Raw genomic sequence first — 121,896 nt, forward strand, 5'->3', positions numbered from 1 at the left:
CAAAACAAAGCCCAGCCATGGTCTACTGGCCAGAAGACCTCTTCTCTCACATCTGTCCTTGGAGTCCCCTCCCTCTGCAGAGGGCCAGCCAGGAACCCCTGGTGCAAGAGCGGTGGGTGGAGGAGTGGAGCGGGTATTCTCCTTCACCCCTCCATCTCGACCTGCAGCTCAAACCATCACCAGCAGCTCCACCAGTGTCAACATTCCCAACAGCACCTCCACAACAGCAGGAAATCTCTGTAACGGCACAAGCCACACTGGTGGCGGTCTCATTAATAACAACTCCGCCGGTGCTTCACCCACCAACACCCAGCAGGCAGCCGGTCAACATAATGGCATCACTGACTCCAGAATGTCGCTGGCAGAAGATCTTCTAGGAGGGGTGGTTGTGCAGAGCGGGACAGGAGTGAGTGTGGAGGCCTCTGTGTGATGAAGGATCTCTGACGTCTTTAATCCGGCTTCCTGACTTGAACGAAGAATGACTGCCAGTCAGTGGCGGGAGGAAGTGAGGTTCAGAACCGTCTGCGCCTCCTTCTGCATTAAACACACACTAATCTAGTGGCCTTACTTTGCACCGGGTTACACAAACACTGATCCCCTACTTCTGATCCACGTACATGCTGTACTACCAGCGGTAATACGATGAAAGAGGAGATTAGATATGAGAAATTAAAACATTTTGAAGCGTGCATTTCAATTTCAGTTCAAGGAAAGTAATAGAGCAATGTCTACAGTCCCTGACAAAAGTGTTGTCACTTGTGTACAAATAGGCCTCAAGTGCCACTGAAATATATTTGTAAATATATTTTTACAAGAAACGGCTCATTTTATTCCCAACAGTTTTTGTAATAATGTTTCAGTGCAAAACGAAACTGTCAAAAAGTATTCTAATATTCAAAGCTCGGTAAAGCCATTGAGCCAATTTTTGCAAAGACATATGTGTTGTCGCCTTGTCATGAGCTTCACCTGTGACTAATAATGGATCAACGAGGTCTCAGGTGTGTATAAAAAGACGCCCAGAACACTAGACCTTCACATCAACTGCAACTAGACCTCTGCAAACATGCAGATTCACCCTGAGACTAAAGTGTTGATTATCAAGAGGCTGAAGACCAGATCCACTGCTGATGTGGTAGATACCTTCAATGTGTCTCAGCGTCAAGAACAGAAGATTTAAAAAAAAAAAAAAAAAGATTTGAAGAGACTGTGGAGACGTTTTTGACAAGACCAGGTCAGGCAGACCCCGCAAGACGACTGCTTGAGAGGACCATTGGTGGGCTCAAATATCCAAGACCAGCCCATTTTCCAATGCAGCAGAGCTCCATGAGACCTGGTCACCTGAAGTCCCTGTGTCAACCAGAACAGTTTGTCGGATTCTGTCTCGAAATGGCCTCCATGGTTGAATCAGTGCCCAGAAGCAGTACTAAACAAAAGACAATTGAAAAAACGTGTGGCATTTGCCAAGGCCCACAGCCTGCTAAAAGGATGGATGCTGGAAAAGTGTCAGAAGGTGGATTTTTCAGATGAATCTTCTGTTGATATATTGCAGGAGACCTACTGGAGCCCGCATGGATCCGAGATTCACCTAGAAAACGGTGAAGTTTGGTGGTCTGGGGTTACATCCAGTATGGAGTGTGCAAGAGATCTGCAGGGTGGAAGGAAACATCAATAGTCTGAAATACCAAGAAATCTTAGCTACCTTTTATATTCCCAAACATAAAAGAGGCCAAATTCTGCAGAAGGATGGTGCTCCATCACATACTTCCATCTCCACATCAAAGTTTCTCAAGGTGAAGGTCAAGATGTTCCAGGATTGGCCAGCCCAGTCACCAGACATGAACATCATTGAGCATGTGTGGGGTAGGATGAAAGAGGAAGCATGGAAGACGAAATCAATGGATATTGATGAACTCTGGGAGGCATGCAAGACTGCTTTCTTGTCTATTCCTGATGACTTCATAAAATAAATTCAAGCTTGTGGAAGTCAAACAAGATATTACATTTGGATCTCACAGCACCACTACTTAATTTTTTTGGAAATGTAGTCAATTTGTTCAATTTCTGTATAGGCAACAACTTTTGTCTTGCCAAATTTTTACCTTTCTGTCTTGATTAAATGCTAAATCTTTTTTCATTGAAACTAATTAATTTCAATGCATTAAACATAATTTGGTAGAGTTTTAGCTTTTCATATGAGCTATTTCTAACACCAATTGATTGTCAGGTTAGATAAAAATAGATAAGCGACAAGACTTGTCAGGGACTGTATACCATAATAGATTGTAAGCACTGAGATCACTGGTTAAGATCTATTATGGTAATTACTATACTCTAATTATTCTAATCACAGTAGTTGCATAGTAAAATATTATTTAATTGAAAGTAAAGTCAGTGTCATTGTGAAAAACTACAGCACAGCACACAGTGACAACAAAATGTGTCCTCTGCCATTAACCATCACCCTTTGTGAGCAACCATGACAGGCACACAGGGAGCAGTGTGTGGGGACGGTGCTTTGATCAGTGGCACCTTGGCAGAGTGGGATTTGAACCGGCAACCTTCTGATTACAGGGCCACTTCCTTAACTGCTAGGCCACCAATAGCAGAGGATGGTTTTGATAAATCTCTGGGGCATGTGCCCATCACGCTTCTCCTGTACCACTCAGCAACTAAACCGGTTTATATAAAAATAAATAAATAAACACCCAGACAACAAGGTACAGTATGAGAGCCATAATTAGAACAATCTGCAAGATCCAGCTCCTGAGGATTTATTTATTAGAGTTGAAAGTATACCTCAAGATGTTCACATATTCGAAACGTTGTAGACTGAAAACAGTCATTTGTTAAATTGAATGTTTATTTTAAGGAATTTTGTACTTTATACAAAGATAACCAAACTACATGGAAATATTAAAATACAATAAAAAAGAAGCTCCACTTAGTAGCGAGGTGGTGAGTGCCAGACTGCAGAGCTGGTGCGTTTGAAAAAACGAGGTTTGCTCTTCTGGAAGATTTCCTCCAGCTTTGGCTGCTCCATCTCTCCAAAGTAGGAATACAGGTCCACAGGATGATAGTATTGCTTTGTGATTGCCTGCTTTAGATGAAGACCTGGTCACAAGGGGGGAAAAAATAAAATAAATAAATAAATATGGGAAGACGCGAACTTTTCAAATATTCAGGCACAGGATTACAAATAAAAACCAAAGCAATGATAATGTGTGGTAATTTAGTCCATTCACTTTGGGTCTTTAACATGGTCTAAGAACTAGGGCTGAAACGATTATTCGAATAACTCAAATGATTCGATTACAAAAAATATTCGAGGCTTCGTTTAATTAGTCACCAAAGTCCATCTATTATCGTATCGCTCCCGTGGAGCTGCGCAGCACGGGAATCATTGTTTTACACGGACTGTTTTAACTGACGCGCAGATTTAAGGAGGCACGATTTATTGGCGGAAAATGAAGATACCGGTGTGTGTAAAAGGCATAAAATGTCTAAAGTGTGGGACCAACGTAGTGGAGTGTACGCACTGTAAAACAGACCTGGCTAACCATAATAGTACTTCGTCAAAACTACAGCACCTTAACTGAACAAGTCCTCACGTAAACCGCACTTCTCCAAGTGAACTCGGAGCTTCTACAAGGTATCGTATTTTTATGATTGCTAACATTAGCACTTCTTAGAACGTACATTATTTGTAATTATTTGTGTTATGAGTCGATAGTGACGAGGCATGATAAGTAGCAAGAGAGCAAATACACCAAGATCTCACTCATGTAATTCACCCCTCCTGCACGCCACACACACACTGATAGGTTATATCAGTTATATCAAACGACAGCTCAAGACCTTCCTCTTTAAAGAATATTTAGATTAATTTGTAATTTTCTTGTTGTCGAACTTTGGGTACAGAATCTACAACAGAGTGAATAAAATAGATGTATTCATAGTTGGGGTCCTAGTGAACCGGAATTGATCTCTTCATCGATGGTAACTTGAAAGCACGTTGTAAGTTGCTCTGGATAAGGGCGTCTGCCAAATGCCGTAAATGTAAATGTTATATCTTAAAACACGCCTTCCCCAGACAGAAGGTAGTAATAATAAATGCAACAGATGGACAAATGTACATTCATTAGCATATAGATTTACTTTTGGGCGAGTTTATATCGTTTGTTGCACATCACAGCGGCGCAGGCTTGCACACACATGCACTAAGACTAATTCTCTATGTTGCACATAACATTGCACAAAGACAAACATTGTACCTACCTACCTCATCTGGATACAACTGGAAACTAAACTGTATAGTTTAAGTCGAATTATTAGAAATACTTGATTTTCTTTTTACTATTTTGTACCTTTATACTTTTTTTCCCTCTTTATTCTCAGATGGGCTATAGCAGGGGGTACACCCCTTTTTCTAATTAAAATAAAACTAAGGACAAATAGGCTAACCTATGTTTCATAGGTTTTTTTTCCATGTACATCATGAATGTTCCACAGAAAAGTTGATTAAATGGGCTTAGTTCTGGAGCCAGTAACCCAAAGGTTTTAAGCTTTGATCTAATAAAAGTATTGAGTTTTGTGAGGAATAACAGCCAATTGCTTGCTCATTTTGCTTGCTTGCTCAAGAGGATTTTCATGTTGCATAACACTATTGACAGTTGTTTAAAAACGCAAAGGTATGATTTATCAGATTACTTGATTAATCGATTGAAAAAAAAAAAAAAAAAATTCCAAAAATATTCTATAGTTGCAGCCCTACTAAGAACTTTATAGTATTTTACCCCATGCAGTTCCTACCTTGTGCCCAAGAGGGAATAGGTTTCTTAGGTGCAGACTCATCATCAGTGGAGTCATCGCTGTTCTGATCCATTCCATAATCCTCAGGGTCAAGCAGAACTGATGGCTTCTTTGCTTTTGGAGTGATCTGGTAGGACTGTGGTGACTGCTGCATGGGAATTGAAATTAAAAATATATAACTGCAAGCAGTGATGGAGGAGCCCTCACACACATTGTGTAATGCCCAGTGTACAACAATGGATGCATGCAGAATGACTTGTCAAATTCAGTATTTATCGAACTGTTCCTTTGCTCCTGTTAGAAAATCACCCTGCTGCTCTCTAGCACACTCCTGAAGGAGTTTTTACTTATTAACACCACTGTAAACACCGTAAAAGATAGAAATATAATTTAGTTGAACTTTAGTTAAGGATGTGACAAAACACAACTTAATTATTTTTTTTGTTTGTCTGCTTGCCATTTCAAGACAATTAGAGACCAACGGTTAAAGATCCTAGTTGGCATGACACTTAAAACAGGGTCAGTTGTTTTCAGCTATAACTAAAAATGCATAGGTACAGATAGTATTTTACTGAGAGAAATACCTCAACATCAACAGTTTGGTTGTGTGCAGGCCCTTTATCTACGGTTGCATTGAGGAATCCTTTCCCAACTGGAGTCTTCATGACTGAATGCTACAAAACAGATCCAATCATATACAAAACACATAAATAAATAAGAATCCTTATTTACATACATACATACATACCTCAATATCTACTGTAGTGTTAAGAACAGGTCCTTTATCTACAGTTGCATTGAGTAATGGTGCTTTGCCTGCTGTGGTCTTCATGAGAGTATTCTGGGAGAGGAAAAAACTTGTATTATATTCTTATACTAGAAATTCTGCAGGTTTAAGGAAGACAAATTTAAGACATTTTTAATGCCACTTTCATCAAACTTAAGACCCTGCATCGGGGTTGTTAACTACATTTGTCTATGGGTTTTTCCTTAGCAGACACTGTGAGGACCAGATGCTCTATATTACAATATTAATTACATTTTTATCTTAAGTAGTATATTATTTTATATTTTAAAAATTCCTGACAGATTGAAGGTTTGATTCGTTTGACTCATTGGAACTGCACTTTTTTTTTTTTTTTTAGATCTTTAAACTCTGGATGTAAGAATTACTAGTCATTTGTAATGATATTTAAAGCCTTAAATTTTGGAAAATCGAATTTAAGATTAAGGATCCACAGAGAATTGTTATACAGACTGCTCTTAGGAACATACCTCTAGACACACAACAGGCACAGCAGCATGTTTTAATTGAGCAGCTCTTTCCTCTGCCTTTCGCTGTTCTTCCTCCTGGTACAAAAAAAAAAAAAAAAAAAAAAAAAACAGTAATGCTCACTATTGTGTGTCCTTACAATCATGTGAATTTTTGTAATAATCACACAGTATCTATAGCAAACATATGCAATAAAAAAAAAAACATTTCAAATACTTTTCTCCTCTTCTCTTCCAGCTCTCTCCTCTCTTTCTCCCGAGCAGCCTTTTCTAATTCCCTCTGAAGAGCCATGGCCTTTTCCTTCTCCAGCCTCTCCCTGTAAAAGACAAGACAATTGCTAAAATGTGAAAAATGACAGTAGAATTTTACTTTTGTGTCCACAAACCTTTCAGCAGCAGCTTGTCTTTCACGTTCCCGCTCTCTCTCGCGTTCCCGTTCGCGTTCTTTTTCAAGTTCTCGCTCACGGTCCTGCTCCTTCTTCAGCTCCAGAGCCCGGCGAGCCTCTGCCTGTCTACGGGCTCTCTCCAAATCTTCCTCAAACTTCCTCTTGTTTAGCTGTTCTTGATGGCGCCGCTCCTCCTCCTCCTACAAAATACAGTAAAACAAAGTTCAAAATGTTCAAAACACATAAAACTCCCAAAATTAAAATGATTTGAAGATTTGTGAATCATACAGCCTGCTGAATCTTCTTCTTTCTGGCCTCATCTTCCAGTTTACGGCGCAATTCCAGTTCTTCCTGACGCTTGGTAGCAACTTTCTTCTTGGCCTTCTCCTCTGCCAAGCGTTCCACACGCAACTGTGCCATAAGCAAGACGAATGAAGGAAAGTCTCAATAATTATGGGTCCAAGCTTTGATTCTACTGGGTAATTTTAATGAAAAATAAAGTAACTTTATTTTCAAACCTTGTCATTCTTCTCCTCAATTTGTGCCATCTTTTGTTCAATCTTCTTTTTCTTTTCAAGTTCTTTCTGTTCCCCTTTTTCTCTGGCCTCAACAACACGCTTTATTCGCTCTTCTCGCTTCCTGTAATTAGGAAGGTAAAATCTTACTTATAACGCGCCAATAACTAAAGTAGTCAATAATAATATTACATAAATGAACCCAGTGTTAAAGTGGAAGGCCAAAAAATTACACTTTATTTTGGACCATGAACAAACCTCTTTATCTCCTCCTGCTTCTTTCTCCGTTCTTCTTCAATCTTTTTCTTCCGTTCATTTTCTTGCTCCAATTTCTTATTAAGTGCTTCTAATTTCAAACGTTCCTTTTCCTTAATGGATTAAAGACAGGCACAGATTCATTAAAATACTTTTTCTTTTTTCCAGGGGACATTTACAATAAGCAAAATTCACACAAAATGTAACATTTTAGATTTTGGAAGTACCCCCTCCCTTAAAAGAGTACTTAAAGGTCCATAAAACAAACTACAATATATGAAGCAAAAAACAAACAAAAACTGAATGTTTACTAAAATTTGTCTAATGTTTAAACTATTAAAGGATTAAGAGACTGACTGCGTTTAGTTGGACCAAAATATATTTCACAAGCTCTAAATTAGGGCTGCACGATTTGGGGGAAGAAAAAAAAAAAAAAAAAAAAAAAAAAGACATATTGCAATTATTGAGATCAATATTGTGATATGTTAAAGGGCACTTGCTTGTATATCAATGAAAAGTTGCATACAAATTACTAATAGTGAAATGTTTAATTTCAAAGTGAAACATACAAACTACTTATAACAACTTGAAATGCCCAGTGCTTTCAAAATATAATATTCTACAAAATTAAATAAATATCACAAAAAACTCTTTACATTACTGTCGAATGACAAACCATGGTTAGGCTAAACAACTGTTTTGATTATATTTGGCCATTATAAAATCCCGTATTATAGTTCTTACGTTTAACCAAAACGTTGTTTGGAGGCTGACTTGAACACAGGAATGCATAGCTTCGCTAGCTTAGCTAAGGTTAAGACTTATAAAACGGGATTTTATAATGGCCAAATATATTCAAAACAATTGTCCAGCCTTACCTATGAAACGTAATCCCCCGGGATCTGGTTTGGAGCGTACAGCGGTTTGTACAGCCCCAAGCAGCACAAGAGTGAGGCATTTTTATGCAATTCTCTCCATAAACATGTATATGCTTCACGCCACAGCAGAGCCTATCGCAATATGGTGGCGACGTTGACATACGATGCAGCTCGTCGTGCGGCATCTGCCCATATGTCTATGCGAGTCACGAATCTGAGGTCTCCATTGAACCGAATCGAAAGTTATGTGACCAAACACGTCACATTCGACTGAAATGAGACTTCAGTCAGCTCGCAAACTTTGAGAGAATGAGTGATATGTTACCGATTCAATCCATGTACTAATCATTTAAATTGCAGCTTTTTGCATTCATGTAATCGCACAGACTGACATCGCAATTACGATTAGATTAATCGTGCAGCAGTACTCTAAATTAACAATTAACCCATTTGTGTTTGCATATGAAAGTAAATTTCAGTTCGTGTTCTAGTTTCAGACATATTTACAATGAGATTGGGTGAAATATTTGATATGCACTAATTACCATAATGAGTTATGGTCCGGTACCAGGTTCATGTGCTACTTCTACTCTACCAAATTCCCCATGGCTATTGTGATTATTACCCACTATATGGTAGTTAAACCTACTGACATTTATTGAAAAGCATGCTATTTGTGCATATTTGTGATATTTTCGTATCAATAGAAAGTACATGAAAATGAGGGTTGTTGGAACGACCAATAATGAAACAAAGTGAATTAGTACCAAAAAGAACCCATTACTGCATATTTGTGCTAATTTATCCCCACCCTGGTGAAATTAGTTAGGAAGAGCAGAAGGTGAGCAAACACACAGACCAGGTATCAGCAGATTATTTTGAACTAGGAGTAAGTGATGACATACAGCCAAACCCTGCGTAGTTACACTTACCACTGAACCATGAATCAACTGCAAGGACAAACAAATCTAGTTAATACTGGTCCACAATTTTTTTATGCTTTGCAGTCAATAAGGTGGGCCAGAAAATATACTGCATGGCTTCTTTTACCTTGACATCCACCCTGCCAGGAGTTCCTTGCTTGATGAAGGACATGACAGAACTACGGCCCAGAGAACTTGGTGTCATCATGAGCAGCTGGTTCTTCTGAACAGTGTGGAGGAAAGACCTCATGTTGGGTCTTATTGCCTATAGGGAAGTGGAATTTTTTTATTTTTTAAATTCTAGGTCTATCAAAACAACATGGGTTATGTTAAAAATAAAAGTAAACCATGATTTAGTTTTTCGCTTGCATACTGCAAGTAAGTCATGTTTGACCACAGCTAACTGAAATCAGTGCAAATTGCTTACTGTTTGGCTCTTTTTAGGAGGAGAATATTTCTTTCGGGGGCTGCTGAACTCATCAGCAGTTGAATCCAATGGTCTGCGTCTTGAACTGAAGGTTATTTAAAAATACATAAATAAATAAAATTGTATAAATGCTGAATTATCATTCTGATAGTCTGTCTTGCATACACATCAACACACACCTACCTCTGCAGCACACTTAACTTTTTGCCATTCTCCTCTGCACAAAAAAAAAAAAAAAAAAAAAAAAAAAAAAAAAAAAAAAAAGGATTAGGAATTCGAAGGAAAAAAAGTCATTAGGGCAAAGTCCTCAGGGTGTACTCACACTAGGCATTTTGCACTGTTCCCGAGCGTGTTTGACTGGTTCATTTGACAAGGGTGAGTTGTGAACCGTGCCCAGGCACAGTTCGTTTAGCAGCCCTGGTCTACAGCAGTGGTGCAATGTTTGTTGGAAATTTGGGCAGACAACAGCATACAAGAACAGCTGGACAAAATGCATTAAAACACCGATATATTTTGCATAACCCAGGAATATCTTCATCGTTCATACCAGTCGCTCTGAATAAGGCCATCTGATTAATGTCTTAAATGTAAAAACTAAATTCTCTCCACTAAACAAACGACTCAAAATACTATCCACAAAGTAACCAGGGCAATGGACACCATTGCGTTCAGCGCCGCTCTTCCTGTTTATCCTGAAACAGTCGCACCAAAAATGACGTAAGCGTGCTCCCGCATGAATGTCGAAACCCTATGTGAGGTCAGGCCGTGCCATTTGTGAGTACACCCTCGGTATGGTCGTTTGACGCTGGCCTAGCATGGGACAGCAGAGCAGACTGTACCTGAGGGAGAAGCTTTGGGCTTTTCAATGTGTGACGTGGAGCCAGGTGGAGCAGTGGAGATGGGCGTGCTCTGGGCCATGGAGCGGGTAAAGCGGCGCACCACCTCACTGTCAATGGACTCCTGAGTTCTCACTTCCTCCAACTGCTAAACACAGTATTGAATTAAAGGATTTATGCAACACCTCTTGCAGAAGTACGAGAGCTACACAAACAATAAATTAATAAATACGATTTTTTTTTTTTCTCTCCCCCATCCTGCACCTTACCTCTGGTTCATTTTTCACAGGCTCTTCAATCTGAGGTTCAGCTTCTAAAAGTTGGGGCTCCTCTGAGACCATACTGTCATACAACAAGTTTTCATTGCTCACATATCAATTTGAACAGAAATAAATAAATATATTTAAAAAAAAAAAAAAAAAAAAAAAAACCTCACACTTCATCAGCTTGCTCTTCAACATCTTCTCCATCAATGTCATTACAGATATCTTCTAAAATTAAACAAGAATAAGAGATATTTTTTTAATGGTCGACTGCTCTTATGACATAAAAGCAGTGGTCTTTAACATGATGACATGAAACCTCTATAATTCAAACTATTTATTTGCTACAGCCAAAAACAAAAAAAAAACAAAACAAAACATAAGAACTCCTCTGGATATGAATATCTTACCACTAACAGAGCTGCTGCAGGTGGAACTCCCCAATTTGGCTTTCTTCTTCAAAAAGGATCGTCGAGAGGCCCTACGAACCGCTTCCTGTGTCATGCTGTGCCTCAGGCCCACCAGTGAGCGTCGAACGACAAGGGATCGGCGGACAGACGCACGAGAGGATCCTTGAGGTTCAGCAATAGCTATTTTATTTGCTGAGCGGCCTGGGGAGGCCTCTGGTTTCAGGAGCATCTCTGCAGACCTGCGCTCCTCACCAGAGATCCTCACCACGGACTCAGTGATAAGAGGCTCAGGAGGAACAGACGATTCAACACAAGGCGAAGTGGAGGAACTGCATGACTCCACCTGCACTACCGCTGGGCATGGAAGCTCCTCCCTGACCTGGATTGTGCTATGATCTGCTTGGTCATCACCTTGATCTGGCTCCTGGTAAGCGGAACCAGGCTTGGCACGAGTGCTGCGCTTGACAGGCTCCTGTTCTGCGGTGGCAGTTTTAGAGTTGTTTCGCCGGGTCCTGCGCTGGGGGCCATCGCTCAAGGTTTCTGTACTGTTACTTGGCCCTTTAGATGTAAACTGCTCCGGTATAGCATTCAGTGTCATCTGGACGGAGGACCGCCGGATGTTACTGCGTCTTCCCTTAGAGAAACTGGAGGGGACAAAGTAAATAAACACCTTTCCCAAACTTCTAAAATGCAGAATAGATATTTATTTGAGCAAATAGCTAAAATACCCATAACGACTGTCCTGCACAATAGAGGTATTTGCACTTTTCTTAAAACTTCCCTGAAACTATTTTTTGTGCTTTTATTTAGGTCTTGGTAATACTTTATCTGAAGTCTCTTTCTGAATTTTTAGTCAATCCCACAATGAGATTTCCCCAGGACGCGCCATTTCTGTGTCTGTAGCTTTAAATGCTAATGAGGAGAGGTGGGACGAGGAGAACAGACATCAACACCATTCACCAGATATCATGTTTGGTGCAGATGTGAAGTCAAGTCGATGTTTTTCCAGAATATAAAAACAATAACAATTCCATTTGTGACGACATAAGGGCACAAATTCCATATCAGACCGTCTGAGCTGATGCTCTCTGAACAGCGAAGCAGAATGGCCAAAGTGTTCTTTACAACGGTCTCCCTTTCTAGCCACTGCAGGACCATAGACAGGATAGGGGAACTCGTATTACTGTCATCTCACAAAGTGAAATTTTCATAATAAGGGACCTTTAATACACTTGTCGCTTTACCATCTTCCGCAAATGAACGGTATAATATTTTGTATAAAAGTTCAAATCACCGTCTCTTCACGCGGCTTTCATTTAACCCCACGGACACACGTTTCCTGCGGTTGCTCTTTTTCTGTGATGGAGTCTTGGGCATCAGCTCCGGCTCTGTACTGAAGTCACTGCAAATAAATGTTGATACATTTTAATGAAAATGTATTTTTCTTCTTCTAAACAAGATCAGCCACATCAGCAGGTCAGGAATGCATTTCTACCTGGAGAACATGCGCTGGGCTTCCTGCTGTATCTCATCAAGCCATACCATGTGCACGTTTTCAATCTCGCTCACAAAATCTTGAACCTTGCCAGTAAAAATTTGTATGAGGGATTGCGTGGATTCTTGAAAAGAGGCCATGGTTGCAACCTTGAGAGAGGGGGGATGGAGAGCACAAAAATATATAAGGCCTAGCAGCAATTTGTGACAAACTGTAAATGAGTGAAACATTTTCAACAGTCCTACAAAGCAGAAAGTCTCTAGATTAGAGACTTAGCACATTCTTTTTCTAGACAAATCTGTAAACACTGCTCCTGTAATGTCTGCAAAAACTCTTTATACATCAACCATGCAACCATGCAAATCAGGCCAAGCCAAATCCAGGTCTGTAGTACTACAAAGGGATTGGGGAAGGATGTCATGACACTGATACCTACAGTATTAACAGACCTGACAAATTTCGAAATAGCAAAGGTTTCCAGATGCAAAACTGCACCATATACATGAACTATGCGGGAAAAAAAAAAAAAAAAAAAAAAAAAACGAACGAAGGGAGCCTTACAGGAAGCCCCCACGTAACCTACACAACACGATCCTACTCACTACGTATTTATTAAATATGATACTTGGATGTTCAAATATAATAATAGCTGTCCTGAGATATATATATATATATATATATATATATATATATATATATATATATATATATACATATACATACACACACACACACACACACACACACACACACAGGACAGCTTTAGCTAGAAGTGACGTCCAATAACAAGTTAGACAAAGAGCTTTTATGGCACTCGTTTTACACGATCCAAGCATAAAACTTAAGCCCCCCAAAAATCTATTTGTACAATGTTAGATTTAGGTATTCAAAACACAGATGACAGATTTGTTAACTAAAAACATTTATACGAAGAATAAGTTACAAATATTAAAAGCTGCCGTGACATAGCTTGGAAACATAAAAGCATCTGTAGTCTACAGTGACAAAGAATGTGGAATTTTATGTTGTGAAAATCGCCACCGCCAAGTTGTTTCGTCAGCGACACAGCACGGCTGACCGAACAACGGGTACAGCGTAAGGCACCTACCTTTAAAATGGTACACGGACAAAGACCTGGACGGGTATAACGCCGTGGGCTGTGCCCCTTTACCCCGCTATATTTTTAAAAGACAAACGTACGCAAACACATAACCTTAGCACATCTTTTCACGCCATGAACAGCCCCTGTTTCTCCCAACAACCCGCTCAAACGGTTTAAATGATCCGAAAATCCAATCAAACTGTCCTTGTACCGAGCGAGGCGGCAAACCTCGATCCTATTGGACAATCTTCTTGTCAATCTCAGAGAACGGTCCAATAAAATCGGTCTAGCTGGGACCGAGGTTCCTTTCGGCGGGCTCGGGGTGGGAAGGCGGGACCATTTGACGTATTTCCTTTTCTTTGGCTGCACACACCGTCAATCTCCATTTCAAACTAGCCAATAGCCGAGAACACTGTTGGCACACGGTGTCTGACGTCTGTCACCGTCACACGAGATTCCGTGTGAAGAGCAGTGTCGTTGTTCCCTATTATCAATTCAATGTATATTTCTCTGTTATCTATTTGCATTGCTTTTGATAAACAGTGGTTATAATGTGGTGTGCATAATGTGGTCTGCCTCAGTACCCATATATGTCATGCTATTCAAACGATGGCCTGATGTGTACCAGGAAATCGCTCTGCACAATTTTGCCCTCTGTTGCAGAAATTGTTCAGAACCGTAAATCCCAGCTGCTGCCCTTCTGGATACGTGTGTTGGTCTGGTCTTTCGTCAGGTTTGAACAAAGGGACGTGTGCACAGACCTTTCACTGAGTTGTATAATGATTCATGTATTAGTTTCACCGAATGCAGCAAACTAATTATGTGTACAATATTGTAGAATTACATCAACACGGAACAAATGCTGACTTTACTCTTTAACACCACGAAGGCCAACATCTGGCAATCTTCATCTTATTCGAGTTGGTTATTCGAGTACACAGAACTGACTGGTGCCAGCAGAACTACCTCCAGATCAACACCAGAAAAACCAAGGAGCTGGTGGTAGACTTCCTCAGGCACAAACATCCTCCACTGCAACCACTGAACATCCAGGGTATGGACATTGAGGCTGTGGAGAGCTACAGATACCTTGGGGTTCATCTAAACAATAAACTGGTCTGGACTCACAACACAAATGCTCTCTATAAAAAAGGGCAGAGCAGGCTGTACCTGCTGCGGAGGCTCAGGTCTTTTGGAGTACAGGGGCCACTTCTGAAGACTTTTTATGACAGAAAGAGACTGAGCAGGCTGATCCGGAGGGCCAGCTCTGTTCTAGGATGCCCTCTGGACCCAGCGGAGGTGGTGAGTGACAGGAGAATGGTGGCCAAGCTGTCATCCCTGTTGGACAACATCTCCCACCCCATGCAAGAAACTCTGACAACACTGAGCAGCTCCTTCAGTGGCGGGCTACTGCACCCACGATGTGGGAAGGAGAGGTTCAGAAGGTCTTTTCTTCCAACCGCTGTCAGACTCCATAACCAAGACCTCACAATTGACCTCACACTCACGGACAAGCAAACACACACTTCAAATACATCACAGTAATTACCAACTGTACAGGCGTACCCATTGTACATGTGTAGATATATACATATTTATTTTTTGCTGCTATTATCCATTTTCTGCCGTGACATGTGCGATTTCCCACTTGTGGGACTAATAAAGGCTGATCTTATCTTATCTTAAAATGTAAAATTGTTTTAAATAGCACTCACAGAAGGCAGGATGCAACACCAGAATTCACACACAGTGCCAGCTACTCGCCTCTTGATGGCGATCTTTCACACAGCACAATGATCTCCCCCCACGTATTCATGTTACATTGCTCTTCTGAGAAGCACCTGGTTATTGTCTGCCAACCTTTTTACGTAGATGTAATCCAATTATTACATATTCGTGAGGTCACTACTGTTTCGTTAGATGTTCTGTGTCATAAAAGAAATATGGGAATGAATACACACAACAGCACAGCTACCCTAAGTATTTACGCGTGCAACTGCTAACATCTACATTTTTATTATAGAACGAATTCATAAGGCTATTGTACGAAGGTGCAAAGCAAATCAGTGCCTTTCACAGAACCCTCCATCCATAATGCATCCTGGGAACTGCTGTTCATTTGAAATCCCTCATGCGTCATATAATCATCCAAGAAAATAGTAGCTACGCGGTATTTGAAGGGCGAACCTTCGTCTATTCCCTATTATAAATGTAATGTGACATTTTTGAACTAGCGTCGCCGCATACGAGAGGAACTGAACGGACTGCGAGGGAAAAGACTGCAAATCCCACAATGCCGTTCGGCAAGGTTGAGGATTGCGGGGGTCTCTTTTTGGGGTCCGCGCTGGCCAGTGCTGTGTGAGCTCCACGATTCTGCCGAGATGTGAATAGCACCGGCAGTGTGGAAGGCCGTGGAGCTTCGCTTTTGCCTGGAGCAGAACCGGAGCACCGAGTCCTCGGAGGGGGAAGATCCCGCGTCCATCATCCGGCAACTGCACATCTGGACCGGCTCTCCGGCTCGGGCGGCTGAAAGCAGGTGCATATGAACGGTGGTCGGTGCTAGGCTAACGCACGGCGGGCAGCCTTTCGTCTGCTGCCCCCCCCGGAAAATGCGCGTATATTCTGGACGTGGGGTTTAAAGGTGGAGTGTTGCAGCGTGACAAAGACGAAATTTGTAAAGGCTGTCAGTGAAAAACGAGGAGTGATTTGAATAGAGTGAATAGAAATTTTCCAGTCCGACCATGTGCATATTATAATACAATATTAAATTGTAATTGTATATTCGGTCGTTCGGTGTGCATCGCCGGTGGCACGTTCATTCAGCGCTGGTGGCGGGTTCGGTGTTGGTTCTTGACCCCCTTGCGCCCCCCTCGCCGCGGTGTCCCCCCACCCTCGGACCCGAACCCGAACCCGCACCCTGCTGCCCTGCCAGCGTTGCTGAGATACGGCCGCTCAGGGTTTCCATCTCGCCGTCGCAGGAGGAGCAGCAGCAGGAAAGCACTTTGCCCCGCTTCCAAGTTCAGGAAGCAGCGTGCATGTTTAAAATGCATGAAAAGTCTCGCAAAATTTCCACGTCGGACCACGTTTTTATTTACGTCTTCATTCGACTGAAAGCAGCAGTGAGATTTTACAGAAATCAATTAGAATCAGGGCCAGTCTTTTTTTTTCTGAAAAAGTGAGCACCAATCAGTTCTTTTGGCATTAGCAGCATTTTACTTTTAGCAAACCAAGGAAAATGAGTGCTCTATGAAATGCCCCATGAAAATGAAACATTTTATTTATAAGTATTTTTGTGGTGCGATATGCTGAAATAGAAAGAGGACAAGGAAAAGTCCTGGCACAATTTAACAGAATATTCATTGCTGTTAAATCATGTGTGATTTGAATATGATGAACCATGAATGCTTATGCAATTTTTCTTTTACAAAATGCATTTATTTAAATTGCATGATTAAATATGATTTTTGTCCTAGACATTTCCTTTCCCCTGAAAACAGAACTGTGTAGGTTGCTGTGCATGTGGAGATTAAGCATGTAAAAAAATGTTGGCACTGATGGGATTTATAATGCAGTATAAATAGATTTAGATATAATTAAAATCCCAGGGGGTTGGAAGCATTTCCCCCAGTGCATGTGATAATTAGGAGTAGAATTTTAGCGCTCGTTAAATAATAATAATAAAACAGAGAAAGAATTAAGATGCTATGAAAATGAATTAATATCTAAATAAAAATTTGCATTAACCATTAAAACCAACAACAATCAGGCGGACATAGACCTAAACATTTTAGTACCGGACATGGGCTTGGGCTTTGGTTTTTCCGATCTGCGGAGCTCGTGGTTTGGTTCAGACTGTCTAACGCATTTCTATGGAAATTAGTTATATATTAATAGTAATATATTATTACAGCGCTATTGCAGCAGATTAGGATTTGTGTACTCACTATATATGGTATTTAATCTTTTAAGTCCTGAAAACAAGTGATCAGATGAAGTAATATCTTGACAGTAAATGTAATCTAACTAACAAATGTGTGTGCTTGTTAAGAATAAATCGTTCTTGTGTAAATGCCTGTGAGGAATTAACTAGGCTAATGTGCTTCCCTGAGAATTCCGAGTGCCAGCAAAAGTGAAGTTTGATTAAACTAGGTTAACTCAACCTACTTCTCAGGCCACACTGACTGCTGTCTGCAAGCCCTCAAGCTGTTAAATAGGTTATCCTTATTTTTTCTCTACTCTGCGTGGAACGGTGGAAAGGCTACCTCACAGTCCTAAATTAAGCCGTTGCAGGTCCAGCACAAGGCGCTTAGATTTATGTTCAAGCTAAATTCAAGCATTAAGGCTGACTGCATTAAGGACAATATGGATTTGGGTCTCTGTCATGCACATGTCCTAATAAGTGGCTTTTTAATATGGTTCGCCGTAATTTGCCTCTCTGCTGTATCTGTAAACTGGCTTCCGAACCTTAACAGATGGGAGAGTCATTCCTGGCACATGCTGGTGTCACATCTGCCCACAGAATATCTGAAGGCTTTTTGCAGTCAGGCTTTTGATCCCATCAGTAACTAGTTTCGTCCTCACTCAGGAAATCAGGTCTGAGCAGATCCCGGGCATGTGGCTGCGTCGCCATAATCAAGAATCGATTTAGATCTGTTAACATGGCTGCTGAATCCTCACCTGGTAGTGGGCAAGGGTTAAAATTTGGCCTGAGAAGCTGCTGAGGCGGCGTTCCAGCGCCCTGTTGCCCCTGCGTTCCTCTGGATCGATGGGCTCTGCATCAGGCCTTGGCACAGTGCCCCCTTTCAGGAGAGCCTGTGTACAGCTCTGCTGGATGGGAGCAGTAGGTCTGACCCTGAACACGAGAGTGCAAGTGTTCAAGATGATATATTAAAGAGACATGGCTTTTCATGATATGTTAATTTATGAAGATTTAGATGAGGGAGTCACTGGAAATATACAGGATTATGAGCATATATAGATGCTCATTAATCAAACCCATCCAGCTGTACTGAACATTAAAATATAGATGATACAAACAATGATTAATAATGTTTGTTTGGTTCCTCTCTTTTCATCTTCACTGTCTGTCACATACAAGCCTGGTCCGTGAAGCAGACCATTCACCGTAGGTGGTGTGTGTTACGGTGACTCAGAGACCACACTACTCCCGACTTCGCCCACTCGGGTGTCCCAGTACGTCCTCTGCCTGTTAATGGCACGCCGAAGTGCGGCGAGCGGCAAGACACTGTTCTTTCAGACGTTCTAAACGCTGCCATTGACAGCAAGTCTGCTCTCGGATGCGGCACTCTACTAAATATAACCTCTCAGCCGGCAGTCTAGCACTCAGGCACATAGTCTCTGACACAAGCGATTCCAGCAGTCACGTCTGATTCGCTGCTGACTGACTCATGTTGTTACACTGCGGGGCTCGGGCACTGCTGGGTTTTTACCATGTCATATGCCAGTCAGGACCCGCCGAGGAGTCAGGTCCTGTCGTATTACGTCTACAGACTACTACAGTCCTTGCCAAAAGTTTTGAGAATGACAATAGTTGTTTCTGTTTCTGTGGTGTATTGACGTATAATAACAAGCATTTAGTACGTTTCAAAGGCTTTTATTGACAATTTCGTCAAGTTTATGCATAGAGTCAAAATTTGCAGTGTTGCCCTGGCATGCTGTCAATCCTGGCATGCTGGATCAAATCCTGACTGATGGCAACCCATTCATAAATGGTCAGTGGTTGGAGTTTGTCAGAATTTGTGGGTTTTTGTTCCTCCACCCGCCTCTTGAGGATTACGGGAGGTTCTTCCTCGACCGCTAGGCCACCACTGCACCGATCTCAGCAGGTCCTTTTGTGGCAGGGCTGAAATGCAGTTGAAATGTTTTTTGGGGTTTAAGTTCATTTATATGGCAAAGAGGGACTTTGCAATTCACCAGCATGCGTTAATCGGCAATTAACGTATTAACCTCTTCATTGATGTCCTACAGGCCAGTTCATCCAAATGAAAACAAACTAGATCACATTTGATTTTTTTTTTATTCACAGTTGATTCACATTTTCTTTACAAATAGTCCTTTATTCTTTTCAACCGAGTAAACATGTCTAAGTCTGAACTAATTCAAATTCTCAAACACACTTACAGTAGATGTGTCCGTATGATCTGCACCAGCTACCCAAAATTGCTGGCTGCACAGAATCCATTCTCATCCTGCCTCAGTGGCTGAGCCGTTCCAGATAAACAACACCAATTGGGTACTGACACAGACCAGGCCGGCTCTGTGGAGACACCGTGCAACGTGCAGTAAAACATGAGAGGCGCTCACTCACATTCACAGTTTGTTCAGTTCAACATTTACAAAAAAATGAAAGTGTTCAAAGAACGCCATTCATTGAACGTGAGCATGCAGAACACTGAGCAGCACACACACAGACAACTGAGATGGTGTTTGGTCACAAGACCGTGACAATGGCTTTCTTTGATCCTCTCTCACAGTATGACGTAGGAATATCATTTAGGAACCCCGATTAAAGACGGCACCACGACATTTCATCTTTTGTCTGTGACAGCCCTAAATTAGGCCCGTCTTAGGTTTTAGGCCTAATTAGCACACGTGGCCCTGAAAGATGATTTTCCTTTGAGGAAAAATAGCAAGAAAATTGAGAAAGTGTTGCTCTCATTAATAATTTGTGAATTTCTGGCCTAAAATTCTGAAAAGTGGTTGATTGTGCCCAAGAGTATTCCACTGGCCCACGTCTACCATGTAAAAGGCCCCAATGCATTGCATATTTCAAAGGTTTAATCCATTAAACATGAAATTAGATTAGGACCCGACTCTTAAGCCTTTGAAAAGGACAATTTCCATGATTAGATTAATCCACAGATGCCGGCGGAGACGGTTTCCGCTGTGGATGTAGAGTTACCTAGAATTCTCACAACCTGCCATGCACAAACCCATTAGGGAAGCGTTCAGCGCCAGGCCATGTAAATTACCCCAGCATCTATGCAGTTTCATCTCCATAGCAGCCAGCTGTGATGTTGTGTTTCCAGAGCAACGGTCCTCATCGCTCTCATGCCTCCCTTCATCTCTCAGACGTGGGTCAAGCCTCACAAATAGGATTTACCACCACATGACTGTGTTTTGTGCGTTAGAATGCGTGTTGAAGCCCCTACCTGTAAAGGTCGCGTGAAATTGGAGAGACGCCGTAAAGCACCTGCTGGAGCCTCGGCCCGAGTGGCCGTTGTTAGGATTTGTCGAGCGAGGCTGGAATCAATCTCCCCTCCCCGGCGTTTCGTGCCGTTTTACTGAAGAGCCTTGAGTGTTAGATCCAGAGGCACGTCTTGTCTGTCCGTGATTGCTCACGCATTGATAGCCGCGTGCGCGCCGGGGACCCGGCCAGGCCATCGGAGGGATTGGATGGAGGTGTGGAACGTGATAAAAGATTCAGTATATTAGGGAAAAGTGGAATCCATCATGGAGATGTTTCTCTGCGCCCTTGCAAGGGCAGGACTGCAGGCCTTCGTACCCTTTAGTCACGTCAGTAATACTTAATGTTGGTCCATGACTGAAATTGTTTTTTCCTGCTCTGTACGTGGGTAATGATTGTTTTTTTTTTGTTTTTTTTTAGTAATCCTCTTTGTCTTCCATCTCCATCGGCCCATCTTCCTATCAATCTCCCATCTCTTATTTCCTTGCTGCATACTTGCCGAGCTTAATGCTCAACATGTGAAGCAGCAGCTTTAATGGGGGGGATGTGAAAGCTCGTTGTGGAAAATGTAATCTAGAATTCATTTTTCTAATTGGGAACAAAGGAGAGCATTATCCGAGATTTAGCTGCTCGCCCACACATGCAATCACAGTGGCCGTGATTTAATCTCCGGAGCTGAAGCCGCATCCTGCAGCCTACGGTGGCCACCTGCTTGGCGAGGGCCGCGCTGCCGCTTGGCTGCCATTGTCTGTATTTCGGTGTGTCAGCGGGTACCGGGTGGGGGTCTGAGGATTTGTCGTCAAATGTAAGGACACACATATTGATTTTCAGTCCAGACCCAACTTTCATTATGAGTCCCTTTGGTAGCCATGGTAACTTGTTTTCTTTACTCTGAATGAGTTGAGTGGCAGCAGGCTCTCAATCCCCTTAGCAGCAGAACCGTTTCTGTTTTTCCAGCAGCAAATCTGACTTGAGGCATTCCGACGCTCTACCGGTATCTCAGATCTGATATACAGGTAGAGTCTGATACACTCCGCCCTCTGATATGGGTCGGAATTCCAGACGGGCGCGTTTCTGAAGTTCGGGGGAACATGTTGTGTTTCACTTCCATTTTGGAATCCGTCTGGTCGTGCTCATTTCGCTGATCGGAAAGCTCCAGTCACCAGAGAGACCCAAAGATAGATCCCACTCCCACTCCCCTGCCCTCTGAGACATGTGAGAATGAGACCGTAATGGAACGGGTGAGAGTGAAGGACAGCTGCCTGCAGGGTGAGGCTGCATCAACCTATGCCCTAAATATCGCCTGTTACCATCTGAAAAATCACTTTTTGAAGGATGTAATTTGTCGATAAACACAAAGTAACAGAAAATGAACTAAGAAATAACTCTAAAGAAAACAACGGACTTTTCCTATTTATTGACATGTATTTCTAGGAATCAGCACTGGCTTGAATAAAGAACAGCGGAGCAGCAGGCTTCAAGGCCTGCGAAAGGAGAAACGTTAATGACATTTCTGTTTAAACAATTGTTCCGTGTCTTTAGAAATCGCATTAAGTGAAATTGTCCATCAAATTCGATTCTGTTACCCTTTTTAAATCAAATTTCCTCCCCTTTCATTTTTGATATCGGTTTTTTTTTTTTGCAGTGTTATTATTCTGTGCATTGCCTGCAAGGTTTGTTTCCTTCGGTCGCAGGCTGATGTAGCGTGCACCGGCAGGTGGGCGGCGGTGGAGCAGATTACCTGGGGGAATAAAACCAGGAGTCGTGCCTAGCTCTGGGTCCGCTCCGCTAATGAGGTCGGGCTTCCAGTTTGTCAATCAGACCCAGATTTCAGCTCCTGTAATTATTTCACTGTTTGGCTGGCCACGCTGGTCATATGGGAGCCTCTCGTACCAGGTCGATGCGCCGAGCATATGGATGTCGCGCTGAGACCGCGGATGTGGGCGTGAAGTAGTGCGGCCGGGGGAGGAAGAAAGCGGAATACAGCGAGGACGTCCTGCCACGGCAGCCAAGCACCATTTCAAAATGAGTTGAAGATTCTATGGGGGAGATCACAGCTAATTACTCTAATTACTGACAAATAAGTGGCCATGTGCGCCTGTGGGGGTGGCCAATTTAGTGACGTTTTCTCTAACAATGTTCATGCAGATGAGCTCAGGCTCAAATGAATTCCTTCGAATGTGGCTGGATGCTGTTTTTAAAATATGTTGGGAAAACCCTAATAATTTGATCTCTTGAGTTTTTCATCACCTTTGTGATTGGGATGTTTTTGGGCTGGTCATAAATCTTTGCTAATTAGCATGGCCCCACCCCTAACGCAGCCAGATCACGCAAGCACCAGTGGCTCTCCTGCTCCATCGGGATTTATTACACCTCTTAGTACATTAGTTGTGCTTTTGACCTGCAAGTGTATCTTTCCTGGCTAAATAATGTTAATCAGAAATAATTATTGCTTACTTGCAAAAATTATGACAAATGATGGTCATTCTGTTGAGGAACAAGTTTGATTGCCAGGTAGATTGTTGTGCTCTGGTACCAAATCAAATTCTGGCTCTGGAGGCTCAAAAATGTCCAATAAAGCAGCCAGTGTTTCAGCTCGTGGCTGTAATTGACACCTGAGAAAGGGGTGTGGCTTCAGCAGACATTTTTTTCTATATTGTCCATCATACTGTGAAAATATTGTGAAATCATTTTCAGGGCTTATTGCCCAGCCCTAATTTAGAATGGTATAACTCGGTCGGCGATCATTATACCAATACGTGCTGTCTCTGGAGCTGAAAATGAACCACCACATTTCATTTAGCAAATGACCCACCCTGTCTCCACTAGAATTTTACAGTGGAAATTCCATGCAGTCAGAGCAGAATATAAAATGTGTGCCTATAATGACCATTAGGTCATGCTGCAGTCACATGTGCCTTTTTTGCATTAATGAAGGACAATGCCAAAATAACATTAAAGCAGTCTCACTGTCTCCAGTATGGGTCCAGAGTCCCCAGTGTCTCTCAGTATCTCACACGCATGATTTTCATCAATGTTCTTTATTGGCTGGTGCGTACACTGATGCTATTCTCAACTTTCTGCACCATTCATCTTAGTTTTTAGGCCATGAATAAGAACAGTAAGTAACACCACATTGGGGCCAGTCACCACAGTGATCAAAAAATGTCCAATGGATCCATCTGTAAAGGGCTCTATTTTTTCAATCTTTTCTTCCTCCAGCACACTGGTCTCTTCATGTCTAACCTCCCTTTCATCTTCCTGCAGGTATTTGAAGATCCATTTACGGGGGGAAGGGGCTTTCAGAGAGACAGTGGACCGAACGGGAACCGCAGACTTCACAGGCATCTCTGTGTCACCGTGTCAAGGAGGACAGGTTGATGAACAGTCACTTCCGCGGCCCGGGAGACGCGCGAGGATTTTGAACAGCAGCCGGGTCGTGGGAGGGGGGCAGTGGGCAGTGCTCTGGCAGAGGAAGGACGGGGAGAGGGCACACTGGTAGGCAAGCGGCTGCAGGACAGAGATTACAGATTAGGAGATTAAGGAGAGCAGCAGGTGGGGGGGGGGCAAACTGGGCTGTCAAAATCCGTACCCCCCTCCAAAAAAAGGCGACATTCTACAAACAAAAGTGTCTAAGTGTTCAACTCTGAAAAAAGCACGTTTTTTGCCATTTCTAATGTAGCCATGATTGCTACTAATTCCTTTTCTTAGCGAGCCTCAGCTTGGCATGGCCACAGAGCCCTGCCCTGAACGTCTGGCATCCGGAGAGTAGAATAATGGCATCTCCACACCCACCCAGTCCTCAGCAGAGGGACTGACAGGCACCGAAGACAAGACAATGCCTCGCGTCCCCCTTCGTTAACCATCCAAACCCGCGGCAGAATAGGAAAAAAGAGAAAGGGCTTCAGAAGCCGTGGAAAGAGCAGGGAGGGGTGGGAGTGCTTTTCGCGATGACTGGCAACTGCGGCGAATTTCGCTTGTTCAAATCTGCGGTGAGACTCCACCCTTCCTCCCCGTGTGATTGTGCCGCTCAGCCGCTCCATTAAGGCTCAGCCGAGCGCGAGCAGACGCGTGCGATTCCGATCACTCCGGAGGGCGGAGGGAGACGGTGAGGATGAACGGCCAGGAGATCTGGTGCCTGCGCAGACAGAGCCTGCAGGACTCCCGGGGCTGAATTTCTGCCTCGTGTAGTGGCTTCGGTGACAAACGGGGCTTGACAAGAGGTGCAGGGACCTACGGTTCCCCATCCACGGCACCGCCGAGCTCCGGTGGCAGCTTTCAGACTGACCCTGGGAGACAAGGAGCCGAAGATAAGACACATCAGAGGGAGGACGTTTTCTTCCGAGGAGCAGCGTGTGTGAGCCGGCACGCTGAGTAGACCTGAAGTCAGGGTGGGGACGGTGGCAGGGGCCGGCGCATGGCAGTGGGGGGGCCGCGTGGCACCTCTCTCGCAGCAGCCGCGGGAGGGCAAGGGGACCTGGGGGTCGTGGTGGGCCGGCTGGACGCGGCCACAGAGACCCGGAGAGCTGCGGCCGTGGTCGGCCGGGGGCGGCGGAGGGGACAGGTCCGGCCGGACGGGGGGCATGCGCTGTTCTGTGCGGGTATGGGTGCTCCTGGGAACACTGGCCCTCCTCTTCCTCACCTCCCTGCTCTTCTCTCTCACCCTGCGGGGAGGCGTCGGCCTGCCCTACCTGGACTCGCAGGGCTGGGAAATGTCCCGCCGGGTCAAGCTGGTGCCAAACTATGTCAGCTTGCGCAAACTGGACCCTCAGGAGAGCAGTCAGCAGAAGACCTGTGCCTGTGTCCACTGCGTGGGCGACCTGGGGGTCTCAGACTGGTTCGATAAGAGCTTCGACCCTGACATCTCGCCTGTGTGGACGCGCAACAACATCCAGCTGCCTTCTGATGTTTACTACTGGTGGGTGGTAAGTGGTCCAGCTCCTCATCCCTGAGTGTCCCCGAGAAGCTACTTGCTTTGTCCCTTCGCTGGGTGAAAAAAGAGTGACGAGAGTGGGCAGTTTTTTTTTTTTTTAAAGAGGATATGAGTAATGTCTGAAAATGGAAAGTGTAAAAGTTTGGTGCCAGGAACAGAGCTCAGTTATGTGCATATGTAAGGCGAAGCCGAGAGAGACGAAAGGACATTAAACTGGGAGCTCTGGGTGGCAGATTCACTGGCCAGAGAAGTGGGTTCGTTGTTGCCTTGTTTGTCCTTGTTGTGGAAGTATGCTGGCTAATGCATGACGCTGCAGTCTCTGGCCAGCCAGCCAATAATGCATTATGAATGAGTCAGAGGAGCAACAGGATTGGCCAAAAATTTGAGAAAGAGTGCAAGAAAGTCTGCTGCAGATTTAAAAAAAAAAATCTATTTATTCACGTTACACATACCAGCCTGTTCTGGTCATATATTTTGAAAAAGCAAAAGCGAATAACAGCAAAATAACCGCCTGGCTGCGGTGCCAGTGGCACATCTGCCAAGACTTAGTGATCCCCGCAGAGAGCTGGCATCAGAGAGCGGCGGAGTGATGGAGAGAGCGATGGAAGGAAAGGAGTGGAATTGCAGCACATTTGGAGCGTGTGTCTGGGATTGAGTTAATAATGCTGTACCCCTGGCCTCTCTCACCTTGTCCATCCTGCAGATGCTCCAGCCTCAGTTTAAACCCCACAGCATCAAGCAGGTGCTGCTGCGCCTCTTCCAGGTCATCCCCGGCCGCTCGCCCTATGGCTCCTGGGACCCTGCCCGGTGTCTGCGCTGTGCCGTGGTGGGGAATTCTGGGAACCTGCGCGGGGCGGGGTACGGGCCGGTCATTGACAGCCACAACTTCATCATGAGGTGAGAGAGATGCTCCGACAGACTGAAAGGAGGGGTTTGGAATGAGAGTCTGGCAGGAAAATGGATGCAGGCAGGGTGGGCTGAGGGATATATTTTGAACGCTGCCATTAATCACAAATGCACACACTAAAAAAAAAGTTGACTAAACTATCTCATTGTCATGCACACTTAATTCACTCACAAAAAAAGTCTGTAGGTTTCTGCGGGAAATTCTGCATTTACTGATTGCTGAACATGTTTGATCTGAACAATCCAATCATATCAGGGGCCATTCAGAATCAGTGCACATCTACACATCTGTGATGTGATTGGCAGCTTTTGGATTCCATAGATTGATGAAACAGTGACAGAGTGACTGAAGGAAAATATAATAAAATACTTATATCTGACAGTTTTTCTATATTTAATAGTTTTTATTTGCATAAATAAAACTCTTGTGCTCGAAAAGGTTTAAACACGTCATTTACATAAATTACTTGTAGTGAATCTGTAGTGAGTCTGCTGCTGTTATTTAAATGTTCTTTACGTGTTCACATCAATTTAAATGCACGTACTGTGTGTGTTGTTACATTCAACTACCAGTCACCAGTAAGTTTTAATGATTTTGAATGTTAAAAAGCGCAGTAGTGTGGGGCCAAACTTCTGTCTGTCTATCTGTCTGTCTGTCTGCCTATAATCATGTGGCATTTAGGAAGGATTAATTTCCTTGTGTGACAGTGCAGGATTTCTACTGTTGGCATTTTTGTGATTGGAAGTGAACACGTGGAGCTGTAATCTGCGTTTGGTGTTTTAAATCTCCGTGGTGGATCATCAAGTGTCAGCATCCTGGCACAGGACACACGAGGCCTGGTGATGAAATGCCGCCTCTCAAAATTGCTCCACGAGGGGCTTTGTGTCTTAAGAAGATCAAGAGAGGCAACATATAGATTATAGCAGTAATGCACTAAAACCTGAGCTCAGTTAAATCCCGCTGCATGAATCCTCCGCAGTGAAGGCATAAACAAACAAACAAACAAACAAACACAGGAAACCTCTCAAAATGCTCGATAAAACCCTGCCAAAACATGACCAGCGCGTAATATATGCTAACAAACCCTTCCTGCACGCCTACTCGGCTGGAGAAATGGCTGAAGAAATAAAAACCCGAGGGGGAGTGAGAGAGAAGAAATGAGGGAGCAGGAGGGAACATTGGATGGGTTCTTGTTTTTAATGAGAATAGAACGCGAGTGGGCGAATAAATAACCGTACCGGCACATCAGAGCCACAAGAGCAGCCGCTCCCTCTCCGCCGAGACCTGTGTGGGCTGGGCCAGCGGCCCGTCTCTCCCTGGGCATTTTCTCTCCCTTGTTGTCGGCCTCTCAGCTTGTGCCTGCGATTTGCCTGCCTTGCTTTGACTCCCACCGTCTCTTGTCTGTCAGGATGAACCTGGCTCCCACTGTGGGCTATGAAGTGGATGTAGGAAGCCACACAACCCACCACTTCATGTACCCCGAGAGCGCCAAGAACCTGGCTCCCAACGTCAGCTTCGTTCTGGTGCCCTTCAAGACGCTGGACCTCGTCTGGATCACCAGTGCTCTTTCAACCGGCCAGATCCGTTTGTGAGAACAACAGTGCTTTTTTACATTTTAACCACAAATTCTCATAATGAAATTAAGGGTTTTACATCAGTAAGCGCAACACACATTGTGCCCTCCTCCCTCTGTTTTAATAGGCCTGTGCACTTTTCACGCTTAGATATTCTGTTCACGAGTTCAAGGTAATCTGCAGTTCTCACACCTCCCCTGGTGTCTTCTCTCCCCTCCCAAATTATTCCAGACCAGCGAGTTTAACACATTCAGGGGAGAAAACTCTGGCCAATTATTACCTTCTGACTCTTTCCAATAATACTACATTTAAAAAAACAAAAGTTCTCTTTCTGTCTGTCATACTTTCCCACAGTACTTACGCTCCAGTGAAACAGTATCTGCGTGTGGACAAAGACAAGGTACTTCTTTTCCTTCTTCTCTGAACGGTCATATTTTCATGATATAATCACAAGCGATAATAAATCATTACACATTTGCTAATGAGCTTCTCTTTATTTTGTTTGGGAACTTTTGAGATTTAACGGGGCCATATTCACATTTTACACATGATGTTTCAAGATATATATGGCACCTTAACTGTGCCAGCTGGCTCTGTTTTAATGTATTAATAGTGTGAACTTTCTCTTTTGCTGCTTTCCTTCTTTTTTTTTTTGGGTACCTGCCTGGAAGCAACTCTGTATCTGCCAATTTTCTAAATTAAATATTCCAGGAAAGTGATTTGCAGCTAGAGAAACTACAGTCAGCAGGTGTATAAGCCAACAGTAGTTGTCGAAATACACACAGGCTGGAACTTACCAAAGCACACTGGAAAAAAACTTTTTGCTTTATTAGAGCGGTGGGTGGATGGCTTGCCTAATCTTTTCCATTGATTTACCAGTTAAAATGCATCAGGAGAAGCTGCTGAAATCGTTGCTTCATTTGTGGTTTTTAAACGTAATTCTGTGACCCCCAGATGCTTTCATCCACAATAGCAATGGGGTTTTGAGTCTGAGTCTTTTATTTTGAACCTGTATTGTATGCCGGGCTGTTCAAAAGTCAAAAGTAACACATAGTGACTGTAACAGCTTACCTTGTCAATATCAAATCGCCTTGTATTTACTTTCAAAAGTGATTAAATAATATTTCTCATTACATCACCTTCATTGCTTTATTGGAACAAAACCAAAACTACCACTGCAACCAGTACAAAAATATATAAATTATAAATTCATATAGCTGCTCTGCTGCAGCTACTGTGTTCTTGGAGTTTTTAGGTTGAACTACCCTGATGTGCACAATGAAAATTAAAATAAAAAAAATGAAATGTATCATTGTTATTTGAGTTTACACTACTCAACAATAATTCAACAGTTACATGCAACTGTACAATACTGCTCAGTGATAGCTTTCTCCCATGGTCGCCTAATGTTTGTGTAACAGATGTCATATAATTTTTCCATTACCAGGTACAGATCTTCAACCCTGCATTCTTCAAATACATCCACGACCACTGGACCCGGCATCACGGACGATACCCCTCCACAGGCATGTTGGCCCTGTTTTTTTCACTGCATGTCTGTGATGAGGTAAGTACCTTCAAGCTGTCATTGGTTCATTAGCAAACAGTGGCATTGGTCTGTAAATTTACCTCAATGAACAGACGGGCCTTGACTGGTGTATCGATGTTCTTGTGAGTGCATTCATCTCTGTCAGTCGGAGCAGCAGGGTGTGATCCGTTCTCTTTGCCCTTGCAGGTGAATGTATTCGGCTTTGGCGCAGATAGCCGAGGGAACTGGCACCACTACTGGGAGCAGAACCGCTATTCTGGCGAGTTCCGCAAAACAGGGGTTCATGACGCCGACTATGAGGCACAGATCATCAACTTGCTTGCCAAAGCCGGCAAGATTACTGTTTTTCCAGGGAAGTGAGGTCCAAATACTTTGCTTTCTGGAGGTGGATGGAATTGAAAAAACAAACAAACCATGAGACACGAATGAAAAGGTTAAAAAAAGTGACCCTGCTCTGAACAAAGAGGATTTGGGGTCATTTGTCTGGTTGGTTTGTAAGTGACTGCACTGCCTCCTGCAAGCCTACCTCAACACAGGCGAAGACATGAGAGAGTGACTGATGGCTCCACGTTAGTCAGGTGGGTGGAGGAGGAGACGTCCTGCTCCTAACACCACTCACAGGCATCCTGTGGACAAATGCACGTTTACAAGCCGCTAAGGCTTTTTTTTTTTTTTTATGAGTTACTCAACTTTTTTGTTAGCCAGACTGTTGTTCCGACAACGCGACCCTGCGTCACTGTGTGCGCTCACCGGTCGCTGGATGCACAGAGAGGAATTGGAACCCAGACTCAGAGCACACATGTAAATGTGCTCGCACACAGTATTAGTAGTACAGTAATGTGTCTGTCGTCATAGAAACCAATTGTCTGCTGAAGAAGAGCCAACAACTCAACTGCTCGGCTTCACAAGTCAGAGCCAGACATGAACAAAAGTACATGTGCTGCCACCTGCTGCCTACAACCAGACACTACTGAAGCCGGCTGCTGCAGACGACAAGTTATCTAATAAGAAAAATACTTATTATGACAGTGTACCTATTGCATTAAAGAGGAATGTTGCTTTCTAGTGAACACCGAAATGATGTTTAACCAAATACTGTAAGTATTTTAACAGTAATGTGACGCGGTATTTGATGTGCTCCACTAAGTAGAGGCTCTCGGCTCACATTAGTGTCCAGTCTGTTATCAGCAGTGATATATGTTTATTACTATTGCCATTTTCCTTGTTTGCACATCACGCTTTGGGCTTAGTCTGTTTAAATGACAAGCTGAGTTGGTCTCATATCGAGGATTTTGCCTTTTCTGAGCACGGTGTCACTAACTAAACTAACTTGGAAGTTGCATGCATTTGAACCCAGATGGTTCAGACATGCAGAGGTGTAGACATTGTCCAAGTGGTCCTATCCTGCAACACAGTGAACAAGAATGTGTTTTAACAAGAGAGATGCTTTTCTTTCCCCTTTTCACTATACGCTTTGATATTCAGGTGTGTTATATACCTTTTTCATATCATAAAAGTGAAACATATCAGTTATTTCAAGCTATCTGAACACACACACAGAGAGACGCTTGCGTGCCTTGTCCTAGCTCAGGACACACCCTCCATCTTTAACCTTCACTTCTCAAGAGTACCAGGCCACCAAACGGCATAAAACAACGACAGATGACGGAATCTACTGCAGGGTCAACTGGTGAACATCTACTTAATCCTTACATAGGTCTGTTTAGGGCTTTATGGCTTTCTCGCCCTCTTATGTTGGGTTAATGGAAAGCAGCGCCTTGTCCACTGAGCCATTCCAAACCACCACGTCCTCAAGGCTGTTGAACTGAACACTCAGGGCTTTATTTTAACAGCGCGGACACTGGTGCAAGTAAGACGTGTTGGTTAGCGTCACATCTCCTGGGGTTTCTTGCATAGGTGAAAACACATTACACTGGCTAGTACATAGCTCGCACTCGTCAGTGTGTATCTATTTCGGAGAAATGTTCCAGGGAAGAGTCATTATGTAACGTTAGCAAACACGCTTCCTGTGCTAAGGTCTTATGTGTGCCAGTCGTATCGCCACTAAAATATGGCCTTCGTTATTTTTTTTACTCTAGAGCTGCGTTTAAAAAAAAAAAAGTGTCGCATAACCACTCAGAAGCATATCTGAACAAAAACAACCAAAAAAATCCAAATTCAACCTTCTGTTTTTACATGACAGAATTGGCCGTGTCACAGTGACTTGTGTCTTAACTTTGTTTTAGCTAATTTGCTATCCCAGAATTCCTAGCCAAGCTAATATAATTACTTACAGGGTGGTGCACTTATTTAACAAGCCTGTTAAAACTTAACATCTTTTCACACGAACTTCTCAACCATCTATCTGTTGTCAGATTTGTATTGTTTTGGGGTCTCCTTCAGTGAGGAGGGGGCCATTATAGAACCATCCCTTCCAGGGTTCACGAGCCTGGGCACGGTTCCACCTCTATTAGCAGGGTCTCGTCCTGACAACGTATCCACCGACAACAGACTGTACACGTATATCCTCGCTATGGTATTATTACTACTATTAACGATAATCTTCATTAGTGTTACTAAGTGGCCATCATTGGGTCAGTGCCCATTTCTCCTTTTACAGCCTCAGTCCCTGTGTGTAACTACGGACTTTTTATCTTATACTCCTGTACAAATAAAATAAAAAATAAAAAAACAATAATTATTGTTCTCTCTGTGTCAGGCATGGAGTGTATGAATTCAACAGTTGATAAGTCTTAAGGTTGACCATCCATACAACAAAATGTTCAGAAGCTGAAGAGGAGTCTTCTATAGAACTGAGCTGGTATTGAACTGCGTAAATTGAAACAAAAAAAAAAAGATCCAAAGTAGGATAAGTGGGTTTTTAACATAGATCAGCAGTGTAAAGCTAATGAAATTCATATTTAACACCTAGTTCTTTTTAAGAACCCTAGGTGACATGATTTTCTGTAAAAATGTAATCAATTGTTTACGTCAGTGAAAAGTTCCCTACCCCACACAACAAAAATAATTGATGCATTTTGTATTTATTTGCATTTTATTCCTTTTTATTCTAAATGAGCAGTTATCACAGTACACATGAGAGATGGCTTGTTGAACATGAATGACGATGACTGTTACAGTGTCAGGCTTTACCGTTACCATCAAAACCTCCAAGGTTGAGTGTGACAAACACAGAGAGGTACACCTAACACAACCAAGCAAACCACTGACTAGTAGCAGTCTACAGATTTCCATTCAGTTCTGGTGGCAACCATAATATAAAGATACTGCTGTCATCAAATATATTGAAGGATGAATTATGGAAGCAATTGAAGTGTTCATAGGACAGAACTGAATGGATGAAGGATTCATTTTAAAACAAAGTTATTCATACATGCACATACATCCACTAAGCTCTCCAAGGAGATATGGGGGGTGCTAAACCATCATAACCGAGGCATGTACAAAATGCCATCTGGAATGTCCAATTCAAGAGACAAATTTACAGATTGGAACACTCCAGTGTAACATCTGGTTTGGTGACTGAGTGAGTGAAACCCAATCCTTTCATCACTCCTTTCTTTAGTTTTCACCCAGTTTGAGACGGGCGAACTCAGTGGCCAGCAGCAGAGCCTCCTGTATGCAGTGAACGTTCTTGCCCGTGGCCTGAGCAGACATGTCCTTCCCACCGCCCTTCCCATCCATCAGTGGACAGACTTCCTGGACCCACTCGCTGGCCTTCAGACCTTGATTGGCAACATCCTGAAAGTTGTTGAGTATTAGCTTTTTCTCTAAACATTTATACTTATTTATTTCAATACAATTTGGTTTTAATGACTTGTACATGTACAAGATATGTGAAACATACAGGGAACATAAAAATGCATCAAAGATATCACTGACACAAACCTGGGGCACTTGGCATAAGCAAATGATCTTGCCAGCTTCGTGGTCCACTGTGAAGAGCATGGCAGCACTCTGTGGAGAGCTGGTCTTTAACAGCTTCAGAGACTCATTGAGAGCCTGAGGAAAGGATGTAAAGAGAATGGTGACAGGTCAAGGACACTTCTCTAGGTCAACATTTTAAAAATATTGAAATATTGGAGAATATTATTTTGACCACCTTTGCTGAAGCTCCACTTTCCATCTCCATGATGATTAGGGGCTGGTTAGGGTGGCTTTCAATCAGCTCTTTTGTCTTCTCAAGCACCTGGAGAACATGAGAGTACAGTGTAATGAACACATAAGACATCGTCTGAAACATTTCCTACCTCAAAAAGTGAAACGGGTATGAAAAGAAAGTTGAAGGAAATCTTCTAACAGTTTATTTAAACCATGTCATAATTCCCAAGAATGGCTAATAATGAGACACGGGGCAGTTGTGGCCAGGCGGGAAAGGCAGTGGCTTTGTAACCAAAGGGTCAAAATTATGGGTCAAAATCTCAAACCCTGGTCCCCTTAAGCAAGGTACCATCCCCACACACATGCCCCCTGGGCGCCTTTCATGACTGCACAGTTTGCCAAGGTTGAGTGTTAAATTCATAGGACATTTTATTTTGTGCACTGTGTGCTGTGCTGTATATCACAATCACTTTCGCTATTCACAATCAACGAACCCTCTTTTGCACATCAGCCTTGCTGGCTCTGTCCAGGTCATCCATAGTCTTCTTCAGGCCCTTTAGAGACTCCCTCATCTCATCCTTCTGCCACTGAGAGATCACTGCGGTGCCCAGAGTCTGAAGCAGCCAGTCAGAGGAACATTAAGATCAGACAAAAGAAAACAAGTAACAAGAAAGTTTTACTGTCATTGCTTTACATGCATTAAAGACTACTGACCTCTGTCAAGTCAGCGATTTCCTTTTGCACGTCCTTGTTGGGAACAGTCTGGGCTTTCACTGTCTCTCCAAGAGAGGACAGACTTTGCCGAAGGGCATCTGCTTTCCTCTGGGCCTGTTACACAAAATACTCTCTCACATTAGTCACTAAAAATACTCCTAATGGCTCATAGAAAGTGAAATTAATTATTAATACAACTTAATTAAAGGATCTGTTTTAAAACATTAAAATTTCTTAAGGGTAAAAATGCTCTCCCTAAACGTTATTTGGCTGATGTGCTATTTGTACGTGTGCTGTGCATATGTAGCAATTAATCTTCCTTAAAATAAACCTAGAGTTGCACTGAGAGATTCTGAAGGTGCAGACCAAGGAAGCTTCTCTGATTACTTACTGGATTCTCCATATATGAAATATGTTCCCTTAAGCATTTATAAATGGATTTATTAGTTTAGTTAATAAAATCTAGCTGACTTTGGATAGTACAGTAGAGCATTTCTTAATTATGATAGGGCTGCTCGGGGCAGGACAATGTTAGCAGCAGAATGGAATTTAAATAAGATGGAAAACAAACCAAAAAATGCTTACTGATATTAATGCTGGGAATGCTTCATCTCATCCAGTCACAGTAGTAAGGACTATATTTTACATTGAACTAAGTCAAAGCATTACAGAACCAAATTCAGAATCATATTGCTGTTGCATTAAATGTATCACTTTTGCACTCTATTGCACTGGAAAGTACAAATTTAAACATGTATGACAGCCTAAAGGGCGATACACACACCCCTCTTATTAATCATCATTCTTTCTGCTGCAGTGCGCTGCAGCACTCGGGTCTCTGCAGACGCACTGACAGATGGTGAAGCGTCCTTATGCTTCCCTCTCACCTTCTGGGCCTCTGCTCCTGTCACGGCAACGATGCGCCGGATTCCCTTAGCAATGGCCTCCTCTGACACAATGACAAAGGGAGCAGCATGGCTTGAGTTCTGCAGATGGCTGGTGTGAGAGATCACACAGGAAAGTTTGAGAAAAATTCAGGGAGTCTTATATTATTAACCTTAAATGCCAGGATAGCCTTAAAATGGAAATTTAAATATACATAGTTTGTGATAATATTAAAATTAATACATATGAGCCCTCTGAGCCTGCCATGACGCAACGGCCAGAAATGAACACTCTCTGGCCTATAATCTGAATTCAAGTAGAGTACATTTGAATAAAATGAACACTAAAAGACTTTCAAATCACATGAGTCAAAATTTGTCACAACAGAACACATAACAAATTACACTAAGTAATTTTACAACTTAAATGCTAAACAATAAATTAATTATGAATTTGTGTACAGTAGCACACTTATATGAATCTTTTTTATTTTATCCATGCATTACTCACGTCCCACCACAGAACTCAATGGAGGTGAGTGACCCGGCAGCCCCGTTGGGGTCAGCCAGCAAGTCTGTTACAGGGATGCCAATGGACACCACTCGGACTGGGTCAGGGTACGTCTCATCAAACACGGCACGCAAACCCTGGATGGCCTTTGCTTCTGCCAGTGGGGCTTCCATAGCATAGACTGGCTGCATTACAGAGAGAAAATGTTACTACGTAGTCATTGTCTGGAAAAATTAAACGATGCGCTGCTTGTTACGCATGTTGAAATATTACACTTTTGGGGGTATTTACCTTGGCATCGCAGATCAACTCACTGGCGATTTGCTCTGTGCGTTTCACCTCTGCAGTGGTCATGGCACCCTTGGCAGTAAAGTCAAAGCGCAGCCGGTCTGAGGCCACCAATGAGCCCCGCTGATCCGCCTCACCCAGCACCCCCCGCAGAGCAAAGTTCAGGATGTGCGTGGCAGTGTGGTTGCTCATGATGGGCCTGCGCCGAGCCTGAAACAGCACACTTGGGTGTCATAATAAGGCACCAGATTTACATCGAACACATTAACTCTAAGTATTTTACCTCATCAATGTGAAGAGTTAGCCGGTCCCCGACCTTCAGGGTCCCATAAACTGTTCCGATGTGAAGAACGTAACCCCCGCGCACCTGTGTGTTCTTGACTGTGAACTCCATTCTCTAAGATCAGCAGCGAGACAGGCACACATACATCAGAAACTCAAACATTGAGACATCTGTTGAAGTTATTAAATCATCCTCGACCTCTCCCACTGCCTTACATCCTCAGCAGAGTCGTTCTCTTGCAGCATGTAGCCCTCATCAAAGCTCTGCCCTCCCTGCTCAGCATAAAAACTGGTTTGGTCGAGGACCACGCCACACTCTTGTCCTGTGGTCACTTCATCCACAAATGCACGCTCCCTCCTCAGGGCCAGGACGGTGCCTACGCTCTGCTCGAAGGCTGAAAGAGAAGCCAGCATTAACACACATGCACACAAACTAAATCAGCTGCTGCGCTCTTCTAACAGCTCCTACCATAGTTTCCACCGTCATTCGAGGTGTAGCAGTACTTGGGGCTGTCATCAGTGGGTGGGGTGCCCTTGTTGCGCAGCTCCTCGATGGCATAGATGTCCAGCATGATATGGTCTTCGTCTCCAGCACCCTTACCCTGGGACTTCAACTGCAAAGGACAGAGAAATTAGTGTCACTACGTGAAATGTGAAAAGAACTGGAGTTCTTTTATGTCAGGCATAGTATAGGCACAGGCGGAGTAATATTAAACTGATTATGTCTAAAAGAATAAGAAGTGAGAAGGGCTTGTCTTATAGGTTCAGCTTTGGTTCATGGTTTAAGCCTAGGCTTAGATTGGAAAATACACTGCTCAAAATAAAATGAAGGGAATACTCCAACACAAATCACACTTCTGTGAAATCTAACTGTGCAATTAGGAAGCAACACTGACAATAAATTTCACATGCTGTTGCACAAATGGAATAGACAACAGAAGGAAATTATAGGCAACTAGCAAGACGTCCCCAATAAAGGCGTAGTCCTGCAGGTGGTGACCACAGACCACTTCTCAGTTCTTATCCTTTCTGGCTGATGTTTTGGTCACTTTTGAATGCTGGCATTGCTTTAACTCTAGTGGTAGCAGGAGACGGAGTCTACAACCCACACAATTGGCTCAGGTAGTGCAGCTCATCCAGGATAAGATAAAGATAAAGGGAAGTGATTGTCACATGTGATACACAACAGCACAGCCCTCTGCATTTAACCCATCACCCTTGGTGAGCAGTGGGCAGCCATGACAGGTGCCCGGGGAGCAGTGTGTGGGGACATTGCTTTGCTCACTGGCACCTTAGTGGCACCTTGGCAGATCGGGATTCGAACCGGCAATCTTCTGATTTCAGGGCCGCTTCCTTAACCGCTAGGCCACCACTGCCATGTGGATGGCACATCAATGCGAGCTGTGGCAAGAATGTTTGCTGTGTGTGTGTCAGCGTAGTGTCCAGAGCATGGAGGCCCTACTTGAAACAAAACATGAAGATACCTGAGCAACTTTCTTTTCCTCCTCAAATCCCTCCAGATCCACACCCATGCCTCTCTCCTCAGCAATAAGGGCAGTAAGATCCAGTGGGAAGCCATATGTGTCATACAGCAGCCACGCAGTGTCACCTACACAAATTAAATAAACCAAATATGTTCAGCTTCACTGGCAGCTGTAGACTGAAATGAAGCTGTAACAAAATGAAGTCCACATAAACAGCTACAACTGGTATGAAATAAATATTTTCTCAAATTACATCTCAAGACAATGACAAACACAATTCCCAGTCTGGATGTTTCGGAACATGTGTTTTAATTAGTGTTGAGAAAAGATTGTAGTCTTTTGGCTAATTCAATACTATTTCCTAAATGATTAGGACTGTTCATGCAACTCTGTAGGTTTAGTTACCTGGAATAGTTTGGCTGTCTCCCAAACTCTGGATTTTGCGGTCCAGGATGCGACGGCCCCTGCTCAGGGTCTTGAGGAACTGAGCCTCCTCCTCATTAATGATGTCCTTTACCATATCAGGATCTTTCCTTAGCTCTGGGAAGGCATCACCCTGGATGCAAAAATAGAAATGAATTAGAAATCATTTAAAAGGTGATAGGGAAGGTGTGGTGCTGTTTATAAAGAACATACTAAACATTTGTAGGGAACATCTAAACCAGTGAAGACAACGATTTTCTTACCAGTGATTCTACCACCACATCCACCAAGGTGGCAAAGAAGCCCTGCTTTGCTCCAAGCTTCTCGTGAGAGTACCGTACAGCACGACGGAGAATCCTCCTCAACACATAACTGCACAGACACAAGAAGTTCATTCATAGTAGGTGCCAACATAGGTTCATACAGTTTGCTATAAGGATATTATTTCAATAAATACCATAATGCCATGACATTAAATAATGAAGCAAGAAAAAGAGAATCTCACCCTCTGCCAGTGTTGTCAGGTCTGCCACCATCAGACAGGGCAATGGTTATTGTGCGGGCGTGGTCAGCTAACACACGGTAAGCCATATCAATGCCATCTGCGTCCTCAGCACCGACCTTGCCTGTGTACGATCTTGCACCAGTACCCTGGGGGGCAAAATTTTTTTTGCATTAATTCAGCAACAGAAGAAATTCTCATGCTCTACTGAAAACATTCAACTTACCTTCTGGATGGCATCAAAGTACGGGATGAAGAGATCAGTGTCATAGTTGGACATTTTATTCTGCAGTACAGAGACCAGGCGTTCCAAACCCATTCCTGTGTCAATGCTCTTCTTAGGGAGAGGCTTCAGCTCAGTCTCTGACTCCCTGAGGTGAACAGATCACAAATGAGATGAGCTGGGGGAAGAGAAGAAAAAAACATGCACCTAGGTCTGTCTGCACCTGTTGAACTGGATAAACACCAGGTTCCAGATTTCCAGAACATTGGGGTCATCCATGTTGACCAAATGGGCAGCATCTCTGCCCCCAATGCGGTCATAGTGAATCTCACTGCAAGGTCCACAGGGGCCCGTATCCCCCATCTCCCAAAAATTATCTTTCATGTTGCCAGGCAGGATTCGGCTGTCATCCACTCTACCAAAGTAAAGAGAGAGACACATGAGACCATTTGAAAAGACAGGTCATGATGAAAGAAAAGGCAGACAATTCTGTTCACAAAGGAACAAACAACAAAACAATTATATGCATTGCTTTCCTATAGCAATCAAGGAAGCAGCACTCAGCATCGCAATTACAACCTGTAGACTACATAGTCTCAAGATAGGTAACCACCTCAGCACAGCTGACTCACCCCAGATCCAGCCAAATTTGTTTGCACTCTAGGTCCGGCTCCAATCCTGCATCATCGTCACCCCCAAAGTAGGTGACATAGAGGCGATCGATGGGGATTCCTAACTCCTGAGTCAGCAACTCCAGAGCCATCTTACAAGCTAGTTGCTGAGGAATGCGAAATAAAGAACACACTCTTGCCCAATCACAGACTCTTAACTGATGCACACAAAAATACTAAATTAAATCCACAGTAATTATTATGTCATCACCATTCTTCACCAAACCTTTACCCAGGCTTACCTTAAAGTAATCACCAAAGGACCATGAGCCCAGCATCTCAAAGAAGGTGTGATGGTACACATCCTTTCCAACATCGTCCAGGTCGTTGTGCTTGCCACCAGCTCGAATACACTTCTGTGTGTTTGCTGCACGCCGTAGTTTGGCCATAGGGTGGGATGGATCAATGGTGTTCAAGAAAATGGGTTTAAACTAAAGGCACAAAGGGGGGGAGAAGAGACATTACTTCTGCAACTTGGTCTGAACTGGCACAAAATCCAAATGTGTCAACCAACCTGGTTCATTCCGGCATTGGCAAAAAGTAGAGTAGGGTCGTCCAGCGGTATTGTGGAGGATGAGTGGACGTACTGGTGTTCATTGCGACGGAAGAAGTCGATGAACTTCTCACGGATCTGAGCAGCAGTCAGGGAGGAGTCCATTCTGACAGCGTTTTTATCACCAGACTAGAAGTGAGCACACCAAACACTGAACTTGAACCTGGACTTGTTTTAAGATTATTGCATGTTACCAAGACACAAAAAGATGCTTGGCTGTTAATTTTCCTGTTTTCATGAGAAGAATTTGGTGAGAAAACTGATACTTTATGCATTTCAATTTGAAACCTGGATTCAAATAGGTACAAACCACACACAAAAAGCAAGTAACTTCATGGGGTATTTCAAGCAAGATCACACAGATTAGTAACTTTCTGCAAAAAATCTAAATGCAGTCACAATGCAAGATGGTCAGACCGCAATCAGGGCAGGGATTAAGGTATGCAGCACTTATAAAACTGGTGATGCAACCAGCCAACACACCCCAGGCCGGAAGACAGTGGGAGGATCACCTGACAGCAGCTGAAAGCTTTGGCACAGAAAACAGTAAGGTGGAGACCCATGGGTGACAACTACACTCCTAAAGAGACGAAGACCATTGAACTGACCGATACACCTCAAATCAAATCCCACAGACTGAACAGTGGACCACTGGTTACTGAAAACTTAGAATATAATACACAATATAAATAAAAGAGCTAGTCACCATTATAAGCTGTCTAATTGCAATGCTAGGCTAGATGCATGCTGATTATTATCCGGTGTCGCATAGAGCTACACGATGTAATCAACACTTTCAGTACAGTGACGACAAGGCCATTGCGGGAGCAGTTTTTAAAAAATTAAACTCGCAAAAAATATAATGTAGCGGCACACCTGTCATTCATTATGCTAGCTGCGCAGCTAGCCATTCACGCAATCTATAGGAATTATAGGATTCGTGCGAACGTCATCTTCACGTTTCGAACGGGGTTTGTGTAAATAACTAAAAATGTTTAACGAGTCATGGTTAAAAACTTACATTAACAATTCTCTCCGACGCCGCTCTCTCCAGCAGACACGCTACTTCCCCACGCCGGTGCGGTGAATGAGAGCCGAGAAGCGCCTAACCATACCCCGCTACTATTGGTCCATCAACAGCGGCGCCAGCACAAAGCGCGCATCCGATTGGCTCAAAGTGCAGTCATTCACATGAAACCTCTTACGTCATCACCTTCGTTTACGCTTCGAAATGGAGTTGGCTGATGCAACAAAACATTTTCTGGGGTCTGTTAAAGCAATAAACTAGTTAATGTGTTGTCTACAATATAATCGTTTTATAGGCAGAACAAACAGGAGAGTACATTATAAAGCAAAAGCATATTTAATCCCACTACGTGCATGTGAATGGAATTGTATTTCGTTTCAGGGATAAGCAACAGACCAAATTAGTTCGTATGCGTAAAATAATAGGATTTCACGAACACGGATATAATTATGAAAAGTGGATGATTGGTTGCTTGATAATAATTACACACTTGATGTAACTAAATTATGTAAAAATAGCTTTATTTAATAACGTAATGAATTGTTTCTCTCAATCTGTTGCTGGATTTGAGGTGGCTCATGTTGGGGGAAAAGATCGTACATGTGAATAAATGGACAATGAGCATTAGAGAGTTGTTGAATTTTATTTTAGTACAAATTGACATTGAAAATATATGTCATGTAAAATAATAGACAGTGTAATAACACCTTTGTATTACACTAAGTAAAAAAAAGTAAAGGCAAAGCCAAAATGGTTTAATTTTTAAATAACGTAAACTACACAACACCAGTTGTTTTGTATGAAAAACAAGAATTCACAATTTTCTTTCTGATTAAGTATTCCATGCTTCTATGTGCTGCATTTCCCCGCTTAGTTTCTAGGTGTCATCTTACAATAAAATGAGGACACAATACATTAATCATTAATATGTTAATTTTATATATACCCACACACACACATATATATAATATATATATATACACACACACACACACCACTCTTAATTTCTGTTTATATGGATAACGATAATAACGTATAAAGATATTTGGCCAACAGATGGCGGACTTGACTTACGCACCTCGTGTTTGGTTTCGCTTTTTTCGTCCCGGAAGTGAAGAGGACTTTTGTTGTCGTGCACCCGGAAGTTCTAGTCGTTTTCTGCACGTGTGTTCGTTTACGATGCCGGTGGACCACAGACGAATCCGCGGTCCGGATGAGTCGTTTTCTCCTCGCCTTTTCCTCCCGAGCGGCTCCGCGAAATGCGCCGCCGCCGAGGACCGCAGGTCGGGCGACGGCGCTCGGGGCAACATGGACGTCCGCGCCATTTTCGCGAGGTGCGGACTCGTCAGTCAAGCCAAAGGCTCTGCGTACATCGAGGCGGGCAACACCAAAGTCATCTGCTCCGTGTACGGGCCGCGGGAGACGGAGCGCAGGGACGAGACGGAGATGAAGCGCGGCAAGCTGCTGGCGGACGTGCGCCTCGCACCCTTCTCCTGCCGCAAGAGGGGCCAGTGGATCCAGGGGACCGAGGAGAAGGACCTGTCCCAGTTCCTGCTGGAGAGCCTCAGGCCGGGCGTCCTCCTGCAGAAGTACCCCCGCTCGCAGATCGAGGTGTGCGTCATGGTGCTGGAGAACGACGGAGCCTTTCTGGCGCACGCCGTGACGTGCGCGTCGCTGGCGTTGGCCGACGCCGGGATCGAGATGTACGACGTGGTGATGGGCTGCGCGGCCAGGCGCAGCGGCGATGCCGTCCTCCTGGATCCCACGTTCGCGGAGGAGCACGACGAGCACCCGTCGCCGAGCGGGAAGGAGAGCCGCCTCACCCTGGCTCTGATGCCCGCCATGAACCAGGTGTCCGGCCTACAGGCCGAGGGGGAGATGGACGCCGAGTCGCTGGTGGAGGCGGCGCGGGCCTGCATGGAGGGCTGCTACAAACTCTACCCCGTCGTTCAGCAGACGCTCCTGAAAAGTGTCCGGAAGAAGGCTCCTCCGCCGGAGAGCTGACTTGTTTTATTAAAATATGCACGGATCTTTTCATTATAACACTGTAATAAATGTTGGATATAAGTTCATTTGATTGTGCACAGTTTTGTTATAAACCTTGTCGTTGCTGTTATTTGAGTGCAGATGTGAATGCAGAAGATGCTCAATCATTACTTATTACCGCTAATACACAAACAGAGGTTTGACCGTTTTCTATGTTCCTACATGAATGGTTATGTTTATTTGCATTCATAATAATCCATAATCTGTGTAAATGCGTATTTTCTGCAGGCTAGGAATCGTTTACACGCGTCCAGATTTCTTTTGTCGCACAATTAACGTGGCGGCACCCTTGACGTCTTTTAACCGGTCAGAGTCGAAATCCACCAGCAGCTTCCTCAGACCCGGGCGGCTCGGCTTGAAAGAACACTTTACTGTCACCTCTTCGGCTGGTCCAATACCGCTTCTGTGGAGATGAGAGGGAACTGGTCAGAACAGGCCGCAGCACCTGTAATAATGCTGTCCGGTGTAGTGTCCCCAAACTTATTCTGCCTAATGCTTTGGGAGGATCAAAAGCCTGACAACAAAGCCACCTTGTTGGGGCGGGGAAACGGTGCCGTCTTTGCACGAACGCTTCCTGAAGTCAGCAAACAAGTCCCCAAAATGACGGGGACCAGTGCTATTAAAGTGAACTGGTTTATTCTGGCCCAAAAGCTTGTGTGTTCACGGCATTCCTTGCTGACAGCCACATATGGAAACCATCGAGGAGGTAAGGATGATTGTGGCCCTGAAATTAGATTGTTTTTGGCCTCGTGTGTGGAGTTTATGTCTTACTTCTTTAGTCAGAATATTGAAGGGGAAACAGATTCTGTTATTTTTACTTGGAGGCTGTGGTCCAATGTCATTCAAGCTTTGGAACCCTTAGTGCTGCCCAACATTTTTTTTGGGGTGAGTTGTGTCTGCACTCTTTCTTCTCAGCTTCATGTAGCGATTGGTGTTTGCGATGTGGATTTTGAAACGTGGAAATGCACTCACGGCGCTGGAACTTCCTGTGCTTCTGTTAACCCGGCACCCTCTATTGTAAACACGCCCCCTGTCAGCTTGACCGGTAGTGGATTGGTAAGGGTGATGTAAACCGTCAGTTTGCGGGAGACTACGGGCTCCCCAACCACCTGAAGAACAGATACACGTGGCATTAAATACTATTTACCCATGATCATCGTTTTAAAATGCATTTGGGCATTTTAGACACATGCGGCTGTACATGGTAGGTGGGTAACACTCGCGTATGAACCAGAAGACCCAGGTTCAAATCCAACTTATACTACCATTGTGTCCCTGAGCAAGACACTTAACCTTAAGTTGCTCCAGGGGGGGACTGTCCCTGTAACTGCTGATTGTAAGTCGCTCTGGATAAGGGCGTCTCATAAATGCCGTAAATGTAAATGCCCAAGCCCCAGTTGGTCCGCTGTGGTGACCCCGAAAGACAACTAGGTCTGAATCTAACATTCTTAGTTACCTTGACATGAAGCTTTGGCATGGTCAGATGGATGTTGATTTCTTGGAGGATTAGATTGTGGTCACTCTCCTGAAGAAGGGCAGTGACCCTTATCAGGTTGTGCTCAGACACGCAAGTCCCATAGTGGTCATATCGTAGTCTCAGAACTTCTCTGTGAGCTGCAGGATTTAAAAACAAAGTATAGGATTCAGTTCAAAGTTTTTGTTGTCACATGTGTAATGTGGACTAGTACCCCATGCTCAGGGTAATGCATATTACAGATTGAAAAAAGCTAAAGAATCCCTAAAACGTCCCAGAATACATACAGTGAAATATACAGAGCACGACTAGCCAAGACTACTACCACCTTTAAGAAGCAGTTGAAAACCCACTTGTTTAAAAAGTATTTCAGACAAGTCTAACACACGCACATGCACATGCACACACACTGCACAAAATTAAAAAAGAAAAATGGATCTAATCTAGCACTTAACAATTCCCTAGCATGTACTTTTCCTGACAAGTAAAGTAAATTAAAGCACAGTACATTATATATTAAATGGCACAGTGTGGAGATATGGCCCTTGTGTGTGTGCGGTCTGAATGCTCTCCCGGTATTGGTGCGGGCTTCCTCTGGGTTCCCCAGTGTCTCTATGGGATGGGCTCCCATAGACGCACAACGTTGCAAACCTTTCTGGGCTGGCACTGTGAGGCTGGCGGTCTTCTTCTGGCACTCCCCCAGGTGAAGACTATTGTAGGTGACGGCGCTGGACATGACTGTAAGGTGAGCCTGTGTGTCCTGGCCGCCCACATTGTGCACCTCGACAATCACATCAAAGTCTGTGCCGTGTACTGCCTGGGCGTGTTTTATGAAGAGCTCCAGTTCGGCCGGAGCGCCGTATTTCTGGTTGACCCGCCGCCCCGCCCTCTCATACACCTCACGCTCTTTGACTGAGCCTAGAACAGACAAAGCGATCTTCAGGCGACTTCTAGAATTACTCAACATTACATTAAATACACTTAATTATGGACATTTGTGTTACCTTCTGGGTATTTATAGTGTGCGGTGATATCTTCTCTGTGGTCCCCATACACACTCTTGGTGCTGATGTTTTTGCCAACGGTCTTTTGGTTGAGGGAGGCTTTGGTGCGCTGACCATCAGGGTAAACGACCCAGTACACCAGGTCAGCGTTCACCTCGGCAAAGACGAACGCTGTGTCGTACTTCAGGCCCACTTCCCCCTCTCTCACTGCTCGCACTGGACAGGGCCCACAGCAGTACACACCTACAACCAGGAGGAAAAGAAATGGTTCCCATTTTGCAAATTGCGATTCTGGTTGGTTAGTGAGTTATTTATTGCCTTTATTGTCATTGCCCTGAAGCAGGATGCTACATATACGATGAAATTGTACATAATGATGCAAACAGACAAAACAGATAGTTGTAGTGTAGACTGTAGTCAGTGCAGATGGTAATCAGTGCTGTACAGATGGCAATGCAGACAAAATGCACAGTATACACGTATTGTAAAAAGTTCCGATTATTGCGGATTGTTGCAAGTTACCTTCATTGGCCAGTTGACTTAAAATGACTGGTGATAAAATTAGATGGCCTAAAGAATATGCTTATTAAATGACACATAATGAAGGGAGCATACTGTACTTCTGCACATGTATTCAGGAGAAGACAAATAACAGAATTACAAAGGGAGGTGGGGATTCCTACCATCACTCCTTTCCTGAGGGGTTGGGTCAAGTGTCTGCCACCCATCATAACCATGTGGAAGATCCTCTCGGGCCATCCAAGATTCAACCCAACAATGGTAATTCCTGTACGAATCGACCAGATCATATTAAAATGGGTGCATATAACAGTTCGTGTTCTTTATGCTACACAACAACAATGGGAGGGAGGAATCTTCGTTGTTACCAGATCATATCCTTTCTGCCAGTAGACACACTTTCCAGTTTCTCATTGAACGTGTAGTCCACTGTGAGGTTGCCATCAGTGTCGTGGGCAGAAGAGTAATTGGTTACGCAGCGAGTGGGAATGCCCAAACAGCGCAGAACTGCAGACAACATGCAAAACCAGTCAGCAACTGGCAGTTTTCCTGTGTGTGTGTACCTGGGTCTGTGCTCACATAACAGGGTCTTTTTTAATGTTCAGCACCCTCACCTGTACAGGCCACACCTGAGAACACCCAACACTGTCCATAGCGTACCCTCTGTGCACCTCCTTCACTCCAGCGTCTCAGGATGGGCACGCTGCCTGTCCATCGTGTGGGAGCCACCCCATCCGAATACTCTCCATCCCAGCGGCCTAACACCACCCCGCGGTCATCATTTGCATTTACCTGTCAGGATGAAAACAATTATTTCAACTATTATCAATGCTAAAAAGCAGAATCAAAATTGATATTCAAATAATTCAAAACATGTTAAATATGAAGAATACGCAATACTGACATGTATTCAAAAGTTGATAAGTGGTTACTTATAACTGTCAATAGCAGCGACCACAATTAATCTACACAAAGACCTTTAAATGATTAAATTCAGCATGAATAAGTGGTTTTTGTTTAGTCTGTTTACTCGATAACTAGACTCTTGTTTTACTAAATGAAATTCCTGCAGGGAAGATGTCGTCACTCACAAGGGCAAAAGGCCACACATTCTCAATGCCGACTCACCATGGCTGTTACGGTCCTGCTGACGTAAACTGGGTCTGCCCGGTTCATGGTGTCCATCTCTGGGTTTTTCACTGCTGCTGGTGAATTGTTAAGGATCTCAAAGCAGATGTCCACTACATCCTTTTCGAACTGTTAATGTAAAAAACAGACACTGTGTTCTGAGTGTGGAGACTCCAAAATCTCAAGTAAGATTGAATGTCTATTTTAAAATCAACTACTCCATAACAAGTTGTTGTTTGTTGTGAAATTTCAGATTTTTATGGGAGTTTTTATGAATTGGCTTCCACTGATTTGGCCTTGCACCCTGGATAAGGGGAAGAACAGTCTCTTGTTTGTGTGGTTTCAAATTCTTACACCCCCTAAACAGAAATGCCTTACATCCACCAAAAAGGTTCGCCAGGATGGCCAGACCACAGAGCCTCCCCTGCCACCGACATGTCACAATTCACACAGGCCACCGTCCAGTCACCAGTGCTGAGAGAAAATTGCTGACTCCCTTCCCAGTTTCCACTTCCATGCAAAACCATCCAGAGATCTTTTTGCTCTTATTAATATAAGCAAACGTTCTCTGGCTAACAATAGAACCTGTTGTGAAAGATCATCACAAACTTTATTCCCTAAAGCATCCATTAGTAGAATTTGTTTTTCAGTGTGTGTCCTTGTATGACCTGTCCAAAGTTCCAGGGTAGAGAAGTGATCTGGTTCCAGGAACCCTGGTACAGGATGCCGTTCTCATTCAGGATGTACTCCTGAAGCAGCTCCTCATCTGGCAGGTACACAGCATCCGCTGTAACACAACCGTCAAGATCGAATATTGAATTATGTAAAGGAAAACTGTGAGAAATACTGAAAATAAATTACTGTGCTTCTTCTGTGGCCATAACAACACACACACTTTCAGAGTTGTATGCAACATTGGTGTTCATGGTCAAAAGCATTGTGGGAAAATAAATGTTCCAGTGCCAATAACATCGAGTAAAAATGTAGCATGAGGGAATGGCACAAAGTCTGCCAGGCCCACCCAAGCACACATGTTTGTGTGTGTGTACATTTTGGAAAAGCTCACCTTTGCACCAGGGGTTGAAGAGAAGGTAGAAACTCTCAGGTGCCATCTCCTCCAGGATTTCACCATCTGCGGAGAGCAGCAGCACTGCCAGCTTGTAGAGCCCAACAGGGGCATTGGCTGGGCTGTGCACTGTGATCAGCAGCTCAGTCTGAGCACTCTGCTGGCTGAACCACCACTGACCTCCATGGCCCTCGCTGGAGTCAGACACCTTTATCACAACCTCGCCTTCCCTACCTGCTTGTGCACAAAAATATGAAACAATAGCACACTTTGTTGAACTCAGTCATGCTCAGTCATTTTCCATAATCAGGGTCGCGGCTGCCGGGACCCATCCCGGAACACTGGGCACAGGGCGCCAGCCCACTGCAGGACACACACCACTGCAGAAACCCACACCAACACATGCAACCTCCGCGTACAGAAGTTCAGAGAACTTTGATTAAAGGCAATGTTTAGTAGACTGTTTTCATAATTTCCACTTAACCTGAAAAATACCCTGTTGCCATCATGTGTACAGAAGACTCACCCAGATGCAGGACCAGGGTCAGCTGATGGTCTGGAGGCTGGGGCGGAGAGCCAGAACATTCCAGGGCAAAAGAGAAAGGCTGCCCCCTGCGCACCAGCAGACGATCCACGTCCATCTCCTTTGTGCGGTGGGTGTGATTGTTGGCCTGGCAACACAGATCCACACCTGTGAACACACCTGGACAAAAAAATCTTGGTATCAGTCATTTATTTTCACATTTACAACATACCACACTGTAAAACTGCAAACATCTGACCAATTAAAAAGAGCCATTGTACAGTGGTATTAAACAATCTAATGAAAGTCTATATTGTTTTGCTTGCCTTTCTAACGGCAGTTATGAGAGTAATTGTGGTCAAGTCAGGCACTGCACATGTCTCGACAGTAATAGTAAAATGCTGTGGTTCATGTGATGTCATGTTTATGTATGTGTTTCTGACTATCCTTACGTGCAAGCTGCTCCTGCACGTGAATGTCTAGAATTTTTTTAATTTAATGTATGACAGACGTCCATTTTATTTGCAACCATGCACAGCATACTTTACACATCTTAGAATATATATATCACTTTAAATAAAGTAACTGTATGACTTCCATGAAAATACTGAATACTCACTGTGATTTGCCATCTTCTTGGGGTCGTAGTCAGTAAATCTTTTTGTAGCCTTCTCCTCTATGAACTAAGCTCTGTTTTGTATAACAGGACCTTTTGCTTCCTTGATCTGTGTTCACCCTCCTGCTACTTCAGTCTGCAGCAGGACCCCACATTTATACTGGAGGGGGGGCATTCCTTGTAACGCTCACACCCCCACATACACCCATTCATCACCCTTCTGACATCACGCATCTGAGAATTTCTCAAGGCAGCCCAGTGTATGTGCACAGGCGGCACCGGCTCTGTCAATATTTTCCTCAAACAGAATTTACTACGAACTGCGCACACCTCATGTCTCCCTCATTCTCAACATGATATTGGTTGGAGTCATTCTGGGATGTGTAGGGGTTTCTGGGATGCCAGGCCTCTTTACCTGTGGCGTTCCCGTAAATGTCCTCATCATTCTCCTGCCCCTGCTTTGCACTTCCATTGGGTATTTTGTATTCATTTTGGAGAGTTCATTTATTGTTGCTTCCAAATGCTCTGAGTAGTAATATATAACTTATTTTTTCTGGCACTTAAAATGTCTGGAAGTCTGTTAAAATTACAGTGCGTCATTGTTTTTACCAAATGTTAGTACTGACATCACAGGAAAAACATGAAAATCATAGAAATACAACAGATTTTTTTGGCCAGGGCTACATTTTAATTAAGTTTAATATGTATTAGGACACAGACCAGGCCATAGACATATTTCACATTTCACATAATGTTTCTTCAGATGTGTAATCTGAACAATATGACAGTTTTGTCTTCTGAGTACCGAGCCACCATGACACTACATGACAGAATGGCAGTTTCATCATCTGAGTAGTATGATGCCACCTTGAATTACAGAATGTTATCTACTATATACCATTAGAAGGAACTTTATGTTCATCACTTTTCTAAGCAGAGCCAGTTACTATAAATGAAACATGCAGACTGTGGTATTATGGAAAGTGAACAATAATCTCTCTCAATAATCTCTCTAATCACAGACATGGTGGCGGATTCTCACTTCGCTGCCACATTGCTGAGCCAGTGTTTGCCTGAGCTGACACATAGAGAGACCTCTGTCCTTCTAGCACCCACTAAACACCCTGTCCCACCCAGGGTTGTCCCACCCAGATGGCTGGAGGCCAGTGTGTCACTGTCTATGCACTGTGTGTGTGGGTGTAGCTCGGAATTGTGAACCCTGTAGATACACGGCCTTCTCATGATCTCACCTCCGGGTTGTACTCCTCCATGTTTATAACAGAAGAAAATGATCATCCTTACTAACTGCTATGTGCTTGGAAGGTTCCAAAAAATGTACGGTGACCCCAGTGAACATATTCGTTGCATCAACAGTACTATTGTTTACGAAGGAAGGTGTGAAAAAAGTGTGAAGACAAACGGAATTATTTTCTTGGGGTAATAAACGACGACATATGAAGCCTTTCATCCCTTCAGCTGTGTCATGAAGTGACACTTTCAGACGAAGAAGAACAAACTCGAAGGCGTTAGTGGTGCTGGTAAACATGTCTGCAGAAAAAAAATTTTCCCAACACATGGTGGCCAGACACCTGAGTTAACACACAGGCGCACACGAAAAAAGTGTATTTTTCAATGCTAAAACAGCAGGGGTGTAGCTGTGCTTCAGAGTGACAATCACTTTACTTTCAACAGGTGGAGAGAGGTCAGAGGAAATCTACTTGTTGAATTTGATGGATTAAAAAACACAATTCTGTTCTCAGCGACGCTAACAATGTGACATTATTCTAACGCCTTATTGGAGCAAACGAGCTCGATTTCGATCCATCTTATGTACATTCATTAACACGTTTTGTTTATGGAGTCAGAAGAACTCCAGTCTCAATATGGCTGTGCTGCTATTATTATTACACGGAGAAGAAACTACACATATGTATTTTAGTATAGTTTTTTTCTAAAATGGAATATATCAATTATAAAAACTAGTGAAATTTAAATATTTTATAGTGGTCCGCAGTCAAATACCCATATCTACAGGCTACTAAGCGTCACTTTATGACTTTTTAAAGAAAGCCCGTAAAACGCGAATAAGAAACTAGGAAATAATAAGAAGCTAGGAAATACGAAGAATAAGATTCAGCATCATCTTCGGTTCGTTTTAAAAATTACCAATGTTTCTACACACGTACTTACATTAGGCTTTTTTTGCCCAACTTGGCAACACACGCTCCGTGTAGCGCGACACGGTTTACAGACGGGGACTATTTTACCAGGACCGTGACCATATTACACAACAGGAAGCAGGAATCTCATGTAAAAGCGAAACAATACAAACATTATTTGTACATTTTTAGGGGTTTAAACATTAAATACGATTTCTGAATACCCCCATGCCAGATGTCAGGATGGCCGAGCGGTCTAAGGCGCTGCGTTCAGGTCGCAGTCTCCCCTGGAGGCGTGGGTTCGAATCCCACTTCTGACAGAACCCTTTTTTTTCCCCCTCCGCTGACAAGTATTTTCTTATTGAAACAAAAACATTTATCCCATCGGTGTTTCGTAGCACAATAGGCTTAGGTACAATAATGACATAATAAATACCTGTAAGAAGTTAATTCAAACCCAGTCTGCTCCTTCTTATATTTGACCTAAATAGGCCTATTAATCCAACTGGAAATATCCCACACAAATATATGCACACACAGTTGCTCAACTCAAAGCCACCACATTTTTAATAATGTGTATAAAAAAGGTTGTGGGTTGTGGCACTGTTTCATTATAAACTGACTGTTTGATAGCAGGAGTGTAGCTGGGGTGCAGCGAAACAATATACAAACAATGAAAAAAATGTAAAATCATCTTAAAATTTTGTTACGGTGTACTAAAAAAATAACATGTTCTTTCCTGGGTGCTCATGATACTGCAGGCTAGCTTTTAACCTTTCTGCAAAAGGTGGAGAGAGGTGAAAGAAAATCCATTTGTTGGATTTGAAGGATTAAAAAATAATTCAGTGCACAGGGACGTTAACAATGTGACATTATTCTAACGTCATAATGGAGCAAACAAGTTGTATTTCCAACCATCTTAGCTACTGAAGTTGACAACTTGGCTCAGAGCACCAATACAACCATACTCATACTCACTTTGTAATTCCTCGCCCCTGTTGTCTTGTATTTTTGTATATTTGTATTTTCTTTATCTATTTATTTCGTTCAAGTCTGCACCAAAGGAGCTGCTTTTAATCTAATTGTACATTCGTGTAGTGACAATAAAGAAAATGCATTCTACATTCAGAAGAACTACAGACTCAATATGGCTGTGCTGCTATTATTATTGTTATTTTTATATGGAGAAGAATCTGCACATAAGTATTTTACCATGTCAAGTCTTAAATGTGCCACTGTTTTATATATGCTGAATGTACTATATTGATTATAAAACACAATGAAATCAGAATATTTTGTAGTAGTCCGCAGTTTAAAAACGATTCAAGTGTCCCCATCTACAGGCTGCTGAGCGTAACTTCATGATGATTTAAGAAACCCGGTAAAACGCGAAGAAGGAAATAAGATTTGGATTTAAAAAAGAGATCAAAAGGCCGCTTCTACTAAATACTGAGCAAAGTGTCTGAATACTTAGGACCATGTGATATTTCAGTTTTTCTTTGTTAATAAATTAGCAAAAATGCAAACAATTCTGTGCTTTTCCGTCAATATGGGGTGCTCTGTGTACATTAATGAGGGACATTTTTAACAAATGGCTGCAATATAACAAAGAGTGAAGGATTTAAGGGGATCCGAATAATTTCAGCACCAACTATACATACATTGGTCGAATTTTGCCCAATCTGGCAACACACGTCTCCGTGTAGCGCGACACGGTTTACAGACGGGGACTATTTTACTTGGACCGTGACCATATTTTCACACAATAGCAAGCAGGAATCGCGCATAAAAACAAAATACAAATATTAAAATATGTTGTTAGATGTATAAAAATTAAATCCGGTTCGCCCGATGCAAGATGTCAGGATGGCCGAGCGGTCTAAGGCGCTGCGTTCAGGTCGCAGTCTCCCCTGGAGGCGTGGGTTCGAATCCCACTTCTGACAGAACTGTTTTCCTCCGCTCACAAGTTTTTCCATTTTGAAATAAAAACATTAATCTCCTTGGTGTTTCGTTAAGTTCCGTATGTAGGCTTTACATAGCCACAATAACGAAACAATGAAAACCTGTAAAAAGTTATTGCAATCCAATGAGGCGCCCCCTAGGCCATATATCAAGAAAACCTTGCACATACACCATATATTCTTCACGCATCTACATATTGTGCGGCAACAATCCCTATGTTGTTCTTTACACAAAGGTGTGCGCAGAGCTACAGACCCAGCTATCACCTCATGGTCGTACACCTCTGTGAGACAATTACGGCTGGGGATCCAGGACTGGTCTTCAGGTTAAGAGAGCTTCACCGCTCCAGTGCTCAGGGAGAGCCAGGATGGGCTTCAGAACCGAGAGCGGTGATGGAGAACCTTGTGTTCCCTGCACCAGACCGCCACCTCATGAAAACGTGCAGATGGGTAACCTCCTGTGATCAATGACGGTGGCCTGACAGGAAACCTGATCACACAACAATGAACAATGAATTGAGTGCATGTAGGAGATAAAAAATCCCCAGAGCAGAGTGAAGGGATTGTGATACACATGAGAAATGTGTCCTCTGCTTTTAACTCATCATCTTGGTGAGCAGTGGGCAGCCATGACAGACGCCCGGGGAGCAGTGTGTGGGGACGGTGCTTTGCTCAGTGGCTCCTCAGTGGCACCTTGGAGGATCAGGATTCGAAACGGCAACCTTCTGATTACTGGGCTGCTTCCTTAACCGCTAGGCCACCACTGCCCCAGGTTGGGGAACCTCCACCGCTTTGATATATGAACATCCACAGATGTTGACGTTCTTACAAAAGAGATGAGTAGGACAAGGTAGGACAAACGGTAGGGAGTGAATAAGGTGAGAAATATCTGGAACAGTCTTATGATGATGATGATGAAGAGGATCGGCTGAGTCTTAATACTGGAATAACAATAATGACTGAGCAATGAATGAAGGACATGGCTATTAATAGGAGTTGCGTTGCCTCGTTTCCATATTGCTCCCGGTCATGTGGACGGAATCACATGATGAGAGGGTTATAAAGAGCGCATATACTCTAAAGAGTCTACTACTTAGAGTTACAATACATTCTCGGTGGGACTTGGGCTTCCTCTACCGCTACAACAGCTTGTGGTTAATATTCGCACCTGTGATCTAGATACAGTAACATTTAATTGGTATTCTTATTATATCCACAGTGCAGTACAATTAAATAAGTATGCAATTAAAGCATGTACACATGTGTTGCTATTCGGATGTGTTATTTTAAATTCCGTTGTATTTGATATTCCTGGACCCTGTCCAGAATTTTCAGACTTTGTCCTCACTCTGTTAGGAGTGTCGTAGGAGCAGCTGCACTCCCACATTGGTTGTGTTTCCTGCTCTAGAAATCATTCATTAATGTGTCACTCTGTTCAGAGGATGAACCTGTCCGTCCCGGAGAGCGTACTGAGGGCACAGAAGGAAACGAGCACGGTTACAATCTATTAAAGAGGGAGAGCGAGGACACCGGTTTCGGTCGTGATAGTAAAAACTGTGGAGCAAAAGTGAAGGGGATCTGAAAAGAAGGAACATTTCAAAAGAAGGAATTGCTTTTTTGAGGAACTATGGCAGAATTTCCGTCAAAGATCACAACAGAGACCACGTCCCCTGCATCGCAGCAAGGTACCTCCAGGATGAGCATGTTAACTGCTGGCTTGACAGTGGACCTTGGGTTTGTCAGGACTGTCCCTGCCATCCTTTTACTAGTGGAGATTGTGAGTAAAACATTAAACCTTATTATGTGCTTCTTTCACATTGTTTCACAATGCAGCTTTGTCTACCATTAATTTTATAGCAATATAGTATAAGAGTTACACTGAATCATTACTAAAAATGTGAAAATTAATCTTCTTTCTGGACTCACTACATGGTGAGTAAAGCGAAAACCTTGTTTTATTGTGTTTTTAACTTGTATGAATGATTCCACCACAGTTAAACAATTTGGTTTTAATGTAAAACACTCTCCTTATAATGTGGTACACAAGTTTTTCCAAATTCTGCAGTTGTGACTAATGTGCATTTTATTGTCTCTTATCTGTAAGATAGATTTATTGGAATAGGGCTTATACAGTTACTTTGAGAAGTTATTCAACTAGGTCATGAAGATTATAGATAAGCTACCTGTGCATGTTCTTTTTCCCTGTTTCCATTCCAGGGCGGTATATTAATGACATGTTAAATTAACATATAGTTTAGAACCCATAAAGTCCAGTTTCTTGAATGGTTGCTAAGGAATGATACTGGAACATAACAACATTGTACACAGACCCTTTCGACTCTGCCTTTGTTTGTTCACTGTCAACATGTGCTCAAACTGACTCAGTTGTAATGTAGGTTAGACAGCGCCGTAACACGCAATGGTACATTTGCATATCCAAAAAAATTAATCGTTTTTGAAATTTACTTGAGATAGGGGATGTTTTTCAGGTGTCATTAATGGGGAACCATCACATGAAATACAAGCTCATAACAGATAAATAATGCATCAGGCTTTTACGCAAATGCATTGTGCTTTAAGAGTGCCATGCGGTTTACACCAGACATTTCAGTCTGGGACCAATTGCAACTTGACCAGCAGCAGTATTTATGTACACATGACCCCCTGACCCCCCCTTGCTCTTTTAACATGTACAGAAGATCCTGCTCACACCCACGTGCGTTTTAACTTCTGCAAGATCAACGTCTTCACCACAATCAGAAATTTACAATCTTCTATTTTCCCAAACTCCTCGTGTTGGCACTGAATCTGTTTTTCTTATCACAGTCCATATGAACCTTACTTCTCATTGACCTGAGTACACAGGTGCATGCAAACCCTGTTGTTAAGTTCATGGTACCACCCTGATGTCACTGTACTTGAATCTTGGTATCTTCTCCTCCATCAGGTTCTGGGTCTGCTGGTCTGGGCTCTTATCGCTGATACTCCATACCACCTTTATGCTGCCTATGGCTGGGTCATGTTTGTCAGCGTGACCCTGTGGCTCCTCACCATCATCCTCTTTTTAATGCTTTTGTTTAAAGTTCAGCAAAGAGTCAGTGGCGTGCCATGGCCCATAGTGGTGAGTTTTTGTTCTAGCTGCTGAACCCACACAACCTCTTCTAAAGGGAAATGTTACCCGTGTTCGAATCTCACTTTGCATGCATTTCGGGGGCAGTGGTGGCCCAGCGGGTAAGGAAACGGACCCGTAATCAGAAGGTTGCCGGTTTGAATCCTGAACCACAGAGGTGCTACTGAGGTACACACTGCTCCCCGGGCGCCTGTCTTGACTGCTCACCAAGGGTGATGGTTAAATGCGGAGAACACATTTTGTTGAATGCACCACTCGCTGTGTATCACAATGTCAGTTATTTGACTGTCGCTTCACTTGTCATACCCTCTCTGTTCTCACAGCTCCTGATTTATTTTGCCGTGGCGACTGTCTTGTACTTCACTGCTTTCGTGGCCAACGCTGCAACAGTCGACAATTACAAATATTTTCGATGGATTTTCAACAACTTGGCGGCAGCAGCAGTGAGTAAAGAAAAGCACAGAGCAGTTTCTTTTCAAATGGTGTAGCATTTGCTGACAAAACTTCTCTGAGGTGAAGCGTATAAGTACATCGGGTGGTGGTAGCCTAGTTGTAACACACTCGCCTATGAACCAGAAGACCCAGGTTCAAATCCCACTTACTACCATCGTGTCCCTGAGCAAGACATTTAACCCTGAGGGTGACTGTCCCTGTAACTACTGATTGAGATCTGGGAACTCTAGCTACTCCTGTGTAGCTACTCCTACTCCAAGGAGGGTCCAACGGTCTCTATTCATCAGACCAACTCGATTCATCAGACCAAACCACCTGATAAATTGCTCCTTACTCCAGTTTTCATGCTCATGTCTGCCTTGTAGGCATTTTCATCAGTGTGTGCAGCTACACAGCAAGCTTCAATGCACAGCCGCCATTCAGGCAGGAACAGAATTAAGCACAGTGACTGAATCTGCGAATTAATCAGAATATGACACATGTTGCTGCGTGGAGATCTTTTCCTTTTTTATGTCATGTCACATTATGCCAGACACTTAATCTGTAACAATGGCTGCCTTCCAATAACCATATCTCCTCTATTAACAATGACATACGCATATAAAACACAGTCAAATGTGAGCTTTTTATTAATTGTCATACAGTGGGACAAATATGTATTTGGCAGTCACTGAAAAAAGAGGAGAGAGGTCTGTAATTTTTATCATCACAAAAGTATTCTCAGCCTTTGTCAAGAAGCTCAAAAGTTGAGCTCATGTTCCTCCTGTTTCCCCTGATCATCTTTGAGAGGTTTCTGTAGCTCAATTGGAGTCCACTTGTCAAAAAATCAGTTGATTGGACCTGATTTGGATAAGTACACACCTGAATATATACAGTGGCACAGTTGACAGTTCATGTCAGAGCACAAACTAAGCATGAAGGAATTGTCTGTAGATCTCCAAGACATGATTATCTCCAGGCCCAAATCTGGGGAAGGTTACATAAATATTTCTGCTGTTTTGAAGGCCCCAATGAGCACAGTGGCCTCTATCATTCATAAGTGGAAGAAGTTCAAAACTTCCAGGACTCTTCCTAGAGCTGGCCGGTCACCTCAGTTAGGGAGGACTCTGCAGCAATCCACCAATCAGGCCTGTATGGTAGAGTGACCAGATGGAAGCCACTCCTTAGTAAAAGGCACATGGAGTTTGCCAAAATGCACCTGAAGGACTCTCAGGCCATGAGAAACACATTTCTCTGGTCTGATTTGAAAAAGTTCTGAAAAATTCTCTGGTCTGAACAAAGATGGAATTTTTGGTGTAAATGCCAGGCATCACATTTGGAGGAAACCAAGAACCACTCATCACCAGGCCAATACCATCCCTACAGTGAAGCATGGTGGTGGCAGCATCATGCTGTGGGGATCTTTCAGCTGCAGGAACTGGGACACTAGTTAGGATAGAGGGAATGCAGCAATGTACAGAGACTTGAATCTGATTGAAGATCTCTGAAAAGATCTTAAATTGGCTGCACCAATGCTTCCCATCCAACCTTGTGGAGCTTGAGAGGTGCTGCAAACAGGAATGGGCCAAACAGGCCAAGGATAGGTGTGGCAAGCTTGTGGCACCATATTCAAAAAGTCTCAAAAGAATTGAGCAAAGGCTGTGCTTTCTCAGTTTTTTTATTTTTAACAAATTTGCCAAAACCTCAAGTAAACTTTTTTCAAGTCATCATTATGTCATTAAGTTGTCGTGATGTGAATACTTTCTGGATGGACTTAGATTCCTAGATTTTTTTATGTCTCTCACAGCTGAAGTGTACCTATGAAGAAAATTACAGACCTCTCTAATTTTTTAAGTGGGACAACTTTCACAATCGATAACTGCCAAATACGTTTATGCCCCACTGTAGTTTTACGGCACCATCAACACCTGATCAAGGTATACTAGTATTAAAAGTCACAAGGTAGCCAATGGGTGGAGTGAATACAGCAGCTGTGACGTATTGCATTCCATTGTATGATTCATAAGTATGATACATAGAAAGGTTCATGATATTATTCTCTATAACAGTTGTTGAGATATTTTGGATTGACAGGAATAAATGGACACTAACAAGACTGTTTGCTAGTTATCTGTATCTTGGAGACGATCTTATTGCAGATGAACAGATGAACTTTAAGAATGTTTAAATGGGGGTAATTGGCAGCTCTCAGACACCATACTTGCAATTTCCTGGAATAAACGATCAAGTGATTATGATGAGTAGATCCACATTATAACACACTTTTCTTGTTCCTAGTTCTTTGGCATCATTGTGACCCTCACCTATGGTGCCAGTACGTTTCATGCATACATGACCTGGAGAGGAGATGTGAGCAACGCAGCTACAACTACTGTTCCTGTGTAGAGGAGCTCCTCCACCCTGCTGGCCACCTCCCTGTCCCTCTCTCTCTTGCTCTCTGTACATACATAAACCACAGGGCGTCACCAAGTTTACAATGGACTAGTGTGTGGAACGTTGCACACCCCTCTCTACATGGAGATAAACCCTGACTGTGGTGTATGGAAGATCTGGCAATGGTTAACTTTTTATTGTTTTAGTTTAGATATAATGCTTTGAGCCAATAAAATGTGTCATTTTGATATAAAAATACAAAAGATCTCCAAGAACTAAACATTTTATTTCAATCAATTAACATCAATATTTACATAAGACAGCTGATATATACAAATATGACAATTTCATAAAAAGTACATTATAAAGAAACCAGGCCATCTGTAATCTAAATTTATATTAACTTGAACAACATTCAGATGTCAAAGGAATTGATTGAATCTCTATCTAGATGAGTCAGAAACACATTTTTGTAAACATTAGTTTGACACAAAGAGACATACACACAAACACACATCTCATGAAAGACAAGAGGGGCGAACAGACTCATTCTACCAGAAATAATCTGAGCATTAACAAAGCATCAGGGGTTCTTCCTGAGGAGGATGGTGTCATGCAGGTAATGTTAAAGCATTCTCTGCATTTCACATTCAGATGAATAAATTCTTAAAAATATCTGACAGCTGCTGGGTACATCAGAATAGTCAAAACAATTTGTTCACATTCCAAATGATGTATGAAACAAAACATTTAGTGGAAGTGAAAACTAAGACTATCATGTCCAACATTCTTCAGTGCAAAAGGACTCAAAATAATCATATGAATGCATACTGATTGTTTGGTAACAGTGCAATGGAAATATGAAGTGACTTACAATACTATAAGGTGATAACAAATGTAGATCACATCAAGGTTAAACATTAAACCTATATTGTTGAGCTGGGCGGCTATGGGTAAAGGTGTACGTTCCACAGGTCATGAGTAGCTGGTTGTCAGCACTGTGAAAACCGGGTCCTTGCAGGGGGATCAGTCGGATTTGGTAGGTTCCAGGGCCATGCTGGAGGCGAGTGGTTTGGAGGGTGAAGAGCTCAAACATTTCACCACCAAATCACTGCTGAAGTCCAGGCCTCTTCCTTCTTTCTCCTACATACACATTAAATGATGGGATGTCACCAGTTGCTGAATCTTTCTGAGAATCAATAAACGGCCAATGCCTATGACATTATTACAAATAGAATGAAAACCATATCCTCCTCTATATAGTGATATGGTATCGCTGAACATTTTCCAATTGCACCACATTGCACATTAAGACTCACAAATAACGAATGTTCTTACTGCTCTGTAGTCAATGAACATCTCTTTAAAGGCCATAAAGTCGGTGAAAGTCAGCAGCATGTCAAAAATGTCCCCTGAGACCTCCTCTTTATGCTGCCTGGAAAGAAGAAAAGAACATTTCTCATACCGCTAAGGCCATAAAGTGACCGGCTCTATCTAGTGGCAATGACAGATTATTACATTTACACCAAAAACATCTGTTTACCCGACAAATCTCATTGTGTAAGTACAAAATTCATTATTATAACAATATTATTATTCTGTCATTTTATATACTACAACAACAATACACTAGTACGACAAAATTGATTGCAATTTTCACAAAGAGAACATTAAGGAAAGTGACACTATTTAAAAAGGATGCCAACACACATGAAAGAGTACCTGGTTAAACATGTGTAAGGACTAGGAACCGTAAACTAGTAACTTATCACAAGCATCTCTTACTGGAGAGACTGAATGAAGGCACTCATGCTGAAACCAGGAATCCTCTCCAAAAGCTGCTGCTCCAGATATTTCTCAAGGAGTTCAATCTGAACAGAAAGCACACGTCAGCACAGCCCACGAATGACGCCAAAAAAAAAGAAAGACATAATAAGTCAAAGTGGCGACTAACGTATTCGTTAAATATGGCGGTGTAGATGAGCTTGTTCTCCTCAGTGTCTTCAAACTCTTGGTAGTATTTCTCCATGAAGCTTTGCTGCAGCTGCTGAAAATCATCCTCTGGAGGGCAGATGAAAGTGAACGTGAAATGACTGTCATTGTGATACACAGCACAGAAACTAAATGAACCGAAGGTTGCCGGTTCGAATCCTGGTCCGCCAAGGTGCCTCTGAGGTGCCCACACGCTGCTCCCCGGGCGCCTGTCATGGCTGCCCACTGCTCACCGAGGGTGATGGTTAAAAGCGGAGGACACATTTCATTGTGTCACCGTGTGCGGTGTTTCACAATGACAATCACTTCACTTTCATTTATCCGTCAGTGGGCAGCCATGAAAGGCGCCCGGGGAGCAGTGTGCAGTCGCACCTTGACAGTTCCGGATTTGAATCAGCAACCCTTCCATTACGAGTCCACTTCCTTAACCACCAGGTTTAGATGTAACGTATGAGGAACATTAATGACACTTTAAAACAAAAATCGTACAAAACTATGTGCAAAAGTCACAGGTTTGATCCTTTCCTGTGTCCCTGAATGACACTATGCTTGTAACTAATGATTATAAGTCGACTCTGGATGATCATGCCAGGTAAACAATAATACTATCGCAATCATAATCTTACCCATAATGATGTCCTCAATGTTGCCAACGACGGCATCAAACTCTGCGTCGGCGTCAGAAGATCTGAGGGTCAAAGGAAAAAGTACAAGGCAAGAAAGCGGAACGAGATAAAGCAAAACCAGCTGATTATTCCACACAGAAAAGCACCTACTTTGAGACGCCAAAGTCCTCCTCATCCAAATCCTGCATCTCTACTCCATCCTCCCCACCACCTCCTAGCAAATTGTGAGGCAGGAACGTTACTTTTCTCCAGTTTAAATTTACAGCATTTTACATTTACAGCATTTATCAGACGCCCTTATCCAGAGCGACTTACAATCAGCATTTACAGGGACAGTTCCCCCCCCCTGGAGACACTCAGGGTTAAGTGTCTTGCTCAGGGACACAATGGTAGTAAGTGGGGATTGAACCTGGGTCTTCTGGTTCATAGGCGAGTGTGTTTTTGGCTACTAGGCTACTACCTAGTGGGTAATATTCTTGCGAGTTGATAATTGCACAGAAAGTGCATTTTAACGTGGTAGTTAAAACGTGCTGTGTGTTTTTGTCTCGTGTTATGCAGCCTAAAAGCAGCCATGTTTCACAGCTGTTTTTCTGCACGTTTCCTCCTAGTAGCGCAGCATCCGCGACGCGCCCGTGTTAACAGACCCCGGCAACGCAGCCCGGCGCGACCCCCGGGCGGCCTGCAGCTTACCGATGTCTCCGGGATCCATCCTCCTTCGAACGACGTGGCTTCCCCCCGACGAGCTGCTGCCACGGCAACGACGGGAGAAAAGGCGGCGCTGCCTGCTAAAGCGTCCGGGTGGAAACTACGGCTTAATACACAAAGAACACGCGAATCCTACATTTCGCACGTATTAATTCAACTAGTTTACGTTTTCATAAAAGTATAAAAAATTTGATTTCAGATAATACGTGTAGTTGCCACGATGACCCAGCTGACAAAGCAATACGCAACACATAAAACAGACGTTTATTACAAACATCACAATCCAGATTTTTTTTTTTTTAATTCATTCATTCAATTCATTTCATTTACGGGCCCTGGATCATTCTACAGTAGGTAGATAGCCACAGAGACACTTGACAAACAAACAGAATTAGAAAGGCTGAAGATTGTTTCAGGCTCATTCTGGGGTCGTCAATCGGCGAAAAAAAAAATCCAGTTTCTTTAAATGATGTTGTCCCAAGAAAAACTGTGATACCTTTACTTTTTTAATACTAAATGCAGTTTTATTTTACATAAATATAATACTATTTGAATCACAGCTTCCATTTCGCCATATATAACCACTCTTTGAATGGATGGTGGGGTTCTGTTCAGGCTTGATTTAAGTACAGAGCAATGTAGACAGAAGGACGTTCTCAGTCCGCAAGTTACTCAGAAACAGGCATCTGATGTTTAAAGACGAGCAGTTGTGTTGTGCCGTTTTGAGTTGGTATAAAACATGAGATTCACAGACACATTGAAACACACCTTAACACAGATACACAGGACACACTGAGCAGACACCTTCGAGGCGAGGGAGCAGTTGGCAGAACTATGTGTGCTGCATGTTGGTTGCATTATGTTTTATGGCATGTTTTCAGGAAACTCATGCCTTTAGCTTCACAGAAATGTTCCTTGCCATCGCTGTTCAAGCCCACTGTGCCTGGATGACCAGGGCGACCTCCATGGAGTGCTCCACAGAAACTGGGTTCTCATACCCCGTCTCCATCGCCATCTCTTAATCGCTTTCCTAGAGTTGCATGGAAGGACTCCCTTCAACCTCACACAGAGTACAGGGTATATGCTGCATCATCGCCATGCACCATAAGGCCATGGTTTTGTTGGTCAGGTGCATCTCTTCGGACAGAGGGGATTGGACAGGATGAAGGCTGGGGGAGTGTTTGTGTTGTTCTGTCCGTTTGTGGGGCGAAGTGGATGTCAGGAGACGTGTGAAATGAGTCTGACACGTGATTGGATGTCTTGTCGGCACAGCGGGCATGTTTCCAGCTGTAAGGCACACCCCATACAAATCCCACTGCAGGACAGAGCAATGAGGCACATCATGAAAACAGTAACATAAAAGGCACCAAAAGCATCAATTAAACAATTCTCAGTACACTGCGGGAGGGAGATAGCAAATATATCACATGGTAACATGGTTAAACTCTGCTTATTTATGCTTAACATATACATAACATTTCTCCAATCACCCAAAGACCTTGTTTGCCACGCCTTTCTCTCCCCCCACATAGATACAGCGCAACAGACCATGAAAACATTATGCATAAATTATGCATGTCGATCTTGGCATACGCCGCCACAATAATGCCAGCTTCTGGCTTTTAAGAAGCTGTACTTGTTGAGCTTGGGTCAGTAAAGAAATATCTGGACCACAGCCAATCAGAGGTGGGTCCTGCCCATCACAATCTCTGATTGGTTTAGAACACTGTTGTGTGAACCACATTTTTTTACCTCCAATTTCTTTAGTCACAACCCCTGCGATTATATTGGGGGGTTATATTGGCTGGGTCTGATTATTGTGGGGGGTCATAACACCTTAACCCCCCTGGAAATTGGGCTTAGGTGGTAAGGAAGCAATAATCTGTATGCATGTGTACCTGTGTGCACAGGGTCTCAACTCTGTGTCAGCCATCTGGTCACAGCAAAGTGTACAGCAGTTGTCTCTGATGCTTACTTGCTTCAGCAGGGCAAGGCGTCTGTGTCTGTAGGGGAAAAAAAAAAAAAAAGATGGGAGGGACAAATAAATAAAATATATTAGCATATTACAGCATAAATACAGTGAGCATTCTGGACAACAGCTAATCCTGGGGCCAGCTGAGACATCTCAGCTCAGCCAATGAAAAGAGAAGAAGAAAAAGGAAAAAAAGAAACTGCTAGTGAAACATGTCTAATTACAAAATTGACTCGAAAGAAGTGAGGCAAGGAAGATGAACTTTGATGAACCTCATAAGAGAGGTCTGCTTTTACCCTGACATCTAAAATTAATTGTGTCAGAGCTGATGGATTTCACCTTCCAGTTTTATGTGTCCTTAGTGTAATTCTAGGACAGGTTACCTCTGGTAAGATACCAGGTTAAAAAAAAAAAAAAAAAAAAAAAGATACAACAGTTCAGTGCAACAACTTCTTTAAATGATGTCACAACACTGCACACTGAACAGACATATTGCAACTTCATGGAGCACAGTATGCAAGCCCATCCATGTTTTATGTGAGGAAATCATTAATAAATAATTAGATGCTTATGACAGGCTGTAGATGTACAGCAAATTAAATCACTGATTAAATCTGGAAATATCAGACAATCCCACCTTTAAAAATATCTACCAATAGAAAGTGCACCTTGCAACTTAATTTAATGGTCCACTGACATGAAACTTTGTGATATTATTTAAGATTAATACCTTATCCTCTCTATGGTCCTGCAGTGGCTAGAAATGGCGATAGGTGTAAAGAGTGCTTTGGTCATTCTGCTTCGCCTTTCAGAGAACGGCAGCTCAGACGGTCTGATATGGAATTTGTCCCCTTATGTAGGTGACAAGAGGAATTTTATTTTTTCTGGAAAAATGGCAACATGACTTCCTGTCTGCATCAAACATTGTGGTTGGTGAAGGTTTTGATTACTTAATTTCTGTGAATGCCGCCCCTCAACTTCTATAGGTCGCTTTCAGAAGAGGGCCATAGTTTTGGCATTTTACAATGGTCCATTTTGAAGGGCAAAACAATAGATCTACTACTGTTTTGTTTTCCATGGCGCTGATGACCAAAACCAATTTGTAATTGGAAGATGCCCTGCGTACCTTGGAAGGATGATTTTCTCATCAGATGCCAGTGATGCGAAATCATTAAAGGTGCTGAACTTGACTGAAGGTGGGTGGTGAAACTGTTTCGCGCCAAAGTTGAACTCACACTGCTGGTATGACATGAAACTAGCTGCTGCAAAGAAGCCTGACCTGAAAGGCAGAAGAGAGGAGAGAGGAAAAAAAAAGCATGTGAGCAACAGCAGGAAAACCCTACCTGTCTACAGCACTGTTTACAGAGATTGAGCAACAGAACATTCTGAGTCACGTCCGATGGCATGCTGGTCAGAAGGAAACGAGGACTTGTGAACGTACGTGGCAGATGAGAACACCTGCTTCTCTGGGGGGAGCTGGTTTCCGTTCAGATAGAAGATCATCTGCTTCTTATTGAGGTCAAGGAGGAAGCCAATGGTATCACCTGTATGCCAAGTAAAGACCACTTAGATTTCCTTCTGCAAATTCACTCAAATTAGTAATTATTTAGCTGTTGTTCATGGTGTGGTGCTGACTGTAAGCTATGAATCAAACTATGAAACAAAGCCTAGTGTTGAACAGGAAGTACCACATTCCTGCCTTTAACATATCATGCATGATTTTCTTGGAAATCAGTCAAACAATTGGTGAAGGGACATCCTGTGATCCTGTGAACTTTGCATGAACAGCCACCCACTCCCCATCCTGGATTCCTCCCAATCTAATGGTATTTTGTTTTTGCAACTCATGACCATCAGAATATGGTGTTCACTAGCTGTTCTTGTATGTTCCTCCATAAGACTACATATTGACAACAGTAGAACACACACATAAACTTTGACCTAATTAGAGAAATACTTTTTAATGTCTATCTGAGCCAGTTTCATTGAGTGAACTAATTATTTCATTCACTGTGATGAAGAACCCTACAGCCCATTTCTTAAGGAATGTTTGCCTCGTCCAATCATTAATTACATTAAACTACAAGCCGGAGCCTGACTGGTGACTCCCTCCCATCCGCGTGAACTTCACGTTCATTATTAAACTGCAAACAGTGCAGAATGAAAGGAACCAGTCTACGTGCAGTGTGGATATAATCACCAAACTTGTTTGCTGAAAGGAACACTTTTATTTAGCATCCCATTAGTTGTTTTTCCCCTCATTTGTTCCTCTTTCTCTGGCTGTCAACCCTATGTTTACCTTTAAGGCATTGTGGACCTTAGGTGAACCAACCTTCTTTCCAGCAGGGGTGAGAATGAGGTTTACTTCGAGCATTGTACCAAATAAGCTGCCTGCAGCCATCATAGGCACATGAGTACTCATCATCTCCGATGCCGTAGCCCTCCTGTAAAAAAAAGCAACCCATGACGCTACAGTTCCCATCTGTCTTTCAGCTGACTGTCAGGTAATGAAGGAAAAGTCATACATGATTCAAGAATTTGCTATCCTTGGTGGCCCAGCCGATCTGCATAACCCCAGAAGTAATGGCTGTGACCTCGTAGTACCACACACCAGAGTCCACACAGAAAGTACAACGAACACTTTCAAAGGAGGAGGCATCGCAGCGAGCCTGGAAGGACAAAATGAACAGAGGGTTGACATCATGTCCCACAGAGGACCTCAAAACAGCAGCAGTAATTTCCCCTTGGTGGTTTTGGAAGTAGAAGAGCCCTTCTCACCTCCAGCCCACTGGGAGAGATCTTGAGATACTCGCTAACATCGTTGCTGTTGAGCATGGCGTTAATGTTGCTCAGGTTCACTTTCTCGTAGGTGAACTGTCGGCCCTCTTTTAGGACTAAAATAACAGAGCAACTAGTCAGATGCAAACATACATGTCCACAAACATACAAATCCACAATATTAAAACCACAAACAGGAAGAGAGATTAATACTTTCACCTAAAGGCAAAAACAGGCAGTGGGAGTGATGGCTTTCTATAATGAATTACTGTTTGGGCAACTGTGTTCCCTGATGGCAGAGTCCACTTTTACCAGGATAATTGAGATTGAGAAGCAGTGAGATGTTCAACTTACAATAAACACTAGTGCTAGATATCACAGATCTTGAGGAGTGTTTTCTAAGCCGTTTTGCCAGAACGAGGGGAACAGAACCCCTGTTAGACTGGTGGGTGTAATGTTGTGTGCGATTTGATTTTAAACAAACTGCATTAACTGTGGCAGGCATGGAAAATGTTCATTGATGTTTAATATATAACACATTACTGATATTTTTCAAAACACACAGAATCTGAGGTTAGACTTCAAATACTCACAGAGATTATCCAGACTCCACTGGGAGCAGAAGCCAACCTGACGTTTTAGGTAGTCTGTGTGGTCAGCCCATGATTCAAGAACTGCCAGCCGCTCACTGATACACGACTCGGACACAGTCAACTTATTTTCACCTGGAACAGCAAGCAGAATAAAAAAAAAGTTTTAAAACTATACAATGAACAAGTGGAAAATAAATACATAACTGACCATTAGTCTGATATTGTATATGAGCAGTGGACACATTCCAATTTCAGAGCTTTGTTGCAGGGCACAATTCAAATAATAAAAAAAAAAAATCTTACTAGTCTGAGAAAACTTTTCCAAAGCTATAAGAGCGAACAGCATAACGGTGGGATGTGCTTCAGAACTCTGAAAGAGAAAAGAAATAAGATTGTTATAAAAATCACTGCCGCTCTGTGAGTTAGTCACTGTGCCATTGGGTGGTACTGTAGTGCCAACAGCAAATCACTGACGATAGAATGACAAAGGATTGAGTAACAATTCACTGAGCTATTTCAAAATATTTGCCCCAACGTCTGCAAACGAGTTTGAACAAATAAGGCGATCCAAGTTGCGCGAACCGCAGAGGCTAATCAAGTACAGTGAAACCAAAACTGGAGTTAAACACTCAAAACTACTCAGCACACAAAAGCACCCTGATAATTCAGATGACAGAGCTGGACTCTCACCAGACTTTCCAGCAAATACTCCAGTGTTCCCGGGCTGAGTAGTGCAATACTCGCTGGACCTGGAACAGAAGGAAGGGAATGAATAAATAAATAAATAAATCTCTATCCTGAAATAGAGCACATATCGACGAATTAAGTGAGACAGCGCCGAGAATAATTGCCTGGAGCATTACACACAAAGGGCATGGGTGGAGAGACTTTAACGTCTGACATTAGACGAGTGCGGGGGCCAGAAGCATGTGCCGAGTCAGCTGACCTCGCCACACCCAGCCGCATCACAGGAGGACGATGCTGCGTGTTGAAACACGCTTCCCTGCACGCGTGCATGAGAAGGAGAGTGGCGCTCAGCGAGTGCCTCACCAGCAAGTTTCTCAGCCAGGCAGCCCAACACGGCAGTGGTGTTCCGGTGTTTGGCAGGGTTGAGAGCATCTTGCCTCGCAACCGCTGCACTCAGGTTAAGCATCTCTGACAGCTTCTGCAAAGCATCCTGGGAAGGACACATGGACAGGCAAGGATTACATAAAACTCTTATTCATCTGCTTACCACAAAAAAGCTGGTAAAACCAAAATAAAAAAAATCAAATAAATTGACACCTCTGAATCAATAAGCATTGTGGGAAACCTCCTCTGCAGCTTTCTACAAGCAGTTGCAAAAACCACAAGAGAAGTGTGACATCAAATGTAGGAAGTACCTTCTCTCAGAAACAAAGAACTGATGAGTCAAGGCTGTCCCCTTCCAGCGTTGCTCACAATGTCATTTAAATGCACCCAGGAAGATCAACTTGGCGCCTGAGGCTGCTGTCGGAGCCGTCTGACTTCAGATCAGTAAACCCTGCTTTGTTCACCCATTTGACCATGTGGGTGGCTATGGTGTTGAAATGTGGGGCATCAGAGTTGTGTCATATACACCTACCAGGAGTCTACCAGGAATCTCCCCATGTCAATTCCCTTGGCGTTATGCTTATGAGAGTCATTTCAATAACATGACCACAGGTCAGGAAAAAATGAATCATCTAACACAAGTGGAGCTGCAAACATCCTGGCCCTCAGGATCTGAAACAGTTTTGCGGTTTGATTCAGGTATCGAGAGAGGACGTGCCGGCGGGTCACACTCACTTTGGTGGGAAGGGGACACTCATCCAGCAGCAGGGTGATAACAGCTGGACCCAAAGGGTCATCCAGAGGTATGACTCTGATGAGGGACTGGACTACCTCTAACCAGCCGTCATCTGTGGGCAACAAAAATAGAAAAAAGAAGAGAAATGTCTTGTTTATGTTCAGGCAACATTTAAGATACAAACGGAAGGAAGCTTTTTAATAAAGCGGATGGTTCGTCGGTATTTATTAGTCGGGCTGAAACCATGAGTCAGATAATGAATTCGAACAGCCTCAGCCCCTCACCATGCCTACAGTAACCGTTTTTTTTTTTTGCCTGTGTCATCAACTCTGCTCAAGCACCTGCTTCTAATGGATTTGAGATTTTTAGGTGAACACAGCATTGTGCAAAGGTTTCAGGCAGAGATAAAACTTCATCATCTTCACAACAGTAAATCTAACAAGCGAAAGCAGCAATTTCATGCTGACATCTAGAGATATGCGAACTAGGAGTTAGTCTCTTCCAATTCGCAAGATAAATGATATCCTATAAACAAGAATCTAGAAATGTATAGAATAACAGTTTCTTTCTCTATATACATAACGTAACAAACGTAATGAAAAAAAAACATCGTTTAATTACATAAACGACTATAAATCGCTTATGTAAATCAATATTTAAATCAACATTTGACAGGTTTTTTTTTTATGTGACCATAACAAAATTGCTTGGGGCTTAGCTTTCACCTGTTTGTACACTTCTATACATATATATATATTTTTTGGCCTGTATACATTACACCAGAGCACATTTAGAAACGTGGCAGGGGGGTGATATCAGCAGCTGTAGATGAAGCGGTGAATGGAGTGCTTCAGAGCTGGGCCCACTAAGGAGGATTAACCTCCTTCCTGAGAATAGGAACAGGAGCAACCCCATTCTTTCCTCGGACCCGTGATCGTGCAACCCCACACGTCACAGCCATCAAAGAGGCCGATACACTTATAAATAAAGCAAACGCCACCCACCCCCGGCAAGGCCAGGAGAGAGACAAGCAGGCGGCTGGGAGGCAGCTGTAAAGACCCAGCAAAGGCCGAGCCAAATCCCTTACTTACGGCAGACAAACAGAGGCTTAGGTCCTGAGCAATAGGGCCCTCAACCGCATAGAGCAAACAGTCACTGAAGCTTTGTATTTTGTATTAATTAGGCTTAGAGCATAATCAGGGTAAATAAAAAAAAAAAAAAAGGGCAAATCATGTGACTGACCCATGAACAAGCTTATTGAATAAATAACAGTTCATACTCGGTAATATGCTGTTATTGTGCAGCAGAAACCCTTAACTCACAACTGCAAGTGGCTAAATACACAGATTCATTCATCTTCTAATTCACAGCATTTGTCTCAAGAATGGCTTTCAACAAAGGGACGGCCCTATAAAGTGTACTGTGGTCCCTCCCTGACTTGACAGTCAGTTTGACTCACCTGTCTCCGCCATCTCATGCAAGGTGATCATGGAATATGGAGGTTCTTGGTCACTGCAAATGAAAGAGGAAAATGTTAAAAACGTATACACCAGGCTCCTGGTAATGGAAAAGCCCCTGCTGTGTGTGTGTGTGTGTGTGTGTGTGTGTGTGTGTGTGTCACTTTGGCTATAAGCTGCGGTTATCAATCTCCCTGACTGGAGCCTGTCTGGACAGGGACGCTAAATCAGCCTACCAGCAGTAGCCTCAGGCCTCCCCAGGGAAACCCCACCAGAACATAAACACCGCTTGGGCCATTAGCTTCCCCCGGTCCAGCCTGGCTGTGGCTTCGGCAGTTATTACCCATACAGTGAACGAGCGCTGTTAGGTGCGCGATGTGCTGAGGGAGCAGAGTACAAGGCTGCCCCGGGGCAGTCCTCCTGCAGACTGGAGCCGCACAATGTCCTGGTGTTGCACGGCAATAAAAGCCCTCCATATACGAAAGAAGTCAATGCTCATAGGCTGCCCTGGACTGGCCTTCTGGCTATGAGCTAAAATACAGAAGGTGGGCATTCTGAGTGTAAAATTAACAGATTAGGGCAGTATGAGGGCAGTTGCGAGAGGCAAAAAGGCAGGATGCGTGTTAAAAGGTACAAAATAAATGGGAATGTTATGCGAACCCTCCGGGACCGCGAGGTGGGTGCAGTTACGGCATGGAGTTTAAGGACACAGCTGTGAGAGGTACGTGGTGTAGGTGTCAGCGTGGGAAGGTGTTGTAAATATGTGCGATATTTAAAAACACGCCGGGAACCTGAACACCGCAGGTCTGCTGACACCGCAGCACTTCAAACGGGATAAAGTGCTTCTCCTCGCTCTGCCGGTGATAAAGAATTGCAGTGGCCAATTCAGAGAAACCCCTAGCATTTGGGAAGGAACACACTCCTTCCAGAAACATTCTGATGCACTGGTCAGGCGTGCCAAGGAATTTTAAGCGCCATGTGATCTCATTAATACGGTGACTGTCTGCATTCAGCAGCATGAGCTCCACACCTCGATTCCAATATCTATAATTAGGGATATATATATAAAAAAAAACCCAGCCAAGTCATCAATTATGCAGTGCGGTCTCTGCAAACGCTCACAATTAACATAAAATCTACTGGCAGGATGTGATGTCGCCAGATGTAATAACAGGGTGTCTGACAACAGCAGATTTGTTAAATAAGATTAACGCATAACGTCGAAACTCTTTTTAATTGGGGACTTACTTGTCAACGAGAGTTCTAATGACAGCTAGGGTGTCCAGGACAAGGCCGTCGACGTTCTGTTTCTTGCGGCGAGGCTCATGTGGTCCCCGTCCACGTCTGGGCGGCCTGACTGGGTCCCTCGGCCGACTGCTCCGCGCCTCGGAGGCATCGGCCGCGGCGTTGTCGACCCGCCTGAGCTGCCGGCGGGGCGCTGATCCATCGTCCACGTCGCTGTCCTCTCTGCAAACACAGCTGTTCCCCATGGCTGCAGCTGCCCCGAGGCCTTGCCAAAAGCGTAGCGAATGCAGCTGTTCAACGGTGAGTCGCAGAACCCAAGCTAGGTTCCTGCTGGCACAGAATGCGATCCAGGTGGCTACTATCATATCATTTGAAGGAGCGGTAGAGGCGTCTGCGGACTATCCTGTCGGAGGCGTCAGTCATCGTGCTACTGCGGAAGGTCGCCGGTCGGCCAGAGAAAATGCAGCTTGAGTCAACACGACAATCAATCATCCTTCACTGGGTCCCACATGAGCTCCTTCTCGGGCTGTTCCACGCCTACAAGAAAGACAATCGCAATCGTAGAACAGTTTTAAAAAATGCAATCAAAATAAAGAGTACCAATTAAGAATTAGAATCACCGCCTTGTTAGACCTTTGCTGGGAAGCGGCTGACTAGAGACCGACACGACCAGCATTAAACCCTTCCGATGGCAGCTGCAACACGAAGCATGTCAACACACCACTTAACAGCTAACCGGAAACGAGCACAGGGAGCTATAACCTCGGTCCGGCCTCACGGAGACTCGAATGACGAATTATTCGACAGCTAGCAAGCCTTGAGGTGCGACTGAAAACGTCGGACAGACCCCCGAAATTAGCCGACCAATTTGCCTCTGAGCGGCTAGCCGGGAGGCTAAGCAGCCATCGCTGGCCAGCGAAACTGGCTGGTGAGGGACTACCAGCGCAGACCCGGCGTCCCAGACCTGGTTCACGTCGGGCAGCAACGGTGGCCGTTTACAAGAAAGCCGTCAGCGCACCAGGTCCTCCGCGCCACACACGCGAAGCTCCGTGAGGAAGCTAGCCGGCGAGCTAGCGCCGTGTTGTCGCCACCCGCCGAAAAGTCCCCCGTCTACCGAGAACCGGGGCTGAGGGGAGAACGGCCACCGGTCCCGTCCGCGGCGAACTCACCGTGTACACGGGCCGGCCGGCCGCCGCGCTGTCGGGGAGTGGAGCTGGACGCTGAAATCTCAGCCCTAATCGAGGTGAAGTTTCCGGTGTTTCCGCACGGCGCTGGTGGGCAGGGCGCACCGGCCTCTCCGGTTAAAGGCGCCCGACGCGGGAAGAGGCTCGCCCGCGTAAACGTTAGGCGGCTGTCCGGGAAGCCGTGTAGCTATGAATCACACGGAGACCGGCGGGGGAGGGAAACACAAAGCAATCTCATGGCTGAGTCAGAGTGTTGGGTTGTGTCGCGTCCCCCTTCCGCTTGTCAGTGACAGCCAAGATATGACTGGCGACAAAGAGTGAGACACTCCTGCCAGCTGACCGGACCGTGGCGTGGGGGCCACGGCGGAGTCGTGTGTTGCCAGGTCGGGCGTCACGTCCTGAAAATCTCCACAAACTGCAAGATGATGTCACAATTCCGTTTAAAGTCTAGGTACAGCTACAACAAATCCGTACTCAAATAATTCAAAGTAAACAGACATATACTGTCAAATCCCTCACAAACGTTTTGTTTGACATTACATCCTGGTCGATATCCACAATAATATCCACCGAAGATGTCGTTTAATTTTTTTATGACAATCATTGCTACGGTGTTTCACTCGTAAGTTCATTTTGCCCAATCTCATAAATTCATGCATATACATTTATATACGGTGTGTTTTTCGTTTTCTCTTGTATATAATTAATGTGTCTCTAAATGAGATTTGTATATTGTTTTGTATTACATTGTATTTTTGGCTATTTCTTATCTATGGTGTCAATCCTAAAGCTGTTAAAAGATGTTTCATTGTATTTGAAGAATGACACTGACCATTTCTGCCAGTCGTTTTTTTTTTTTGTTTGGCTCCATTCGGTACCACCAAAGATCCAGATACTGTGCTATGATCCTTTCACTGGATGTTTGAAATGTGTTTTTTTATATCTAAAAGTCAGGACTAGTGTCATAATCATACAGGTCAGTTTCCACTCTTTCCTCTCGGGAAACATACCTTCCCATGTAAGAACAAAAACTACGTTTACGCGAATTGGTCCGCTAGCATATTATTCGTGAAAAGAGCGGTCGTGGCAACCACACGCAGTCATGATGTCGGTGGGGATTTTATTTTCACGACGCCCTGTTTCCGACCCTCCCGGCATCCGCTGCACATGGTTGCTCATCATCCAGGGCTGGGCGAAACCAGATATAACAGTATGACAGCAGCACACCGATTCCCTTTCATTCACATTAACCTTTACTGATGCCTTGTAGATGTATGTGTAGTTCTGAGTCATCGTGTAATTTCGAACTAATGTTGCATTATGAATGGGAGAGTACTTCATTTTCATTTTTTAATTCAGCGACAAGGGAGCCCCTATTCTCGCATGGTATTTAAAAAGCACTTGATTAGATACAACATGTTTAATGCTATGTGAAGTGATTCTTCCGTTATGTGAATAATGGATGAATTTACTTGAACAAAATAGATTGATGAGATACAGTTATGATTTCCTTAAAATTTGATTTTGAATTTTGCAAACAAACAAACAAATCGAAAAAAGATCAGTAATATTATTGTTGGATTTGAGAACCCAAACAAGGTATTCCACTAAATTTTGAGAAACTTTTGAATTTTTCAATAGCACAACTTGACATACTTGTTTTACTTTGCCATGTGAATGAAAGCATCTCGTTAAAAACAGTAAACACCTATTTTATTGAAAAATCAACGTGAGAGTAAAAGATATGTGACAAATGAACATTAATACTATTAAAAATGATCAAATTAGATACTACATGGACCAATAGTCATTAGATATTGATTTACATGCAGCTAAGTTCATTATTCCTGCGTTGTTTTTGATATGTGTGTTCCCGGAACCTCGTGTAGGGAGACGGTGCGACTCGGAACGGGATGACTGTAACACGGGAGCCTCCGCTTTAGGTGAATACGCGCGGCTTGCGTGCGTGTCGCTTCACGTCGGCCGCTTCTTGGCGGAATTAACTGCTCGTACGCGAACGCGTCGCTGACAGTGCGTCCGACCGTCGTGCCTGGTGTGTGTAAAACGATGTTTGCTACTGCACGTTAGCCAGCCAGCCCGCGACAACCTGAAGGGATCTCGTGCCTGACGTTAGCCCGCTAGGTGGTTTACGTCTGCGGGGAGTTTCGGCTAAAGGTTGCTAACGCGGATCGTGTACCGCGGTGATCTGGCTCGCTAATTTCACCCCCCCGCAAAAGGTACTGGATGTATTGGATCGTGTTGATCATCAATTACTTTGTGCGACGGTCCGTCATTGATTGCGTTGTTTCATTTTGAACATATGTGCTTGCATGCATCTGCAGATTATGCGTATGCTGCCGGTGTTTCGTTTTCCAATATGTAGTAATAAATAATTAGTAATAAGTAAGTAATATGGCCGTGCTGGCTGAACAGGAGCATGTTGTTATGCTTTTTGCGACATCCGTGTCGAAAGGTAAGGTTACGTATCAGTTTCTGGGCTGTGCGTGTTAAGCGAGTAACATTATTCCCTTTGGATAAATAGTTAATCTGATTGTGTGTGAAGTAATCCAGTTATATTGGAGATACCCCTGCAACAGACCAAAAACACAGGTTCAGCCGCTGTTCATGTTCAAGCATCGAAACATCGATTCGGTTCCCATTCTGGCCCTGCAGAGGGCAGCATTTGTCTGTCGCTTTCCTGGTTTTACGCCCGCTCAATTCCGGGGAGCGATCTTGTCGAATATTTGCAGGTAATTTGCTTGTTCTTTGTTTTTAATTTTAGTCTGTGTTGGTCAGATGATTCCTATGAGCAGAAGTTAGCTGTCAACTTCAAAAACGTTACACCAATAAGGTACGCTCTCTCTCTCTCTCTTTCTTTCTCCCTCTCTATCTGTCTTTTTTTCTAATTTAGATCTAAATCCATTTTTTTTCTAAAGAAATGTTGAATGTAAAGTGACTGATGAACAGGATGGGTATAGGGACGTCAGCTCCTGTGTTTGGTCCCCAGGTGCTGCCATGGCAGGTGAGGGTGGCGTGGACCTCAGTCGGAAATTTGTGTCCGAATCGGAGTTGGAGGAAAAGAGGAAAAAAAGACAGGAGGAATGGGAAAAAGTGAGGAAGCCGGATGACCCAGAAGGTATAGGCGAGCATGGTCCCCATGAATGTGCTGCACGTGCGTTCGTCACCTGAGCTTGCCGCTTGGCTTCATCTTCTTCATGTTCGTATGAACTGATCTATAGAGGTCCCCGAGGAGGAGTATGACCCCCGCTCGCTGTTTGAGAGACTGCAGGAACAGAAGGACAAGAAACAGGAGGAATTTGAGGAGCAGTTTAAATTCAGTAAGTATTCTGTTTTTATTTTATCGGCCTGTGTAAATGTTGTTGGGTTTCTGGTCTCTGTGCATGAAAGTCAGTGGGTGTATTGGGGTGTGAACAGATGGGAGCCGTGTGTGGCTTCAGAGCAGGCGCAGGTCTGTTCTTGTGACTGATGACGGAAGGCTGGCATGGGCTCCGGCGCTTCACTACTTTTCCTGTATCCCTGGTGACAAACCCACTCTTTGTCTCCCTGGTGACCAAAACGTCTTCCAAGTTCTCCCTTCTAAGTTAACTAGAGGGCAAGTTGCTCTGCTGGAGAGCCCTGAATTGGGAGTGTTTTTTTTACCATGTAGAGCGTATTTAAAAAGTAATTTGATGTCGGCGTGTCACGTTCCTCCTGTGCAGCTTGCCTGGTAGGGCGTCACAACGCTAAGAATATCTATTTGGCTCCTGTTGGGAGCACAGAGAGCAGAAGTGTAAGTGATTTGCCGTAATACATGTCTGCACAATGCAGAGCCATTTTAACTTCCAAAGTGGTTTCGTTTGTCTCAACGCAGAGAACATGGTGAGGGGCCTGGACGAAGATGAGACCAGCTTCCTGGACGAAGTGTCAAGGCAGCAGGTGCTTGTGGAGAAGCAGAGAAGGGATGAGGACCTGCAGGAGCTGAAGGAGTACAGAATATCCTTTCATTGTTAACACACACGCACCCCTCTTGGCTTGTTAACCTAACGCTCAAGCAGACGCTGTCAGTAGCCTTAAGTGTCAGTTTGAGACGAGAGCTCCACTTGCTTGATAGTGCCTTCACAGCTCCTCCTAGTACACATGAGCATCTTCTGCGCTTCACCAGCCTGACTTCACTTTGAGTGTGCGTGAATGCGACAGGATGACGAGATGATTCTCTCTGAAGCAGTCAGTATAATCAGCGGGTAAACTGAAGAAGCAGCAGTGCACACATCACTTTGTTCCATCATTGAATAAACAGCCCTGCACTTTGTTTGGCTGCTGAAACGTCAGCCAGGATTAGCTCCGCCTTCCTTCGCTGTTTTCACTTTCATCCTTCACTTTTCATACCACCACCCATAAGAGGGTGGTGGTAGCCTAGTGGGTAACACACTCGCCTATGAACCAGAAGACCCAGGTTCAAATCCCACTTACTACCATTGTGTCCCTGAGCAAGACACTTAACCCCGTGTGAGCCGTGCGCGTGGAATCTGAGCAGAGTTGAGCCTTATCAGGGCTCTTAGTTTGTAAACTCAATATTCTATAGAAATCGAATGCTGGTGTCTTCCTCTTGTAAGTCGCTTTGGATAAAAGCGTCTGCTAAATAAAGTAAAGTTGACGCCCTTTTTAACTGAGGTGATTGTCATTGTGAAACACTGCAGCACAGCACACGGTTCGGGATTTGGATAGAAAGCCACTCAGAGTGGCCTTCAGTCACACTTCTGTCGTTCATTTGGCCATCTGAGTCTGGACAGAAAACGCTGCCAGTCAGGTACGTCCGTAAGATGGCAAATATGTGTCGCCATGGCAACCAAAGGCATCCAGAGGCTGTTTGCCATTAGCCATCGATCTACATTTTCTGGGTTGTAATGCATTTTGCCCCATGTAACAGATCTAAGGTCTGTTACCAGTAAGGACACTGAACAGCCATGTAGCTGTAAATATTGTTATTGATGTTTTATTCTTGCCTTAACCAGGTTTTTTAGTTATAGTAAAGGACTGTGGTGTCGAAGCAGAGGGGGGTTATGGGTAAAGATGTAAAAGGATTTATAAATAAATGATTGTGCAATTCAAATGTTTTTAAATGATTATTGGTTTATTATTTGATTAATCCACAGTATGATTCATTATGAAGTGTTTTAATGTTAGTGTAAAATAATTAATTTATTGTTTGTCTGGTAAATGGGTGGGTCCAGGTCTATAAAGTCTGAAATGAAATGGAATAGAGATAAATTAGATTAGGCATTTTATTGTATCCTGCACAGGATACACCCCAAATTTTTTTTTCTTATTTTTCCAGGTGAGTGACTGATGCAATAGACTATATTTGTTTTTGTGCAATTAAGAGAGTGAACTTGTTAGCTGAAAGGTCAGTGGTAGTCTAGTGGTTAAGCAGAGGGAGGGTTGGGGTTAAGTATAATTCAACGCATCGTTTTTTTTTTTTTTTTTGTACATGTGCCTCTATCTATTCTTCCCTTAACTGCGTGTCCCCACACTGCTTTAAAGAAACTGGCATCCACTGAGAGCCAAAAGGAGCCGGAGAAACGGGCAATACCAAAACCATCGGAACATAAGAGTCACTTGTCCCAGGCCAACCTGCTGGCGGGGGCCGTGAAGCGCCGCAGGTCAGTGAGATTGGTTCGCTGTCATCAGCAGAACACCCTGCAGCTCCTGCATGTGCTGCACAGCCCTGCAAATTCCGATTATGCAAATGCAGCCCTCTGCAGCAATAAATATTCTTTAACTGGGTCAAAACCTTTTCCTTTCCCTGCCTTCCCCTCCCTTCGCTTCCTCACCCTCGGTCAGGATTCAGTGAAGTGTGTGTCAGAAGGCATCTGACAGGCTTAATGGCCGACTCCTTTGTAATTGGACCAGTTTGTTGATGTTTGCTTCACCGGTTTTCCCCCAATCTCTTACAGTTCCTCACAATCATCAGACGGGAGCAAGAAGCCAAAAGTCGAGGAGGCTGCTCCAGGGAACGGCAGTCAGTCAGGTGGATTGGGATCTGGGGCTGTTTATACAGACTTGAGCTGGGACTTAAAGCTCAGAGCTGGGTTATTAAAACAACAGTGGAAAGAGTGGCAAAGCCCTCTTGACTCTCTTTTGTCTTATTTTTCAGTGTGCCACAAGGTTCATAAAGAGTTCCTAGATCATTGCTCAGAGCAGAAATCTGTCATGGGCCCTTGAAAGTAGTAGGTGCTTAAAGTAGAAATATTGTTTGAAATCAACAACATTGACACTTTTTTTATGAATACTGACAGTTTTTTAACCTGGAAAGTTCTTCCATGAAATTGCCATCGTGCCATGCATTCATTTGAAACACCTACATGAGCTCGTACACTGAGTGTGAGCTTATGAGAAAGCATTTAGTTTTAGTAGACAACCTTGAGTGATAATTTTTGTATCCATCACATTTTAGTAGTTTTTCATGGCTTTGAGCATGGCTCTGTTTTCTACAGCTCATATTTTAAAGCTGAAGCTGTAATTATTATTTCATTTTTTTTATTTCCTTTTTGTGTTATGTTCAAACTCATAACATTAATTAATGAGAGACAGTTCCACGATTGTTGTAGAGACTTTGGTTCCATGACATTTCACCTCTCAGACATTTCAGAACCCCTCACGCAGCAGATTAGTGCATTGAGACCAGCCTAAGAAGCAGTTCAGTTTATTTTATTAGCAAACAAGTCTGGATAATTTCCATAGAATATTGTTTTAGCGATATCCACATTTATATTCAGTTTGTGAATATTTACTATATGCAGTATTCTAAGATTATTTCTGAATGTTATACTAATATTTCTATATATACTAAATATTGAAATTAGAATGTGAGCATGTGCCTGTATGGTGAAACCTGTGTGTATTTGTGTGTGCTTTGTTTTGCTCAGAAAAGGAGGCAGGCAGGGGCGTGGCTGAGCAGGGCACTGTGGAAGGGGTGACCCGCCCAGCCGTGCTCCACCTGCCCTCTGCAGCAGTGTGTGTGGGCATCCTGCCAGGCCTGGGCGCCTACTCTGGCAGCAGCGACTCTGAGTCCAGCAGCGACAGTGAAGGTAGCGTGGATGGGATCAACTCTCCCATAAAACGTCACAGACTCTTCCGATAGACACCACACACACACACACACACACACACACACACACACACACGATATGCTGCTACCTGTGGTCTAATACTCCTATTTCATAGTATGCAGAAATTGTTCAGCTCTAACTGTTTTAGTACATCACACATCCAAATGTATGTACTTGTTTTCTTTCCTAATTGCATTGTGATTAAAGTTCTGCATAATAGTTCTGTCACTGTCCTTGTTGTGGTGTTGTGTATTCAAACATGACACCACACCCCCATCCTCCCATATTACATTCCATACAGTTTAAGCCCCTGGCAGCCTAACCCGATGACGCTCATGCCCCCTGCGCTTTCTGCTGTGCTATTGGCCAAGGGGACAGTGACTGACACCTGTGGATCAAGGAGAAGACTGCTAACTAATATCTTAACCTCACCTCATAACACCATGAAAGAATTCAAAAGCTGGCAGTGTCATCTGAGATGGTTTTATTATTGTAATTTTGAAAGAATGCTGGACTTTTTATTATTTGATTGTGGACTGATGTGCAGTCCATGCCTGGGACACATCACTTCGGGAGATGGGAAATAAAATTGTTTCTCGTACCAAGCCCTGACAACACTGATCTTTGACCAGCTCAATAAAAACTAACATTAAAATAAGATAATAAAACCCAAACCTTTCAGCAGTAGTTAGCATTGCTGCCTCAGAACTAGAAGACCTGCCATGCACCCAGAATCCCCGACCGGAGACATGGATGATAAGGATGATAGATGATGGCTGGATGAGTCCAAAATAGTTTTCTTTTCAAATTTATTGACCTGAGTGGTAACATTTAAAGTCTGTATAAAATCAATGATAACAGCTTGACCAGAATACCAAACAATACCAAACAAAGTTACATTGCACTACATAAAATATACAGAAAATCTTAAATAGTTTTCTCTTTACACAGTACATCAGTATAAAGGTACATTCAGCTCCACTTACTGCTTTACACTTCACATGGTGTCTTTTAGTGTTCGTGGCACTCAAACATCATCTTGCAATTTGAAGGTGGTGCTTAAAAATCAACATTTAAATAAAAACATTTATTTAAAAAAAAAACATGCGCTTCATTTGAAGTTTTTTTTTATTATTATTTTGTAAACAGTAAATATCTATTTGGCAACATGCAGGTTCAACTCTGAGCCTCACTCCGGCACCGTGTTGCTAGGCGACAGGTTCCGCTGTTTGAAGTACTGGGTGACCTGTTGCGGCAGTTCTGCCAATACTGACTTGGCCAAAGTTTCCTTCGGAGCCTGTGAGAAGGTAAAAAAAGAAACGAAGAAGCATCATAAGCTTTCCTTTGTGATGAAAGAACTGTTTCAACTTCTAACCGCCGCTTTCATTAAAATCCGAACGACAGATCTGTTACTAGCGTGGTGGGAAAAACTGGCTCCCTTTCAGTCACTCCATACTCTCTTTGCTAAATGAATTTTCATTTCCTGCCAACCGGCCTGTGCCAGGGTCTGTTGCCTGTTCTCTCCTGCTGGTAGGGAAGTCACGTGGCCCAGAGGACTCCCACTCGCGCCAAAAATACTGTTTACACACGTGTTGCCGAACTGGTGTCTCTCCAGAGCATCCTATAGTTGTACAGCAGCCTCCTGCCTGACATACCAGGACATACCCAAGGCTTGACCTTCCAACGTGTAACGTTTAGTGTGGCGGCATATGTCTTGCATAACAGACTACACCATGCACAACTTTTTCACGAATAGCGTAACCAGGGTCTGGAGGCAGTCGGGTTATTTTCAGAAGCTGATCTGTGAAAAGAAATGGACCTGTGAAAAAGAAACAGATCTGTGAAGAACTTAAAAAAAAATGCTCACATTGCGGAAGTCCCTGAATGGAACGAACTGCACGATGTCACGGATGGCCTCCTCGCCCGTGTGCGACCGCAGAACGCTGCTGTCTCCGTCCAGGAACTCCATGGCTGCAAAATCAGCGTTGCCCACGCCCACGATGATGATGGACATGGGCAGCTTGGCAGCCAGCACTATGGCGTGGCGCGTCTCATCCATGTCGCTGATCACTCCGTCCGTGATAATGAGCAATGTGAAGTACTGCTGCGGGGCCAGAAGGAGAGAGGGACAGCATTGTGACAGATCTCTGGGAGCCAAGGCTCAGAGGAGAGAACCATGGAAGCATGCATAAAAAGCATAGTTGTCAGAAAATATGCCCCCTTGATGGGAATGGCATGCTGGGCCATGCAGAATTGTGCTCCGTAGAAGATGCATTACTTGGAAAATGTCCCTGTGGTGCTTGGCAGATAAATTGTGTTTTAATTACGATTTACTGAGACACTCTTAAATGGAGGATAAAATCTGATTTTTTTTAAAAAGTACCTCCTCCCAACTACCTCCCAACTATAGATAGAAGTTGAGTTGAGGGTTAGGGGGTCAGATTAACATTTCTCCCCCACCACTGCAGCTCTGACACTAATACTTGGTGCTCAGCATGGCATCCTAATGAAGTCGCTTTGAGGCTGCACTGCATTATATGGGTAGCTGCAGCAACCCAAAAACCTGTATTTTCTCCGAAGCAGAGTTTTTTGCTCATTCTGTTATTACTTATACTTTAGCCCATACGCTTAAAAATTAAGATGAAAATAAATAATTTGCCTCTCTTCACTCTAACTGTGCACAGATATGTAGATATGTGCACAAGATGTAGACTATCAAGGTGTTGGTTCTCAAAGACTTTATTTGTGGGCTACCACATCCACAGCAGTATTCGCTTATTTTAGGTGTCCAGGCCTGAAGCAGCTACTGACTGCTGCACTCTTCTCGTGTCTCTGGTCTGCCACCCACACACATAAACCCCCCCAGGTCTCTTCTCTTGTTCATGCCCCCAACGCTTCCCTTGTGGCTGCATATCAGCCGTGGGCAGGAAGTCACAGCAGCTCTCTCTCCCCTGGTGTTGCCCCTCTGTAGCCTGTCTTGTAAATGATCTAACAGTCAGGCTCATTAGAGACTCCCTCAGGGACAGAATCAGACGTTCATTCACAGCAATGCTTGGACGTTTCAGGTTCAGTTAAGCATCACAACTGCCACCAAATATAATCTGGCTTTGAGTCTACTCCTACCAGTGATGGGGTGGATGTGGACATGCTCACTGAACCCAGAAGACTATATATACATACTCAGATATTTGGGCCAAAGCTCTCAATCCGGTGCAGGTTGGATGAGAAACGTCGGTGCACAGCCATTTTAAGATCTCTCCAGAGATGTTCAATCGAATTCAAGTGTGGGCTCTGGCTGGGCCACTCAAGGACATTCACAGAGTTGTCCTGAAGCCACTCCTGTGATATGGCTTGGCTGTGCGCTTAGGGTCGTTATTCTGCTGAAAGATGAACTGTTCAAGAGCACTCTGGAGCAGGATTTCATCCAGTAAGTCTCTGTACACTGCAATGTGGAAGCAACTTGATATGTAATCAGTGGCAAAACTTTAGATATTTGGCAGTAATCAATAATATACCTGACCTCAAAAACTTGAAGGTTCCATTCAATATGGATGTTTTCTGTGCTTGTATAACTTTTTATTCATGCCTTCTTGATCAAAGCTCTATTTTGAGGTAACAACAGCCCAAAGCTAAAAAAAAAAAAAAGAGCATTATCTGGCATCAAGCCTACTCTCCCAAGGCCGCTAAGTATTAATCAGGTCAGTGGCTATAAAGGTACACAGAAGCCTTGGATGCATACAGCAGAATGCTGCTGTGCGCCTCGCAACTCTGCCAATTCCTTCCTTCATTAAAGTCCATCACATTTGTGCTCTCCTCCCACCACCCAGATTAAAACGCATCTCTCTCCCTTTGTTTCACTCCATTCCTCATTGTCTCTTTGAGGTGACAGGGTACAATTAGGGACAAAAAGCTCCAAAGGCCTGCTTTAAAGGAGCTTAAATAATGAGTAGCTATTATGTCATCCTACTAAACTAAATGCATTTGGCTGAATTCATAGCAAAACTCTCGAGGGGGGAGGTCAAGCGAGAGGTTCAAGCAGAGTTTAGTCTTGAGCCACATTAGTCCAATACATCATCTAGGCAATTATGCTCATACTTTTCTTACTAATTCAACCAATTGCTTATCTGCCTTGTTAGACCAATAGAACGTGGTGTGATTGAATGTAAACCACCTTTTATAAAATGCTGCCAAATTCATTATCATTATGTACAGAGTTCACCCCTAGTACATTATGAGAAAGGGTTTGCTTAAGTCACATGAAGTATGTCTTTTGGATTTACAGATACAAACGGATACACAGAACAAACGGAACAAGCCCTTCTGTTCTGCGTGTAATTATGTCTGACACCCAGAAGACCAACTTTATTAAACAGAATTTTAAATGGGAGGAGCCCATAATGATTACTGAAAAGTCTCATGCACCTTACTTACTCATTCAGGCCAAATGAAACACATTCCTGACCATATGACACTTGCTCAAGTGTAGCACAGAGTTCCATCTCCTCCCTTATACCTGCTTTTCCATTCACTCTCTACACTCATAATGCTCCTTGTACACTACGGTGTCAGATCTAGACATCTTGGTACCACAGCGGATACTCCCCATGCACCAGGAAAAAACTACTAATGCCACAACCTCAGCTTATGTATCTCCATATGTTTCTCCTGGTTCTATATTATGATGCAGTGACTGCCATCACAAGCTACTGCTTTCCCAACAAACCTAACAGAACAGACTGGCTGTGCTGCTGGATTCCAAACAGAGCAGACCACAGGGCAATGCCTCATTAGTCATTAAACCCATGAACAACAGGGGAAAAGAGAGAACATTTGTTCACTGAATCACCTTCTATAAATAGCTATAATTGAAAAGCCATTTTAATGGCTTCTCTCCACTGGGCCGATAATAGGTGTGGGAAAAATTGTGAACAATGTTCAAAAGCACCCCAGCAGACTTTGAACTAACAACTGAGAGCACATTTTGCTGTTCCTCACTGAGCAATTAGTTTCTGTCTGAGTTGGGTCAGTTTTGCTGTGTATCCACTCGCTCACCCACACACACACACACACACACACATCCACAATATTCATGCACAACTCCTACACAGAACCCATACATACAAACATTTATTTTACGTAACAGAACGCCATAACAGTGACTGCGACTGAGTGCAACTCTCATGAACGAACTAGCCAAACACACACTCACACTGTTTGTTAGTTGAGTACACAACCACAGACCTGTACGACGGCAGATGAACTGAGAAATGTGGGTCAAAAAGAACAGTGTGCTGAACTGGGGGTGCTTGGGGGGTACAGAAACCCCAGGGCTAAAAAAATGTGACTGTTGATGGCCAGTTTGCTCCAGGTCCAGGGGAAAACACCAGAGTAAGAACCTGCAATGAACCCGCTCATTGGTTTCTTCTGTGTCAGAGGTCCTTCATACTTCACCCAGAGAGGATGAGGAGACATTTTCCTTCCTGAATCGTTTGTGTGGAATAGTTTGAATGCTAAAACATGCATTCCTTCAGGTGTTTTCCTTTAAGGTTTTGCAACTTTAAAAGATAACTTCTACACCCTCTAAGCACCCTCTATTTGTACTCACCGCAGCCGAGTCCTGCTGCAGAGCCTGGGTGGCGAACCGCGCCACATGGTTGATGATGGGTGCGAAGTTGGTGGGGCCGTAGAAGCGGATGTGGGGTAGGCAGGTCGAGTAAGCTTGGGCGATACCCTCAACGCCTGGTCACATCAAGCATGTGAAACATTTCCAAAGCATACAGGTCCTTCTCAAAAAATTAGCATATTGTGATAAAGTTCATTATTTCCTGTAATAACCTGATAAACATTAGACTTTCATATATTTTAGATTCATTACACACAACTGAAGGTAGTTCAAGCCTTTTCTAGTTTTAATATGGATGATTTTGGCATACAGCTCATGAATACCCAACATCTCCAAAAATTTGCATATTGCATCCGACCAATAAAAAAAAGTGTTTTTAATACAAAAAAAGTCAACTTTCAAATAACCATGTTCAGTTATGTACTCAATACTTGGTCGGGAATCCTTTTGCAGAAATGACTGCTTCAATGCGGCGTGGCATGGAGGCAATCAGCCTGTGGCACTGCTGAGGTGTTATGGAGGCCCAGGATACTTCGATAGCGGCCTGAAGCTCATCCAGAGTCTTGGGTCTTGCGTCTCTCGACTTTCTCTTCACAATATCCCACAGATCCTCTATGGGGTTCAGGTCAGGAGAGTTGGCAGGCCAATTGAGCACAGTAATACCATGGTCAGTAAACCATCTACCAGTGGTTTTGGCACTGTGAGCCAGGTCCTGCTGAAAATGAAATCTTCATCTCCATAAAGCTTTTCAGCAGATGGAAGCATGAAGTGCTCCAAAATCTCCTGATAGCTAGCTGCCCTTGATAAAACACAGTGGACCAACACCAGCAGCTGACATGGCACCCCAGACCATCACTGACTGTGGGTACTTGACACTGGACTTCAGGCATTTCGGCATTTCCCTCTGCCCAGTCGTCCTCCAGACTCTGGCACCTTGAAAAAAGTACTTTGGACCACTGAGCAACAGTCCAGTGCTGCTTCTCTGTAGCCCAGGTCAGACGCTTCTGCCGCTGTTTCTGGTTCAAAAGTGGCTTGACCTGGGGAATGCGGCACCTGTAGCCCATTTCCTGCACACGCCTGTGCACGGTGGCTCTGGATATTTCTACTCCAGACTCAGTCCACTGCTTCTGCAGGTCCCCCAAGGTCTGGAATCGGTCCTTCTCCAGAATCTTCCTCAGGGTCCGGTCACCTCTTCTCGTTGTGCAGCATTTTCTGCCACACTTTTTCCTTCCCACAGACTTCCCAATGAGGTGCCTTGATACAGCACTCTGGGAACAGCCTATTCGTTCAGAAATGTCTTTCTTGCTTGAGGGTGTCAATGATGGCCTTCTGGACAGCAGTCTTACCCATGAATGCGGTTTGGAGTAATGAACCAGGCTGGGAGTTTGTAAAAGCCTCAGGAATCTTTTGCAGGTGTTTAGAGTTAATTAGTTGATTCAGATGATCAGGTTAATAGCTCATTTAGAGAACCTTTTCATGATATGCAAATTTTTTGAGATTTTTTGGGTTTTCATGAGCTGTATGCCAAAATCATCAATATTAAAACAATAAGAGGCTTGAACTACCTTCAGTTGTGTGTAATGAATCTAAAATATATGAAAGTCTAATGTTTATCAGTACATTACAGGAAATAATGAACTTTATCACAATATGCACATTTTTTAAAAAGGACCTGTATTATTACCCATGTTTCTGCATTTTTCTTTCCATTATTTAGTAACTTAGTAAAATATTTTGCAAAAAAACTGCCAGCTAATATAACCCGTTAGAAAGGAATCAGTTATAACATGTTTTTATAGGAATGACAACGTTGTGAATTTTGGGTGATTCTGTACTGCTTTTCGTAATGCTTACCCGAGCAGAAAGGGTTTGTGGGGTTAAAGTTGATGGCAAATTCATGGGATACCTGTTCAAGGCAAACAAATACGGAGCATGAATGCATTTTTGTTCTACATGAAATCTGCATTGTGAAAAAGTAATGACAGTGATGCACAATGTCTTCTTTATGAGCAAGTACAACAGTCCATCAATCTCTTCAATGCATTCCACCCTCTTTCCAGTGTCCTTTTCATCAGTCCACTGCCATGGCAACCCAGATGGCATGACAGTTGCATAATCACCATATGCATGTATTATACATATTTTCTTTCGTTCTCTACCTCTTCCCTTTTTTTGGAGCTCTAACATAAAATATGCAAACACACAAATCTCTCACCTTCCAGTCAGGTGGGAGTTGAGCTCCAAATCCCAGAGCGGGGAACATCTTATCCCTGTGGCATTGGTGCGTGAATACAGAGTTGTTTTATCATTACACCACATTTTTTTCATTGATATTTTTGCAGTTAAGAAATCTAAATTCTCTCACGTGTCATAGTCCTGTATGATCTGCCCCACTGCCCATATGGCAGAGAGGTATTCATTGGTGCCCAGTGGGTTGATGTAGTGCAGAGATGACGGCTCTCGAGGGTTCCCGTTAGAAGCTGTGAAGTCAATGCCAACCTGGGGGTAAAAAACAATCAGCATCATAACAGTAAAGCAAGTAAAAGCAAAGCAAATTAGATCCATTATGCTTTTCAGTCCATTATATGTGGACAGAGGTGAAGGAGACTAGGATTTGTTGGTAAAATAGCTCTGCCAAAGGCGGAATGTCTTTCATTTAAAGTAGGAATCAGAACAGATGTTCTTCAGGGCATCAGAAACCTTCACACACAACTGGAACACACGCACCCTCTCGCCACTACTCCATTGATTTTTTCGAAGCCCTCGCCCACCACCTCATTCTACAGCCTTATCAGTCAGCCCCAGTCTTATCTTATCACCCCAATTTTGTAATAAAAAAAATGGACAAAGCAAGAGAGAGGAAGGACGGGAGAGGGGGTGAGTAGATGAGATATGACAGAATGAGGGTGTCACTTCATCCGCCTGACCTCAAATGTGGCCCTCAGGCCTACAGCGGACAAGCCATGGATTGCGCTTCTTTGCAGGAAGTGGAGACTGACTCTCACAGCCTCCTTCATCGCTGTGAGAGCAGCTGGCCTGTAATCACCCCCCTTCACACTGCTGAGGCCATCAGGCACATGCTCAAATGATGCTGGGGTAAAAATAATGAATAGCATGTGCTGTATTTTTTTTTTATAGCGCAAAATCTCAGCTCATCTGCTCCTAAGTGCACAAATGCAAAAAGCAGCACTTCCCAATCATTTCCCATAATCCTGCAGACTTATTTGTTCCATTACAATGCAGTCCAATAGCTCATTCCTATTTAAAGCATTTTTTAAAACAAATTGAAATCTGAATTATATCCAAACAAAGACTAACATTCCATCCTGTAAAACGCATTACAGTCCAATTCATTTCATCCAGTTCAGCAGAAACATAGTGCTATTTTTTTAGACTACAGCTCACACCCAGCCATTATTATGCGCACACAAAAACCTCCTTTTGCAATATTTCCATTTAATCTTTTACAAATAAATGATGAGGATTATACAGGTAAAGAGCACAAAAAATGTTCAGTGGAGTCTTCTCTCCCCATCTCCATCATATCCTCACACACCATTAGGTCTACCTCTTCGGGACCGTCTTTCAGCACAGTTACTATAGCAACACCAGTGTTTTATTCAGTCTTCTTACAAACCACACAAAACAAAAAAAATGAGTTGCTGAAAAAGCAGATAAAGAACTAATTCACCTGAATAGCAGCCTGAGAAATGTCCAACTGAACACAAGTTCATCCTGACTGAGACTGGAATGAGCAACGCAAGTTACTAACTAAATTACCTTGAGAAATGTTCTGATCAAAAAATAACCTCTGCGGTCATTCAATATTAGATTCCGATGAGTTTGAACCATTGGTTTATGCTGTAATATGTCTTTAAAAATCTGTACCCCTGCCCATAACTGCTCAGTGTTCAGTGTGGGCGGAGAAATGCACTGGATCAGGAATGGGCCACAGTACAAGTAGTGAGAATCAAATTAATTCAGACTCACCGTAAACATGAGCTGGCAACCTCCCAATATATAATCCAAAAAAGAATAGTCTCTTGTAATCTGTATAGAATTGGTAATGTTAATAATTTTCACAATAATAATGATTGTTTGTGTTATACTTTGGTAGGTACTAAATAACTGCAGGTGTCCAATGCAATTATTAATATTATTTTTTGCATCCTAATATGTATATTAATATAGCGTAAAGATACAGATGAGAACAGTTGATTACAGAGTATTAGATTATGAAAGCAGGACAGGTGTTTTATGCTTATATTAACACACGCTTTTAAAGCCATCACTCTAATGTCTCCTGCAAGCAATTTGTCTGAAATAAAAATTCTGTTCAGTGCCCAGTTTGTTTTATAGAGTGTAATTATTTTTCCTCATTATTCTGGATTGTATTATGAATGCTGAATGAATGATGAATGTGCATGTCTCCTGGGACAACCATTTGTTTGTTTAGTTATTTACCTTGCAACTCTTCAGAAGAATGATGCCAGAATTTTTGTAATTTTTTTTCTTCTTCTGCTTCTTAGGATTAATGCATTCAAATTCAATCTGAAACACAAAAATAACTAGAATAATGTATTGTGCAGTATTGCTTTAAATATCTCCATCTGTCTGATTGATCCTTCCTTCATTGACTGAGTGATTGATTGATTAATTAATTTGATCACTCACTCACTCATTACCATAAAGAGTATTGTCCATAGACCTATTACCATGCATAAAAATAATAATATAATAATAATTTGCATTAGTCCTCTTTACTATTATTGCGAAAATATTCATGGTCAAACCTAAATATTTTGTTCTCAATTAGAAAAAGGAAATGTAGCATTTCTGCCTCTGGTTCCAGTGAGTCACTATTCAACATTGAAAGGCTACGACTGTGGCGAGTTTGGGGGAAGGGTGGAATTTGGTGGGGCTGCAGCAACAAGCAAAAAAAATGCATCTTGACAATTGTACAGAACACATTTTCAATTCCAATACAATCTCTCTTTTGCAGGCTTCCACTACCGGTAAACAAGAGCACATCCTGTCTGAATACAGTGGTTATTTATGTGCAGAGTATCTGGTATAGTAAATGTTTATGTTCAACAGGAAAAATCCCTCTTTATTTCTTTCCTTTTTCTCTCTTTCTTCCGCTGAGTGAGCATTGTGTACAGTGCATTTGCATAAATGACAGAGCGCGAACACATAATAATACAGCTGCAAGCAGCAATTAAGTGGCCCAACATCAGCTAGTATTAGTGCACTTGCCTGAGAAGAACATTTTTACACCTCGAGAATAACCATATTCTATTGGTAATTGTTCAGTTACTTTGGCCATTTGGTCCTCACATTTTTTTTCACTGTCTTTGTCATTATCGCAGTGTTTATGGATTCATTTTTATACATATCCATAAGGTTTTGAATTAAACTGTTGGGATGAACCACAACCACATCGGCAGTATTGGATTATAATGTTTTCATTTGTCTTGAAATCTGCATGACCAGTAGATACACAATTTCCTCCATTATCCACGTAACTTCTCTTTGAGTATTTGATCCATTTCACTGTGTTAATGAAATGTAGGTATCGGATAATAAATATGAGCTGTCTTGTCGTTGCTCTACATTGTATCTACAACTCTCAGTCCTTTTGTTGTTGTTGTTGTTGTTTTCTTTAGCAGCACATTGTATATGCGTCTTACTCTCGCTATCTCTATGATACTGGTACAATAATAACAATGATCACTTATTTGCAGAACATCATTTGCTGCTCAGATTCACCTCCAGTGAATTCTGGGCCTCACTCATCTTGGTAACAGTGGTCTGGAATTCCCCAATAAAGTCATGGCCACCGTCATTATCATAGTCATAGCACAGCACCTGCAACACACACAACCACACACACACACACACACACACACACACACACACACACACACACACACACACACACACACACAAAAAAAAAACATTCATTCATGCATATTGTGTTTATTCAAAATCCCACAGACGGAAGAAAATCAGATAACAAGGAGAAAAAATCACATGGTTGAATCGATCAGGCCAATTACCCTATAATCATGATTGGACTCACCTTGATGTTTCTGTCCACATCTCCATTACACAAAGAGATGAGTGGCACAGTAAAGGGCTTCCAAACAGGATCCAGGGTGTTCTTAATCACCTGCAGGGGAAAAAAGGGGGAAATACACCTTGCTAGATGAAAGTGAAAGTGAAAAGTGAAAGTGAAAGTGAAGTGATTGTCACACGTGATACACAGCAGCACAGCACACAGTGCACACAGTGAAATTTGTCCTCTGCATTTAACCCATCACCCTGAGTGAGCAGTGGGCAGCCATGAAAAGCGCCCGGGGAGCAGTGTGTGGGGACGGTGCTTTGCTCAGTGGCACCTCAGAGGTACCTTAGCAGATCGGGATTCGAACCAGCAACCTTCTGATTACGGGGCCGCTTCCTTAACCACTAGGCCACCACTGCCCCACCGATCATCTTACTTGTGATGTTCTACTTGCAGGAACAGACCAGATCACCCCAGGTATTACCCCAGTCCATTATACACAATCTAACAAAATACATTTTAAGCATGAAGAGAGGTTACCTCTGTTCTGTGCACCAGCATCCACTTCCCATCCTCCCCCTGCTTATGGAACTCTAAATAAGGGTCTGATTTTCCAAAAAAGTCCTGAAATGTTCAAAATAGCGATGAGACAAAAGCCATGCTCTGACTCTGTCGGAAGAGTCCGACTGGTCCTGGCTTCTACCTTTTTGTCCAGCTTTTTCCCACACATGGTCAGTGTTATTATTCTGTTGTCAGACAGTTCCTGGGCTGTTATCTGTAATAAAACCATGATGTTAATGGTTAAACTTGAGTGAACTCAGGCAAATTGATGAATTTCACATTTAAAGGTACTCACAGTGATGGCTCCCTTCCCCGCAGGTTTTCCATTGGCTAGGATCAGTGGTCGGTGAAGCTTTTTATTGGACACAATCTGCAGTGCAAAAAAGTCAGTTTCACCATCCTCAAACAAATGCTATTAAGCCAAGCAAAACTAAATTCCTGCACAAAACCAGAATTTAAATTGTACTAGAAGAGCAAACCCTTAAAAAAACCAGTGACAAGTTTATGCCACCTTCAAACATTGTCATATTTATGCTGTTGTACATGAGAGGAAGAAAGCTTTAGGGAGATCATATTGTGTAAGTATTGTGTAAAGTGTATTGGGTATTACTGACCATACATACAGAATATTTTACTATTTGATTCCATACCACTCCAAGCGTGCAGGTGAATTCCCCTAAGAAGTCGTGCTCATATAGTTGGGTGCTGCATTTGTCCTCGTCAAACATGGCAAACTTAAGTTTCTGAACTTCCTCAAAGTGGTAGTCCACCTGGAACTTCACTCCGAACACGGGGTTTAGATTGTTCACCGCAGTCTCAGTCCGACCCAGCTGCCATCAAGAAAAAATGCATTTCAGTCATGCATCCGTCTTTCTATTTATTTTACAATTTGGAAATGCAAAGATGCATTTGCCTAATTTAGCTGCTATGAGCTCCTTAGTTTATAATTACAAAAGCATGGAGCAGGTATAGTTTAATTTCAGTTAAAATGGCATAGTACCTTTATGACATTGTAAGGAACAATAGAACAACTTGCAGTTTAAATACAATTTAAGTCCACATTTTGACCACATTTTCTCTCATGCAACTTAAATCATAAATAATGTATAAAAATAATTTACATTTGATATTGTTACCATTAACTATCGTTTTATGATATTTAAATATTAGTACTGCAGTTCTGGAGACATTATTGTTTGTGTATGTAGCTGTTTGTGATGTATAACAGTAATAAAAATAATAACAATATACACTACATTTGTAATAATGACAGGATCATTGTCGCTCTTCAAACCTTCATTAAACCCCAAGCATCGGCCACCCAGTTAAGCGATAATCATCACGTCGCTAACACTAGCACATATAAACCCTCATTTACAATCAGTACAATGCCACCAGGAGCCTCACTGACACTTCCTGCATGCTGTGTGTAAGGTGAGCCGAAAGCGATTTAAAAATGCTCACACAACAACGATCATAATATATTAACCTGGGTTACTAATCTCTTGTGTTAGTATTGCGAGAACAATTTCTATTCGTATTTTGTTGAATAAGACCAATTTTAATCCGTTCCCCTGCATCACAGAGAAAACATGATTCTGTTGTTTGCCAGAGCGTTTCCATGGCTACCACGTTGCGTGAAAGAGAGATTTCATGTTCCATCCTGCCCTTTTGACCAGCAGTGCGGGTCTATGGTAATAACAGCCAGCATGCTGCCGCTCTGTGTGGATGTGTTCCCATCGGGGAGAAGCCGCACAGCCCCAGGCTAACAACTCCACTCGTGCTGGATCGTGGCCAGCATCCCTCCTCGCCCACCGGCGCCCTCTGAACCCTCCGCCATGTTCCTCGCCCACCTCTTTCAAGATCTTCCTCTACAGATTTAATTCACTGCCACCTCATCGCATTTTTTTTATGTCTCACCTCTACCCAGTTACCATCCACCTCATGGAAAAGCACACAGAAGGGGTCGGACTTGGAGGCCACATCCCGGTCCAGGAGGCTGGTAGCGCACACAGATAGCTCCACCTTAGTGATGCAGTGCTGGGCCCCGATGGCCGGGCTGGGGTCGGGGCCGGAGCCAAGTGTGTATGCCATGCAGGCAGGAGTCACTGCTTTCCCACAGGCTGAGGAAGTGGAGAAAAAAAAAAACAGGAGTCAGAAAAACCAGAATTTTCATTAGAATTCATGCATCATCAGCTTCATCATCATCCTCATGTGTTTATACAGCCTATGGAAATCAACATTGAGAAACAATACAATTATGCAACACAACCTGCAAAGGTTTTGCACTTAATGTGTTTGCTCATGTCATGTTAGTAACCAGAGTGACAACGTAAGATACGACCAGCTTTGAAAAAACTGAACAGAAAAATGAATCCAGTCAATGGGACAAATCTTAATTAACCGAAATTACCCCGAATGTCTTGATCTCACAATTTCCATGAATCTGAGAACAGATTAATCAACACAGAGCATGTGAAATCATGAGAACGCCACAAGTGTCCTGACACTAATGCTCTTACACGCGGAGAGTGTCATGCCAGGACATGGGGAAAGTAGTAAGGGTGCTTGTTGCTAAGATACTAACGTACCAATGCACAAGTCACACTTTTTTTATGTTTGTGTCACCGAGAATAATGAATAGGCTTCAAGCAACCCCCCACCTCCACAGAAGCACAGATGTGCTGGTTTTGATGGTTTATCGTTCATGATGAGAATTAAAGGCTCATGTCAGTAAATGCAAAAGTGCTAAGACAAAAAGCCTCAAGCCGAGATATTAATATAACCTGACAATGTATGTTACCACCAAACAAGGTCACACTGACCAAGACCCCACAGCACGAACGTGTTTGTTAAAAGCCTCACTTTAAGCGACTGTATCTGCTATTATTAATGTTGAAAGCCAAATTGACGCCGGTTTCAAAATATAGCAGCCATTTCAGAACAAGCAATGAACTGAGCACTTGCCTAAGCTGGAGCCCAAACATTCCAACAGCCTGTTCCCCATCTCCCCGTCACGCCTAGTGCCACGCACGCCACACCAATATATACCCGGTTAAACACCGGTTCCAGGATAATAGCGGATTTCTCATGCCTTGTGTAACTGTGGCTTGATGGAGGACTGGGCCAGACAAAACAGTGTACGCATGCAAGAGAGTGTGTGTACACACACACACACACACCAAGAAAACCACAACATCCCACCCACCCGTTGCTCTCAGTGGAAACTGTGCCTCACACCTTCCCCAACACGGTAAACACTACTTAAACGGGGATCTTCTTCAATGCCTAATTACCCGTCTGGCCAGGTGTGTTGCCACAAGGCGGGAACGAAGGCCTTCCTCGACCCGCGGGCTGCAAAAGCCAAAAGCGCCAGTGTCACTTTACAGATAACATGATTTTTATGTCACGAGGATTTTACTAGAAACCCTGGCAGGGTGCGCTGAGCGGTACAAGGTGTTCATGTGCACCGCCGTCATGTTGCCATGGTAATAGTTTTCTGTGCATCATGCCATGGACCCGGGAACAATATGTTCCCAGCCAGAGATGTGGAGCGGGTCATATCATTATCTGCATCACAATGACATCAGATCTTACCAAAATCTGTCAGGTTCATCAGTCCGCAATTTTAATTCTACAGCAGAATACAATTAGGTTTAAAAAAGGGTTGGAGGCGTGTCCACTGAAGGCCCTGAAACCACGCCCCTTTTTCTCAAGCGTCAACGAAAACCACAGTCTGAAAAATGGATGCCCTCTCTAGCAGCTTTAATGGAGCAGCACACGTCATATTGGACCAGAGGACAATGGTCTACTTGACAATCAACCTTTTTCTTCTCAGTCTGCAGCAGAATGGTCGTTATTTTCTCACATTCACCCCAGAGGCTCCAGAGAAAAATCAATCCATCTCATCATCTTTGGGAAATTTAAATATGGACATTTAAGCAGTAGCATCCAGTGAAGATGCACTTGTGGGATGAAGAAGGTGTAATAAATGTTTTAGGAGTGGACTCCTGCTAAGCAGTGGCCCAGTGCACCCAAAACACATCCTGAACACCTAAGTGATGAAAAAGTGTCTACACGTACGATTCCAACACCTCCATCCCTTACTATTGTGCGCGTTTTTTTGCAATTGTTTTCTAGCATTTAGAACCAAACATCTGAATCTGCTTTACACAGACTGCAGGGCCTTCAGAGAGAGCCCTTGCTGGGTTATTTTAGACACCCTGTCCTGCAGCTAAGAGCGATCCACCTTCATTTACATTTTACTGCATAACACATCGTGCATCTTGAACACTGGCCTTCCTTCGCAGTCATTTTGTTTTCTGTGACCAACAGTGCTCACAGAGAAAGAAGGGTGAAGGCTGGCCCAAATTTCCCACAATGCACATACCTGTCCCAATTTTAGATCGTAAAAAAGGCACCGAGGAGAATCTTTTTGCAACAGTACATAACTGGCAGCACACCGGCAGTGTTGGAAAATGTCAGATCCACCAGTCAGTCAACGGGGCAGTGGTGCCCTAGCAGAAACAGGTTAGTGATTCTCATGGATGAACCGAAAAGTTGCGGGTTCAAATCCTGAATCACCAAAGTGCCACTTAGGTATCCTGGACAACGACAAAAAAGCAATCACGACAAGAAAAGGGACTTTTAAAGACCAGCTGATCAGATGTCAGTCTATAATCCCACTTTCACTCTCAATCAGAACGCTGGAGGCATCTCACACGTGATGAATGGACAGGAGGGGCTTTAAATCATGCAGAAGGAGAAAGTCGGGCGTGGGAGTGCTGTCAGTCTGGTCCATGACACAGATTCCTGGTCGCATCTGTACATTTCATGAGGACGTGACACACTCCCCGCATGGCCACAGAAATATGGGAGTCAGAAAACTGTGTGTATTGGAGAGGTGTAAAATATATATTTGACTTTGAAAATTTAATGTGACATCGCTGGATTTTAAATTCAGTTACGAATTCTGTAAGCACAGGTTCAAATGCTGGCAGAATTTCACATAACACTAAAATATCTTGCTGTTTCTCTTTTCTGACATGCCAATATTCATTACAATTTCTTTGCATGTGGGGCAAGTTTACTAGTTGTTTCAGTAAAAAAACGAAGAAAGCAGCATCTTCAACAACATCGAGTAGTAAAATCCAGATCTCGGTAAATCACACACACACACACACACACACACACACACACACACACACACACACACACACACAGCAGAAGAAACCAGCAGATAAGCCTCGAACCCCGCCTGTCAAAGTTGAACCATCGCCCATGAACGTCACTGACCTGCTCCTGTTCACTTTTAACCGAGCCGGCGAGATGTTCGAGATGTTCGACGGACGCGGTCTGGAGGAGAACTGGAGAACTGGACCGCTGCTCTGCTTGGATTCGAACCCCGGGCTCCTCGTTGCAGCGGCTTCAGCGAAAGCGCCCCGGTGCCGCTGCCCTCGCGTCCATGTGGGGAAAGTTGAGAGTCTCTCTGTGCAGCAGCGCCGGAGGATGAAGAGGATGAGCAGGATGAGGAGGAAGGGGTGTGTTGCTATGGGTGGGCTACACGAGGCAGTGTTGCAGCAAGAACCCCCACTCGTGCAGCTTATACACAATATATATTTCTCTATATATAGTTTTATTCATGTATAAAAAAGCATCATGTCAGCTTTAAACTAAATTAACATTTAGCGGAGATTTGATCAGTTTATAAAGATTCGATCGATCGATCGGAGCAGATGTTTCTTCTGTGATTGCGCTGCCACCTACAGGCGGGAATCAGAACACATTTAATATCCCCGATATTTAATTATAAATACAGTGAATACAGACTTTTACAATATATATTTTACTATTGTTGATGCAATTACAATGGAAACAGACAATTCCACCCACAGGCCAATATGTAAAAATACCGGCAAAATAAATAAGAGAATGGAAGAAGAACACAACAAAGGTCACATGAGTATCCAGGATGAAGCTGCACCCTCCAGAGCTGAACCAACTGCGCACACATGTCTGGGGAAAGTTAAAGAGCCACTCCATATTGTAAAATACTGTAGGGTATTGTTTGCATTATCCATTGATACTGTTTGCAAGATATAATTAACTTTTACATTTTTTACAACAGTACATTTTACAACATGTGCTGTGGGTTTTTTTCCCCCCAGAGCTGACCAGAAAACGTTACACTTTTGTACCAGATGTGTGCATGTTGTCAGTGCTGCAGTTGGTCTCCTCCTGATACCTGTATCAAATAACTGCTTGTTTGTAGAACTGATTGCATTTCGAGGTAATGTGTTCTTCTTTAGTGCAAAAACAGCGTACACACCTTAAACTAGAGTGTGAATATCAATTTAACATTTACATTTGGAGCATTTATCATACGCCCTTATCCAGAGCGACATACAATCAGTAGTTACCCTCCAGGGTTAAGTGTCTTGTTCAGGGACACAGTGGTAGTAAGTGGGATTTGAACCTGGGTCTTCTGGTTCATAGGCGAGTGTGTTACCCACTAGGCCCCTGCCTCCCCAATGTTAGGTTTGTATTGAAGAGAAGCTCAGCCTCTGATCAGTCTGCCTCAGAGTGTGGGAGTCGCTGTTGTTGATGGGATTCTTCCACAGTCTTCACAAGGATTCGTAACAAAGGGGAGAGGAAAATTGTAGTAAACAGGACTCTGAAGGCAGCATTTGTACATCATATGTGTCATGTGACATTGGCTGCTTTAACAAATAATAAATCTATGTAACACAAAACTCATTTCAAAATCTAAAATCTATGTTTGGTTTTAATATTAAATGTAAGTGGCTCACAGATTATGTGACATTGTTCTGTTTATGTATTTCCTTTTGTATCACAGTGTGTACTGTATGATGCCTGTACCCTGAACTAAATAAATAGCTTAAACACAGTTGATACTAAAAGCAATTCAGTGCTCTTCTAGCATATTGATAATACTGCCAGGCCAGGCCAGGAAGCGGCCCCGTAATCAGAAGGGTGCCGGTTCGAATCCCAATGTGCCACTCAGGTGCCACTGAGCAAAGCACAGTCCCCACACACTGCTCCCCGGGCGCCTGTCATGGCTGCCCACTGCTCACCAAGGGTGATGGGTAAAAGCATTTTGGTTGGTTAAAAGCACATTTCGTTGTGTGCTGTGCTGTAGTGTATCACAATGACAATCACTTCACTTTCACTTTCATACAGCACATTGTGACCTCTGTATTGTGATATGTATGATTTTGTGGATGTAGTATAGTAAAATGTAGAGATAATTTACCTGACAACTTCAAGAGATGAACAGGACCTTAAGCTTTCTGCAAGAAGTTTTGCTCCTTTAGTGCTTATTTTGTTACATTCCAAACTGAAAAAACACACATTAAAGGATCACACAAGCCCAATGAAAGACCTGAGAGAGATAAACAAGATGTAGAAGACTTTTCGCTGTAGAACTCACTCAAGTCTCTTCAGCTTCAAACACAGCGGCAGCACCTCAGACAGCTTCTCTGCCACATCATCGCCACAACTGTTCCAGGCCAAGCTGGATGAAAGGGAACGCATTACAGGACCTTCTATTGCATCCAACGTGACCACTTATCACCACAAACTGTCAATACCTCACATCCTCTATGTTAGTACAGTGTTTCAAGCCCTCTGCCAAACCAGCCAAATCAGGTGTCCCGACAGAAGTCAGGCTGAAAAAAAGAGACAATCTTGTGACATTTTTTTGCATTACACGAACACAGCCTATTTAAAAAAAATAAAAGTTATAAAATGTCTAAACACTTAATGTCCTTACAAATTCCTGAGTATTATCTTACTGGAGTTTTATCAGAGACTTCAAGCTGTGCAGGCCTTCTGAGAGACGCAATGAGCCTTCAGCATCAATTAGGTTTTCTGAAAGACTAAACATAAAAATGATCATTGTCATAATAGCATTTAATATAATTCCAAGATACCAGTCATGTCAAAGCTGTCGACCGGGGTGTTTTCAGTGGGTACAGATTTAAAGGAGATTTAAACAGCTCAACAGTGTGTGGAATCTCTTTCAGAATCCTTTGCTATATATAAAAATGTATAAAAAAAGATAAAATGTACATAAACTACATAGGTTGATATATAGGGTTTTACTCTAGCACTCGCAGCTGTGTCAGTGAGGGCAGGGTCTGGCCCAGTTTAACTGCACACGTGGAGCTCAGTTTGTTCTTGGAGAGACTAAAAAAAGGAAAACAAATTATTTGAAACAACAAATTATCATAGAAATTAAAATGAGTCAATGATGCAGCAGGAATATGGCCAAAGATTTGTGACAGTAGAACCTGAAATTGAATATATTTGAATCTGAATTGAAATGTAATTGTAGAAACTGAATCTGAAAGTATTAAATTGCATCTGAAATCCAAGGAAATTAAAACGGCATTATACATCACAAAAATTAAAATTCAGTTTTCACAACTCAATTAAAATTTTTTCAATTCAATTTCTGTTTCTACTGTCAATATCTAGACCATAATAATAGTGAAAATAACAATAATAACAACAATAATAATAAACATCATCATTATGAAAGGGTTTTGTGAACAATAACTTTATGTGTATTAATATAATTAAAATGTTAAATCCCCCAAATTCCTGACCACAAAATGATATTTCTGTTCTTTCATAAATGTATGAATTCATTAATTCATACTTAAGTTCTTCCAATGCTCTGCAGTGAGTCAGGGCCTCTACCAGCCATTCCCCATCTCTGTCACTCACACAGTTACCTGAGAGACTGGGCAAATGAATGAGGAGAGGATAAAGTCAGTATCCCATAAAGTTTTATTACATTTTTATTATATGCCATTTAAGGATATTATATGCTTCTGAGGTGCAAACCAGATAATCAGTCAAATATCAAATGTCATCAGTCATCTGTACCTGATCCTTCTCAGTTTTTTCCAGGTGGGAATAAGCTTTATTAGTTCCTCTACACCACTCTCTCCCATTCGCATGTCCTCCAACCTGGAAATATCGACAACACAGTAAAAACGGATTGATTGATGATACTGATTAATTATATGAATTAACATGAATTATCTCCTTTAACATGTTCAGGAAAGTGATGTATGATATATCGTGAATGTATTTAAATATATATTTGAATGTGACTTATATAAGGTGTCTTATAAGTTCTTTTAGTGCTGGTGTTTCCACCAACTAATCTAGAGATATGCTATAATGAGTTTGAGGCAGAACAGCCACACTATTATTGCATGTTCTTTAATTATTTTAAACATTATGATTGTGCCTGTGGTAAAACTCACTCAAGTTCTTCTATTTCCCTGAAGCCCTTCAATGAAAACATGAGAGAGCGGATGACTGTAGTCGACTCTTCTGTTGTTGTCAATTCTGCATTAATCTTGTTCAGTCTGGATAATATAGAAAGTAAATTAACTTCGAAAAATCACCAGTCTTATGAAAACAAGGAATTATTCTCAGCAGAGATTCATGATCTTACCTCAGCCACCTCACAGCAGTGAGTCTCTGCAGACTCTGGGCCAGGCAAGCCATGCCCTCTCTCTCCAACTGCAAATACTCCAGCCTGTGTGGATACAACTTTCGAGCTATAAGACCCACACTACCTGTCACATGGATCTGTAACTGGTTCATATCTCACCTGACACTCTCCAGAGAAAAGCACTGCCCGAAACCATTCATCAGCTCACAGGACCCAGATGGCGTCCACCCAGAACACTGAGCCAAGCTGTAGGAAGAGAAATGAATATGATGAAACACACATGGCTATGATAAAACTCCTACGTATACATACATTACTTGTAGCTGATGCAAATTTCATTTTCAGTCTGCTATTTCTGTGCTAATGTGAACATTTCACATTTTGAGATGACAGGACAATTCATACTCTATGGATTTCAGATGTGGCAGGTTCTGAAGTATTCTCCCCAGTCGTGCTGCTCCATCGTCACTGATCACATGATGACATAAACTATGAAAGACAAGCAAGTTATCAGAGGTGGACAGCAATGAAGTAAATTTAATTTGTAACTGTAACATTTCATGTATCTGTAATAGTTTTTCATGTATCTAATACTAAAGAAACTTTTTACTTTAAATCCACTACTTTTTGCTTCACTACATTATGTGAAATTTGTTGTTACTTCTTACTTCTGAGTTATTACATAATGGCCAAACTGTTGCAAAACTGTTTCTTATCTTATTGGCTCCCAGATTATCTGTTATCTGCACAGCTCAGCTTGCAGCCTGCTGTAGTCATTTTGCAGGGCTCTGGCAAAACTTTGCCTTTTATTCAATGGTGTTTCTCCCTAATGGAAATTGTTTGCCTCCAATGTTTTGTGCTTATAATCATTTTAATGAAGACAAATGAAAGACATTCTGTCAAGACTTACGCCAGACTTTCGAAATGCTGATGCTGGCACAGCGCTTCAGTAATGAGCACAACCTCGTCAGAGGCTGACTCCGCTGTATGAAGACTGAAAAGTGGAATGTTACATTTATCACTGATACAGTAAAGCAAAATGCCAGTTAAAGTCATCAAAGATTCACAGCCTAGAGATGTGGATGCCAGAGACCATCCCAGGACATTGGGAACACAATGGGGACTCACCCAGGATGGGGCACCAGGCCACTACACGAACACCATAACCCTCAATTTAGAGTCACTAATCCACTTAGTGTACATAGGTACAGTCACTCCAGTTGGTTAAAAAAAAAATAAAGGGAACACTTAAACAACACTGTGTTTCTCCATGTCAATCAGACTTCTGTGAGATCAAACTGTCCCCTTAGGAAGCAACACTGATTGACAATCAATTTCACATGCTCTTGTGCAAATGGAATAGACAAGAGGTAGACACTATAGGCAATTAGCAAGATATCCCCAATAAAGGTGTGGTTCTGCAGGTGGTGACCACGGGAGGAGGACAACAGGAGGAGGACAACAACCCAGCAGCAGGACCGCTACCTCTGCCTTTGTGCAAGGAGGAACAGGAGGAGGGCCCGACGTCCACAGGTGGTGGGGTCTGCTTCCTAGGCAGCACATTTGACATTTGCCAGAGAACACTGAGCACATGTGACAGAGTCTGGAGATGCCATGGAGAATGTTCTGCTACACAGCTATCCATGTGCTTGCCAGAGGTAGCCTGACTGCCATTAGATACCTAGATGAGATCCTCAGACCCCTTGTGAGGCCATATGCTGGTGTGGTTGGTGGTAGTAGCCTAGTGGGTAACACACTCGCCTATGAACCAGAAGACCCAGGTTCAAACCCCACTTACTACCATTGTGTCCCTGAGCAAGATACTTAACCCTGAGTGTCTCCAGGGGGGGACTGGCCCTGTAACTACTGATTGTAATTTGCTCTGGATAAGAGCATCTGGTAAATGCTGTAAATGTAAATGGTTGGCCCTGGGACAATGCTAGACCTCATGTGGCTGGAGAGTGTCAGCAGTTCCTGCAAGACAAAGGCACTGATGCAATGGATCCCTGAGGAAACCATGTGCCAGCTCATCAGGAGCATGTTCAGGGGTCGTAGAGAGGTCGTACAGGCGTGGAGGCCACACACACTACTAAGCCTCATTTTGACTTGTTTTAAGGACATTACATCAAAGTTGGATCAGCCTGTAGTGTGTTTTTCCACTTTAATTTTCAGTGTGATTCCAAATACAGACCTTCATCGACTTATAAATTTGATTTCCATCAATAATCTTTGTGATTTTGTTGTCAACACATTCAGCTACGTAAAGAACAAAGTATTTAATACGAATATTTCATTCATTCAGATCTATGACGTTTTATTTTTGTGTTCCCTTTATTTTTTGAGCAGTGTATATATGTTACAGTTTTAACAAACTGGAGTGACTGTGTCAATTCCTCAAGTGCAATAACGTGTGAGTACAATTAAAATAAAATTTTATTGATTTCTCCTGTGTAAAACTGTTTTTCATTCGGTTGTGAGTCATCTGCACCCAGATAGAGCCACATGCCTAATTTTGCTGTACAATAACACTTAAGGCTTTCTACTCTATGTTCTTCTACAAGATTAATACTTTATAGAAACAAAGCCATTTTTTATTTTGCCACTAGTGCAACGTCATTTATTCAACCAATGAAGTGGACGTCAACTTATGAATCATTTTACCTGAATTTCTTGAGATTAACCAAAGACTGAAGTATGGAATAAAGATGTGCTGCTCCTTCTCTGCTTATTCTGGTCAGAGACAATCTGAAATACAGAAATATTACTTCATGAACAGCCTCGGCATCTGGCAAAATAAAACTGTTTACTGGGAGCTTGTCCATCTGGTCTGAAATTAAAAATGCGTTATTGAAAAGGGAGCAGCTCAGCAGCTCAGATGAATTTCCTGTTTGTCATCACACAAAATTATATCCCAATAATATGTCTGCTACAATAATTCTGTATTCTTTCTGTCATTCGATTTTTTAAAGTTTGATCAAATGTTATTACATAAATCTTAACAAGCCAAAAGCAAATCTTGAACTCCTTACTCACTCAAACTCCTGGAGCAAATAACACTTCTGGGCCACTGGCTCAAGGCAGGTCAAGTGACGACCTTCTACATCACAGTCAGTAATGCTAGAGGATGTCAGAGACAGAATAACATGCTATTTGAAATGACTGCTACACTTCAAATATGGACACACATACATACTAACTGGTGACGGAAGTCAACTTGCCTGATGGACCTCACGGACGGACCTGTGTTCACACTGCAAAAAAGTGTGAATTCACATTGGACATTTCAAAGCTGATACTGATGATCATTAATGACTATACATAATTGCCTTATGTTGTTCCGTCATACCTTGGTTCAGTAAGCCCGGAATTTTCTTTTAGACAGGCAGTCATCGTGCCATCAGTTATACTGCAACATATACGAATATGTATAAGAATATGAACATATAAGAATAGAACATCCAATACCGCTCACATGAAGTAATTACAGCCATTAGCTGTGGTTTCTGTTATGTTTCAGATAATACTCTCATATAAAGGTACATATATCTGACATACATGAGCTCCTTCTACTGCCAAATGCACAAATAATCCCTTTAAATAAGTCATTCACACAGTGCATTCACATTCGACTGTGAATTGTGTCTGTATGAACAAAATACAGTATTATTTCTGATTCCCATATGGTATGGGATATTCATAACCTGGAAATCTAGTTTTTACATTTTACTAACACTTCAGGAGCCATTCATCCATCTATACTTGAAGTGCATTCCAAAAATGTTCAGCTACAAAGCAAGTGGACAGACTCACTTGATGTCCAGGATGTTGGGGTTCACACTCAGACAGGAGGCAGTGAGGGTAACTGCAGCTTCTGCTTTAATCCACTTCTCCTGAACCCTGCCAGCACACAGCAGCAACCATGCAACAACACAGAAGGTCATCAAGTGATCTGAGAATTCTGCACTTCTTCCACAAATACGATTCCTTCCTATTGTCCTTACGTAATCTACTTTACAGAAATAATACTTGGATCTATTTAAAACAGTCATTTATTGCCATTTACAAAATCTTTCATCAATTCAACTGCTTTATAGTAAAGGCTCATCACCTGACACTCCACCCAGCACCATATTTGTTCATGTGCAGAAACAGCTCCTTGAACACCTGAACATCTAGGTCATTATTCTTTATTCTGAAACAGAAATCACAGATGTCAGAAATCACAGATATGTGGATACTGCTATAGACTGATTCGACTCACTCCAGGCTGTATAGTGATGTCATCTTAGCCAGACTGTAAAGGATGTGTAGGCGTTCCTTATCAAAGGTGTTACATGAGAGTCTAGGACAGAAATAAAAAACTTCCTCGTTATCAGTCCACAGAATCTCTCTCTCTCTCTCTCTCTCTCTCTCTCTCTATCTATCTATCTATCTATCTATCTATCTATCTAGGTAGGTGTGGTTCACACAGTCACACTCACTCTAGTTTGACCAGTTTAGGGCATCTATTGAGAATTTCCATGAGCTGCTGCAGATGGTCTGCCCCAAATTTGCATTCTCTGAGACTGAAAATAAAAATGTTAAAAGTGAGGTTATGCAAAGTCATATGCAAATATAAATACACAACTGCTGGTGGAACTGAAAATGAGCAGGCAAGGCAACCAACCTTAGAGTTTTTTCCCTGACAGTGTCTTGCACAAAGTGAATAAGCGACTTCTCCTCAGTCCCCAGACTAAAATGATGTTTCAAACATTATGCATCAGGTATGTCACAGAGGTGGCAATATTCAGTACCACTGAGATTTAAGGGTATAGATCAAATAAGACCAACCTGACTTCCACTGCCACTACCTTCTCACATGTACTCATAGAATTAACCAGATGAAGTGCTCCTAACTGAGTGAGACTGTTGTCATTGAGGCTATCAGGAAAGAAAGAAAGATCATAAAGACATGCTAATATTACTATTTTAATTAGGGACAGATTTTCAAGGTTCTAGTTATATACATCGTCTGTGCATTCACTAATGTAACATCAAGTACAACAGAAACATGCAAATGACTGCATTATTGGAGAGGAAGGTATACTTATAAACCTAACTCTGACATTTGTGAACACTCCCCATACACTACATCTAAAATAGTGGTTGCAAAAGATCCCCCAAAGTACTTACTTCATTAAGCTGTTGATTCGAAATTTAGACAGATGTCTCACTAGAATTTCCACACCTTCATCTCTGAGGAGGTTACTGGACAAGCTATAGCACAAGAGTACAGACAAGAGTACAGACTGACATGCAGCATTCAAATTGTCCCTTGAAATTAAATTGGGGAAATCACATTCAAGAGCTAAACACAAAAGACTCACTCCAAGACAGAAAGGTTTGCACATTGTTCAAGGATCCCAGAGAGCTTTTCCACATTGATACAGTTCATCACATACTGAGTCAACCTGGAGGAAAACAGGACAACACACAGAAACAATTTAAAACATCTAAAATCTGCTGACATGGAGTTTAGACTATTTGTATAGCTCTTAACTCAACAATGGTAGTACCTGTGTACGTGTGCATGTGTGTGTGTGTCAACTCACCTGCATGTTGCTTTTTCTGCTTTCATTTGGACAAATTTTATGAAAGCATCTCCCTTAGGCCTACAGTCAAAACATTCAAGATTATCAGTTCAAGTCAATTCAGTGAATGTCATGAACTAAGATTGAATCAATACCTAAGTTCTACTGCTTCCACACGTTTGCAGTCAATCAAAGATTTAACCAATATCAAGGCTCCATTTGTTGACATCTGAACATGATTTATACTAAATTAAAAAGAGAAAGTAGAAAATTCAAAATTAACCACAATGCACAACAGCAGATACTGGTAAAAATCTGTAGTTTTTGTCTGGACAGCAAAAAAATTTTACATCAGTAGCTGAAGAGATGTCATCTTGGGGAGGTTGTTCAACAGTTTCTCAATGGTGTCATCTTTCAAAGACCCAAAAGAGAAGCTGAAATGAAATCAGGAAGAAACAGAAATCATGGTCATTAGCTATGAAGAAACTGGGCAAACTGGCCAAGGTGACATCCTAAAAAAACAAGAAACTCAATGAACTCACTCTAAATCCAACAGATTAGGACAGTCAACCAGTTTCTTACACAGCAAGTTCATGTAGGAAGGGCTGACATCACTGTGAGTGAGGCTGCGGAAATGAAACAGACATGGAAACAGACTACTGAAATGGGTCTAAAAAACAGGTTAGAATTGTATGAAAAAAAAAATCACAACGGCTGCTTAATATTTACAGCATTTATCAGACGCCCTTATCCAGAGCGCCTTACAATCAGTTGTTACAGGGTCAGTCCCCCCGGAGGGTTAAGTGTCTTGCTCAGGGACACATTGGTAGTAATTGAGGTTTGAACCTGTGACTTTGTGGTCTTCTGGTTCATAAATTGTATCATATCCACTAGACTACTACAACCACAGTTTACAATTTATAGACTTACCAGAATCTCTTGATGAATGTAGTGAAATGGCTAAAAGTGACAAAAGATATATTGACATGACTTATCACACCCCCATTTAAAATGTATATCTATAATCGTGATCATTTATTGTTAATATCTTAATTACGTATTTACCTCTTTCTTGGACGAAACTTCAGCATCACTTTTTTCTCCCCACCACAGCTGCCAAATGAAACAGTGTTAAAAACACAACACTACAGATATTTTACACAGAGTGTACTGAGCATACCTGACATCCACCTCAGATAGATTAGTGCAGGTACAGAGAGAGCCAGCCAGTGACACGATGCCATCCATGTTCACGTCATTCTCACTGACACTACAGAGCCACAGAAGGAGAAAAAAACAGCATCATTTGCATGCATCAGACAGATCGTGTGGAACTGCAGCACTGTCTATCATATGCTATTTGGTGTATGTGAGCTGCCATTTACTTTATTTCCTGGATGGCCTTCAGCTGAGGTAGAAGGTCAAGGAGTTTCTGAAGACCTTTATTATGCAGGAGGTTCCTGGAGATGCTGAGCAGGAGGACAGAAATGATCTGTGAGCAACCCCACATATTTCACAATTTCATCAATACCCCCATGAAATACAACCACAGACAGTGTTGAGATACTCACTCCAGACAGACCAAGAAAGGGCTCCTTCCCAGAAAACTGCACAAATCATCCATGTTAGAGTTCAGGAGTTTACAGTCTGTAAAGCTGTATTCCAACGAGAGAAGGACAGGATTCTCACATATATTCAGACAATAATCTGTAAATTGATTTTTTTTCTATTAATTTAGAAGGGTATATGACTGGATTATGGTTGGGGATCAGTGTGTTATTCGTCTGATGTATTCTGATTATCTAATTATTCTGTCGCTTTATAGGGTGGGTCTGCAGCAATTGCTGAGAATTATTCAAATTATGGTTTGCAATATGATATCAAAATAGTGCAAAAAGAGTGTTCTCATTATTTCTGCAACTAAGGAGGACCAGTATGCTTTCTTTCAGTGTACTTAAATGAGCAAGAACTGACTGTTGTTGCAATGGTAAAATCCCTTGTTCGGGAACATTATCATGATGATGATGATGTTGTTCAGTGGCAGTGCTGTAAATTGTAGGCACAAGCGAACGTGCTCGCACGCAAATCCCAAATGTGTACAAACGAAGTTTATCTAACACTTACAATGAATAGGATTCAATCTTATTCCAAGATGGGAAAGTGCTAATCATATGTTGTTCCCACGTTTCAGGCTTTACCCAGGAACCTTGTGTATAAATTTATTTGCAGGTTAACTGAATCAAGGAACGAGTTGTCAGTAATTGACTCTGAAAAGTTATTCCTCTATATTTTGGAAATGTTGGCACAAACAATTGTATGTTTTCTAATGACGCTAGATAGATATTTGATGTTTGTAACCCAGCCACTGGGGAGTTTTTGCCAGTCCCAAACACGAGTAAATGTGAAGGGTTGCGTCAGGAAGGTTTGTCATATATGATTGTTTGGACCTTGAGTCAGCAATAATAAATGAAGTGAGAATATTTTATAACAAAAAAGCCAATTAAGATAAATCATGTTGTACATACACAAGTGTTTCAGGTGCCTCTGAACCCTGATGTCCAGTATTACTGTAACCAAAAGAGATTTTAATTTAACAAACAGACAATGCAGATTTTAAGAGAAAATTAACTTTGAACTGGGAAGAGGAAGCAATAATCAAGTGGTTACTTATATTAATCACTGTTAGTATCATATTGTCAGCATTATGTGTGTAAAAAGCACAAGCCATTCAAAAAGCCATTGTCTCAGTTTATTAAAGTATTCTCACACCTAAATCAACATGGGGCAGTGGTGGCCTAGCGGTTAAGGAAGCGGCCCTGTAATCAGAAGGTTGCTGGTTCGAATCCCGATCCGCCAAGGTGCCACTGAGGTGCCACTGAGCAAAGCACCGTCCCCACACACTGCTCCCCGAGCGCTGGTCATGGCTGCCCACTGCTCACTCAGGGTGATGGGTTAAATGCAGAGGACAAATTTCACTGTGTGCTGTGCTGCTGTGTATCACGTGTGACAATCACTTCACATGTCTAAACATTCTGTTTTCTAACAAAAGCCACAGGAAAAAACATTCAAGGAACAAGAAGAACCGGTGTGTGAGCAGCTAACATATAACACCTACAAAGCCACAAACTTACCATTTTTTGAATGAACTGCTGAAATTCAGGGATATATCTTTCATTCCATTCCTGAGCAATAACAAATGACATTGTCTTACAGGCATATATCTGATATATATAGATATGCAAATATATTAACGAAAATGCATCATGAAGCTGTAAAAGTAGTAACTCACGTGACATAAACGGTACTGGCCATTCTGTAGGTCATCATCTGCTCAATGTGTGTGATCAGTTCAGGCAGATGGAAAGAATTCCTTTCCAACCTAAATCACAAAAGTGTCATCAGTTTTTTGCACAGTAGGACAGCTGCTAACACAGCAGCAACGCAGCTATAATTAACACTCACAGGACTGATGTGACGTTTAAGAGCCGCGGTAATGTGTCCACAATTAACTTCAAACTTTTGTTCGTCAGAATGTTACCGCTAAGGCTAAAAAAGAAGAAGAAGAAACATTAATTGTGGGATTTTGGCACAGAAATATAAAAACTATAGATGGCCTACTTGATCTTTTCAATCATTGGGCACTCTTTCAAGGCATGGATAAGTTTAGTGGCTCCATCATCTGTGAGACTGCAATTAGTAAATCTGAGGATAAGTGAAATAAAGGGAGTTTAATGTCTGTGTCTGGAAGTACACATGTAACAAAGGTTATACTGAAAAATTAATGCAAATGCATGACTTACTCTAACTGCTTCAGGGTTTGCAGTTTTGGAATGATGCCAGACAGTGACTGTGCAAATTTATCATCATATTTACGACTGTGAAATCTGAAAAAGCACAAATAACCATTGTCTGTCTGAACCAACTAGAAGGAGCACATAGTGTTTGAAATGTGTAAATTAGTATCCAATAGTATTTGCCACACTAGTGCATCTCAAAAAAAAAATATCATGATGATGAGTGCACTCTGTGGGGTTTTGCTTTTTATGTCACATTGTACAGTTGGTTATTTCTTTAATTTACTGAATCAATTACACACAAGTTCTGTGATGGCAAACATTATAGTGCATGGCACTCCTTTTTGCATTTTATGTTTCTGTTCACCTTCTGATTTATGTGGTAGTCATATGGAACGCGATGAAAATTTACATTTTTCAATTAAAATATGAACAATATTTTCTCAGTAATTACTGAATTACTGATCAGGTTGAGGAACTCACATGAGGGATTCAACCTTCTTGCAGTTGGGAAGGACATCCAGGCACTCAGGTTCCAGTGAACATCCTCCAAAATCCAGAATGGCATTCCCTTCGGCAGCTGAAATCACAAAGGCGAGAGCATCCAAGTCCACTGGGTTCACCCGAATGTTTCTCAGCTCAAAGCGCTGACGTGAGCCCACTTTCATTGCTAAGGCCACATCCTGGGTTTCATGGGTACATCGGCAGAGCTCCACGATCTTGGGTCCCGTCAGGTTGGCATTTCCTGCAAAGCTCTCAAGCACCTTCAGAACAGTGCTTTGACGTTTACGAAGCCTGGCTTCAGCATTATCACCAGCCAGGAGGATCAAGTAAGGCATGCAGTCTGATGAGGCAAGACCACACAAAAAAAGCTGGATGGAGTCTGTGAAGACCATCTTTGGCTCATTCTTTGCGGCCCATCGAGTTTTTAGGGCTAGCTTCTTTTTGAAAGCGGCATCTGTTACACTTTCACTGGTCATTAGGTGGACAGCTCCCAGAAACTCCTGCATTGTCAGGTGCATGAACGAGTAGACCAAGCTTCTGTACCTACCCTCAAAATTCAAGTCTACCTGGCAAAGGATACCCACTCTGGTGGCAAAGTCAGTAAAGCAAAGAGGTGATTCTTCAATTTCAAAAACAATTCTGCGGTCCTCCAGGCCTTCCATTGCCAAAGAGCCCAACCATCTGATCTCAGACCTGAATCTCTGCAGGACACTACCAACGGTTTCAGAAGAACTTTTGTCAGAATTGCGATGGAGAAAGGCAGACAGGATCTGGAGGTATATCTGTGTGAGAGTCCGGGGAAGTTGCAATGAGTTTTGCCACCCATTGGTAGAGAACAAGTGATCCAGGCAGACACAGCAAATGTGGCAAAGTGCAGGAACATGGCACATGGTCAAGAGGTGACGACTGGTCATCAAGTGAGTTATGGCCCTTTCACAAATACTGCGGTCTTTTCCCTGAAAAAACTGTTCTGTGTATTCCTGGATGCTCTTTTGGTCAAATCCCAGAAGCTCCCCAATGTACCCAGAGTTGTGAAACATATAAGTCACATCCCGTGGCCTGCAGGTGACCAGTAGAGTGCACTTTGAGAGGATCTTTTGGCTGCACAGTCCAGACAGTAGTTCGGCGATTGGGAGCTGGGTTGAGGAGTCCAGTGCACTACTGAGCTTATCAGGGTTAGCAAACTTAGTCCGAAACTCATCATAGCCATCAAAAATTAAGCAGACCTTCTCAGGGTTAGAGCTGATGAAGTCAAGCACCTCCTCACCTTGATCTTCACTGCTGGGAGGAAGGACAAATCGAAAGAGCAGCTCCTTCAGAGACAGGGGCTGGCCAACTAGGTTCAGTTGACGAAACTCCAGCAAAAACAACAAGTGAAATGACGGGAAGGCACCTTGGGCCCAACGGTGGCCCAGACAGTGCATCAACAGGGTCTTTCCAGAGCCCGCCTGGCCAAGCAGCACTATCACCTGGCCAGAGTTGCCTAAGAGGGATTCAACTGTCACCCGGCATTCAACAGAGCTGTCCTCTCCATCTTGGCCATGGATCCTGTCCACTCTATTCCGACTAGAGGTTCGTTTCTGGAGGCTGACCCATGTTTCATGCAGATGCACCTCTCTTACCACATCCTGTGTGACTCTTTTGTATTTTTGTAGAAGTAACGTTTTAACAGCATCCACGTAATTCTGCACATGGTCTGTATAAAAACAATGACACTTTAAATGAATACATTGCTAAATAACAACAGTATTTCAGATTTTTTTTTTAAAAAAGCAATTAATTTAATAATAGAATGAACATACCGAGTCGTTGCCGTTTCCTGTTGCTTTCCACAGCACCTAAAGTGTTAAAAACAGACAGATATAGTAATACAGTTTTTTTTTTTCTATCACTCTTTTTTATCTGAAGGAAATGCTTATATTTTGTCACTTTTTAATCTTTTTTACTGCACCTTAATAGCAACTTCATAACAAATCGATGTTGTGTTACAAAGAAAGAAAACAATCAAGTGAAAAGTAAAAGCTCAGCACACAGTGCACACAAGGAAATGTGTCATCTGCTTTTAACCATCACCCTTGGTGAGCAGCAGGCAGCCATGACTGGCACCCGGGGAGCAGTGTGTGGGGACGGTGCTCTGGTCAGTGGCACCTCAGTGGCAATATGTCCACTACCAGTCCATATATTATTACCCACAGAGCCGCCACTGAGTGATCACAAATCGCAATGAGCAACGTCAAAAAGAAACATACTGCACCTGTCACACAGCCAGCAGCACACATGAGCTGCGATTCCAGTAACATGGGCATGTTTTCGCAGGACATGCAGAGAGCCTGAAGGAACTCGGCACATTTCACCGGCTCTGCAGTCTTAAAGTGGCCCACCAGCCTGGTGGCACATTCCCTGAGGTTGGTCAGCTGCCGAAGGTCCTCCAGGGCTGGCTGGTCCGTCACCAGGCTGCAGAGGTTCCGAAGGATGTCGTGCCTTTGTGAGCAGAGGACCTCCACCAATGCCTGGCTCTCCTGCGCTACTACAGAGCACACGTCCTCCTCCAGGTTGCCAGTCTCCATAGTGAGCCATCAGCTACAGAGAACAATGCATTTCCTGTAGAAAGATGCCCATCACAGCTTTTTTTTTAAATACTTTTTAATACCAAGTATATTTTAGCCCTCTCTCTCTCTCTCTCTCTCTTTTCCAGGGAGAGGAGAAATGCTTTTACTTTCAACGTTTGAAAGCAGGGAGAAACTACAATGAGCAGCAACAGACCTCGATGTCCTCACATGACCTGGCGCTCAACGTACGGACGTTCCCTGCGCGTAAACATGCCGAACACACGCAATCTGGATTTATTTAAGGTCTGCGGCTCTGGGCACTTAAAAACATCATAAATAAACCCGAAATACAATCCCCTTGTAAGAAGCGGCTATACAAACGTGGATCCGTTCACTCCGAGCAAATGTATTTAAAATGTATGTACATATTGCACAGATATTTCGTGCCAGAGCAAGCGCAAAGAGAAGAATACATACCGTGCGGTGGCATAACGTACAGAAGAAAACGAAACCAAAGGCGACTTTAGTTTCGGTTTGTCAGCCGCAGTTGCGCATGGCGCAGTTACAACAGTCAGGAGGCGGAGACGCGAGGCAAATTCCCACATTCCCAGTTTTATTATCATGGAACAGGATCATGTCCGTAGTCAACATCAACACACACACAGAGCCACAGCGTCCTACCAGATGATCATGCTGGTCTAATTCCTCATAATTAAGTTCCCATGTAATGTATGAAGTTGAGTGAGTGAGTGAGTACTAGAAAGCTGTGGTTGGGGATGTGGTTTCTCTACAGGAAAAAAAAAAACTGTGCCCGACATCAGGTCGAAAACCTAAACATAAAAACACACACAGACTGGAAGACTTCCGCACAAACATGCTGTCAGCAGAAATCCTGTAAAAAATAAGATGACAGGACATGGCTAGGTCACTTGTGTTGCACCAGTAACGGTGAAGCGTGTAAAGAGAGTCTGCTGCATGTCCCCCATGACCTGCTGGTAGCTGAGGATGATAGAATTAACTTGTCTGTGTCTAGTTACTCAAGAGTCTTCCTCAGAAACTCCACTAGTAAATGGTGAGGGAAGCCGAAGTCCATCTGTATAAGCACATAACCCTGCAGAGGAAGGATTCATATTTCAATTATTGACATGCTCTGTGGAAATAAAGAAAGGAAGGACTAAAAAAAGCTCACATTTTGTGGTATAACATCATGGTTCATTATGTCAAACAAATTGAGTCCTTGTCGGTCCAGCAAGGTCGTTATTCCATGTTCTAGGTCTAGTACAAAAGAAGAAAAGTAGACACAAACACATTGCCTGGACATTTACACTTTTATCACACATACACTTTTAGGCTTTAAAAATGCCAGGAAACACATTCACTGTAGCCTGAGAGAAAAATACTTACACGATAAGACCTTGGGAATGCCTATCTTCTCCACAGCTTCTTTTAAATAATTGACATGGGCCTCCTCCAACTTTAGGAATATTCATGTGGATTAATAGTGGAGAGAAATAATAAACCGTTTTACGGCACTTATCAGAAACACTCTGACAAACCTTCAGTCTAACATGTTTTCAAATGATTCTTACCTGAAGAGTCCCTTCATGATTTGATGTATTTGTTATAGAAATACTATTTAAAAAAAAAACACACAGCATTTGTCATATCAGTAAGTTGTCACAATGAGTACCACCTCTAAAAAAATTGGGCTCTCCAAGTGCCACCAATATGATCAATAATTAACACAGTATTATCAATAATTTAAATAAGTACCACATTTTGAAAACCAAGGTGTTTGATCATTTGCATGTTTATTCCAATAGTTAAAAGGAAACACACAAAACATAGTCAACTCACCTTAATGGCTTAGCTGTCAGAATGAATTTCTTGTCTTCGTACGAAGCTCTTACACTAACTTCCACGTCCTGTTATAATGTATAGAAATAATTGCTATTCGATCAATAAACTTTTGCTAAAACCTGCTTGTGAACACACTCTTTTTGTTTTCTAAAAAATGAAATCAGAGCTTTCCTGACCATTTCAACATACAAAGATGAGGCACCAGAGCCTGAGGTCATTTCCACTGCAGCCATTGCTTTGACGTGAGTCCCGTCTGGTGTGGTCCACAGGTCTGGTGCTGATACACTCCAGACTTTTAACACTGGCGCTGAGAACAACAACTGATAAACAGACACATGTGACACAAAAACACACACAATCATTAAAAGCAGTTTTCACTCACTAATGAGGAAAAATGTTCATAATGTGCACAACTATATGAACATACAGAAGGCCAATCCCTGATTTCTGTGGTAAACACCATAAAGTCATGGAAACAGGTGTTAAGTAATCCTTTTTTACTCACACTGTAAAATGTTAGATTAAGAAAATGTAATGTAATTACTGAGATGCTCTAAGATGCAACCTGATAGGATATGTCACCATACCTGGTTTATAAAATTTGGCATTGCTGTGGACATATCTGCCTTGAAGAGATCCTAAAGTCAGAATGCAGAAAAGATTGTTTATCATACACAACAATTTGACTCAAAGTCTCATACCACCATAGGATGATTTGATGGTTTTGGGGGTCAGTATATGGATCAGTAATCATTTCTGTATCTGGAAACAGTTTGACACAAACATGACAATCATTTCATAAAACTAAATAATCAGGCCTTGAACTATTTATCAATATATAACCAATGTCGTCTCATCTCACATGCACAAAAGTGACATTGGGCTCATGCAGAGCAGCCACAGAGCTTCTGAATGGCTATTGGCCACTGGGTTTTGCAATTGTACATATAAAATAAGTAAGTAAGTCAATCAAAATCTTAGTACAGGTAAATCCTAAAGAAAACAACACACACACACACCGTGAGCTCCTGTCCAGAAATGTACCGCACAAAACGCCCATCAAGGTGAGCTGCGGTCATGAGGGGCTGCATGACTTCATCAGAGATCCAGAAGTATAGCATACGTTCTTCACCAAGCTGAGCCGGGTTGAAAACGGAGGCAGTTATCACTGCTTTGGTGTTATTGTAGAAAGTCAGACCCTGTTTAGCAATGCAAATAAATGAAATGTGGTCCAACTGTGAGTAGGAACAGTACACAAAGCGCTACAACGTTGTCTTCAAACCAGAGGTGGCCGGGTATGCTGCACCTTATGATATGATTCAATGTAGTTGGAAGTGATGACAGGGGCAGAGGTTACAGATATGTCCACACCAATGCCACCATCACTGAGAAAGTTCTCTGTTGGCTCAGAGAAAACATTTTACTTAATGCAAAGTACACATTGAAATGAACACCAATTTTGACATTACTTATACAGGCAATACCTGCTGTTTCCTGAATGAAGTCTGACAGAATATTGGCCACACTATTAATCTCACTGCATACCTACAAACAACCAGGAAAGGGTTAACGTGAATATCATGATCAAAATTTACATAACAGTGCATATTTATTTAATTGAAAGTGAAGTGATTGTCATTGTGAAACACTGCAGCACAGCACACGGTGACACAACAAAATGTGTCCTCTGCTTTTAACCATCACCCTTGGTGAACAGTGGGCAGCCATGACAGGCACCTGGGGAGCAGTGTGTGGGGACGGTGCTTTGCTCAGTGGCACCTCAGTGACAAATTGTCAAATATTGTTACATTAATGATCTACACTACCAGTCAAATGTTTGGACACACCTAGTCACTAAAGACACGGGACTATCAAATAATGCATGTGAGGCAATGAAACAAAAAATATGGCAAACAAGATAAAAAGGTAAAAAAAAATCTCGGAGCTTTTGCTGTGATGGCAGCATTTTACACTCTTTTCTTCTCTCCACCACCAAGTTGGACAACGGGGATGATTCCCAACAGTCCTGAAAGTTAATGCTGAACACTTTCTTTTCCTTCATTCATGTTAATAAGCATCTCATGACGTGGATTTGATGAGGAAAATAGTAAACGAAGCAGCCATGAAGTGGCGGCTCAAAAAAATCAGCTCCTCTTTCTCCTGCTACAGATCCTGCTGATTTGGTCTCCATAAATGAACACCATTTTGGGGCAGTGGTGGCCTAGTGGTTAAGGAAGCGGCCCCGTAATCAGAAGGTTGCTGGTTCGAATCCCGATCTGCCAAGGTACCACTGAGGTGCCACTGAGCAAAGCACCGTCCCCACACACTGCTCCCCGGGCGCCTGTCATGGCTGCCCACTGCTCACTCAGGGTGATGGGTTAAATGCAGAGGACAAATTTCATTGTGTGCACTGTGTGCTGTGCTGCTGTGTATCACGTGTGACAATCACTTCACTTTAACCTCTACTGAGAAAGTGTCCAAACGTTTGGCGCTATTCCACACGTAAACAGCAGGGGGCAGAAAAGAACAAGAAGTTTCCTTAGGGCCCTGTGCGTGGCAGAGATGATGATTGTGCACCGACCTGGCCTTTAACCACCAGCTGAACAGTCAAAGAGACGAACTCCGTGAAGATCCTCTTCAGCCAGCCAGGTCTGCAGACAAAAACATTGCAAGTAAAAGTTTGTACACAAAAATGCATGGACAGCAATACAGAGTCAACATTTGCATATAACTCGAGCCCAAAAAGAGCCTAGGCCTTCGCACCGAACTTACTCTCGGTCACCCTGCAGATGGAGATTTAGCTTGTGGAAGATGAGGTGGCAGTCTGAGGTGTCTGCAGCCACTTTCCCTCTTCCGCAGTCTGAGACACAAAAACACGTTTTGCTAATAAACAATTACATAAAATGTGGCGTAAATGATAGAAGGAAATAAAAAAAATACTCACAGAGTCTGGGGTTGATGGCAAGATCAATGTGAGACTCAATCTCAAAGTCAACAGACTGTGACACAGAGATGCTGTAAGACATGATGGCACATAGGAGTAGATGTGTTTTAATGCTGCTCAAATAAACTGAGTGTCTGCACCCCCTTGAAATGGGGGGTTGGTAAAGACTGACAAAGCCATTTTAAAAAATTTGATTGTCTTAAACTGATTAGAGGCATAATATCTAAATAATTGGAACTGTTGGATGTTAATCCTCTCCACGTATTGTATAAAAGTACCTGTAATATAATCTACCTGGCAGAACACGAACACATGAAGCCCACAGATGTGAAACGCTACAGCAACCTGCACTGGCCTCCTCCGTAAAATGAAACACAGTGAAGGGTGAAACCCGTGCACCCCCATTCTGCAATGTTACATAACGTCCTTATTCGCTTTGGTGAGAATACTCACAGCCAGCTGTAGGCGTAAGTGAAGCGTCCCTTAAAAACTGCAGACACGTTGGAGATGGCGATCCCAACTCCTTCATTGGGCCGCAGCTCCACTTCACTCCGGCCAATGGACAGATTGTAGATCTCAAGGCTGTTGCATCACGTGGACGACACATCAAGGATATCGTATTACAGCAGGCCACTTGTTTCACAACATCTTGGCATGAACGTGTTAAGACTGAAGCAACACTGACTTGTGAAGTCCATAATCCACTTTCCCAAAAATGCTCATGGACTTCTCGCCCTCTATGCTGGGGTATCTGGCGTGCTGAAATGCAGCTTCAATAACCTTTGTGGTTTTCTCATTTACTGCAGGAAGGGACATGAAAAGCAATGATACTTATACTATATATTATAGTTTTGTAGTACAGGGTCTAAACAGAATTTTAAACTCAATTTCTAGCAGAAGCAGAAGCATGAGGCCAGAACCTCTTTATGATCGGAGAAAATCAGAATTTGAAGGAACAGTTCATGTACTCACAGACCAGAGCAGCAGGGTAGGTAAGTCTACAGACAGTCCCTGTGAACCGGTAAGCAGACTGCGAGTCCAGACATGCATGGCCCATCTGAACCAGGATCAGGACCAGGACAGGAGCTGAAGCGGCGTAGCGTCTCATCCTATCTGGATTACTTCTGGATTCCAGCTTTAGTAACCAGAAAGCTGAATTTACAGGGCTCTGTTCAGACCCTCTCACTAACTGACTGGCTCCAGCAGAGGGGAGGAAGAGGGAGGGAACTGGCGACACCCGAGGGAGGCAGGGGCAGGACTGGACCTTCCCTGGGTCCCAAATGTTCAGGGATTGGGAACGTTTGCATTGTTTGGGCCGCTGGGGTTATTGGAGGACAGTAAACAGAGCTCTCAGGGGCATGTTTAGGTTCAGCGTATTCATTCAGCCAAGGCAGAACATTCTGCTTGGGCTAAAACAACCAAATCTAGAACACATTGGCCAAGTCACTTTTTCTTTTTTCATCTCTTGAGCAATAGTATTTTGGCAGTGACACTTCTGTCATCCATCACTGAACTCTACCCAGGGAACACTGTACTTTTGGAGGAAAGTAAAATTATTGCCTGGAACAATGAGTAACATTTATTTTTAC

The 121,896-nt window shown here is 42.9% G+C and overlaps 13 protein-coding genes and 2 non-coding genes across 27 annotated transcripts in view; 7 read left to right on the forward strand and 8 right to left on the reverse strand.

The window, feature by feature from the left end:
• best1 (bestrophin 1) overlaps positions 1–832 on the forward strand; it is a 5,050-nt gene extending 4,218 nt beyond the window's left edge. For all 4 annotated transcript variants that reach the window (XM_028958500.1, XM_028958504.1, XM_028958501.1 and 1 more), the window contains exon 10: positions 1–832. This exon is cut by the window's left edge and continues 582 nt beyond it. In XM_028958500.1, the coding sequence (XP_028814333.1) occupies positions 1–430 (430 nt within the window). In that variant the 3' untranslated portion in view covers positions 431–832.
• A 2,002-nt stretch (positions 833–2,834) lies between these two features.
• incenp (inner centromere protein) lies at positions 2,835–13,729 on the reverse strand. 3 transcript variants are annotated; one of them, XM_028958523.1, is made up of 21 exons: positions 13,578–13,729; positions 12,470–12,618; positions 12,269–12,376; positions 10,975–11,618; positions 10,738–10,792; positions 10,571–10,643; positions 10,305–10,446; positions 9,649–9,682; positions 9,466–9,550; positions 9,166–9,303; positions 9,048–9,065; positions 7,241–7,350; positions 6,986–7,106; positions 6,756–6,878; positions 6,468–6,667; positions 6,299–6,398; positions 6,085–6,159; positions 5,558–5,650; positions 5,394–5,483; positions 4,810–4,957; positions 2,835–3,111 (listed from the first exon to the last, which is right to left on the reverse strand). In XM_028958523.1, the coding sequence occupies exons 2-21, from the start codon at positions 12,607–12,609 to the stop codon at positions 2,942–2,944; spliced, it is 2,667 nt and encodes an 888-aa protein (XP_028814356.1). In that variant the 5' UTR covers positions 12,610–12,618; positions 13,578–13,729; the 3' UTR covers positions 2,835–2,941. The 3 variants fall into 3 exon arrangements, with proteins under 3 accessions (XP_028814356.1, XP_028814355.1, XP_028814357.1); XM_028958522.1 differs by having other exon boundaries at positions 10,305–10,449; XM_028958524.1 differs by lacking the exon at positions 9,048–9,065 and having other exon boundaries at positions 10,305–10,449.
• Positions 13,730–25,284: 11,555 nt separating this feature from the next.
• Positions 25,285–32,439, forward strand: st3gal2 (ST3 beta-galactoside alpha-2,3-sialyltransferase 2). 2 transcript variants are annotated; one of them, XM_028958439.1, is made up of 6 exons: positions 25,285–25,703; positions 26,415–26,608; positions 28,027–28,206; positions 28,547–28,592; positions 29,640–29,759; positions 29,928–32,439. In XM_028958439.1, the coding sequence occupies exons 1-6, from the start codon at positions 25,362–25,364 to the stop codon at positions 30,099–30,101; spliced, it is 1,056 nt and encodes a 351-aa protein (XP_028814272.1). In that variant the 5' UTR covers positions 25,285–25,361; the 3' UTR covers positions 30,102–32,439. The 2 variants fall into 2 exon arrangements, with proteins under 2 accessions (XP_028814272.1, XP_028814271.1); XM_028958438.1 differs by having other exon boundaries at positions 25,300–25,703; positions 29,640–29,718; positions 29,928–30,104.
• A 338-nt stretch (positions 32,440–32,777) lies between these two features.
• Positions 32,778–41,497, reverse strand: LOC114766943 (alanine--tRNA ligase, cytoplasmic-like). 2 transcript variants are annotated; one of them, XM_028958322.1, is made up of 22 exons: positions 41,420–41,488; positions 40,911–40,978; positions 40,360–40,527; positions 40,088–40,276; positions 39,807–39,952; positions 39,398–39,589; positions 39,178–39,322; positions 38,955–39,100; positions 38,713–38,821; positions 38,432–38,582; positions 38,027–38,151; positions 37,012–37,156; positions 36,759–36,937; positions 36,544–36,657; positions 36,264–36,470; positions 35,973–36,157; positions 35,465–35,573; positions 34,578–34,691; positions 34,358–34,477; positions 33,865–33,951; positions 33,651–33,764; positions 32,778–33,503 (listed from the first exon to the last, which is right to left on the reverse strand). In XM_028958322.1, exons 2-22 carry the CDS (start codon positions 40,959–40,961, stop codon positions 33,324–33,326), a joined length of 2,976 nt encoding a protein of 991 aa, XP_028814155.1. In that variant the 5' UTR covers positions 40,962–40,978; positions 41,420–41,488; the 3' UTR covers positions 32,778–33,323. The 2 variants fall into 2 exon arrangements, with proteins under 2 accessions (XP_028814155.1, XP_028814156.1); XM_028958323.1 differs by lacking the exon at positions 40,911–40,978 and having other exon boundaries at positions 41,420–41,497.
• Positions 41,498–42,286: 789 nt separating this feature from the next.
• LOC114766926 (protein-glutamine gamma-glutamyltransferase 2-like) lies at positions 42,287–49,922 on the reverse strand. Its single transcript, XM_028958302.1, has 13 exons — positions 49,805–49,922; positions 49,189–49,365; positions 48,663–48,896; positions 48,265–48,383; positions 47,597–47,725; positions 47,083–47,260; positions 46,837–46,975; positions 46,633–46,736; positions 45,950–46,192; positions 45,597–45,863; positions 44,928–45,085; positions 44,444–44,580; positions 42,287–43,874 (listed from the first exon to the last, which is right to left on the reverse strand). The coding sequence occupies exons 1-13, from the start codon at positions 49,815–49,817 to the stop codon at positions 43,712–43,714; spliced, it is 2,061 nt and encodes a 686-aa protein (XP_028814135.1). The 5' UTR covers positions 49,818–49,922; the 3' UTR covers positions 42,287–43,711.
• exosc6 (exosome component 6) lies at positions 42,545–43,497 on the forward strand. Its single transcript, XM_028958303.1, has one exon. It carries the CDS (start codon positions 42,605–42,607, stop codon positions 43,427–43,429), a length of 825 nt encoding a protein of 274 aa, XP_028814136.1. The 5' UTR covers positions 42,545–42,604; the 3' UTR covers positions 43,430–43,497.
• A 2,275-nt stretch (positions 49,923–52,197) lies between the features above and the next one.
• On the forward strand, positions 52,198–52,280 carry trnal-cag (transfer RNA leucine (anticodon CAG)). Its single transcript has one exon. It is a non-coding gene; the product is annotated as a tRNA-Leu (tRNA).
• Positions 52,281–53,820: 1,540 nt separating this feature from the next.
• trnal-cag (transfer RNA leucine (anticodon CAG)) lies at positions 53,821–53,903 on the forward strand. Its single transcript has one exon. It is a non-coding gene; the product is annotated as a tRNA-Leu (tRNA).
• A 1,127-nt stretch (positions 53,904–55,030) lies between these two features.
• pllp (plasmolipin) lies at positions 55,031–60,308 on the forward strand. The gene is made up of 4 exons (XM_028958485.1): positions 55,031–55,698; positions 56,869–57,042; positions 57,375–57,494; positions 59,782–60,308. Exons 1-4 carry the CDS (start codon positions 55,549–55,551, stop codon positions 59,887–59,889), a joined length of 552 nt encoding a protein of 183 aa, XP_028814318.1. The 5' UTR covers positions 55,031–55,548; the 3' UTR covers positions 59,890–60,308.
• arl2bp (ADP-ribosylation factor-like 2 binding protein) lies at positions 60,145–63,280 on the reverse strand. The gene is made up of 7 exons (XM_028958484.1): positions 63,186–63,280; positions 62,646–62,709; positions 62,496–62,557; positions 61,832–61,938; positions 61,663–61,748; positions 61,216–61,312; positions 60,145–61,020 (listed from the first exon to the last, which is right to left on the reverse strand). Exons 1-7 carry the CDS (start codon positions 63,202–63,204, stop codon positions 60,904–60,906), a joined length of 552 nt encoding a protein of 183 aa, XP_028814317.1. The 5' UTR covers positions 63,205–63,280; the 3' UTR covers positions 60,145–60,903.
• A 168-nt stretch (positions 63,281–63,448) lies between these two features.
• Positions 63,449–74,590, reverse strand: rspry1 (ring finger and SPRY domain containing 1). Of its 2 annotated transcripts, none has more exons than XM_028958364.1 (15): positions 74,222–74,590; positions 73,056–73,589; positions 71,810–71,862; positions 70,350–70,462; positions 69,594–69,720; positions 69,234–69,292; positions 68,847–68,913; positions 68,544–68,675; positions 67,951–68,066; positions 67,698–67,841; positions 67,505–67,616; positions 66,614–66,716; positions 66,299–66,451; positions 65,099–65,203; positions 63,449–64,515 (listed from the first exon to the last, which is right to left on the reverse strand). In XM_028958364.1, the coding sequence occupies exons 2-15, from the start codon at positions 73,415–73,417 to the stop codon at positions 64,419–64,421; spliced, it is 1,743 nt and encodes a 580-aa protein (XP_028814197.1). In that variant the 5' UTR covers positions 73,418–73,589; positions 74,222–74,590; the 3' UTR covers positions 63,449–64,418. The 2 variants fall into 2 exon arrangements, with proteins under 2 accessions (XP_028814197.1, XP_028814198.1); XM_028958365.1 differs by lacking the exon at positions 74,222–74,590 and adding an exon at positions 73,686–73,811.
• Positions 74,591–76,121: 1,531 nt separating this feature from the next.
• psme3ip1 (proteasome activator subunit 3 interacting protein 1) lies at positions 76,122–81,950 on the forward strand. 4 transcript variants are annotated; one of them, XM_028958662.1, is made up of 9 exons: positions 76,122–76,179; positions 77,019–77,087; positions 77,244–77,372; positions 77,476–77,574; positions 78,108–78,229; positions 79,766–79,896; positions 80,191–80,264; positions 81,163–81,324; positions 81,647–81,950. In XM_028958662.1, the coding sequence occupies exons 3-9, from the start codon at positions 77,252–77,254 to the stop codon at positions 81,649–81,651; spliced, it is 714 nt and encodes a 237-aa protein (XP_028814495.1). In that variant the 5' UTR covers positions 76,122–76,179; positions 77,019–77,087; positions 77,244–77,251; the 3' UTR covers positions 81,652–81,950. The 4 variants fall into 4 exon arrangements, with proteins under 4 accessions (XP_028814495.1, XP_028814491.1, XP_028814493.1 ...); XM_028958658.1 differs by having other exon boundaries at positions 81,163–81,946; XM_028958660.1 differs by having other exon boundaries at positions 76,160–76,289; positions 81,163–81,946.
• A 187-nt stretch (positions 81,951–82,137) lies between these two features.
• cpne2 (copine II) lies at positions 82,138–99,101 on the reverse strand. Of its 2 annotated transcripts, XM_028958655.1 has the most exons (16): positions 98,889–99,099; positions 95,514–95,716; positions 94,244–94,423; positions 93,889–93,963; positions 93,736–93,807; positions 93,573–93,656; positions 93,051–93,140; positions 92,738–92,836; positions 91,433–91,519; positions 90,959–91,018; positions 89,334–89,467; positions 89,184–89,238; positions 88,823–88,874; positions 86,951–87,084; positions 83,213–83,449; positions 82,138–82,642 (listed from the first exon to the last, which is right to left on the reverse strand). In XM_028958655.1, exons 2-16 carry the CDS (start codon positions 95,685–95,687, stop codon positions 82,535–82,537), a joined length of 1,641 nt encoding a protein of 546 aa, XP_028814488.1. In that variant the 5' UTR covers positions 95,688–95,716; positions 98,889–99,099; the 3' UTR covers positions 82,138–82,534. The 2 variants fall into 2 exon arrangements, with proteins under 2 accessions (XP_028814488.1, XP_028814489.1); XM_028958656.1 differs by lacking the exon at positions 90,959–91,018 and having other exon boundaries at positions 98,889–99,101.
• A 277-nt stretch (positions 99,102–99,378) lies between these two features.
• On the reverse strand, positions 99,379–116,078 carry nlrc5 (NLR family, CARD domain containing 5). Its single transcript, XM_028958654.1, has 44 exons — positions 115,981–116,078; positions 115,209–115,555; positions 114,757–114,792; positions 112,934–114,650; positions 112,457–112,540; positions 112,275–112,358; positions 112,119–112,202; positions 111,946–112,035; positions 111,788–111,838; positions 111,182–111,223; positions 110,228–110,311; positions 110,042–110,125; positions 109,837–109,926; positions 109,722–109,769; positions 109,587–109,616; positions 109,199–109,282; positions 109,007–109,090; positions 108,812–108,901; positions 108,678–108,737; positions 108,453–108,536; positions 108,259–108,342; positions 107,917–108,006; positions 107,753–107,818; positions 107,568–107,651; positions 107,348–107,428; positions 107,195–107,278; positions 106,897–106,983; positions 106,433–106,492; positions 106,305–106,337; positions 106,120–106,203; positions 105,748–105,831; positions 103,997–104,080; positions 103,492–103,575; positions 103,246–103,332; positions 103,087–103,170; positions 102,893–102,997; positions 102,507–102,590; positions 102,277–102,360; positions 101,718–101,801; positions 101,408–101,491; positions 101,204–101,281; positions 101,044–101,127; positions 100,867–100,950; positions 99,379–100,214 (listed from the first exon to the last, which is right to left on the reverse strand). Exons 2-44 carry the CDS (start codon positions 115,519–115,521, stop codon positions 100,127–100,129), a joined length of 5,190 nt encoding a protein of 1,729 aa, XP_028814487.1. The 5' UTR covers positions 115,522–115,555; positions 115,981–116,078; the 3' UTR covers positions 99,379–100,126.
• Positions 116,079–116,095: 17 nt separating this feature from the next.
• cetp (cholesteryl ester transfer protein, plasma) lies at positions 116,096–121,505 on the reverse strand. The gene is made up of 16 exons (XM_028958657.1): positions 121,280–121,505; positions 120,993–121,107; positions 120,761–120,889; positions 120,308–120,378; positions 120,136–120,223; positions 119,945–120,014; positions 118,848–118,908; positions 118,670–118,761; positions 118,383–118,562; positions 117,951–118,001; positions 117,540–117,683; positions 117,361–117,428; positions 117,093–117,135; positions 116,908–116,977; positions 116,693–116,778; positions 116,096–116,614 (listed from the first exon to the last, which is right to left on the reverse strand). Exons 1-16 carry the CDS (start codon positions 121,413–121,415, stop codon positions 116,537–116,539), a joined length of 1,482 nt encoding a protein of 493 aa, XP_028814490.1. The 5' UTR covers positions 121,416–121,505; the 3' UTR covers positions 116,096–116,536.
• Between the last annotated feature and the right edge of the window lie 391 nt (positions 121,506–121,896).

This window comes from Denticeps clupeoides, chromosome 17, assembly GCF_900700375.1.
Source record: "Denticeps clupeoides chromosome 17, fDenClu1.1, whole genome shotgun sequence".
Lineage (NCBI taxonomy): Eukaryota > Metazoa > Chordata > Actinopteri > Clupeiformes > Denticipitidae > Denticeps > Denticeps clupeoides.

Coding starts and splice junctions, on each gene's coding strand:
- cpne2 (XM_028958655.1), bottom strand. CDS start 95,687: ATGGCATACACACTTGGCTCCGGCCCCGACCCCAGCCCGGCCATCGGG. Junction 89,239..89,333: donor ATCATACAGGACTATGACAC/GTGAGAGAATTT, acceptor CCAATGCCACAG/GGATAAGATGTTCCCCGCTC. Junction 87,085..88,822: donor CACAAACCCTTTCTGCTCGG/GTAAGCATTACG, acceptor TGATGTGACCAG/GCGTTGAGGGTATCGCCCAA.
- arl2bp (XM_028958484.1), bottom strand. Junction 62,558..62,645: donor GAGGACTTTGGCGTCTCAAA/GTAGGTGCTTTT, acceptor TTTGACCCTCAG/ATCTTCTGACGCCGACGCAG. Junction 61,313..61,662: donor GCCTTCATTCAGTCTCTCCA/GTAAGAGATGCT, acceptor TCTTCTTTCCAG/GCAGCATAAAGAGGAGGTCT.
- cetp (XM_028958657.1), bottom strand. CDS start 121,415: ATGAGACGCTACGCCGCTTCAGCTCCTGTCCTGGTCCTGATCCTGGTT. Junction 120,890..120,992: donor GTGGATTATGGACTTCACAA/GTCAGTGTTGCT, acceptor GTGATGCAACAG/CCTTGAGATCTACAATCTGT. Junction 118,002..118,382: donor TTTCTGGACAGGAGCTCACG/GTGTGTGTGTGT, acceptor TTCTGACTTTAG/GATCTCTTCAAGGCAGATAT.
- exosc6 (XM_028958303.1), top strand. CDS start 42,605: ATGCCGGTGGACCACAGACGAATCCGCGGTCCGGATGAGTCGTTTTCT.
- incenp (XM_028958522.1), bottom strand. CDS start 12,609: ATGGCCTCTTTTCAAGAATCCACGCAATCCCTCATACAAATTTTTACT. Junction 9,683..10,304: donor GCCCAAAGCTTCTCCCTCAG/GTACAGTCTGCT, acceptor TTTTTTGTGCAG/AGGAGAATGGCAAAAAGTTA. Junction 9,304..9,465: donor CTCCTAAAAAGAGCCAAACA/GTAAGCAATTTG, acceptor ACTTCCCTATAG/GCAATAAGACCCAACATGAG.
- nlrc5 (XM_028958654.1), bottom strand. CDS start 115,521: ATGGAGACTGGCAACCTGGAGGAGGACGTGTGCTCTGTAGTAGCGCAG. Junction 106,984..107,194: donor GGTGCTGGGTGGAGTGTCAG/GTGATGAGCCTT, acceptor GTGTGCTGGCAG/GGTTCAGGAGAAGTGGATTA. Junction 102,998..103,086: donor ACTGCTGTGAGGTGGCTGAG/GTAAGATCATGA, acceptor TATATTATCCAG/ACTGAACAAGATTAATGCAG.
- st3gal2 (XM_028958439.1), top strand. CDS start 25,362: ATGCGCTGTTCTGTGCGGGTATGGGTGCTCCTGGGAACACTGGCCCTC. Junction 25,704..26,414: donor ATGTTTACTACTGGTGGGTG/GTAAGTGGTCCA, acceptor TCCATCCTGCAG/ATGCTCCAGCCTCAGTTTAA. Junction 26,609..28,026: donor AGCCACAACTTCATCATGAG/GTGAGAGAGATG, acceptor CTTGTCTGTCAG/GATGAACCTGGCTCCCACTG.
- rspry1 (XM_028958364.1), bottom strand. CDS start 73,417: ATGATAGTAGCCACCTGGATCGCATTCTGTGCCAGCAGGAACCTAGCT. Junction 69,721..70,349: donor AGTGTCCCCTTCCCACCAAA/GTGAGTGTGACC, acceptor TGTCCTTCCCAG/GATGCTTTGCAGAAGCTGTC. Junction 65,204..66,298: donor GAGAAAATCATCCTTCCAAG/GTACGCAGGGCA, acceptor TTTCCCCTACAG/ACACAGACGCCTTGCCCTGC.
- LOC114766943 (XM_028958322.1), bottom strand. CDS start 40,961: ATGGGTCTCCACCTTACTGTTTTCTGTGCCAAAGCTTTCAGCTGCTGT. Junction 38,822..38,954: donor CCTGACAACACTGGCAGAGG/GTGAGATTCTCT, acceptor GTGTCTGTGCAG/TTATGTGTTGAGGAGGATTC. Junction 34,692..35,464: donor CAGGAGCAGAGGCCCAGAAG/GTGAGAGGGAAG, acceptor TTTGTGTAACAG/GCCCAGAGGAAAGCAGATGC.
- psme3ip1 (XM_028958658.1), top strand. CDS start 77,252: ATGGCAGGTGAGGGTGGCGTGGACCTCAGTCGGAAATTTGTGTCCGAA. Junction 77,373..77,475: donor GAAGCCGGATGACCCAGAAG/GTATAGGCGAGC, acceptor ACTGATCTATAG/AGGTCCCCGAGGAGGAGTAT. Junction 79,897..80,190: donor GGGGCCGTGAAGCGCCGCAG/GTCAGTGAGATT, acceptor AATCTCTTACAG/TTCCTCACAATCATCAGACG.
- pllp (XM_028958485.1), top strand. CDS start 55,549: ATGGCAGAATTTCCGTCAAAGATCACAACAGAGACCACGTCCCCTGCA. Junction 55,699..56,868: donor TCCTTTTACTAGTGGAGATT/GTGAGTAAAACA, acceptor CTCCTCCATCAG/GTTCTGGGTCTGCTGGTCTG. Junction 57,043..57,374: donor GCGTGCCATGGCCCATAGTG/GTGAGTTTTTGT, acceptor CTGTTCTCACAG/CTCCTGATTTATTTTGCCGT.
- LOC114766926 (XM_028958302.1), bottom strand. Junction 47,261..47,596: donor GCAGGACCGTAACAGCCATG/GTGAGTCGGCAT, acceptor TCATCCTGACAG/GTAAATGCAAATGATGACCG. Junction 46,193..46,632: donor CCCTCAGGAAAGGAGTGATG/GTAGGAATCCCC, acceptor TCCTGGTTGTAG/GTGTGTACTGCTGTGGGCCC.